The sequence below is a fragment of the Diadema setosum genome, chromosome 13 (genome assembly GCF_964275005.1).
Source record: "Diadema setosum chromosome 13, eeDiaSeto1, whole genome shotgun sequence".
Lineage (NCBI taxonomy): Eukaryota > Metazoa > Echinodermata > Echinoidea > Diadematoida > Diadematidae > Diadema > Diadema setosum.
In genome coordinates this window covers 22,912,343-23,045,313 of record NC_092697.1, presented here as the reverse complement: position 1 = coordinate 23,045,313, position 132,971 = coordinate 22,912,343, and the positions used below count along the sequence as shown (strand labels likewise).

General features: G+C 38.5%; 1 protein-coding gene across 1 annotated transcript; it reads right to left on the bottom strand.

The window, feature by feature from the left end:
• Window positions 1-18,444: 18,444 nt before the first annotated feature.
• On the bottom strand, window positions 18,445-118,697 carry LOC140236898 (cytosolic carboxypeptidase 6-like). Its single transcript, XM_072316833.1, has 13 exons — window positions 118,672-118,697; window positions 113,096-113,218; window positions 109,763-109,887; window positions 105,098-105,192; window positions 101,109-101,325; window positions 60,262-60,301; window positions 37,127-37,216; window positions 34,701-34,815; window positions 33,641-33,752; window positions 32,124-32,276; window positions 26,811-26,973; window positions 20,219-20,328; window positions 18,445-19,498 (listed from the first exon to the last, which is right to left on the bottom strand). Exons 1-13 carry the CDS (start codon window positions 118,694-118,696, stop codon window positions 19,313-19,315), a joined length of 1,554 nt encoding a protein of 517 aa, XP_072172934.1. The 5' UTR covers window position 118,697; the 3' UTR covers window positions 18,445-19,312.
• Window positions 118,698-132,971: the final 14,274 nt, after the last annotated feature.

Genomic DNA, 132,971 nt, shown 5'->3' with positions numbered 1-132,971 from the left:
TCTTGGAGTTTGACATGATCTCCTACTTTCAGGTGGGGTAGGTCACGAGCATGTTTGTCGAAATGCTCCTTTTGCTTCTGTTTCTGCCCTTCTTTCCTTTCCTTCACCGAGCGAGCATTGATGTGCTGGGGGTCAAGTAGTTTTTCGGCCATAGGCAGATTTGTTCTGATTCGCCTGTTGAAGAGCAGTTCTGCTGGCGATTTTCCACACTCTAGTGGTGAGCTCCTGTAGACCTGTAGAGCTCGAAGGACTTCTTGTCCGCTGTGCTTGGACTTCCGCATCAGATTTTTGACAATCTTGACGGCATTCTCTGCTTGTCCGTTCGACTGCGGGTGATATGGACTTGTGGTCGTATGGCGAAAGTCCCATTCTGCTGTGAATTGTTGGAACTCACGACTTGAGAACTGTGGTCCATTGTCTGTGATGAGTTCACACGGAGTTCCATGGCGGGCGAATACAGCTTTCATACTGTTGATCACTGCTCTACTCGTTGTGGTCGACAGTGAACACAGTTCTATGTACTGTGAAAAATAATCCACAATCACCAAGTACTCCTTGTTGTCCAGCGTAAGCAGATCTGCGGCCACCTTTTGCCATGGTCTATCGGGTACCATGTAAGGTTGAAGGCTCTCTTTCTGCTGTTTTGGCTGGTACATGAGGCAAGCATTGCAGTTTTGCACCATTTCTGCTACATCGTGGTTGATCCGGGGCCAGTACAGGACATCTCTTGCACGTCTCTTGCACTTTTCAATTCCCAAGTGCCCTTCGTGGATCTTTTGCAGCATCTCACGTCTCATTGTAGCTGGTACAACAATCTTACTTCCTTTGAAGATGATGCCTTGTGCCTCTGACAGTTCACTTCTGATGTTCCAGTATTCTCTGACTGAGACTGGACACTGTTGTTTTCTCTCTGGCCATCCATCTCTGATGACAGCTAAGAGTTCTTGTAGTGCTGTGTCTTTCTTTGTCTCATCTACAAACTGGCTTCGTTTGTTTGACGTGACTGGCATGTTCATCACGACAGCATCTACATAGACTTTGATGTCTTCCTCTCTCATGACATCTGGTTTTGACTCTGGGTCGACCGCTCTGGAGAGGGTATCCGCTGTGTACATGTACTTCCCTGGTGTGTATGACACTTTCAAGTCATACCTTTGAACTCTGATGAGGAGTCGCTGGATGCGAAGGGGACAGTCACACAGGGGCTTGACGAACAGGGGTATTAGCGGCTTGTGATCCGTCTCTACCTCAACCTGTCGTCCATATATGTACTGGTGAAATCTTTCACATGAGTACGTGATAGCTAGCAGTTCTTTCTCGATCTGCGCGTATCTTGTCTCTGCATCAGTCATGGCTCTAGATGCATAGGTTCCTACGCTATGGGGACCCAATCTTGGTCATGCTTCTGAAGCAACACTGCTCCGAGCCCATTCTTTGATGCATCAGCTGACAGCTTGGTTGGTTTTGCACAGTCGTAGAAATGCAGCACTGGCTCTGTTGTCAAAGCTTTTTTCAGCTCTTGCCATGCATGTTCCTGTGCATCGGTCCACACCCACTCATTCCTTTTCTCTAAAAGGCTCCTGAGGGGCTCTGATTTGGTTGACAAGTCAGCGATGAACTTTCCTTGGTAGTTGATCATGCCGAGGAATCTCTGGACATCCTGCTTGCACTGTGGTCTTTCCATGTTCTGTATGGCTGCCACTTTCTTGGGGTCAGGCTGAACTCCTTGATCACTGATGACATCTCCGATGAATGTCAGCTTGTTAACACAGAACTCACATTTTTCTCGGTTGAGTTTCAAGTTGTTCTTTCTCGCTGTCTCTAGAACTTCTTTCAGCCTGAGGTCATGCTCTTCCTTTGTAGCTCCCCATACAATGATATCGTCCATCATTGTGTTCACTCCTGGAATATGTGCGAAGAGCTGGTGCACTATCTTGTGATACACCTCTGGAGCACTGCATATTCCGAACGGAAGTCTCAGGAATCGGTACCTTCCGAAAGGCGTGATGAAGGTACACAACCTTGAGCTTTCATCATCCAGCTGAATCTGCCAGAATCCACTGGATGCATCTAGTTTACTGAAGTACTTCGCTCCGGCAAACTGCGCGGTTATTTCAGCTCTCGACGGTAGCTGAAAATGCTCTCGCTTTACAGCGCGGTTTAGATCTCGCGGATCTAAGCAAACTCGGAGTTGGCCGGTCTTTTTCGGTACGATCACGAGAGATGACACCCAGTCAGTGGGCGTATCTACGGGCTCAATGACGTTCATGCGTTCCATTTTGTCTAACTCTTCTTTGAGTTTTTCTCTCATCGGAAACGGTACTTTTCGGCATGCGTGTTGGACAGGTCTCGCATTTTCTGTCACTGTGATGTGGTGCTTACCGGGCACACATCCTAGACCTTCGAACACGTCGTCATAATCTTCGACCGACATTTTTTCATCATGTGTGTTTTGTGCGACATTCAACACACGTTTCACCAGTTTCAACTTGTCACATGCTTGCAAACCTAGTAATGGTTGACGATTTCCGGGAGTCACTAGAAACGACATATTCTCTGTCAAATTCTTGTGCTTCACCTGTACAAAGCAACGACCTTTCACTGGAATTTCAACTCCACTGTACCCTGTCAACTTGACATTCACCGATGACAACTTTGGTTTTGGTTTCAACGTCTGATACACACTCTCTGGTAGTAGATTCGTTTGCGCGCCTGTATCTAATTTGAACAGCACTTGACGTTTATTCACCATGAGATTCACTTTCCATTCGTCACATGACTCCTGTGACTTGACGACATCAACAAGAAAACTCTCATCCTTGGAATTACTCTGTAGTTCATTTACCTGAACACGACTTTTGCAACACTTTGCGAAGTGATTCATTTTTCTACATTTTTTACACACCTTTCCTTGTGCAGGGCATGAATTCATGGCATGTCGATTGCCACACCTGCCACAAGCCTGGGAATTCTGACCTTGACTTTGACTTTGACTTTTTTGCTTCCACCTTGGAGGTTCTGATCTTTTACCGGGATTGACTGCCTTTTTCTTTTTGTTCAAAGCATCAACAGGGACTGACACATCTGCTTTTGAACCAAGCTCTTGTGCCTGAGCTCTGGTAATTTCAGCAGCACGACAAATTTGCAATGCCTTTTGAAGTGTCAAATCATCCTCTCTGAGCAAACGCTCACGCAAACCACCATCTGTGATTCCACAAATTATCTGATCTCTGATCAGACCATCAGTCAACTCTCCGAATTCACACGATTGTGCACGATTTCTCAATTCTGTGACATACTGATCAATGTTCTCACTCACACCCTGAGATCTGGTAAAGAATTTATGCCTCTCATACGTGACATTCTTCTTGGGAGTGCAATATTTCTCAAACTGTTCAAGCACTTTCTCCAACTTCATCTCATCACCCTCAGCAAATGTGAATGTGTTGTATATATCAAGGGCAGCATCACCTATCACATGCAACAACATTGATGTTTGTGCTTTATCATCTTTCCTTGACATTCCAGAAGCAACATTATACAGAGTGAATCTTTGCTTGAATCTCTTCCAATTCTCAGACAAATTACCCCTCAAATCTAGTGGTGCTGGTTGGGTTAAGTTTGCCATGTTCACTCTCTGTGCATTCACTCACATGAACAGTGTTAACAATTAGCAGAAAACTGTATCTTTTCAACAAGTTAACTTATGCTCAATCATCCAACACTTTCACGAGGTTAGTATGTTGCATCATATATGTGGCTAATCTAGGCTAAGGCCACATCACTGGCTGTAGTGTTCCCAATACCTCATGCACTGTGCAGTCTGGTCAGTTGACCTCTAGAACTTTCTGTTCCTAGCTACCACAGTGCTGATGCAGGTCATTGGACACACAATACAGTCATGCACATTCAGGTATGTCATACACACACACACACACGCTGGGTTAGTGCATCTCAACACACTGCTGCTTGGCTACTGTACAGCATGCTAATGTACACATAGCTCCATGCATCCTCCACTCTTTCAAATGAAACGATCTGGCCTGTTTCTTGCGTGGATTATTCCTTGTCCTAGTCCCTTCTGTACTTCAGAATGATGTAGACAGTTGACTGACACCATGACTTGGACAGCTGAACCACTCTGATACCATGTCTTGGCATTTATATGCCTTAGTTGGAAAGGAGGATTCTTAGTAATGAGGAGACATTGTTGAGATGATGTAAACTGTGTGAGTGCCTTTATTCAACTGGTTCTTCCAGTGTGCCCTTTGCACATGGGGCATATCATGTTACATCCAGCTACAGCTGGCAGGTTAGTCTTTGCTCAGACTCATCATTGCAAAGACTTTACAAACATAATACATGTATATCAACACAGAGGATGATGATGATAATGATGATGATGAGGAGGAGGAGGAGGAGGATTGTAGAAGTGAAGAGAATGATGATGGTATAGTTGATGCCAATAAGAGTTCTTTGATGATTAGTTTGTTATGATGATAACAAGTAGACCAGGAGGAAAGTGATAATCTTGTGGATATAACTAGGAAAAAAGAAAATGGTGTCTCTGATATTCCAGTGTTGCACATTTCCCATCTGATATCAGCTTGGGGTCATGTTAGAAAGTTCAAAACTTTCCAGCACAAAGCGAGCAAAAGGTGTCTGACAATAAAGGCATTAGTGGCAGTCTAATCAACAGGAAATGATGCTTGGCCACATGCTCCAGCCGACAAAGGAATTTCTCATTACCTGGATGGAGCAAGAAGAAATAAAGGTGAGTAGTTCAAGAGTGGCTTTGGAAAGTTAAGTAAAGTTCACATGAAGTCCATTACAGCCATGGGTGATGGTGGGGTCTTTCTTCAAGAATACCAGGCACCTCACACCAAGTTTTCAGGGTAGACATTGTTTAGTGATCTAATGAGTATAACCACAATCAGACATAAAATTGCCCCTTGTTTTTTAATGTTGCTTCTGAAGAAAATATTTGATGTTAGAGTTTGTAATTTACAGATTTTCACAAATGGTATACTGGAGAGGAATATCTACTCTATGTGTTTGTTGTTAATACAAAGAGTAAACTCAGCCCTCAGACAAAGTATAATTTTATTTGTGGAAAAACGAGCAAAGAAAATGGGATTCCATCGGGATAAGAGTATAATTTTGTTAGAGTAATACCACCTCAACCTACTGTATATACCACGATAGTTTTATGCTGTACAGCTCTTCACTTATCACTGTTTGCATTCCCAAGGCTTTCATCCAAAAACCTTGGAGAAGTAGCAAGCAGTTTGAATACTGGTGTTATTGTGAAGGATTGGCGTTGCTAGTTGGCGTTGATGAGTTTGTATGTGCTCAACCGTGCGAGAATTGATTGTGACTTTGACACCATTTTACCTTGGCACCATCTTCGCTGAGGCATTCCTGCTGGTTCGAGGAAATGTCAAATTGCCCGTCTTAAAGTTCACACATTATGGTCATTAAAAGTGTCTCGATGTTCTGGCTTATTTTGATGTTCATTCCTTCTTTATGTGTTTATTGTTATTTTCGGTCTTACTGCACATTTGAAAAGATTTATTTTAATCTAACGCGAGTAAAAAGACTAGAGTTTGAGAAAAGTCTTACATAATCATGACGGCACAGAAGTTCACTGGTGTACTGTACTATTGATACAAATTAGCGCAGTCGCTCTATGTCTAACCATTGAGCATTGCAATGAAATTCTATATCTGTTTATTTACTCATGTAAGTTTTCATTGGTGTGAGGAGGTGACATCTTCAGATTATAAATACGGAATCACCTTGGAATTAGAATTGCTGATGAAGATTGTACTCCTCGGGCGTACACTGTACGGCAATTCAAGATAGATGCAACTTTATTTCTTTGTAAAAGAAAAGTACAATGACATGGCTCACATAAAGAGAGGTTTCTCTTTGTATTGAGAAGTGATGTGTCTTTGAAGACTTGCACTTACCTACACATGCATCTAGTAATTTAAATTTCTCCTTGAATTAGATTACTAAGTTTCTTGTAGATGAAAAAAAAAACAAAATCAAAGATGTAGGACGAATGCCACTAAATTTGAGTTATTTTGTTATAGAGCATACTCAATTCAGCACAAGACATACTTGCAGGGACCGCGGAAAAACTCAAGAAAAACACGCGTGCGCGCGCACATACACACACACACACACACACACACACCATGTTATACTCTCAGATGGTTCTTCCCGTGGAAGAAGGTGGGGAGGGAGAATACCATTGACCCAAGGTTGGGGGGGGGGGGTTAATACCATTGACCCAACGACGGGTACTACCCTTATGAGACCCCCCATTGATTATACACATACTCAAAAACACTCGGCAGCCCCTGACTTATTTGTAGTATCATGTCATAATTGTCAAGTATTGACCATCATATTCACGAGGATAATAATAGCAATAACTATATAATATTTATATAATAACAATAATTATTATAATGATTATTGATACTAATGCCATTATTATCACAGCTATTATTATCATCACCTTAGGGTGATGATATTATCATCATTAGGGCCTACTATCATTTCATCAGCAGCAGTAGCGGAAGTAGTAGTAGACATTAGTAGTAGAAGTGGTAATAGGAGTGTAATTGTTACACTGATTGGTGTTTTTATTTTGACTGTGCCGCTGTTTGGAAACGAATAGGGAAAAAAAAAAGTTAAAACAATCCAAAAAGGATGCAGTGAAGTCAATTGTCAGCGAAGAGTCATATCCCCCTCTTTGTTTTACCTTTCTGGTCTAACTGCTCCCCAGACGGTGATGCTACACGCTCTGACACCTCACATGCAAGGATGCTTGGGAATGCATCTCATGCAAATAAGATCGGATGTCATTATCTCCCCAAACCTTGCAGCTTGCGACATTTATGACAGCTATGGGCCTCCTTTTGCTGTAAGAAAGGCAGTATCATCTATTGCAATGTCGTTTATTTGCCGTAAAGAAATAAAACATTATTGTGAACAGATGCGATGAACCAGTATAGTCGAATCTAGCATCAGTTGGAAGGCAGCAAAATGAACATAAGAATGCGTAGTTTATGCATTGATGTCTATAGGATTTTGGTCCAAATTATTTTCAACGTGGGTTTTATAGTAACGGTTACGTTGATAAAGAAGGTGCATGAACAACATAGCCTAAAGGAAGGATGTTGACGGGAGTTAGTTGGATTTCAGTCAGACTCATAAAGCCATTATCACTATTCATTGTGTCGATTCTTCTGATTTGGGGGGAATGTCCGGTAAAGCAATGACTTTTGATTTTTTTTTTTCCCATGTCTTTTCTTTTTCGTTTTCCGGTAGCAACTATCTTGTGCTGTTATTTGGTTACAAAGAAACATAAAATAACCACACACAAAATAAGGAAATTATACAAATTGATAAACTGAAATAGAAGTGTGTATAATCTATTATGTCTACTATGCACACAATTTATACGTACTTGTTTAGTTGAAAACAACACTGTGAGCTGTTGCCAAGAGGCTAAAAATATTAACACCCATGGACACACGCGATAAATGATGATAATAATAATAATTGAAATAAAAATTGCTCTGAATTCACAGCCTGAATTCTCTGTACGGGTACCGAAACATTAATGCAGAAAGTTGAACTGCCAGTAAATTCTTTAATGTATCTTTAACCCCTCACACACTTGAAACTTCCCAGGTCCCATGGGGTGAGCGAGCAGTGACAATAGCGCTCCAGCTAGGCATAATACCTGTAATGTATGACACCTCCATGAGGGCTTCGGATAGGGTCTAGGGTCTAGGGGAGCGAGCTAAAGCTTTGATGTTTCTTATGAAGCAGACACTTAGCAGACGGTAATCAGCCATGCTCCAACACCCTCCCTCATGATAAACTCAATAGCGCAAATTACCTACTACGAACTCGAATACAGCTTTGGGTGTACATATTGTGATCAAAACAAGCTCATTATACGACATTCTTTTTTTTCTACTTAAGAAGTAAGACTATGTTCGACTGTTAATGAGAGAAAGAAAGTTCAGCAAGAGATAGCAATACCCAGAAATATAATCTTTCCGTAGCTTCAATTCACATCCACATATCACTCACTTCAAGTGGCTAAAAGAAAGGGGGGGGGGGAACGAGATCTACAGAAGAGAAATGCCAAAGCATCCAGTGCATGCCATTTTTGTTTCATATTTATTGATGGATGTGGATGATATATATTTCGATCAATACCTTTTGTCTTCCCCCTTTTTTCTCTCTTTAAAAGAACTCGAGTCTCTTTAAGTAAGAAGACTAGAATGGTATGGAGAAAATCTTAATGCTATAAAGACCCTCGTGTCAGTGATTGAAAAATTTAGGCAAAAAGGCCACATTTCTTTTGACTGCTTCAGGGACGTCTGACCGTTCCCTAATATAACAATTTAGAACATTAAAATCAACATGCTGTCATTTCATTTCTATCGAGAGTGAATGTTCTGAAAAGTTTGGCCACACAAGGCGGTGTTTAAAAATAAAACTGAGCACTTCATTAATTGGGACTTCATAGCATGAACATGGAAACAGGTGGTCGCTATCAACATGAAAAGGAACGCACAATCCTCCAACCAGCCACATGACGTGACGTAGTGTTGGTATGTCGTACTAAAGTGGCATATTAGCGAGCTGTAGCTGCGACGCGAACGTTAAAACGACGCCAATTAGGCAAAAAATGGTGTTCTGCACATGCGCCAGGTAGCTGTTTCCATTGTGTATAAATAATCCGGGAAGCTGCGTCGTCTACGTAGCGTTCGCTAAAGCTCGCAAATGCTTTAAAACTCAGCGTATATACTATGTATAACTTGGGCTACAAACAACAACAACAACCACTCAATTTCAAAGCATGCAAAGTAAACACATACTGCGGCGTAAGTCATGATTTAAACTGCGAAAGACGCAGGAAACTTCACAGAAAAAGCAGTGTATTATAGTAACAAGTGGGGAAAATAACATTCTTGATTGTATATGGCGGAAGGGGAGGTAAAGCTGCGCTGCTTTTGTTCCCATCGTTTGTACATTATTCTATACCTGAATGGAGTGCATCCGCTGTAAGTTGAAGGTCGGAGTAATTCTGTGAATAATTCACAATCAAAATAGACAATCTCACTGGCATCCCTTCACAAGGACACGTAGGTGATGGTTTTCAGCATTGCTTGTTTTTCTTCCCATCCCTCCTCCCTATTTTGCGTCATGTTTGTGAGGATACAATTTTTTTTCAGCATTCAATATGTATGAATAAAGACATTTAGTTAAATCAACACTCACTGATGTTGATGTGTTAGCTCACCAATGCCAGCGACAAACACTAATGAATAGAATTTTCATCATCCTATCAGGCAGATTTGAAGCTCGCTGAATGCGCATCTCAACAAGAAAAACACAAACACAAACAAATACTTTAATGAGACACCTGCCTAGTTACAGGCTTCCATCGGAAACCTTACTCATTTCATGATTGTTTTAGAAACCGCACAAGGTTACTTTCACAGGTTGACAGTCGACAGTCAGATTTACCTGAAAATTACATACTCAGCATCAATATTTTATGTCTCTGTTGTTGATGTTGTTGTCATTGTTCACATCGTTGCGTTAGTTATTGTGGTGATCCCAAGCGGTATCCCAAAGCAGGGGGGTTTATGGATTCCAGCTTTCCCTATAGATGTGTCTACTACATTTTTTTTCCATTACATTTTATTGATTTCAAAGACAAAACAAAACAAAGTTACAATATAGGTATAATCGAACATAGGTTACTTATATGGTAAAGGAACATGGGTAACCAAAAGTTTGTAAAAATAATTATAATTAAACTTCAAGTTGTTAAAACAGTATACCATAAATATGCATGACGTAACTAAATGATTGGTAGTCTACTACTAGTACTAACATTTCTTCATCATTGTCGACCTATCCGAAAAAAGAAATACCTCAACAAAACGCTGAGAACGATATGATTGCGCGTATACTGACCTATAGTGTGTAAATTTAATTGGTCAGCTATACAATGATAGGAGCAGGGAGTTTCCCATTCTTTTTTTCAATGATGTATTTCGTAGAAATGCATTCACTGTTCATATACCTTACTAGACGGTCTAACGAATTTCATTAATTTTTTATACTCCGCAGTATTCCATCAGAGAACACATTTTGCTTATGCTGGACCAAGTTTTTCAAATAAAAATGATGATCTAAAATGCACAAAGTCTTGCTGTATTCAAATAAACTTAAAGAAAGTGTTATTTGGTTCTTACTGTTTGAATTATGTGCCATTTTAATTAGCCTGTATTTGCACATTTTTTTTTTATTGCTGTTGTCCAATAGCAGTGGGTAGTGTTCGGCGGTTGCTTTTATAGGCCTATGTGCTGCAGAACCCTAGCTGTTTCCTACACAACACAGTCTTTTCTTCTCTCTCTCTAACTTCAACATCCCAGTGTCTCTTTCTGTTTTGTCCTGTATACATGTTTCCCGATTGATCGTTAGTTGTGACTGATGTGGATGTGTGTGCTTCCATGCGTTCTGTGTTTTGAAGTGTATGATATCTAGAGCTATTGCCATGACTCCGTCAGAATATCCATTAACCAATGTGCGTGTCACTCTTAAGATTTTTCTTTTGTATTGGTTTTATTCTATTTCTTCGTAGACTGGACCATGACAACAACAGCAACAACAACAACAACAACAACAACAACAATAACAACAACAATAATAATAATAATAATAATAATAATAATAATAATAATAATAATAATAATAATAATAATAATAATGATAAGAATAATGATAATGATAATAATGATAATAATAATAATAATGATAATGATAATGATAATAATGATAATAATAATAATAATAATAATAATAATAATAATAATAATAATAATAATAATGATAATGATAATGATAATAATGATAATAATGATAATAATAATAGTAATGATAATAATAATAATATATTAATTCTTTGGAAGAAAAAGACTTAAAATGTCACAGAACTCTCAATGCACTTTACATCCAATCTAGACTGAAGACACACCAACGGCAGATAGGGACAAAAGACAAGACGATAAAGTTTGCTGGATAAATGAACTACATTACCAAGAGTCTTACAGGTGAATAAGCATTACACTAAGAATACACAATGTGCAAGTTGTGTGGTAGATAGGTTAGAACTATTAGCAAAAATTTCCATGAATCAAAGAACCTGACAGTCCAGAAAACTGAAAAACCACTCAAAAGTAATCATGTGCACTGAGATTTGGGCAAAGGGCATTGTGAATATTTCATACTATGACAAGTACGATGTATAACCAGATACAGTGATAGGAATCTATCAGCATTGTACAATGTCTTGGAATGTTAACTTGGTCTATTGTTTATAACAGTGTTTCTCTTTGTTTCATTGTGTTTCATTAAAGCTGTTTCCCATCATCGTGTTGTCTCATTCAATCCTCTGTAAACCAGAATAGATGATACTCTATTCTTATTATTTGTGAATACCTGACTAAATCAAAACCTCGCATAAGAGCATTAGATATCAGCCTGGATAATCATTTTGCTATGCGAAATGGTTAACCATCATTTCCTCATTGATTGTGATGTTGTGATTGTTTGTCTGTTTGTTTTTCTGATTCTCTGGATTCTCTGTTTAATAATACTGTGGACAAGCTGTAGAAAGCTGGCATATCTCTTTCAAAGGGATAAATCCTTTGTTACACACACACACACACACACACACACACACACACACACACACACACACGCACACACACACTCACATAAACACATAGCTTACAGAGTTTTCCTTGCACTGTTCACTGAACTGGATTTTGTATATCAAAGTATATGTGTGCCTGTCTTATTGTAACTGCATTTTTGTTTGAAATGAAATGAAATGAAATGAAATGAAATATGATGTGAAATGAAATTAAATGAAATGAAATTGAATGAAATGAAATGTATGAAATGAAAAGGAATGAAATGATGATGTGAAATGAAATAAATTGAAATGATAAATGGAATTATATAAAATGAAATGAAATTAAATGGAATGAAAAGATCAACAATGAGACAAATGCAGCACTGTGCACAGAGGGCAGTTTGACAAAGTGTTGTATCAGTCATTGCAGTTTGCACACTGTATTTCCACCCTGATGTCATTGGGAGGACAGCAGTTCATACAGCCTGCATGGTGGGTTATCAAAGTGTTAGATACAAAGCAGGTCACAGCCAGTGATAGGTGATGGAGGCTCACTTGTTTCATGAACTTTTTGATTTTACAGTCTCAGTTGATTGCTGCAAAGATTTCAGAGATGTGCTACTCCCCCACCCCCAGCAAACAAAAGAAATTTCACTGTTAAAGTTCAACTATATTACACATTTCTTTTTTTTTTTTTACTTTATTTATTGACAGGGGAATGTATTATATTCTATGTGTTCATGAGTTTGTAAACTTATCTACAGATGCATCAAAGTGGGATTTTATGTGATGAATTGTCATCTTAATTTGGAGAGGAAGTCAAGAGTATTGGTTCTTGTATTTCAAGGATTGGTACTTAACATGAAGGACCAAGGGACAAATGAGGCCTCCTTAGTTTCTCATTTGCAGGCCTATTAAAGATTAATGGCCAGATTACGAGTGGAATCTTCCTCTGTCAAAATGCATCTGATAACAGCAAGATCAAACAAACAAAATCAACCGCCCAGATCGATCCACATCTACCATAGAGCCTATAGGTTGCCGTGGTGATTGATGACGATGGTTGGCAAAGCTGGTGGATTACTCCCAGATTAGCCTCCGAAGGTTGGATCTTCCCGCAGCTTGAACCACGCTAATACTTGCCTAAATTAGCATGGATATGTATGCCCCCCATTTTGGGTGCCCTTTTGACTCAGCTTCCCTATCAAACCCTTGTTCCTCTCAAACAATGAACTCATCCTGAAATCTTGATTCTCATCAGTGTGTTCATCTTACCAAAGAATTACTCCTTTAACATTCTTCCAAGCGGTATGCTTACCATGGAGCCATATATAGCTGCTTCACAATGAACATCCAAAGAACTGGTCATAGGTACACCGTACAGCTGATCATCACACCCTCGACGTCAGCCTGGAATGGGTCCCCCCCCCCCTTATTCTCTCTCTCTCTCTCTCTCTTTCTCTCTCTCTCTTCCCCCCCCCCCCCCAATGAGTTTAGCAAGCAATACTTGTATAACATCAATTTTCTCCTGTTTTGTGAAAAGTAACAGCTTCAAGACAGCTCACTAAGCAAGTGATTGTGCAACCCTCATTTAATGTTAACACAGTAACCTGTGGATGTGTAGGACATTAATTTTACCACCCAATTACTTCTGCAAAGAAGAAAACTGCTGGTTTTGATCAGAAAAGCAAGATATCAACAGCAAACATTAAAAGACAAAAACTAAAACTTTGTGGCACATACCAGAAAACTTCTAAGGTTACTCTAAGTCTTTCTCAATTATCTATATTTTTAAACTACTATACTTTGCAATAAGCATATGAAGAGTTTGTTCGCAAAAACCGATAAGTCAATATTTGCCAAATGGAGATATTTGCGATCAAAGGTCAAGAAAAATAAAGAGAATAATAACAAATTTTTTGCTTCTTTGGATCATAACTTCAAAAATGTACCTTTTTATGTAGTGACCAATATATCATTTAAAAGTTATTATTTTTTACTTTATGACAGAGACCGTACTTCAAAATCTTCAAAAATGGACTTATCGGTTTTTGCGAACAAACTCTTCATGTATACCTTTTAAAAATTTCATCATATATTTAATAGTTTATTGTCTCCCCTAGGCACATGCAGAATCAGAATCAAGACACTTCTGCTTTGATTTTCTAAAAACCTTTCCCACTAAAATCAATAAAAACACAACAAATGTTCATTGTGTATATTAGTGTTTGGATTTGTCTCTGTCCTGTCATATTCTCTTCAAGGAGTAACACCCACCATTTTATATAGTGATGGCATATCTTCAACAGTAGACCTTGAAGGAGACCATCAAAGAAATAGATTAAAGGCAATGAGTGAGGAGGTCCTGCCACCAACAGGCTTAGAATCCCCGCACAATTCTGATGGTTCAGCGAGGAGCAAGATCTGGGGTAGATGTATAGAGGGCAAAATACTAGGTGTTACAAAAAAAAAACAACAACAACAACAACATTTCCCACTTTTGATCAAAAAAAAAATGTATAGTTCAAAAACTATACATTAGATAATACTGGCATTAATATGCATAATAGCTGAATAAAGTACAATTTAGTTGGAAGTGATTTGAATATGAAAGCATAATTCAGTTTTATGAAACCCATGATTAATTTCAAAGTTAGGTTACAGGTTTTGGCCAAATTTTTAATCCTCTGTACAAAACTTGACCTTTACACAGGAACTAATGATGTGTATGTGAGTGTGTGCTTACAATGACCCTGAACAATGGCCATGGATACCACCTGTTCAGAGCTCTGCTCCAAGGCACATGAATGCTTTATTAATTATTCATGATGGATTGCCCTGGGCACTGCTAGTCTGAATTCATGGTAAAGGGTAAAATGCATGTACATGAAAAAAAAAAATAGCATGTTTTCATGTGCTTGCATACACTACATGTTATTTTCAGGATGAATAAAGACTATTGTAGCTGTGATAGTGGAATTTCTCATGAATATGTAATAGAGCATACCAATCCTGGCCATTGTTCAGGGCCATTGTCAGGGTATTAAGACTCCCATACACACCAATTGACTTCCGTGCAGAATTAAAATTTTGTACAGAGGGTTGAAAACAAAGCAAAATCTGAGACCTAACTTTAAAATAAATCTTGAATTTAATGAAACTGGTTTATGCTATGATCTTTAAATTACCTCCAACAAAATTGTACACTATTCAGCTATTGCTCATATCAATGCCAGTGTTATCTGATATAAACCACTTGAACTATAATTAAGGATCAAAAGTGGGAAATCCTTTTGTAACACCTAGTAGTTGTGCCTGTTTGTATGTGTGTGTGTTAATGTGTGTGTCTGTGTAAAAAGTGTGTATGTGTGTGTAGCTCAGAGCTACTAGCTATCCATGGTAGTAAATCAGCTTTCAATTTTTCTCCTAAAGCTGGCAAGTAAGCTATAGATAATCATAGCAGCGATCATGAGGATGATGACGATGGCGATAATGATGATTACGATTATAATAATAAATGACAATGATAATAATGATTAAAAAGAATTGACACTGATAATAATGATCATAATGATATCAATAATGATACTAGCAATCATTATGATGATAATGATAACAGTACAATGATAATCATTATCATCATAACCTATCTAATTCAGCATATGATTAATAATTTCTTTCTTTTCCTTCTTTCCTTAATAATCCCTTTTCTGTCTAAGCTGTGTGAGGAATTTCTCATGCAATTTGAGCACTCACTCAGTGGTAAGGAACATTGCTATTACTATATATCTATCATTATCATTTTCATTATAATCATTATCTTTGTTATTAGTACACTCCGTAGTCAGATTGCACCAAGCACCACGGAATGAAAAATGGTAAAAAACAAAATACAGTAATTTCTTCCTCATCCCTCTCTCTCCCTCTCTCTGTCTGTCTCTCTCTTCATACGGCCTATATCACTCTGACATCAACAACACAAATCAATGCATCAGAGTTTTAAGTTCCATTTGATGTTCTTTTAAGGTTTACTAAAATAAATTAGACCACAGGTATATCATTACCATTGATTGTTACTCGACAGGTACGTTTGTATTCAGCACACCTTCTTTGCAAACCCCATTACCATAGCACAGCATTCACCTCGTGTACAACTACTGTTACACATCTTACAGGTTGAGGTTGAAGATTACCATATTATCATTAACCAAGATATCACTCTGTCTTAAAAATTACTTGGTGTCTTTTCAGACCACTGAAGTCAGGATATAGAACATTGTGTGAATATTTCAAATCAATGGCATTTGATGTAAAACTGTTTAGGTCCTATTCTAAAATGCCAGATAAGCTACGTCAACCAGTTCTATGTTGGTGTGCCTCCTGTAACTACAGAATTGAACATTGCATACATTTCAGAATTGCTCTTAAATAGGCTGGGTATTTGAGTTGTCAAAAGTAACTTATGAGGGCAATGTTAGAATCTGATTTCTGCTCATCTATATCACAAAGTCTCTGGCCAAGAGTGACATTTCAAATAGAAGAGTACAGTGTATAGACCCTAGCGATAATGTGTTCAAGCATAATGCAGAAGTTTCTTTCAATTGTTCTACCAGTTTTTCCTGATAACCATAAAAGCTTGTCCAGAAACTTGCCTGGTACAGCAAGATTTCATGCTGCAAACTGATTCCATATACCAAACAAAACGGTTCTGTAATATATTTTGATTTTATGCATGCTTTGTGCACAAAGGTTGCCCTAAACAACCATGAAACTTGCACGGAGGCTCACCCTACCTAGCAACAAGTGAGTGATTCCAGCCTATGGAACTTAATTGATGGAACAGGTGAATGAAATGCTTCCTTACTGGGCAGTAGGAAAACAAACATCCATAAATTATAACACTTTCCAGAAACAGTCTATTGAGTATGACAAGAGAATAAAACAGCTCATGGCTCGGTCCACAGAGCAAAAAAATCCATCCAATTTGAATATGTTAGAAAACCCTGGCCTCGTGCAAGCTTTGTCACATGTACATAACATCATTTGTAGTTTTTGTTCTCTTTTTTTTTTTATTACCGGTATTATTAACTTGCACACAGCAACTACAAACTAAAAATAAGTTAGAAAGCACAGACAAAAGCATACCATAATGACAGGAATGCTTAAAATGCTATTGTGCAACTGACACTTTGTAACAGCACGCCAGGTGCATGATGTTCTCTAACTCATTATTAATAAGCAAGGTATTCAAAGAATGAGAAAAATCAATTTGACACAAAGAGCATTGTCTGGCCTTGTCAAATCTATCCTGATTTCAGGGCCACACTGTGCAAGGGGCGGGGCAATCCTAGTCAGTCAACCAATGAAAATCTTCCTGTGATCTGGCCAGAAATTGCAGAGTTATGATTTGTGCTTTGAAGGGTGGAGTTGTTGATTGCACTGGCAATCCAGTCATGTCTGTGCACATTGTACATTGTATCCAAATTATTCTGAGCATTGATAGGTGCAGCCATACTTTCAATATCTAATAAGATGTTGGGGGGGGGGGGTAGGGAGGAACACACTAAGTTGTGAATCTCCCTGACTAGCACACATTGTGTCAAGGCTATATGCTATGGCTATATAAGCACATACATGTATCTGCACACAGGAATGTCTCATTTGTGACAAACATTACTGTCTCGTAAAAGGCTGGTTTAGAAGAACTATATCTAAAATAAAACTGAATAAAAATTGTAATGAATGTAACATTATGACATGAATCTAAATGCACTTTTGAGGTAGGACCACAGGGCATGTGCCCTGAGTTTTCCACTGAAATTGACAAAAATGTGCATCTTATAGCAACCAATACAAATAGCAAGCAAGAGGTGGATACTGATTGGCTGCTACCAGGATGGTACCATGCTTCATTTTGTAGCAAGAATTAAACAGAAAGTTTGGCTACTTTTGGAGTCGATTTGAAAATAAATTAATAATCTACAGATCTACCCTTTTATCAAAGAATGTCAGGACTATTTGTATAATCAGCAAAACATGTAAGTCATTATACAAATCGGCAGAGAAATTCATAGAAATTTCTACAGCAATAGGTGGAATTTCCAACAAAATTGAAAATATTAAAATCTGAAAGTAATGACCCTTGAACATTATTCATTTACATGCAGATATGCAAATCAAATCTTCTGATTAACACACTCCTCGTCTGAACATACATCCCTGTAAAGCTACCACAATATCATTGAACTCCTTGAATTACCACGAAAATGGTACATAGGAATTAACACCACACTTTCACTGCACCTACGCTGATCTCTTCAAGCTAAGGGTATGCTATGCAGAGATCGATACTGTATCTGAATCATCCTACAAGAGAATTATCTGACCTAAATATAACTGCTTTGCCATTTAAAGAAAAATGAGAAACTGAAAATAAAACTGAACTCATAAAATAACTGCTACAGTTCTCAAAATTCACTCTTAATTTGTTTGATTTGCAAAAAACCACCTCACAAGAAATCCTTTTTACAAGTTAAATTCCCCTTGTCCCTAGATAACTTCAAACTCAAACTGGGTATTGTCAGAGTGTGTGTGTGTGTGTGTGTGTGTGTGTGTATGTGTGTGTGTGTGTGTGTGTGTGTGTGTGTGTGTTTTAACACCTTAAAATATCATAGGTTGGACCAACCTGAAATGCAAACTGTTGGTAAGATGTATCGCCAATGAGCATCAGCAAAGCTTCTGCAGTTTCATTCCTTTTGTAACAATGAATGTCCAGCTACAAAAGGCATTCAGGCCTCTGTGTTCAGCCATAAGAAAGCAGGGTATATTTTCATGAGGAACATGACACAAACTTCTCATTGTATCTGTGCATGTATTGCTCATCTATTTCGATGTTACCTATTGCTGGCAAAATTACTTTTCACAAGTCATACCAATTTACCTATTTTCATTCTGAATCCGTCACCTTCTGATGACATTCTCCACCTTATTAGTGTACAGCATTTATAAGAGGTGAAATTGCAGTTGCTACAGTTAGGATCAAAGATAACTTCATGTAGCAGGCAATATGGCACTCAAAGACTTTTCATTTCTTCTGCATGTGAAAAAACATTTGCACAGAAGGTAAACTCTGTGGTTGGGAATGTTTCCAAGAGATTCAGGAATAAGGGCTTCCTACAGAAAACTGCTCTGTATCAGATTTAGGGACAAACAGATTTCAGAGCTGCCCTCTACTTCTTTTACAGATAGCACTGCACTCACTCACACCTTCACACAGTGACTACTGGATTCCACATCATGAATGATCTCTAATGGCTGCTGTAACACTGCTGCAAGCACTGAAGGGGTTAACTTTAGTACACTCTTAAATGTCTCTCCTCTAACAGACCATAATGGGGAACCCTGGCCAGTGAGTGGACACCATAGTCTAGTTCTTTCAACACTTGTTCTTTTTAGTTAACTCATTTCATCTACAGCATTGTCCACACAGTTTCTAAGAATGAAATCCAAAGGCTTGTATCAAGAGGCGCGAGGTCTAGCGGTCAACAGTCACTGTGAGGGCGGTCATCATCTCTTTGCTTCGCGGTGGTGGAAGCGAAGCTGGACGGCGGATGACCCATTGACCGATGGCGCACTGTGGCTGTGAGTCTCACCATTGTTCCTCATGTACTTGCTCATCTCAGAGTAAGCTCGCCGCTGACCCTCTGTCTTTTGACCTTCGCCCTTCTGACCTTTTGCAGATTTTTCTCTCCTCTGTGAAAGGCAAGAAAGAAATGCTTTCATTCTATTTTTTTTTTGTCTTTTTACATTGGTTACTTTCAAGTACACTTTTCTGCAAGAAAACTAGCTACTGTAAAACATGATATATTCGCGGCACAAAATTTTCGCGAATTGGAGCCGACGGCCTTTTCCGTGGCGTGAAATTTTCGTGAATTTCCACTGGCGTTCAATGCAGATAGTGTAGACAACAAATTTCGTGTGCATTTTGATTTCGCGAACCCTCGCGCTCGTGAAATTCGCGAAATTTAAATGCACGCGAACATTCCTCATTTTACAGTATATCACATCATATGTCTGCTAGGAAAGACAATCTTATATCACATTGTGAATATGCATGGTTGAACCTTTATATGAAATTGGACCCTGGTCAACTGATTCTGAAAGTGCAAATTTCCTTTTCTTCCTGTGTGCATAAAGTGTGTGAGTGTGTGTACATTTATGTGTATCAGTGAGCCTAGCAATCTGGGAGGAAATTCATAGAAGACCTATATCAAATGCAACTTCAAAATGATAAGAAAACCCATAGCCAAAGCAGGTCCTCAGCTGGTACTCCCGTTGTCATAGCAATTTCCTTGTGTTTTTCTATGAATGTTTCCATTTCTGTGGCAAAGTGGCACAATTACACAATACAGTCAGCTTTGAGCTGACTCTGAAATAATTGGCTGACGGTGAGCTTGCAAGACAAGAACCTACCTTGAACTGATTTAGAGCCGAGACATTCGCAGCGGGCTTTGGAGTGATGAGTGAGGAGAGCTTGTAGTAGTCTAGAAATGTCTTCACAAGGTTCCTGCCCAGCTTCATATCTGGTTGTGGTCCAGTGGTTAAGAATGGATAAATCTCTGCTTGTTTCTACCACACTGCTCTATAGGATAAGGCCATAATGCTCTCGACACACATCCAGAACACATTATCCTTGCATGCTCTGATATATTCAAGGCTCATCCTGTTAGGGGAATAGCATTTACATTTATTTTTTTCTTCTTCTTTTTTTATCTCCATTCACATACACATATAAACACACACATACACACAGTTGCAGTTCTTTTTTTTTACATTATGCATTTTGTCAGCAATCATTGTCATCATGTACTAACTGTCATTTAAAGGTCCAGTTTACCTTTGGGAGCAGTGATTTCAAAAATGTTCAAGATATCACATTTGATGCATATGTGTAGGTCTGTTGCACCATAAAACATCCTACCATATGAAATATTTGCAATAAAACCTAAAATATAAGTAGATATCAGGGTTTTTCTCCATAAACCGTAACTGTACACGGTTTAGTCTGGAAACATTTTTATTATAACTATTGTTCACATTTTGTGTATTTAACAACACTTAACATTGGTTATACGGATTCAAATTTCGACAGTGGTTGTTTCTATCCCGAACTCACATTTTAGAACTATTTCAAAGCACTAATGCTTTCATCTGCAAATGGTAAATTATGCCTTTAATTATTCTCAGTAAAAGAGTGACAAGTAGTGTACTTGTACTCTCACAGAATTAATGGCTTTACTCATTCTTATTCAGTTTTTGACAGAAGCCTGTATTTTACATCATATTTCATTTATCATATATTATATTCCATTATGTGTTGAGTGTTTGTCTTTTTCAGATAAAGCGTCAAAAAATGAAAACATGCAAATGATCAGCATCGCCCAAAACCATGCTGTTCAACTGAGAGAATTCCCACAATGCAACACATTACTCTTGATGCAATAAAATAAATAAAATTCATACATCCCAATGCAACAGAAGCTAATGAATGAAACCAGAATAGTAGACAAATGTACATGGAATGTAAAAGCTGAGATTAATATCAAAATTGATTTTTTTTTTCTCCAAGTGTAAACTGATTTTAAAATGCAAGGTATTCAGCTATACTTAAATATAGGATTGTCTTGCATTTTCTCTAAAATCCTACATAAATAATCAATTTGTTCAGTGCACCATCTTAATGTCAACTGTTGAGGGTGCTGCCTCCTGCTATTCAATTCGGTTTTTTCATTATTATCATTTGAGTTTTTTCTTTTCTGTTTTTCTTTGGTATGCTGAAGATGAATCTTAAAGAAAAAAAAAAAAAAAAGGAAAAGAAATCTCCTGCCCACCTATGATATCAGGTACATGCGTGAAATTCAACAAATAGCAGCGGATAGCCCTTTGTGTAACAACACTCCCCATTCATTGTACTGGCACGTCTATGCTTAACATTGTGGAAGTTAATTTACTGTGCAAGTAGTAGAAAGCCAAGCCTATTCAAACAAGACGGCATCTCATCCAGCCCAAAAAGCCAGATTGTAAATTCTCATCTCTGTGTTCTCCGTGAAATTCTTTCATTTTCTTCCACGAGCGCGGGCATCTCTCTTGTGTCCACATTAATCACGACACAGTCATCCGCCGGATACCAAATGCGTAACCCTGAAACAAACACCCGATGTTGTTTACTGCCGTACCTGTTTTACCTGGCGCAGCACGACAGTTCGTCGTACTTTGATCAAACAAACAAGGAGGACATCACCTATTGCCTACCTGGGCTCACCATCTCAATTCCAGATCAAAAAAAGAACAGATAAAAAAAAAAATCCCCCACCCTCCTCCATTTCATCACCACTCTACAACAAGAGGCTCATGAAAGATTTAGCGAGGCTGTGGCAGAGAAACAATGAGAGCGTTGATTAATGGAATAGCTCATCTGAGTGCGTGTCCATTTCAGGCTAATCAAAAGCGACTGACTGCCTACCGGTAGAGATTCCACACAGACAGTCACCACCCTGCTTAATTGATTTTCAGAGACAAAAGAAATGCCGGATGTTAGGTGATCAGCTATATGGATACAGCACATGGGCTGACACACTGTAGTGATTTGTAATTGATTAATCCATGTTGTTGCATTTTTTCCCCTTACCTTGAAAAAAATATAAAACAGGGAGAGACAATAAATTGTGAGAACATTACAGTCCAGGGAATGACTTAAGATTGATTTACATCATTAATAAAATCAGTTTCGGTAGGAGATAACTTCAAGTAGCACGGAACAAGCTTTAAGCAGAGTCTGGCATTGTAATGTGCACATTGATGCCCATGCGCCTACAGCCACACAATATTAAACTCACTGTGACACACCAAGCATACTATACTGATTGGGTTGTTTTGTGGAAAATAAGGTAGCCATATTTTCTTCTTTCTGAGCATTTTATTACCATGAACCATAACTTGATGATCTGTCCAATTTACTACCAGATTCTTACATTCCATTGGACCTTACACAGGACTCATTATGTTCCTACAGGCAATAAGCTCATACAGTTGTACAAAGAAAATATACATAGGCAACATCTATTTTTTCTTTAATCATATTGTGTCAATATTGTGTGAATGTGAATGGTCCTTTGATTAATAACATTTCCTCTTGCAATGTGAGAAGGGAGGTGATTTGATCATAAGGGATATTAGCACAAGTGTTAAGGTTATAATATGTTCCTCAATGCACACGTCTGTTTGAATGGTGCCTATCAATTCAAACTTTGCACCTTTACATCGTGGTACCCTCACCCATGCCTACATAATGTAGGTCTATCTCCTGTCTAAATCTGGAACAAAGTCAAGCAAAGTCAGAGTAGATCTGTAGTGTAGGCATACTATTTCAAACAGACTAATTCAATTAAGCTAAAAACAGCCTCATAATCCCAGAATGGCCGTTTGATAGATATGAGATCGACCAAATTTGCGATTACAGCCATCTTTCCAACAGTTTCATGACAGCTACTTTGAGAGAATGCTTGCATTTGTGAAAACTTGAGTTTTTGATGGTTTAGGGCAACTGCAACTATTCAAAGCAAAAATAGGTCTCATATAAAAACCTGCAGTATTTTGTTGCATAGCAGAATGCTTAGAAGCATGATTAGGTACTATTTCACTGCATTATGTTTAAAAAATGAGGCAAGAAAGGGAGATTACAGTGGATTCTAATTTCACCTATACATTGATAATTCCAGAAACGCTCATTTTAGTAAAGGTCCTCTTGGGTGAAACTTTTCTCATAACCAACATAAATAGATTTCTGGTGACAACAATCTTCAACTTAAAAAAATAAAATCACTTTAACCCTTGAACATGAAAAATACACCAAAAAAAGGGCCATTTTGTATTTTGCTGTCACAGGGTTACTTGAGCAGTGTAATAGATCTACCTGCACTGTCCAGTCATGTACTATTCATGAAATGGACAATGTACTTTTCAGAATTCTCCTAGAAGCTGGGGAGTAATTAGGGTTCATCACACTTATCTCACCATCCTGGCTTGAATTGTCTCTGGAGAGCATTAGCTCTGCCTCGCTGGCGCCGCAATGTTTAAGGAGACGTTAATCATTCTCATTGATTCTCGCAGCTTGACACAAGACTAATGGTCAGCCCGTTCCTCCGCACTCCTGCGACAGTTTTACAGTATCCCTCACTGAAGCCCTGACAGAGCTACTAGATGCAGTGTAGTCAGTGAGGCGAGGCTGTCACTGAGCACCACAACTTTTAGCAATGCAGTATTGTGTACTTGGAAGAAGACGTAGGTAATCCAAAATGATTTTTCATCGAAACTAGACAAAGTGTGAACACCAAACCACCATTCTAATGACTACATCATAAAGCAAAATGGGTTTCTGGTTTCATGTTAATGCCTAACTCATCCCAGTTTCTGTCATGGAGGGCCAATTGTTAGAGTTCAACAAGTTCATGTCAGAATCAGAATTTGCTATTAAAGTCTCTGCTGATGATTGGTTGTAACAGTTATCTGAACTTGCAACTTTGCATCGAGAAATCTAATTCAATGAACATTTTAACACTTTTCTTCATCCTTTCCAAGATTGTCCTTGGTTGTCTTGCCTATTCAGAAATAGCTGTATAGTTGTACATGTGAACAGTTCTCTCTGATAGCCTCAGTTCAATGTTTTCACTTAATTTCTCACATTCCAGGCCACGAACCAGAGTGAAGAGCTACATAAGACATACATCTATTTACAAAAATAAATTGCAATCAGCAATAAGTTGACCAAAGATGACTGCATTTCAGATATCTAATCAGCTTTCCATGGCAGAGGGGAGATCAGCAAGATATGTAGATAAAAATCAATGGTAAAATATTTATAACAGATCTATGACAAAAAAAAAAATTAACAAAAAGTTAGTCATCAGTCAACTGTAATAACTTACAGCTTATTAACATTGTTAACATTATTAACATTTCAGCTTCAGTAACATTGATGCCAAGAGTTGTATAAAAACAAGCCAATGTCACTAGGTTGATAGAACTACTGTTTTCATGATCATGAGGCCATCAAAATATTAATACATATTTCTGACAGTCTAAAAAAGTGTTTAGATGTACACACTCTGCCAAATAGAGAAATATTGTACACTTTTGCAGCAGTGTGAATGTGTGTTTTGAACATTTCTGTCCTTTAATATGACAATGTCAAAAAATAAAGATTTAAAAAATCCCCCACAGCACTTCTAATAAAACAAAAGGGGGAAACTTAGAAACACGTAATACTTTTTTTTTTAGTAAACTCTTACATGTAAAAAGAGAAGTGTGGCATTTGTCCAGTAAATGCCTGTTTAGGCATGTTTTAAGTGGACATTGTACTATTTCAAAAGGCACTTTGCATGATGAATTGCTATGTGATGAATTAAGGCCATTAAAAGAGTCTCACTGGCATTCACAAGAAGGACATTAACACTCACATCTGGAGACATAAAAGTCCCTGCAACAATCATTGTAAGTGAGGGAAATTGGCCATCAGTAAAAGTGCCAATATTTCCCACATTCACAGATAACTAGGACTCTACAAGTGTCACAAGTTACTCTGGAAGACGATAGGATGATCTGGTTTTAATTTTCTCAAGACGCTGCTGAGGAAAAATGGTTTTCAGCATCCTGAATTCAGTGTCTTGTGGGGATCATTAAACTACATTCTCATCACAGTAAGCAGCGTGTTGCAATGGTGTTAACGGTATATTCTGAAATAATCAAAACTGTAGTATCCATTAATCTAGATAGCAAAATGCCAGACAAATGCATTTAAAGCAGGAGAACCACATGAAGCGGGGGGGTACATCGAATGAAATTTACTCTGTGCTTCCTCAGCATGTATTTTCTTTTTCTTGAAAGAAGTGGCATTGTGGGGGGAAAAAAAAACAAACAATGACAGCATTAAGCTATTGATTCACAGTCATTGTTAGACATTTAATGTACAATGGTGTTTTCCCATCTCTTTTACTGTAATATCCAAGTATGATGTCTGCATGTACAATGCATCTACGTCATAAAAAGTGATAAAAGTGATAGCCCACATCATTTCAAGAAAGCGTAAACCTCATTACACAAATGTCTTGTTACAAGTAAGATATTTGGTATTTTGGTGTCTGGTAAGTCTGCAATTGTCTAAATGAGGTATTGTTATTCTACCTAATGTAGTTTTTCTCTTTCATTTAAGAGATGGTGAAAAAAACGCGGGAGAAAAACACACTGAAAAACTATTTTTTCCTTTCTTCCTTGACTCTTTTTATTCTTGATTAAATGCTTGCGGGGGGGGGGGGGGGGCTTTGGGTGGAGGTGTGCCTGCTCAACTATGATTGAAAGGTTTTGTGAAAAGGAAATGCAGCAAAAATATTCATGTAAAGTAGCTTGTCCAAATTATTGTGATTTATGAGTTTCATGTGCCATAAACTCTACTTGACTTTCCTCATCTTACCCATTCAGGTAAAACAAACATTAGATTGGCAAAGGAGAAGATACTTTGTACAGGGTTTTTACAGAGTGTCTGGACACTGGCTGACAGACACAACTACATTGCATATCTGGCAAAGTGGTTTCCTGGCCTTATCCCTTGGAAAAAACAAACAAACAAACAAACAAACAAACAAAAAACATATGACAATAATATCGTATTAACAACAATAATACTTAATATCTTTATAGCACCTTTGCCACTGAATACAAAGCACTTTGAAATGCCATCCGTGGTCAGCATAGGAAATGGAATATATAAAAGTTATGCTGCAGTGACAGTAAAAGTCCAGTGCATATATAGGGATTATAGGGATATCAATATAAAATCAACTCACCTTCCACATACACACACTAGCACAAACAAACACACACATACCCCCACACACACATATACACACTCAGAGTGACCCCCATCACATTCATTATTCCAATTGTTATGACAACAAGCATCATCCAAATCACCGGTCACCATCACTGCCCCCGTTGCCATGGCAAAGGATACAGCTGTCCTCATCATAGGGCACTACAGTGGAGGATGATGTAGGGGTGTAACAGAAGAAGGAGACCTCCAGCGTGTAGCAGAGAGAATTCTCATCCAGGATGCCTCCAAGAAAGCGCCGCCCCGTACCAGCTTTGACGGCATCTCGGTTAAAAGACGTGTTCATCTACACAGGACAGTCAAGGGATACTAAAATTTACTTCTGCTAATACATGCTAAGAGGAGTGCTCACTAGATGATGAAAGTTGTTAATTATATGCATCATTTTACACAAGTCCAAACTACATTTGTTCTAGCATTCTCTTTGATGTTAATACTGTATACCTTTTCTTTTTTACTGTGTGGATCTCCTAAAAAAAGAAATTGGAAAAACAGCTTTGCAAGCTTTCAAATCAGTAACAGGATATGAATTTATTGTTACAAAATAAGCATACAAACGTGAAGAAGTAAAACAACATATTAACCTGTTGAGGACGGTTTGATTTTGCTACAACACGCATGTCCCATTGAGGCTTGCCCAAGTATACTCGGGACTCGTCCTCAATCGGTTAGGATATATAAATACGTCTGTTGAGAATGAGAAGGTTGTTAAGTTGTCTTGAACACTATGGGTTTTGTGGCAACTAACGCCCTTATCATTCTCAACCGACGAAGATAATGAGGAGACAAGTGAACAAAGTCCTTCTTGGGTCAATGGAGATACAGTAATGAACATGACATTTTCAGTGTAGCATTTGTCATCTACTTGACTACTGACAGACAGAAAGGGAGAACTGTTGAAATTCATTAAAAACAAAAACAAAACAAAACAAAAACAAAACAAAACAAAACAAAACAAAAAACATGGAAAGTAGGAGGTAGACATTACCTGGCATTTAAGAGGAAACCAAGTCTGCACTATAAATACACAGAAAACCGTGACTGATTGCTGGCATATAAGCTAACTTTAGACACAAGGCTGAAGATAAACCGAAGGGGGCTTGAATAACAGTGAGGCAGAAGAGAGTACAAGCTGCACAATTATACACAGAAAGCTAGAACACTATGGTGAGAGACACATGAAGATGAAGGCACTGTGCTTTTAATATGACAGTGAGAAAGAGAGAGTGAGGAGATACACACGAACAAAGAAGCAGAGACATAGGGAAAGACTGGGAAAAATTAGAAGTGGACACTTAAGACATTTCGCACCCTACCCCCTTCCACTAAATAAAGGATGGGGTGCGGCATAGACGGCACATTGAAGTATCATCACGGAGTGGAAAAGAGCGACAGATATTCCAGGGGAGACAAAACATCAGCAGTTCCGACACACACAAAATCAATGTTTGCCAGCAATCTGACACCAGGGCTGACAAAAAAATTGGGGCGATGGGGGCCCAAAGGCATCTTCAAATTGGTGTCACCTTACCACCAATTAGCCAGCTCCGCCTCCCTAAATATCACCACGGGTGATATCCTGCCCGGTAGGGCTGGGTTGCCGGGCTGAGGTTCAAGGGGCAGGCAGAATTGATGGGAGTGTATCGCTACCAAACTAGGTATCATCCCGACCTAGGATGAAATCAGGGATGCGGGCGAGTCTGATCTCATTTTGGGCTTTTAACCCTGTTAACCTGAAGGGGGGAAGTGCAGGAGCTGGGAGAAAGTTAGCAAAATATCCGAGGGTGTGGGGTTTCTCTCCTCGGGCAGAAATGGACAGTAGGGGTGGAGGGGGATACATACACCTCATGTCTTGAGACAGGGACGGAAAGGTTAGAGAGTACATTGGCTAGGTGATGGCTGAGATCAATGACCAGTCCAGTGCCACGTTGGTGGTGCTTAGTGCTTAGTAGCAGTTGGGGTGGGATGGGGGCGGGGGTGGGATGGGGGCGGTGGTGGGGATAGGGCTGGAGGGGAAATGGGAGGGGGTTGGACAGATAAGAGAAGGGGAAAAGGTGGAACCATCTTTCTCCCATATATGACATACCAGAACCTGAGCAAATAAAATTCATTCCAACACACCAATGCTCATAAATTAATGGAAAGATGCTCATTTCTTTTTTTTTTTTTTTTTTGCCACAGTCTTCAACCATTCTGCTTTCTGGCTTAGAATGGTGAATGACAGGAAACATCTACAAACTATGACAATGCAACAGCTATACTGTATATGCTGAATATTTCGCGAGGTTTTTATTTTTGCAAATTTCGCAAGTCAGGTGCTACAGTGTATTTGCGAAATTAAAGACACAAATATTGACTCTGATCCCGATGTGGATGTGACGTATGCATGTACATTTTCCATTCAGTACAGGACTCCACGATCGCGAATTTAACCACTCGCGAAATTGTTGGGAATTCCCGATTCGCGAAAATTTAGACTCGCGAAATATATGGCGTATACAGTACTTGATCATCAGTATCATTTAATGGTAGTTAGAAGTTTAAAATGGAAGAATTACAGAATGGCAAAAACACAAGAAAAGAATTCTATCAAGTCAATTCCACCTTGTATGTGATGAATATCCAATGATAGTAATCAGTAACTCTATGTCAAATAATCATATTGATTGAAGAAGCAAACTAGAGAAGGAACAAAACTGGAAATAATGACTATTACTTCATAACAATTATCTTTATTGTTATAATCATCATCAGTGTCATTATCTTTACATCAGCAAGACAACTAATGCACTTCAATTCTTTAATGCAGCCGACTGGAAGTTCAACTACAGCACACTTTGAGTGCAAGTTGAAGAGAAAGGGTTTTTGAATCAACAGGCAAACTTAGTTTGGAATGGATGATTCACTGCTTGAGGTAACAGTTGACTGCCTCAGCCAAGCATATCAACAACATCTCAAACTCATCCAAAAATACACAACTTGGTTGAAGAAGTCTGAGTCACTGATTTCTCAGAATGCAGTAATTTTCACACGGTGAGTTGAACAACATCCTCGCGTACCTGTACAAGTACAAGTACAAGAAGTGCGAAGCAGAAGGAAAAACACGCAAACACAGTGAAAAGGGGGAAAATGCTGAGAAAAAACAACAGCATCAGCAATGGGAGCTGGGCAAAAACTTTGTTCTGGAAAGAGTGAATCACCAAGAAGGAGCACATGAAATTTGACAAGCCAAGTTGAACACCTTGCTCCCCACCTGAGCCTCATGATTAATCCATATTCCACCACAAGGAGCTCTACCCTTCATACATCTGACTCCATCGTATCACGGGGGCCACTTACTTGAACTTTGATGGAAGGCAAAGGGAGCTAGAGTCCAGCTTACATCAGTGCTCACTTTGCGAAATTTACACCTCTCTGAACAAACTCTCTCTTATCTCTTCGTATGAGTCATCGCCGCACTGAAAGTTAAACTTTTCATGAATTATTCAACAGATTGGAAAAAATCTTCAGAGCGAAGGAACAAGTTCTTCGCCTCTCCCTCTCTCTCTTTCTCACTCTTTCTGCAGTTCTCTGTGTTTCTCTCTTTCTCTATTTCTGTGATTTAAAATAATGATGTAATGCTTTCATTAAAGCTTTCCCCTGTCTTGTGTTTTCCTGCAGTGGAATGGTGGGTAAGAGAGATGTGCATTAGGTATTTGACACATGCCTGACTTCACATGACCTTAAACTTTTCCCTACAATTCACAAGTAAGGAGAGGGGGAATCATTGCTCCTGGTTGTGGGGGGAAGAGAAATCCTCGCTGCGGTCATAATGGAACCAGACATACAGATCGCATCCAATGACTCAAAGTGATGTCAGCCGTGACATCAGCACACAGCTCATGCATATGCACGAGCCATCGACCGTGGGTGTGCGGGAGAGCCCGGGCCAGGGACATGCGGCGTGGAGATGTGCCTCCGGGGGGGATGCGTACTTGAGCGAGCAGCGAATGGTAATAAGCCGTTGCTAAATGCATCCCACGCCAGGCCCTGCCTAACCTTGGACTTGTCTTCTGTACTGCAAACTGATGTGATTTGGACGTCTTTCCAAACAAGCAATCTTTAAGCTTCATTCCTCTTCTCTTTTTTTCCCCATCCTCTACCTACTTCCATCCCCTCCCCTCATCTCTCCCCCTCCCCAACTACTAAAAAAATATAAAAAAAATACTCATCCTTTTTTTCCCCTTCAACTTCCCTCGTTCTTACCACTTGGCTGAGCATTTTCTATTCATCTAATCAGATTTGTTTCTCTTAATCAACTTGTGCTCCAAAGCTCAAGAGAATAAGTCAAGGTCAGAGTTGCCAGCTACAGGTGATTTTTTTTTTTTTTTTTTTTTTTTTTTTGCTCTTTTCATTTTTTGCATATTGCCCTTTCTGAAAGTGTGTGTTATATAAATTTTATGAGCAGGAGGAATATGGTGCAAATGAAGAAACATGCCTCTTTCTCACCTTTGTTTCTGGGAATTCAATACTAATAAGATAAGTAAGCGCATGTCTATTCCATTCAATGTAATTAAAAGGCAGCAAAGGGAATCTATTATGCTTCATTTTCACATCAGATAATCTTAGGATAATCCTTATTATCACTCAAACCTTCAGTCAGTTAATGTCATCAATGACTCTTATCAAAAGACGAAGCATGGACGACACACCTATTGAAATCAAATCAGATCTATCATGATCACTGTAACTCAAAGTGTTGGCTTGACCTGGGGCATAATTCACTGGCCAGCATGTTTGTACTCTTAGCAAAAAGTTTCAAGGTGCATAATAATTTCCAAAGTCAATTTTTCAAACATACAACAAAATTTCATCCATTTCTTTTTTCTTTTTTGTTTGTTTGTTAAAGAGATAAAAAAGATACTGGCTAAAAAGGAAATAAAGACAAAAGAAAGGAGGCAGAACTTAATGGAAATGCCTGCTCAATTATCAAAGCAGGTTCTGAGCTTTGCCTGCAGAGGAAATATAAAAAAATAAAAGCTACTATTGTCAAAAGGAAAGAGCTGGTATGAAGGAAAGAAGGGCTATCTTTTTTGGTAACATGTATACTCATAAAAAATAAGCAATGACATAGTTATCTGGAGCAAGAGATAACATTTTCAATGGTTAACCACATAGGCATAGAAATAGGAAAAGTGTGACATATACAAAAAAAAAAGTGAAGATGCAAAAAGCAGCAAGTTGTATATAAGATCAAAGGAGAGTGTAAGAGACATTTAAGGTCATAATCCATGAGAGAAGAAAATGAAATGACACAAAAAGGTGAGTGGATAATGTGAGTATTAATGAAGGAAAACACAGAAAGTAAGGAATTAAAGGGTTAAAAAAAAAAAAAACGAGCAATTTTTTCTGGAGAGTTTGTGGCACAGGTGTAATACCAAGGCAGGTTTGACTCACCATTGAGAAGTCATCCGCATTGGCTAACATGAGTTTGGGAAAGACAGCCTGTTTCTCGTATCGCACCGGGTCGTCGTACACGTTGCCGTACATGAATCCGTTCATCAGCGTGGAGTGGGCATGGATGTCGATGTAGAAATCGACCTCAATGTTCTGTGACATGACCAACAAACTTTCAACTCACATTGATCTCACTGATATCTGATATCATTTCTATACATACAAAAATTTGACATACATGTGTTTGTCACAGCTAACTCAAAACAATATAAAGAAGACTGTTATTTTCATAACAAATATCTGTGACCCTGCATCACAAAACCAACAAAAAGTCGCCAGATATGGATGTTTGTCAAGGGCAGGTTCTGAAAGAGCAGACTTTCAGCTTCAAAATGATGTATAAATCAATTCAAATGGACTCTTTTAACCTATCTCAATATAGACAGAAAGCACACACACTGGAAAAATGTGTACCAAGGAAAGAGGCTTTGATGAAGTTTAGGGTTTATTCTAAAGCACTTGATTTTATCCAGCCGAGCTCTATACAATGAATGGGACAAAAAGACAGGATATATATCTCCTTAACAACAACAAGGAAGGGATTATCAGATTATGCTGATATTGAGCACATTAACATATCATATTCATAACTAATGCAAACTTTCAAAGCAGTGGCATCACCCTTTCAAAATTTATTGGAGTTGAAAGTGAATAGTGTGTAAAGGTTTTTTTTAAGAAATGAAAAGGGGACCCTAAGACCCACCTAAGGACACTATTCTACATTACAAAAAAAGAGCTCTTCTAGAAACTGCCAAAAACACAATTTTGCGTTCATTCTATGATTCCAAACTTAAGGATAATATAGAAGAAGAATTGCTCTTACAGAAAATACGAAAAACATAACATTGACTAGGTTGACCTGTTTCACCTGTTTTAAGTCCTCACACACAATCAGTGCATGTGACTGTTTTTGTTGGTTTTGTGATGCAGGTCACATTTAGTATACATCAGCTACCCATCAAAATGGATAATGGAATGAGTTCCAGGATGGACGATTGAAATGCGATAGAACTACATAAAAACCTTGTATTTCGAACACATAGTCTCATATAAATATTATTCAAACACTATGTTACAATACAAGTCTCTTGTGGTAGGAATTGGTAGATGAAAACTGAAGAAAGAGTTGAGAGGTAAGAGATCACATGACTGCTCTTTTTGATCTTCATGCCATTAGTCAAATGCCTAAAGCCAAACTCTCACTTGAAAGGGTAGAGAACACACAAAATACAAAAACAACTTTTATTCATCACAGTAAGCAATCTCATTTGAAGGTAACTGACAATGAAATATGGTAAAGAAAGCCGAGAAAAGACCGGAAAATGCAAATGATTTGACCTTTTTTTTTTTCCTGTCACAAATTGCAAAAGGAAGCGAGGCTCATGACTAGCTCAACTAAGAATGAAAAGGAATACTGCAATAAACACATTTGCAATTGATATAGTGGAACTCTTTACTGGGTTTGCATTCATGTCCATTAGGAGCTGCTTGGTGGCGTGCAGCGTGGGGTGAGCCCAGGGCGACGGCTCGTGCCAGTGTCTGTTGAGATCAAAGCCCATGAGGGAGCACCTGAGGAGAGACAGGCAGCCAAAGACCCGCACTGACAACACTGTATACGCCTTTAGGGATCAGCAGGCATGATCAGAGACTTTACAGCCCGGTACACAAAACACCCTCATCATTACAAAACCCTTCTCAAGTCATCATCTGACCATTTTCATGAAGACGTGGGACCGACAGCTCACTTCTTCATTTCACAGGATTCAGAGAAACTCTGGTTTATCTCTCACCACTCAACAAACAGTAACATTATCTGTCAGGTAGAATTTTCATGAATATTGTACTTTGACCTTTAGGTTTGAGGCAACACCTTGAAATAAAATCTTACAACAATATATATAAGTGTGTTTGTATTACATATATGTGTGTGTGTGTGTGTGTCTACATAATATGTTTATATTTATTCATATATATAGAGAGAAATAGATAGAGAGAGAGAGGGAGAAAGAGAGAGAGAAAGAAAGAGAAGAAACTGCTATAAAGGTGTCATGTCCTGGAGCCAGTAATACAGGTCATGGGTATCACAGGAAATATGTGATAAAAGTGGAAGAGATGTTCAAATATAAATGCTTACAAATATTGGTAATTTAGCGCTCACATTAGAATCATATTTGACTGTATAAAGTTTCCTTTGAGCTGCGGCACCTACATATAATATAAACCAAGAACATACATTTCCAGGTATCAGAATTTACTAGCATTCTTCTGGCACTAATATAACATCTTTCTTCAATAACAAACTTTGCCATCAAACAATCAATGTCATGCATTCCCATGAACACAAACACATACACACACAACAAATGTTAAAAGGAAAATAATCAGAAACTTTAATTTCCAGGTGATCTAGGACACAGGTGAAGGCAGAAGGGATGGGATTGTCATCAGCAAAGCAAGCTCTCTCTCTCTCTCCCTCTCTCCCATCAGTGGCTCAACGTGGTGGCACTCAGAACTCACCTGTAGTTGCCAAGGTAGACACCGTCTGGGTTCAGCATGGGCACTACTTTAAAGACAACATGTTCTCGGAGAACCTTGGCCACTGGATGCTGACTGAGCAAGAAATCCAGCAAACCTGGAAAAGCACACACATACACAACACAAAACTTATCACTTTGGTGCTCTTTACAAACAGATTGGTTGATAAGAATGTTGCATGGCTATAGGTAAAACTGTAAAATAGCTGCAAAATTGTACACTCTCTGATACTGATACAAAGTCATTAGTGACATGATGATTCACGGTGCTCCAGACACTGTTTGAATTTAAACCACAAAACAGAAGTTACACACATTATAATTTTGCTTTCATGACACAAAATTAGTGTACACAACAATGCAACAGAAATTTAACTAATCTTTCTTAATTTCTGACTACTAGATTACTTCATCATGGAATCGTTTAAGAGCTATTGTATTTGGCCTGAGATTGTCACAAAAGCAAAAACTGCACAATATTTTCATGATGAATTTAAACAAGATGCCCATGAAAAAATCCTTCTATTATTCATTTACTTTGTAACAGCATACCATTTTCCCTGATCCCCAGCCACGATAAACTGCAGAAATCATAACTTTATTTAAAAAAGTATCTATGCACAATTTTGATATTTTCTTTTTTAAACAGCAAAAGTCCACCTGCTGCACAAAATGTCCTTGTCCTCAGCAAAGACGTTGTGAATCATTTTGATGCACGCAAAAATGGTGAACAGATACAAATTATAATGACTAATTCATTTCATATTTTTGTCCATCTTTTGATTGATATCAGGGACATAAACTTAGGTGATGAAGAGCAAGTCATCATATAATCTGAATCATATTCCTTTCCATGGCAAGGCTCCATTTAGCAAGATAGATAATCACATCAAGTTCATAAAAACAATCAGTGATTGGTTTGTGTATTTGGATGTGTTTTCCCCTGTGGTTTAATGTGGTATAATAAAACTAACAGCAGTAACATTAATCAAACTCCATTGTATTAGAAGATGGAATGAATGTACACACAGATGTTCTAATCAAGGCTGTGCAAATATCCCAGCATTATCTTTTCTCCCCCACTCCCTCCCTTTATCTCCTTCTCTTTCTTATCTATTCCCCTCTCCACTAAATCACTGAATTATACACCAGAGTGTAATCAAATCCATTATACCAGTCACCTGGTGAGGATGAAAATGGAGGTGACTTTGACAGGGAGCTTTTAATGACCCTCGATGTGCTCGCTAATCAAGGACAATTTTTCACCTGAGATTGGATGAGGGGGATGGTGTGATGCGGTTCAATATTATTATTTTTTTTCCACAAACCTTCCGCTCACGCCTCCAGAGGAATGCATGAGATTCAGCCCAAGGGCACTTTGATGGGCACACACACCAACTCGTGTCATATCATCCTAACTTGCTTTGCATCGCAACCCCTCCCTCCTCTCCCCACAAATACACTTTCAAAAGAAGTAGCTCAACTTACACAAACTATCTCTTTCCACCAAACCTCATATGACAGTAGCCCTTGTTATCAGCATAAATTGTAATCTATTCAATCTTACATTAAACTACCAACTGGTTTGACAGTTAGACTAACGAAAGTGCAACTCAAACTTTTAAATCATCTTTTAATGTTTATAAAAAATCTTTCAGTAATCCAAAGACAGCCAAGTTGAATAAACTTGAGGCATCGCTGTTACCATAAATGAACTGTTGCCAATAGTTCATCTCCCTCACTAATCATTTATAGTAACAGTAAGAGAGAGAGAGAGAAAGAGAGAGTAAAAAAAAAAAACCAAACAAACAAACCTCAAGACCCATGCAAATGCAATGAATGTGTAAGTGTGGCTTATGCAATGCAGGATTAGTAGTCAGCAATACCAGTATTTATTCAAACCTTTTTAGAGAGGCTCTCAATCAGATATTCAACCATATGAAAATTTGTTTTATAAGTCCCAATTTAGAAAAAAGAAAAACAACGCCCAATGCATGAATAACATATTATACATTATAGTACTGTAAAACTAGAAATTTTCATGTGCATGAAGCTTTCATGAATTTTGTGAGGAACCACGATTTGCATAAGAAAAATGCACGGAAATATTTTTGTCTACACAATGCAGCATCATGCTGCAAATTTGTCTGTTTGTACAGTACTGCAAAGCAAGAAATTTATGTGGCATTAATTTTTGCAAAATGGAGCTGATGGCCTTTTTTCGCGCCATGTTATTTTCGCGAATTGCCACTGGCATTCAATGCATATAGTGTAGAAAAGAACCTTCGCATGCATTTTAATCTGGCAAATCTTGGCTCTCGCGAAATGCGCAAAAGTGAAACGCACAATATGAAAATTACAAAATTTACAGTAACTAGAGGTGAACGTGGATGAAGAATGACCTCTGACCTTGACAAACATAAGAAGCAGGTGTCTCTCCGGGGTGCACCCTGGCTGTGATGACTACTACTCTCTGTTTGACGTCAGGCTCCAGATTCTCTGCAAAGATGAAAAAGAAAGAATCATGATAGCTTCCATGAAAGACCAAACTTTTTTTTTGTCTAATCTTTTTTTTTTCCCCTTTTTCTCCCCTCTCTTTCATACTCTCTTTTTATCTATCTTTCTCTCTTTCTTTGTATGGGAACATTCATACATAATATTGGATTTTTGTTTCATTTTTCTCTCTCTATCTCACTCAGTACACTACTCCATCTATCATAGCCTCTATTTATTCATGTTTCCATGTTTTTTGCTCTTACAGTTTACTAGAACAGATTACTGCATCTCATCAATGAAAGTGCACTTTTGCACATTTTCATCTGCACACGTAAATGCTAATCTATTCAAACTTTTCTCTTTGTCGGGATACATGTTTGTCATGAATGTGCTATCACGCTGAAACCAACACACAAACACACACACAAAAAGACATACAACACATAACACAGGGTACCACTGTGAATGCTTTGCTGTTTAGCATCATGTTACAAAGAATTCTTTTTGCCCACAGCAACTCCCTAAGCCTGCAGTTCATTGCGCAGCATAATTTATTGGGGTCTTGTTCATTGCGTACAAATATAAAGATATTGTCAAGACAAAACCAATTAGAACAATGGAAGAAAGAAAAAAAAACATGGAATAACAGAGTAAAACGTTTGTCAACATTATGGATGCATGAAAGAATTGATAAACATGTAGATGGCATTTTCTTTTCTTCATGCAGTAATGTCTGCACTGTATAGAAGCACAAAGCCTCTTATATCGTCTCCTCTTTACAATACACACAGGCCATGTGAATAGTGTGCTGTGACTGAGACCCCTTTTCATCAAATCACTCACTCAGGCAATGTAAGAAAGGCTAAGTATCTACATTGCGTCCTGTATCTCCAATTCATTCGCTTTGTGATTCTCTCTCCACATGCAGTGTAAGACAACCCAACCTCATTCTCATGCATGGCCGACCATTTCACAGTTTCCATTGCAGGCAAACATACAGAGTTGGTCGGCCAGAAACGATATCGGTGGTATTTAGCTGGATAGGTCCTTCCGACAGGCAGCCCACATAACAAGCTGCCTGCATGGATTCTTACACCTTTTCCCACAGTAGAGAATTCACCATTCAGCCCACAAGACCAACTGTTAACTTATCACTTGCAAAGCTCCTGTATTTTGCTAGTGTTAACTCAAGGTCAGAGCGAGGGGGTTCTTTTTAGATCCCCTTCAACCTCCCCCCCCCCCCATCCCAACCAGTCCCAAGAGTTTCTTACTGTCTTTTAAGTCCAACGTATGAGGAAAAGGTGACAGGATTCAGGAAGAGGCGCTAATGAGAAACAGGGGCAGGCAAGCGAGATGATTGAATAACCAGCCTGAACTTGGCACTAGCTGCAACTTATTTGGAAGAGTGGCCTAGCGGAAAATGCGAAGCAGCTTCCCAAATTGTTGGGCTCACGCATCGGTGGAGTGTACTTTCTTCTGGGCTGATCGTGCGTGAAGAATAGTTTGCTATACACCTCCAGCATCCTGCCAGCGAGGTAGGACGGGGGGAGTGTGAGACGGAGGAAGAGGGAATGTTGAGAGTGAGAAAAGAGAAGGCGGAGGACGAGGCTAGACAGACAAAAAATAATAAAAGCACACAAACAGCTTAAGCTTTAGAATGAGAGAGAGAGAGAGAGAGAGAGAGAGAGAGAGAGAGAGAGAGAGAGAGAGTGAAGGCCCAAAAAGACTTCCTAGCACTGGGAGTGGAGGCTTACAAGGATTATTAGATAGTGGGGAGTGATAACTGGATGTTTTGGATTGATAACAAATTTGGAAGAGAAATCTGCAGAGTTGGTGCATTTGAGAACAGCATAACATAAAGAAGGGGTAGTTCAAAACAGAGAAAAAATAAAAGTAATTTGCAGTTTAGAAAAAGGGAGTAGTAAAGCTCAAAAAAAGGTCTATATGTGAAAGGTAATATAATGAGATCGTTTTTAAAACTTTTTATATAGAAGGGAAAGTACTGTCATATCAAACAAAACAGGAAAGAAAATCTGTGTAACACGATGGGGGAAAATAATCTGGTAAAAGAGGAAATTAGAAAATAAATAACTAAAAGTTACAAATTTAAGAATAACAGAAAAATTTATTAAAAAAGCACAGACAATAAGGGACTGACTTCTCAAAATTACTAAGTAACCAAGAACAAAATTAAATGAATAAACATGATAAAGTGTACAAAAAAAATTACACAAAGGAGAAATAACAAAGGCAGAAAAGAGCTAAAAAGAGAGATAGAGGAATACTGTATACGTCATATATTTCGTGAGTTTAAACTTTTGCGAATTGGGACTTCCCTACAATTTCACGAGTGGTTAATTTCGCGATCGTGGAGGCCTGTATTGAACAGAGTGTACACGCGTACGTCACATCGGGATCAGAGTCAATATTTTTGCATGTCTTTAATTTCGCGAATAGCACCTGACTCGCAAAATTCACGAAAATAAAAACCTTGCAAAATATTTGGCGTATACAGTAAGAGGAGCTAAGGGTAAAACAATATCAGGCAATGCACCATCAAGGTAATGACTCTAGCTTTCCTTAGATTCCACATTCCATCAAGATTTTTCTTTTTTTAATGATAATATTTGTTTGAATTTCATTCAATATCAGGTTCTTTTTCACAATAATACTAAATCAAACAAGAATAAGCAGCTGTTCTTCTCACTTGTGCTGCTGAATCACATTCTCTTTTTATTTTATTTTCAGCAGCACAAGTGATACTGTTATGAAGCAGATATTGATTAGTTTGGTCAGGTTGATCAAGATAGCTCTTTCTTAGATTTAGGCAGAGTTTGATATTACTTTTGTATACATGGTTTGATTTGTAAAAACAAAAAAAAAAGAAAAAAATGTATTGTATGTTCTTAAAAAAAAAAAAAGTATACCCTCATACACACATACAATACACACACACATGGGATTAAAGGTGTGGGACATAAAGAAGACATCATTTCCTACGAGACACAGACCAGAGACAAGCTAGACAGTCTGCGTGAAAATCATGATACATTACCAGGGCTACTCCAGAGAAGTGAGTGGAAGAGATGAAGGAAAGAAGAAAAGAAAAAGAGAATGTAAGAGAAAGTGTCAAAGAGAGAGAGCAAAGAGATGGGGGAGTGATGAAAAGAACACAGACAAATGCATAGATCCTTACTCCAAGCCATCCCTTCATAGTGGATACTGGTCTTTTCTGGTGCTGAAAATTATGTAGAAAGAAGGGTAGGGGAGTGACTGGGGTGTAAAGGTCACGCGCTACTCCAACTATGAATTATCAACTTGTGATGGTAGTCATCCATACCAGGGCTGTGTACATTTCGCCTCTTGCCAAGCCTCTAAGGATCACAATTGTGCCTTGTACCCTGACCTACGGGGGGCCCTCGTTTGACTGAAGAGGTCTTCCCTAAACGGGTCCTGACACTTGACTCACTTTCGGTCTCCACCAACGGGTGAGATGCAGTGGGGTGGGGTGGGGCGGGGGATGATGGGATGGGGTGAGGTGGGGTGGGGTGTGGGTGATGGGGTGGGTCAGATGTGACGAAAATCCCACCATGATTCTGTCAGTCAGAGCAGCAGTGCTCCACAGGAACACCTGCCTGGCACAGACAGCACTGAAGAGGGTGACTTTAGGGGCAGACAGTGTACTGTCTAATCAGGTTAAGATGTGAACTTATTGGCAGAGCATGTTTACATTTTTGGGTCACTGCGTGTCCTGTGCAATCTCTGACACAATCACACAAGTCATGTGACTGGTTGGGCGGGGGTGTGTGAGATGCAAGATATTAAGAATCCTTGTAAATGTATAGAAGTGTATTCATTTCCAAAGACTGGAGCAGATTTCTTGGATTACAGCCAGATGGATCGAGATAAGACACGGATGTAACTCATATTTAAGGATGTCTGAAGTCCAGTGAATTTCTTTCATCAGTAACATGGATGTACCTAGAGCTGGGTCCTCAAGTGATGGATTAACCAACTCTATAGTGTCACGAGCATGATACGAGAGGTACGAAACAGACATGGGTAAATCATCATCTTATTGACTGATTCATCAATTACTCCTATGTGGAATGATTGATAGTTCAACAGTTGAGTGGGAAGAGTAGATCTATAATTGCTTACATTCAAGCCACATCATCACATTACTGATAACAACACAGTCAGGAAATGGGTAATGCACTACAAAGTGACAAATGATGTCATTTTACTGTCTTTTAGCACAACTAAGTAACCAATGAATTCTGGAGATAAAACCCCTCATTTACTAAAAATCCTCTGGGCTGAGAAATGGGCCGAATTAAAATTGTACTTTTACCGGTTAAAATGACATATTGTACGGCAAAGACTTTTCAGAATGTAATCAGTGAGCACCTACATTGTACGTGCAGGAATGTTAACTGAAAATAACAAGAGTCACCCCCCCCCCCCCCTCCTTCATCTTGAAGGAACTGGAGGAAACTTGTGCAATAAGAAAGTTAAATTTTTGAATGACATTTTGAAATAAATTTGCACTTTCACTGATATGCCTCAATGAGCTGGAGCTCACATATATTCCAGGTCATCTTGCTTGAGACATTCACTCTTCAAGAAATTTTAGGAAGATTATTGGACAGCTCTTGAAATTGAAAACTATTGCACATGTTAGTGCAGCAGTACTTTTATCAGTGCTACACTCAAGACGAAGCAAAGACCTCAATCACAAAAAAAAAAAATAAAAAAATAAAAAAATAAAGATTTCTTGCTATGACACAATGACATAGTCCAAGGAAATGCACTCTCGGCAGGAACATGACCTACATCAAACTCTGCACATGGGACAGCAGACATCAACAGGAGCCGTGTCCCCCTCCGATGTAAATGGTCTCTCCCGAGGTGCATTTTGTGTTCTTGCTTGATTAGTCTAGCAATGTAAGCCTGCCAAATCCACCCCCTAATCCCGGTATACGCTACGTAACCTTCTTCAAGTCAGTCGTGTCTGGCAGTCTGCCTACTTGATGCTGTGACCCTGCACTGCACGGTGTCTCTCTCCATGTGGAGAAAGTGCAGAGGAGCAGGAGTTCAAGCTATGATGTCATTCCTCATGCAAACTTGTCATGGGAGATAGATGGGACTTTGTGGACAGCTTAAAATACATGTTTCAAAGAATGTTATCTCAGTCTATGTAACAACAGTTTTCTACTTTTGGACCGCCTTACAAAAAAGTAGCAAGTACATTTTAAAAATGTTCTCATATCGCATCAAAAATGAAATCTACCTGCGGCAATTTGAAACCTAGGGTAGTACGCCAATGCACATCTGAGGAATATGTCTGAGTTGTATGCTAGAGGTTACGACCTGTCTCTAAATGTTCTCTCATGTATCTGAAATGAGAATTTTTGCTCAAGTATTTTATCCACCCTGCTCACACTATACCATAACGTGAATACTGGTATCTACAACAATGAAAATGAGAAATGTCGCTACAGCAACTGGTTATACCCCCGCCAAACAACATTTCATAAGCTTTGGTCAAAACAACATTTCATAAGCTTTGGTCAAAAAACTGAGGAAGTAGTTAAATCCGCAAGATCTTTCCTTGATCTTCTGCCATTAATATGCCGTTACCATGGCAACGTACTTTCGGGTACTGTCGAAAAATGCGTCTTGCACATCTACAACCAAAGGCACACATCTGTACCAAGTTTCATGGAAATTGGGCAAAAACTGAGGAAGTAGTTTGCAACACAAAATTTTCCATCATTTTGGCTCATAATATGTGAGCTGTTACCATGGCAACATACTTTTTGTCACTGTCAAGAAATGTGTCATGCTGACCTATATCCTAAGACAAACATTCAATATGAATTCCATGAGAATTGGAAGAACACTGATGAAGCAGTTTTGCCATGAAGCATTTTGCCCTATATTTTACCAATAACATGCCGTTACCATGGCAACGCACTTTTTGCCACTGCGGAAATATGTGTCTTGCACATTAACATATTCAGATGAACATCTGTACCTAATTTCATAAAAATTGATCAAAAACTGTGGGAGGAGTTCGCGACGCAAGATTTGTACCCATTTTTGCCCATAATATGCCGTTACCATGGCAACGTACTTTTGGGTACTGTCAAAAAATACGTCTTGCACATCTACAACCCAAGGCACACATCTGTGCCAAGTTTTATGGGAATCCGTTGAAAACTGAGGAAGTAGTTCGCGACGCAAGATTTGCAACGGACCGACCGCCCGACCGCCCGACCGTCCGCTGATTCCTATATACCCCCTTCAAACTTCGTTTGGCGGGGGTATAATGAGATCAATTTCTTACACTTGTACCTCCCAACGACATAGACATGCCTTTTAGAATATCCTGGTGGTTAGTAAAGATATTACCCTAGGAAAGTGTAAGAAAAGTTAATTACGACAGAATAAACTGACCAGAAAGAATATAAATTATTAGTGGAAAAGTGAGCAAAGAAAATGGGATTCCATCGGGATCTAATAATTTATATTCTTTCTGGTCAGTTTATTCTGTCTTTATTTGTTAAAAAAGTTAATTACATTACATAACTCATGTGCAATACTCAGGTGTTATGTCTTATTTTGTTTTTTCTGTTGTTGGAGAAAAAAAAAAGAGATTTCACTCATTTTCATTTTTCTAGATGCTCCTACAAGAAACACAGCTACTTGCAAAAGGAACTGATTCATGAAATTTTGACACTCCTTGTTGATCTACAAATCAAACTAACAACAAAAAGCATATAATGTAACATATAGGCAACCTACAAGAAGGCCAATTAGTTAATTACAATCAAGAGCAAACAAAATTTGAACAGTTTTTGCAGGAAAAAGAACCCAAAAATGAATTCCATACACATTACGATGGCATAACCATGATGTCACTGCTCTACATTCGTTACAGTGTATGATTCAGTACTCATTACATTGATTTTATTGCTTCATAACCACAATGTACAGTGCAAGGATATGAGTGGGGGAAAAAATCACATAGTAGGATACTGTACTGGAGATGTACTGTAAAACCAGGAACATTCGCAGCATGACACTTTCGTGTATTAGAGGCAACAGCCTTTTTCATGGCAAGAAACTTTTGCAAATTGAATTCAATGCATAAAGTAGACAAAAACATTTGTGTGCATTTTACTTTAACGAATCTTGGCTTCTGGCAAAATTGGCGAAAGTCTCATGCAGAAGAAAACTTCTGGTTTTATACCTCTAGTCTAAACCTTGTTCTCCATCTTTGCATCATTGTATACATCCTTTGAAATACGTTTGTAACCATTCCTGATGTTAAACCATTCCTGATGTTACGAGGTTGATTTCACCTGATGTACTTATTCTTGCCAGCTATGCAAAGAGTGTAGAACATTTAACTATCAATATCTAAGGAAATAATTGATTTCTCTCATCAGTAACTTTCTTCAGTGATGTGAGCCTCAAGCCTTGCATTAACCCTTTGAAGACAATGTTTGAGAGATCTCTGGCTGGTGTCTATGGAATAGATGTGTTGCAGCATTTTCAATCTGACTGCAGTGGGTTAAGGGATTAAAGGTATAAGGTGAGTACATGAGGCATGTCAGCCACATGAGGGAGACCTGCAGGTTTGCATGCATGTTGAAAGGTGTGTGGACATGATGTAAGAAGCAATCAACTAGCAGGTGGCTGCAACACAAGAGCGCTTGATTAGAATTAAGCCCTTAATGGGAAATGAATGTCCTGGTCAATCCAAGAAAAGTTTGATCACATGAGCCATCAGATTGCTCGATTCAAAAGCTCACTAAGAAACAAGAGAACTACCTGGTAGGCTATATAAAGAGGAAGGGGGGGGGGTGGGCAGAACTAATATAAATTTAGAATTAAAGAATCGTACTGCTTCATCAGAGAATTGAACATTCACCATCTAAGGTTAGATGCATGCAGGGATGACAGTGTCTGACACAATGGGTAATGCTCTTCCAATTACACTAAAAAAGAGCTGCATGAACAGTTTTAATCAATTTCAGGCTGACATCTGTAATCAAGTGTCAGACCCCAGTGCATGTACAACACAACTCTTTACACCAGTAGCTGTCTATCAATAGCACTGAATCACAAGTGACATAAGACCACATACAGCACCAAGTGGAAAGAGAGTTCGTGAAAGTTTTGTCATTTTTTTCAGCCTTCGCTGGATAGTCATACAAGAACATGATTTTTTACCATTTACTCTCATATGTGTTGCTTCCTCATTTCAATAGCTTGGAAGAAACATCAGCAAAAAGCAGACTTTAAATAAACAGCATAGGCATGAGGAAGAACGAGTTACTGTATACACGGAATATTTCGCGAGGTTTTTATTTTCGCAAATTTCGCGAGTCAGGTGATTTTGCAAAATTAAAGACATGCGAAAATATTGACTTTGATCCCCATGTGAATGTGACGTACAATTGTACACTTCTCTGTTCAGTATAGGACTCCATGACTGCCAATTTACCCACTCATGAAATCGTCGGGCATTCCCAATTCGTGAAAATTTAGACTCGCAAAATATATGGCGTATACAGTATGTGAAGTACAATTTTGATTTCTTCAGGACAGAAATATAAATAAAAGTTATCCTGTGCACTCACAGACAACACTTAAAGAATGAAACATAGGAATAACATAATATGATAACACACATTGGTTTGCTGCAGCCAACAGCATCCAACTAAGTTCAGAGTGCATGTTTTCATGTATGCATCACAACCACCAGGAAGGCACAGTAAAGCATACCCTTGATATCTGTTTTGCGTTTGGGGTGGGGGTAGTATGAATGAAGATAATATGTTCTCATTTCTTCTGATGGTGTTATGGCCTACTTTCTGGTGGGAAATCAATTTACATCAAATCAATAGAGGAGGCACGCACAGTTCATTGTATCACCTCAACTTCACAGTAATGTGGCTGACGTCATAGCACAGATAACAAGTGGCACAGACTCACACATGGAAACGTGTCTTCTTTTTCTCTTTGATTCATAGAGATTGAACATAAATTGATGAATGAACGGTAAGAAAATAACATGAGTTCAGAACTAGAAGGGCTGTAACATAGTATGAAGTGAAAGGAGATGACCCTTTTGTGTCTCCATATCTAAGGTAGATGTCATTTCACCATAAGACCTGCAAAGGTCTGATAGAAACCAATGCATTCTTCTTCTTTTTTTTGGGGGGGGGGGATGATGGGGGATCCAAAATGTACTTTCAGCAGAGAATGTATTCATGTACCCATTTGAAATCTCATCACATGATAGCATAGTGGTCCACCTTCTAGTGAAGTGGAATTTGTGAGAAATTTTTGCTCTTGAGTCTCATTTTATTTTATTTCATTTCATTTATTTCCAAATTCTCATTTAAGTGCAAAGAACAAATGTGAGAATAACATTACGTTATTGGATTGCAATACAAAAAAAAAAAATACAATACATTGAGATAGAAAGATAAAAATGAAATTTTAAGAGAGAAAATGGAGGAGCTAGCAGAGGCCCCTGGCCTATCTATGGCTGGGCTCCCACTTGAGATTATGTATACATTTTGAGATACACTTAAAAGAGGAAGAGAGAAAAAAAAAATAAATGACAATGTTCCTTTCTTAACTTTTTATGATTGCTTTTTTTACATAGTAATACATCTAACTTTTCGATTATGCTTTCTAAATGTAAATTTTCACAATTTCTATTCCAAATATCAACAGTTGAGAATCAGAAGGACATATCAAAGCTCCATAGAGCAGTTGGAACTATCCTAGCTTTTCACTGATGTTCTGATGTTCAGAAACGAAAACTAATCTCTTTAATTGATATCTTAAAGAACACGAAAATTTTGTGAAAGTTTCCATGAGCATAAACAAAAGTCACGTACACTTTGCACATACAAAGTTTTGCAGAATAGAAAAAAAAAAGCCACGATGACAGACAAACTTAACTTCAAGCTGGATTCACTCAAAAGTAAAGTTTATTGTTGTCTCACGCAGGTGCGCACAGAGCATTCATGGGCCTATTTTCAATTAATTTTTAATGAGAAGTGCTTCAATGATTAAGGACGGAGTACAGCATCTGATCAGGTAGACAGACATGACATAGCAGCAATCAAAAAATAGACCCGGGAGATAGAAGGGAAGTACAGGAAACGGTAAGAATGTGAAGGTCAAACGGGCATCTCTCCCTGCCAAATGCATTCGGTAATGTCAGATTGGAAAATTCCAAGGTTACGCGGCATTTCCATCTCTTCCGTTCTCTCTCCCTGTCTCTATATCCCTCTCCCTCTCCTCACTCTATCTCTCCTTCTCTCTCTCTTCTCAATCTATCTATATCCATCTCTCTCCTTTTCTTCAAAGAACATAATTGTCTTTGCCTCCATGAAGGAAGTATTCTCTCTTTTGCATAGACCTGGGACTTACAGTAAATATATGTCTCTCCCTCCCTCTATGTCTCTCTCACTATCTCTCCCTTTCTCTCTCTTTCTATCTCTCTCATCCTTGCTATTTCCTTCAATGTCTGACCCTCAATCTTCTCCCTGGTTGGTTCCTGAGACCAGGCCCAGTCAAAACGAATCATTTCTGGTGGAGCAGTCCCACCACAAGATGAATCATTCCCCTTCCCTCTCCCTCTCTATCTACCTGCTGATGATGTTCAACCCTAAGTCTCCTCAAGAGAGGATGCTGCAAGCAATTTTTTTTCTTCTTTTTTATGGGGGGGGGGGTGACTACCTGGTCAGCTTTTAGAAGACACTCCAATAATCCCAACACACATTTTGTTCCTCAAGACACATTACCCTGCTGTTGTTCAAGTTAAAAAAGCATAATCTTTGCTGATGCAAGGTTCTTAGTATGTAAAGGTTTCAAGAATTAACCTGCTGACCGCATACATTAAGATATCTAAGAATAAATGTTGTTGTCCTTCAAAAAAGCAGTTTTTGAAATCTCATTCTAAATACTACTCTCAACTTCAGTAAAACTTAAGTAAATGTTTTCATTTAAAAACCTAACATTATATTGGATGGTAATAACTGAAAGATAATAAACATTCACACAATATAACAGTAATAAAATTGCACATGGTTTTGTGCAAAGATAACGAAATCCACATTGAAAATGCCATTAAGATGAACACTTGGCCATTTAAGATGAATAGTGCACTTCCACCTACAGAATAGCAGTCGTACAAATTATCTGCTTCAAACTCTATTCACCCCCCCCCCCCCTTTTGTGTGCTTTTTTATTTTCATCTGGACATGTTTAAAAGGCCTGAATGTCTGTGGCTGGACAGGATAGGTGGTGGTATTTCTCACAGACAAGGCTTGTGGTCAGAAGGGTGCAGGGCTATGCTGTAATGTGATTAGTTCCAGGTGACGCACCTCTACATGCACTGTACACTTCACTGCCCAGCGCAAGTGCGCTCGTGAGAGAGCGAGGGAGGGAGGGAGACGTTTACAGCCATTTACTGCCTCTGCTCCTCTTTTTGTTTTCATTGGCTTCCAAAATTGGCGAATCTCCCATTGTTTTAGCATGAGCGAATCACTGGATCGTACAAACTTCTGGCAATTCAAGCATGGCAAGAACAGATATAGGCATTTATAATGCAAATCGGAAGAGAAAATGTCAAACTATTTCCCAATCTTTTTGATAGTCTATAATCACATTCTTCGGTCTCCTTCTTTATCACATCCTTCTGTTGTTGTTTTTTTGTGGACGTGTTCCTCATCATGAATATGTTTTTCAGGACCAAGAACCACTACAATGGAATGAGAAGTAGGTATCAATCTTGTCCCCCCCCCCCCCTCAAAGAAAGAGGGAAATTAATTGATGCCATAAGGACATGCCAATAGAATCAGTTTCAGTTTGGTTCTGTTTAAGTCTGGTTCTGTAAGATTATTCAAATCACAAAGTCAAATGCACTTTACACAAAATGCATGATTTCATTTCTCATTTCAAACAGCTACTGTAAGTCTTAAAGAATCCATCAGTTTGCTCAGAGAATAAACCTCTAGATATCATGGCAATTTGGTGGTGTTTACATGGTTTTCAGGTAGCAATCAAATACAACTTTCAAGTAGTGCATGTACCTTTGCTAGAGTAGCATTGACTGATGGACTGTGAGTGATCTGGCATGTTTGTACCTGGAAGTAGGAATGTCATCAATTAGATGCCAAAGACAGGAGGGCACTAAACCCTTCCTCCTTTACACACGTTCCTTTTCATTGCCTCAAAATTCTTTGTGATTAATGCCTAAGCATGTCGACAATTGCGCTTCAGAATTTTATCATATTTGAGAATGGGGTTAAAAAAAAAAAAAAAAAAATCAGCACCCTTCCAAGGCGCTTGATAGTTCAGCAAGATGTAATGATGGTGGTTTTACCAAGAAATGCCCCCCAGGAGAATGGCAAGCCCAGTGCATGTGGTTAAGCCATCCGGTAGCAAATGACAGACACGATCTTTGACTGTAATCTGTGCCCCTCCCCCCTTCCACTTCTCCCTTCCTCCTCCCCGGCTCTTCACCCTGCTCTCCAGGCTGCTGCTAACTGACCAAAATGGAGAAAATGCACATAGATGAAGACTAAGTGTATGAATGTGGAGAGACTACTGCAGAAATGATAGGTTGGTGATTGATGAATTACGTTATGACAGGAAGAGGGGCAGTGGTGATGTCATAAAGCATGTCATCTAACAAATGACAGAGCAGACCCTATTCTCCGGATCTTCTCCCTTTTTTTTCTTTTTTCTATCTCCTTTTCCGCTTGCTGATGGGGTGGGCGGTCTAAATTTGGGAAGCAACAAGCAGACGGAACCGGCATGGAGGGGGATCAATTGTTTGAAATGATACGCACTGACTCCCGGAATGACTGATCCTCACTTTGGTTGGCTATGATTGGAAATACTGCAGGTCATTGCATTGGAAGTGGGGCAGTGGTGCCTCTTGTTTTTTTCTCATACACATGAGTCAGTGTTTGGCCCTCTGGCTCCCCACACTAACCTATGAATAAGGTCTGAGATAGATCATCGAACCTATTATAGTCCCTTTCTTTTCCTGAGCAAGGGAAAAAATATTTATTAAGATTGATATGAATCACTTAAAAAAAAAAAAGAACACAAACAAATTTAAAGACCAGCAACAAAGAAAAACAAACAAAAATTGGCATTTTGTTACTCACACATTGACATAACATGAGTCAATACTTTACTATCGGTGGCAAACATCTATTGACGCAGATTGACAAAGTTATAATCTACAGGAAGAACTGATTCAGAATCGGGCGGTTATTGACAATTTGAGCATACATTTATTTGATGAAACACGACTGAATGACATGGATCCCAGTGCTGTCACTTCTGGTATCACGCTGCACATGAACTAATCTGCCTCTCTCCCATTCATTTGGGCAAAATTAATTGTGCATCCACGGATCACTTGCTTTCATTTCACAGAGTACATCACTGACAAGAGCCCATACCATCCCATGGCACAACTCAACAGGTAAATGGAGATACAGGGATTGGGACAGGATGATATTGTACACTGCAGCTCATGAAAATTGTTCTTGATTTCCATACTTTGTCCATCTGACACGTAAAACTCAGAAAACATGATAAAACAAAGGAGAAATGTTTTTATATCTGATTTTAATTTCAATGCATATCAAAGAGATCCTTATTTTCACATTTCAAACTATGAAAACTCACAGAGAATCTCTCATGGCTGGCATTCTCTATTTCTAAATCAAGCATACGAACTGGTATTTACAAATGGCACCTATGATCAAGGCCCCCTGAAACCCAGACTTTTCATGCTTGTCCCATAGGGCTCCAAAGAATAGGCTGACCAAAGCTACTATCAAAGAGACAAATTAGGCTTACATTGAGTGAGGTCATAGCATCAAAAAGAGCTTTTTAACTAACCCCATATGAGTGAGGACCAAAATTTTCCATGAAGAATTAACAGTCATCATTGGGTGACTCACTAAAAGGCTGTAATCAAGAGTTATGAAACATAATCTTTCACCCCAGGGCACAGGAATGACAGAGTTGACTACAAATCCATGTACTTTTCTTTACTATCTACCCAAAGATATTAATGATCTGTGGAAATGTGTTTTTGATGTATCATTCACATTTTGGCTTGCATAAATGACAGCATCTGAGAAAACATCTCTTTGAAAGAAAAAAAAAATCATATATTTCAATTGGAATGAGCTCTATCGAATACATCATAGCAGATATACATCTCTTCAACATGCCACGCCGTTCATAGGCTTTTCATGTTTTGCTCATGAGACACCCTGTACTGCTTGTAAGCGGGCTGGGATTAGATTGTTGAATGTCATGTTAATTCCCTGATAGTGAAAACAATTACTCATTCTTGTGAGGATTGATTGCGTGCCCTTGGCTGCTCACATTCAGATTAATTTCTGAAAGGCCGCAGTGAGTCGAATAAAAATATGATTAACGAGAGTGAGGAGAGGATGAAAATCCCGGCCCCTCCCCTCTCTAAACTAAAAGTGGAGAGTCCAGGAAGAAGTAAACTATAAATTGTTGGTATTGTCAAACAAAACTAGAACACCAAGCAACACAGAAACTTTGGTGTCATAGACATAAAGATCATACAAGATTGAAATATAGTATCACATCCATTTGATGCCTAATAGTGAATAAATCAAGACATTATCTTGTTTACAGGGAATATTGATATCAGTGTTAAAAACACACATAACTAAGGAGCAAGAACCACTTGGAGAAGTTCAAAAAGATATAGAGTGCCAAATGGCAATAAATATTCAAAGAGCTGTCAGTTTTTCTATATGTGAACAAAGACATCCTACAGGTGCACTTGTGCCTATGATGATCAGGGTTTGATGCCACCATCTTTCTCAGTAACATGAAGATTCATTTTTAACACTAACATAATATTGGGTACATATTTTGCTCTTTTATGAATCAAATGAAATTAAACCTTCCCCAATGATATAGAGCATAGAAAACAAGAGTCAATCCCATCCAGAAATAAGTGAAAAAAGTGTAAATCTGAACTGAATGTATTGAAAGTGTATGAAAGCATACTCTCCTGTAAAGCTAATTTTCTCACTCTTCTGATTATTTCCACAAACTGAAACTGGTAGGATCTTCAGGTATATTTCTTTATAATTTGACGTGTCAGGTTAGTGTCCAGACAATTTTCATTTTTTATGTCAGCAATATTTGCACAAATTTCCATCCATGCCTTCCCATGCCTTTACCATTCTGCACTGCTCATTTTTCTAAGCAGGGGTAGTGAAAAGCAATTACCATCATAAAGACATATTTTCAAAATATTCTCCAAAAAAATTTCCTGAGCAGAATAGCTACATTGAAGATACATTTCAATCACAGGTGCACACAATCTATGCATTATATTGTATGGTATTACAATTGGTGATAAAGACACACCTCTGATCAGAATATAAAACAATCAAGACAAATTCTCATAACAGAAAGGTCAGGTTATGGGCATATACACATGTATATAACATTTAGCACTTGAATCTTAGCTTCTCACAAATGACATAATAATCTAACTCATTTGACTTTTTTTAATGCATTCCCAGTAGCTTAGATTAGTGAATATATCATATTCTCACTCTCTTTCTCTCTCACACTCATCATTTACACAGTGTACCTTTAGCTGAACCATTTCCCCTTTTTTTGGCAGTCTGTATTTGATGGAAACCGGCACATTAATAAAATAAATGAGGGAATTACAGCCATTTCCTGCGTGATTATGGCCATAAATCACAACAATTTAGCCTAATGACCAGCATCTTTATAGTTTGTCAAACTTTGCGCTAAAATGAATAGAGTAAACAAGCGTGGCAAAAGTTTCGATAATCAAATCCCCATCCCCCCACAAAAAAGAAAGGTTAATGACAGTCGGAAAGGTTCAAAGTCTCAAAATCAAGCTGTGTGAAGAAACTATAGCCCTCACATGATTTCTGTTGCATTTATTGATGCCAATATCCATCTAAAACCTCATTTCAACAGAGCCTTGTTACCATGACGACATCCGGGTAGCATCTGGATAACTTTTTTTACTCTGCCTGTAAAACAGTCCCTGCAAAGTATTGCTCTGACGTTGTAATGGTGAATGTTGCCAAATCCTACACTAGCCAGTTAGGGTAATTACCATGGCATTACCCTGATGTCACTCGGGTAACCCTTTTGTTAGAAAAAAAATTGCAGTAACATTCCTTTGATACACTTAACATGCATGTATGATACATTAATGCATTATATAATTGGTCTGTAGTTTTATTTGAAATAATTCAGAATAATAGTGAATCAAAGATCACTTTACCCTTTGGTATTCATGCATATTCCATGCCTGACCAAAGGATTACATAACTCATCACTGCCAGTGACAGTCAGTATACAGGCACCACCACCAACAGTCAGTGTACAGGTACACCACTGACAGCCAGTGTACAGGGACATCTGCAGTGAGACAATGGGTGATGCATTTTCCATACCTTTTAGCATGGCTGCATGCTGCAGAGATTTGAGAGACATATCAAGAGATAGAGAAAGGGGTGGAAACTTTGGGAAAGAGAGAGAGAACAAAAATTGAAGCAACAGCATTTTGTTAACAGGTGGGGATAAAATAAAGAAGCAGCCACCTGTCAGTCATTATTGATTAGTTGTTTTGACAGTATATGGTACACTGTTGGAATGCTAACAATCCATCTAGGTGTCATAAACAAACACCAACTCTGGTGTCAATAACCCCCTGGATGCAAAAAATCTTGGGTCAAGCAGGTCATTGACTGACACAGATTTGCATGGCCGTCACGCAAACTTACACATCTCCACCCTTCATGAGTAGAGTTAATATCATGAAGAGTTATGGTAGCAATCAGCCACTTTATGTCATTCTGCAGTAAATGCGTAGAGCATTCTTGTAGACAACTCTATGCAGCAGCTAGCTCCTTCATTCATAATCTGCATACCATTCTGATCTTTCACTGCTCAATCTACAGCATATATGCATTGTACAGTAAGTACTAATTCTGCTACGTCAGACAAGCCACTGCCAGCCTCAGGTCTTTTTTTCTTTCTTTTTTTTTTTCTTTTTTGCACATGGTCTGTTGTGGAAATATTGACTGGATATATACATTACAAAAAGACTTATTAATTAAAGTAATTGACAAAATACATTAAAAAAAGAGGGGAAAACTGACTCCGAGATAATAACAAAAACACATACTTTACATGCTCAAGTAAAATCTAGCTGTCAAATAGCTTGTACAGTAATTTTGTATACACATGCTAAGACATGACTTAGACTATTTTTAGTTTCCTGCTTCAAAGTGTCTGAATAGTTTGGACAGTATTAAAAAGCTGTATTAAGTGAATCTGCCCACAAACCACTTCTGGTCCCATCAACTGAAAAAAAAAAAAGTCTTTCATGAATTAGTATGCAGCCAGCAATGCACTGAATTCTTGAAAGTTTTTTCTGACTGGGACAAGACATCAACATTCCATTCATGACTGTCTCCCATGAGTGCTAATGGTCATTGCATGAATTGGTATGGACAAGCTTCCTTGAAAACATAAATAATCTATGCTACAGAGCCATAGACAGGACCCCTTTGTCTATGGGTTGGATATTCTGGTTTCTATATATGTTAGATTCTATTTCTTGCAACAACAACAACAAACTATTAATGACTGTGGCTCACCCATAGATTTATGGATGATATCTTTTTTTTTTTAACCCACTTGATATCTTTTTTTAAACCATAGGATCGTCCATCATCTCAAACTTTTGTGAATCCTTTTTTTTTTCTATGAAAACAAAGGCAGTCTAAATTGATGTCGCCCTATGAAGTTACTATTGATAGTTGCTGTAACATATATTCTAAATGATACCATTTTCCTTTTTTTGTTTTTGTTTCTTTACATATGTCCTGATGGCATCAACATTTGATGTATGCTGGCATGTCATGCAAAGAACTAGCAAAGCTTTGTTTGATTATAAATGTGTTGTTCTCATTAGCAGTGGTCTTGTTTTATGGATGTTCTTTTCACAGCAATATAGGGAAAAACATCAAGTTTTGTGACAAATGTGCTCTTACTTTCCAGGGAGTTAGCAATGTGTAATGATTTCGGGCTGTCTAGACACTCACACCACTGCATACAACAAATGCACACAAAATCTCTGATGAGCTTTGAAAATTGTCAGCTTCATCTAAATCCACTTAGAGAGGCCAAATTTTGACATCACCCTTTGCCAATTGAAAGCAAGGCCAAATTTAAGAGACACATGCTTGCCTGGATGCGTGTTTAGTCAATCTCTCCATGTGAGTGAAAATACTCTTGTTTTCTTTTTCTTTACCCCCTTTTCTCTTCAGCAACATGACAATTGAATATGTTGGCTCAGCGCCTACATAATTCGTGTAACAGTAAAATACAATAAAAAGAAAAATGCAAAGGACCTAAAGGCTCCAATTAATTGTGCATTTCCTTTTATAAATCACACCTATAAATTGACATTTAATGCACCTCCACTAAAACGTCATCATCGCACGCTGCCGGGCTGCACGGTTCGTGGCGAGAAACTAATGAGCTGGGATGGGACCAAAGTCCGTAGTGCTTATTAAGCAGCCCGAACACGGAGAAATCCCCCGGAAATTTCAGCTTTTGTTTTTGTGGTGCACTGTGTTTTTTTTTTCCTCTCACTCTCTCTCACTAGTTAGTCCCATTCCCGTTTATGGTGCAGAAAGCTGGAGATATAGAGGCCCTGTTGCTATGCTGATAATTAAGAGTAATGGCAAAGAGTGGTTTTGATGGGGTGAAAGGAAATATGAGCTGTCACGTCACATTAGGTGTTTATGATCATAAAACACACTTCAGCCATGGGAGGGTATAATGTGCCCTGTAATTGAGGGGGGTGAAAATATCATGATTTCCACTGACAATCAGCCACCACTAAGTGCTGGGAGCCGGTTCTGCCTTTTGGGAAGTCAACAGAGACGAGAGGAATTGGTTACAGAGTGGCTGGATCGCTGCCTGGCATAAATTTCACAGACAAATCCTGTTTTAAACTAACCAGTCGGTACATACTTCCTGCAATCACTCACGCTTTGCACAAGGGTTACATAACACTGAATTATCCATCACTCCTTATTGCTCAATGATTACAGTAAATACAAAAAACAGCTGAAAGTCAAAGCAATGTATACACAATTTGGACTCTTTGTCTCCAAGCTGTTACTTAATGTGTCTCTAGACACACATACAAGTCTGCAGACCATCAATCAACAAACACTACAAAATGACAGTCAATTTAGGAGCTCTAGTCTTCTCTTACGGAGTCTTTAAAATATGATCCATAATTTCCATCATAAATTTCTGGTCACATTTTATATCCTGTCCCCAAGCAACTCATCTTCACACCCAAGATAGGTCTATCAGCATGCCATACCACAGTTCATTGTTCAGGAATGTCAATGTCCTACTCAACTGTCCTTCCGTATAGTTGGTCTTATTATGTTCTAACCCCCCCCCCCCCCCCACACACACACACACACACACTCACACACACTTAGTAGAAAAACAGTTGTGAAAATCCTTGTCTCAAACATTTGCAGCACAAACTTGTCAACAAACAAGATTTGTGGCGGTGCTGATAACAACAACAAAAAAGGTATGAACAATTAAAGCTTTCTCAGGTGTAGATCTATTTCTATGTCCAAGATTACTTAAAACAACAGAGCACACAATCAAACCAAGAAATGAGATGATAATGTCATGGCCTCACAAGTCTTTAATCTCTTTGCCACAATTTTCAACTACATTTCCACTTCTGTCATGCAATGGACTGGTGCTGTAATGTATTCAGATTTTATGCATGCTTAAAGTTCACAAAAGTTGCCCTTACCAACCACAAAGCTCGCCAGAGGCTTGCCCTACCTACAGCAACAACTATATGAATTCCTGACCATGGAACTTATCATGGAGGGAACAGGTGAATGAAATGCTATGTTACTAGGCTGTAGGAAAAGAAACATCCATAAAATTTAATATATTACAGAAATTGTCTATTCAAGAAGAGGAAGAGGAATGATGGATTCAGTTCAATACGTGGAATCCACCCTACATACATTAGTTGTTGCTACATGTACATGAATGTCGGGTAAGCCTCAGATAAGCTTTCTGGTTTCAGTAGCAACCTTGGTGTTAAAAAAAAAAAAAAAAAAAAATAGGCATAAGATTTGAATGTGTAGGTAAACTGTTCTTTTGTGGCTAGGAACTACAAAATAGAGCTGAAAGAAATGGCAACCTGGAAGGCCTAAAACATGCATGAATTTGGCTACATTAGAGGATCAGACTTCCAAGGATTATTTGAATGGATATCTGAGGCCTATACAGCACCTGTTTAGACAATGGGAGAAATAGCTGGTTGTTGAGTGCCTGAGGTTAGCAGCTGTACACTCTTGGATTGCTTCATGTTTTCACTCATTCGCAAAGCACAGACACAAACACATTCAGTTGCCAAACACAGGAGTACACATTCAAGCCATCTGTAAAATGCGGATGTAATACACAACTCCTACCACTTTCCACCTTCATATATTTTTAAGATGCAGGCAAAAAAGACACATGACATAGACAAAAAAAAAAATGTGATGCCAGTACAAAGATACGAAGCAAGCATAGAAGATTTTGGTCATTTATGCACGAACTGTTTGCAAAGTCCATACAACTGGACTTATCACATTCAACTGAACTTTAGCATGGCTATAGACAATTGTGCTTCACATTTCATAACCTGAATAATAAAGATCACATGAAAAAAAAAAGTGCAATGAAATCATGACATTTACAACCATAAACTATAATCTCCAACTACACATGTAATCATTAATGACCCTCAGAAGCAACTTTTTAATCCGTGTTTTTCTTTGATTATTTTGTAGTTTTTGTTTAGAAAAAGAGAAACTAATGCTCAAGCTCAGCAACTATGAGATGAACAAATATCTTCTATGTAATGCGCACTATCTCCTGCCCTTGGGATATCAACAAGTAAATGTATCTCACAACATATGTGACCGTGCATCACAAAACGAACAGAAAGTCGCACCCCTTGATTTTACGTGAGGTCTCAAAAAAGGTGAAAATGGTCAACCGAGTCCATCTTGATTTGTTCATATTTTCTGAAAGAGCCATTCTTCTTCTACATTATTCTGTAATTTGGGCATCATAACATGAATGGGAAAGTGTGTTTCCAGCAGTATTTCTACAACTCTTTTTTGGAGGATAGTAAAATGATCAGGTATGTTTTAAAGGTCCGTTTTCAGTTCTTAAAATCCTTTTCACACCCTTCACTTTCAAGTCCAATAACTTTTGAAAGGATAATGCTACTGCTTTGAAAGTTGGCATTAATCATAGACAGAATGTGTTCAAAAAACATGCTAAATTTCAGTTTAATCTGATAATATCTTCATTGCTGTTGCTCCGGTGATTTACATCCTGTGTTTTGTCCCTTTCATCGCACAGCTAGCACAGCTTGGTAAAGATTAGCCGCTTGAATAGACTCTGTACTTAGGAGCCTCTTTTCTCAGTTTACACTTTTTCAGAATGTGTGCCTTCTTTCCAGTATTTAGATGGGTTAGGGGAGTCCAATCGAATTGACTTACACACCAATGTAAAGCTTAGAGTCTGCTCTTTCAGAATCTGCCCTTAACTAAAAATCCATGTCTGGCGACTTTTTATTTGTTTTGTGGTGCAGGGTCACATATGGTACAGACAAGTCTCATGGCAGATAAACAAAATAGAGACCACTAAAGGGCATCTATAGAACCATCATTTTCAGGTATGTGAAGAACAAAATAACCGCTAAACGTTGGTTCACTATCTTTCACTTTTATTTCTTCTTCTAATATGCCAAACACTAATGTCAGTGTGACATCCTAAACCTATCGAAAGTCCTGGAACATACAGAATACAGACTATGGACATAACAGCAAAATGTATCTGCATACACGCCCTATTCTAAGGCTTAGAAGCAGTTCAAAAACACACATTATGAAAGGTTATGAACTCTCTACTTCTCTAAAAAGAAGGTTCCGTATCCTTGTGGATGGACCCCCTCCCCCATTAAAAAAAAATAAAAAATCCTTTTATGCCACAGGAAATGAAGACACCTGTCTTTTGTTTGAGTTTTTTCTTCAGATATGCAAAAGACTAAAGACATACAACAACAGATCTGTGACAGGCATGAATTTTTAAGCTGAAAATGTTTTGAAAAGGAACAATTCAGGCATAATGAATTAGGTCTGTGGCAGATGCAAATTGAGCAGGGTCTATATTATATGCAATCAAAAGCATCATCCTTTTTTTTCAGCTAACCTACTTATTTAATTGTACAGCACATACGGCTGCTGGACATTTGGTATACCTATCAACAACTGCTGTGCTTGTTTACTGGCAAATTCTGGATTATTTGCATGGTATGCCCACCTGCCAATTTCACACCTCTGTGTCAGTCAGTTTATACACATTCTTCAGTTTTGGTCTGTTTACTGCATTTTTTTTTTTTGCTGTTTTTCTTTAGGGTCCTTACGCATACATTTTTTTAAAGAGTTTGATTACTATGATAATGTAAATTTGAAGGTTTAATCACAGACAACAACAATGACCTTCTATTGTTTTTATTTTGGTATTTTTATAATTATTTCCACTTGCCTTTCAATTTTTTTTTTTTTTATTGCAAACAAATCCATCACATTAATCTACCTCGCTGGTGCATTTACTAATCCTGGCAAGAGTAGAATTTTGTTGTTGTTTTGTTGTTGCGGTTAGCTCCTTTCCCTAATCTCCACATTTTTCCCTTATCTCCACATTTTTCCCTAATCTCCACATTTTCCCCTCCCAATGACCTCCATAGATTCAGACGTAAACATGAGCACACATCAAACACTTTGAAAGAATGAGACACACAAAATGACCCCACATACCTGGAGCTGTTATTGTCAGCAGATCCAATCTCCGTTGTTGCTGTAAACAAAGAAAAAAAAAGACACATATTATTTCTTATTATGCCTAATGTTCTGTTGTTACCATGGACATGATTTGAGACATTTGCATTGCCTTGTACTACTTGATAGTTTATAACATATATTTCTGTTTGTTTGGACCATTAGATTCACTGGCTCAGTTGTAGTGTTGCATTGGATATGTTCTGGAAAGCAGGATACATTCTACTTTGGAATATTCTTCATTACATTGTCATATTGCTGGCACATAAAAATTTACATTTATGTTGTGATGGACTTTTCATCATTGAGGAAAAGAATTTACTTGTTCTTTCAGATGGCAGACAGAAACACAGGATATTTCCAAACAGAAATAGGCATTGATAATCTGTATCTTCCATGAAACATAATACATGTATCTCCAATATTCCAAGATACAATGTAAGGACACTGCACTCACAGCTTAATTGTGCATGATAAATTATCACCAGGGCAATGAAGTCTTTTAGCCAAGCCATCTCATGATACACTCCCAAAATGGACAAGCCACTGTTTGAAAGCAGATTCTTCAAGATTTTCATATTCATGTCAAACTATCTCAAGAGAAAAATTCACACAAACAACAACAACAACAACACATACATTATAGGACAATGGTTTGCATTCTGTACACTGTGTGAAGAACTGGAGGCAATATTACTTATGAAAGATTCTTTGGTAATTGGTCAATGCACTCTCTCTCACACACACACAGTCGGATAATTTCTCCAATGAGCTAAACTAGTTTCATGTCTTGATGTAGCTCACTCTGTGATAACTGACACCATTTATATCAGCAACTACACATCATTCCAGATGATGGTCAGATACGCTACTAATTATGTTGATTGTGCAAATCACCCAAGCTTTCATGCGTAGCTACCCACCTTCCTCCTAAACATCCTGCCCCCTTTGGTAAACTGATAGCCTAGTGACCAGCTACTTAACGACTCCCATACCCCCTTTCAAATTTGTTTCCCCTCCCTGCATGGTTCAGCCAGACCGGCTTGTGGGGGATGGATGGCTGCCCTGATGCACCTTGACAAGCCCCCCTCCGGTAGCGGCCCTCTCCCGTTTCACCCCCAGCCAAGCCCGAACACCATTAGGGAAATTACTGCTAGCCAGAGCGCATCTCGCCTCGCTCTGCCGCCCTTGCTGGCTGCTCCCTGCACAGCCGAGAGATGTGAAGCCCCGTGATGTGATTACACCATACTAACGACATCGTCTCCATCCAAAGGAAGGTAAATAATAATATACAAAGTGGAGGAGAAGGAGAATGAGAGCCAGGCGTGGGATTTAATAGCATCCAGGAGTGACAATACCTCATTTGAAAAATTAACCTGAAAGACTGAAAGATTCTGGCAAGGAACATACTGCTTGCATTAGATGAAAATATAAAACTCACTGGCAGTTTATAGCATGGAGAGGAACACGAGGGACGGCAAGATCACTGCTTAAATTCTCTTGATGAGTTGTAAAGATATCTAAACCAAAAGTGAGCACATTTCCATTGAGTGCTCCTTTCTCCATAAAATCAAGCTTCAAGTCTTTAAATTTGCATGGTTAGTGAAAATTCAGAAAGGCAAATTCTGGTTTTTATCCAAGTCAATGAGATTTGCAACAGATGAAGGGCATAATGTGAAGATTTTTGGAGTAAACACTGCAAATTGGCTATATTAGGGGACACCGACTACTCCCTCTCTCTCTCTCTCTCTTTCTTTCTCTCTTGCAAAAAGAAAGTGAAAAAGTCCATAGAGATCAGTGTCCCCGGTCAATTCAAGCTACACAGACATCCTCTAACACTGATGTATTATTCAAATCACTAGTATTACCTTCCTAATGGACAATTCACAGGTAGCACTGAGTCATGAAATAAATCACTGTCAGCTGCGTGGCTCAAATTACCAAGCGAGCTTGGTACACCTGCACCACTAGTACTACTTAAAAGACAAAAGCAACCGTAAAATAGTGTTGTGGAGATTCAAAAAATGATATAATCGAAAGATTATATCATTTTTTACATCATTATATGTAATTTTGGTTCAAATATAAATTACCACGCGAACTTGGTACACCTGCACCACTAGTACTACTTAAAAGACAAAAGCAACCGTAAAATAGTGTTGTGGAGATTTTAAAAATGATATAATTGAAAGAAATAAAGATAAAAATATGACAAAATGATTACTGGAGAAGATTTGGTTCAAATATGAATTCTATGGACACCAAAATCAAATAATACAGACACTGCTACTAAATGAAAGAAAACTTTCAATTTATCATGATCTAGCAATACTTAACTTCATATCTATCATTCAACATTTATTCCAAAGTGAGGGAACTTTTGTCGCCACATTAATAAGTGCAAAACTGTCAGGTCTGTAAAAGCCTGTCATAGGAATATTAGTATCACAAACTTGAAATACAGACCCTCACACTTTAATTACATTAAACACCCATCCCCACATACAGTAATGTTTCAATTCTATGCACAGTTTTCCAGCATGATCAAAAGTTGTGGCATAATGTACACAAGCCACAGATTACACTGCAGGTCAGATTCAATGAAAGTCAACCATTTAAGTGCTTAACTACCTTTAAATATTTGATAGTCACTCAGAAAATGTTTGAGGACTTATCATTTTGCAACAACAACAGTTTGTGGTAAAGTAGCTCTGTGTCTTATATGCACAAACCAGACACACATACACAAACACAAAATGCTGTATCATCGTATAAATGCCAATCTCTGTGCTACAATATACACCATTGTGAAATGCAGCACAAATGAATTACTTTCTGTTACAGCTTGCTTCAAGCTACTAAATCACTCCAATAAAAACATTCCAGGGTTTTGCTAAGCAAATTAGAAAAACTGCATGTTTTAAACTTTTGAGAACATCTTGAGACAGGGTGCAGATGTACAGTTGAAGGGAACTCTACAATGTCTCAGATACAAACTGTTGACTTGCATATAATTCCTCACAAATTAAGATAGACAGACAGATATACATTTTCATCTCCACTTCATGCTATCTAATGAAGATATGAAATTACACCAAAGAATTTACACATAATGTTGTGTGATCAATGTTTTTATGTGATACTGCACATGGGGAAATATAGAAAAGGTTTTTATATGAGATACAATCTGTGACCATCAACTTTCAGAATCATGCTTTCCTATATCACAGCAATTAAACCAATGAATTAGGTGTGCTAATCTACAACATCAAGATTCTCAAGTTTATGATATTGACAATGCACATAACAATAAACATATATAAATATTATTCATGTGTCAAATACAGGAATCACTCAATATCCAGTAGAGAGAAAAAAGAGTCAAGGAGCATGTTTTCATTGTGCAAGTCCTTTTCATTCATCTTACTCTGATGTGAAACTACCAAGGCCTTCAGCATGTGGTATGTCTGCACAGTGCACAGCCAAGTCAGAGTTCAGCCTGTCTACCATTGTGCATTCAGGAAGAGCACCCCCACTGGCAGAGTTTGTACAGTCTAATCTTGGAGACCTTGCCTTTGAAGGCATTTCTCTCCACTGCATTGTTATTCCTATCACAAACAAACCTGCCTTACATCCCAGACAAAGTTGGCCTATGACCAAGAGCTGGTTTGCAGAACTCTGTTTATCTTGTCCACTCCATCATGAGAATAGTCAGCCATGAAATTAATAGAAAATAATGTATTTATATATAGAAACATATTCATATTGCTTTGCAAAACATTTCCATACACTTCCAGGAATTACTCTCAGGAAGCAAAGTAATTCAACTGTCTTTGATATCTTTTTTTCATACCGGTACATTTGCTTTACTTCGGAGAAGGTTTGCTGGTGTCTGCCTATATGTCTGCTGTGCTGTTTTTATGACAATAATTCTATATTATTCAAGTATGTTGACAAGAACACAACAGTACAACATCACTTCAAGGAAGGATTAATTTTCAGAATTAATTTTCAGAATTTTAGGTTGTCATTCACCAAACATAACTACAGATCCTCATCATATCATGGAAGTGGCATTCACTTGGTGAACAGCCTCAGTTATGTCAAAATTTAAAGTAAGTCTGTATGTTCCACCCCCCCCCCCCCAAAAAAAAAAAAAAAAAAAATAATAATATCACTTACTACAGCTGCTTTGGTGTACTGAAACTTCACACCAATAGATTGTAAACCACAAAATGAAACATTTTTACAGGTGTCAGTTGGAATAATCAAGAAATATGCCTCTTTGGTGATTTAGGTCGGATTTTATGCTGTATATCAGAAGGTTTGAATATATACTGACTGGAATGTCTCAGATACCATACGTGAACGGCAATCACCCTGCACACAAGGCATGCAAGGTGTTATGTACAACAGATAAATAATTCATGAAGGGACTTGTTTTGTTCACGTAATCCCAGCAGGACAAATTCAATGATGAGGCTGGCATATAATTCCCCACTTCACAGGTATGGTATATGGATTAGGGGTTTAGTCCTGCATTGCTGGATGCATAATTGAGGAGCTAACTTTGCGGGGTTGGTGATCGCAGTGCTCTCCTGAAATCATGGTGTCAAATGTGGTGTAGGATGAAGGGAACCCCAAACCCATGCGCTGTGATGAGAAATAGCATGGAGAATGCCTTGTCTCAAGAAACCTAATATGATACTGCAAGTAAATCTTGCAGAATACAAGTACATGTGTTTGTCCAGGTAGATAATAACTTATACATGACAGGAAAAAATACATTAATTTTAAATGTATTCAATCAATCTTGCCCACACAAGAAACAGCATTATTTTAGGAAATTTGCTACTTTTGAAATCAAAACCACATACACTTTGTGTGATATAAAATCAGTATCATGCTTTACTAATGTTTGAATAACATATCATCGCTGGGGCGACAAGACCTCGTATATTACAAAATGTCAAATGTTCAGGAGAGCCAAAAAACATGGCAGCCAAAGCACTATAACAAATGGGATTAGCCTTTCCTTTGACAAGCCGTGGTGCCTTCATTTTTGGGGTAAGACAGCTAGGATTTGGACAGGACATCACTTCACTGATTATCTCACCATCAATCAAAAAAAGTCATTTTCACCAAAATTTCGCGCCAGCGACGTGTCATATTTAACATGTAATTTCTGTGTATCATTAGTCTAATCCTTTATCTGGGATATTTTGCCAAAAACAAAAGAAAAGGTTTCACAGTGCTTTCTGTCCAATGTGTATTTAAAAGAAAAATTCACCAAACTAAACAAATTGATATTGTATTTTAAAAGATAATATCAAGGGACCATATTTTTCCCCTTAATCATTGCGACCATCTTATTTTTGGGTAATTGATGCTTCTGTAACTATCTTTTTCTTGCATTTGATTAGTCAAAAGGAGAATTTTACTCAATCCACATTGATATTTGGCTTTGGTTTTTTGTAAATTAATGTGTGAATTTGGCACTGTTGACTGAGTTATGAATTATCACAGTATGCAGCAGACCTAAGAATTAGCCTGTCTCAAAGAAAGTTATGAAATTCAAGCAGACCAACAGGTCTCCTGCAAGTTACAGTTTTAGAAACTCTTCCTAAACAACACTGACATATTCCAGGTGCTAACTCTATGAAACCTAGGTGTGTCCAACAACAGGCAAATATCTATCTCAGCCAGGATATCCATGAACAAAGTCTGCGCATCTATCTGTAGTGGAGCGGCTGGCAGTAACCAGTCTACCCTTGACTCAAGGTCACAGTGAAAAACTTTTCATTAGGGGCACGATTAGATGAAATGCAGAGTGGCAGAGAACACAGCCACAGCTCACGATCCGCACCGGTTGCAGACTCAAGGTCGCTTGACAAAAGTTAATGATTCCATTAACTCAAAATCACACTGACACACACCCTGTACGCTTGAATTGTACATGTGACAAGAATAGCCACAATGCTGATGAAGGGGATTCAATGTACCTCTACACCAATACAGCATCAACTACAGCTCAAATCCCCATCCCATTTTTATCTTTAATTATTCTATATGAATAATGACGGCAGAGTTGGGCCTGAGAGCCAGACACAACAGATACCAATTTTGTGAGATCCTGCAGTAATTGATATTGTTCGAGCAACAAGTGGCTGGTAGCATAATCTCCCTACGTACACCATTAGAGAAATTAATTGTGTACCATGCATCCCATAGCACGACTTCCGGTTACACTACCACCCACTGTCCTTTGTCTCTGCATTACACGATTTCCCTTCATCAGCAGCATCCTAGAAATGCATTCTGTAAATGATAAGGTGTTCCCTCAATCTCTCAGACATCGATCGACTGATATTTGTGATGGTTCATTTGCTGTAAATCTAAGCAGTCAAGTACAAATACCTGTGCCAATAGGTAATGGAAAACCTTACACCTCCCCCTGTCCATTCTGGTGACCTAATGCACATTATTACCACAGTACAAGTCTTGACTACTGTGCATCTATGTAACTACCACTCTGTTTATAAATATGCAAGTACAATGCTTATGCATTAATTTGTACAAGATGAAGGGAAAGCATGGCGCCGTTCACAGTGAACAATTAATCTTAAAGATGGGGAATGCGCTTCGTTCGTGAGTATATCATTCAGTATTTGGTGTAATCTACTCCTTTCTGATCCATATCTATCAAGTTTCAATACTTCTCATCTTTGCATTTGTTATCAATGTGTGTACAAACATGCACAGAAGCTCCTTCATGCACACATAGTCTTTGTGTTATCTCCAATGCATGAAAAGATCAACTGATCAACACTGCCCTATATCAATATTGATAATCTAGTGTGAACAAAGCAAAGCTTGTGGTCATTGTACTTTCATCTGGTTCAAAAATTATACTGAAAAGCACGCACATGCAAAAAAAAAGCAACAACAACAACACACACACACGGGTATCCAGGCACATGTCATTATTGTTATCATGCTTTATTATTCATGAATTTGTGGGGGGTAAAAATTATTCATGTCTCGTCTTTGTTCCATTTTCTCTCTTTCTCTCTCAAAGACACACACATGCACACACACAAACATACAAACACACATACATAATATACAAACACACATTCTCTCTCTCTCTCTCTCTCTCTTTCTCATCCTCTCTCTCTCGTTACCCATTTCTATTTTTTTTTTTTTTTTTTTTTTGATGCACTTTATCCTGTCTCCAGCATTTCTATGGTGTTCCTACACGTCTGTTGCTTGGTTGGTAGTGACATATCATTCTCATTGCCAGACTGTACTGCTGAGATTGATGATAGCAGAGGAGTCAAATGTTGCCATTTTGTTCAGCAAATGCCTGCAAAGTCTCAATTTTATAGACAGCAAGAACAGGCCTTTCTCTTACCCAAACCAAAGTCCCACACACTCTATGAACTGTTTTAATAACCCCCCCCCCCCCCCCCCCATCCATAAAGTCAGGGATGACAAGCATTCAAGTACAACAACAGGTCATGCAACAGCTGCAGTATGCAAGTATGACATTGCATTAAAAAAAGGAAAAAAAAACACCATGAAAAGCACATCACAGAAACTTACCTGAAAAACACATACATAATTGAAACACTGAACAGGTTGCCTGGAATACAGATTGGGTCATTCTTACATAACAGCCCTTTCTTGCATGACTTCCAGCTTTTAACATTTTTTCTCATGTGGAAAATGTCTGGCATCAACATATTTTAGATTATGTCAAATACATTAGATCAAATTACCACTTTTCCTTGATATGAATGGAGAACACTTCCTGAATTTCTCTTAATTTCTACAAATTCAGTCCAAATCCACTTCTATGGAGGTGATCTCTAGGTTACATTTGACAGTGTAACAGTTAAATTCATGTTTAAATACTGTATGTACTGTATACTGCATGGGTAACTTGTACGGCAGCAGAGATGAATGATTGTCAAAAGAAACATGAAATCTTGGGTCCCTTCAAAAAATATGAATTTGATTTGATTTTCTCTTTTTGCATCTTTTGCATTTAGTTATCATTTCTTAAGAGAGCAAATAGTTTTGCTTAAAAGCAATCCGTGAAGTTTTTGTGTTTTTGTTTGGAAAGAAAATAAATGAGAAACCACATAAACCAAAGATGAAATTTTTCAGCTGCCGTCATACTGCATACAATATTTCACATTGTCAGATGTGGAAAAATTTACAGTATACAAAGATTATACCTGACTCTGTAAGAACAGAAAATTTGATATCTAAGTCATATTTCCATTGGTAGAGGGATAAAGAGTGTAAGTGTAGCACAGGACCAAATGCATCATAAAATGAACACTTTCTGCCAAATTTCATTTTGGGTTTTAAGAATGTAACACAGCCTAAACACAAACTGCAAAGACGTTTACTGTATTTTAGAATAAAAACCTAGTTTTTTACATTAAAATGCTCTTGCGAAGTATATACTGAAGTATGTTCTTTCTGACGCACAAACATGGATAACAAACACATTCAACAGCTAAAAAGCATGCACAGACACACAAAGAAAAATGTGTTCAAAGGATTATGCTATCTCTGCGTCATTGACATCTGGGGCCTGTTTTTTAAAGCCTGCTACACACTACACGACCTAAGGTCGTACAACATTCTGACTGTCAGTTTGACGTCATCAAACACCCAAGTGTCAGATCGTAGGTCTAGGTTGCATGACCTGGTCGAAGGGTTTAGCATGTTGAATCTTTTCAAGTGGTTGTGTGTTTGTAGCTAGCTAGAGCTAGCTGCTAGCTGCACATGCACTGTGTGCTAAGTGCGTGGGAGGTAGGTTGCAGGTCCTAAGGTCAGATTGCATAGTGTACATTTGCCAAGTTGCACGACCCAGTCTCATAGTTGGAAGGTCATATGACCTGACGCTATGTATCATGCGGTGGGCTTAAATGTGATAATTGATCCTGAAATCCAGTATAACTCTGACTCACTTAAAGTCAATAGTAAATTTTGATGAACTATAAGTTTCTGTTTTATAAAGAGACTTACAATTGATTTCAGCTTAAAACTGATGGATGTGACTTATAACTGTCTCTACTGAAATAACAATTGTTGGACGAGCCTAGCTTACCAGTTTTACAATTTCTGTGAAGTTACCTGTACTGTACACAGGAGCTGCACATCTTATTCGCTGATGAATGTATCATCAAATGACCCCTCAACTTACTTGCAATCGGCCTTTTATGACTGATTATGTAGAGATAACTTGCGCTATCGATTGTGTCTGGATAGATATCTTACATAAGTCTCGCATGTGACCAGCCTTGGTCTCCCACAGGGGACCATGGGGAACAGTGCTAGTAATAGCACTATAGTTCACAAATTATTGTTACTGAATAGTTGCATAAAAGATGGTACACAAAATACAGTGATTGCCTGATATTGCTGAAGTGTCATAAATCATCCAGAATAAATGGGTCTAAATTGCTCGACCTGTGTTACAGCAGGACTACAACTTCACTACAGTCCATCTTTTCCACATGAGAAATGTTCCTCCCCCCCCCCCCCCCCCCCCCGAGAAAAAGAGGTGGGTTAGTTTTCACCTTCAATATTCATCAAAGCAAATCTATTCCAAGCATTCAGGTAGATGCAAATAGCTACGCAGAATGCACCACAGCACTTCCATTTGTGGGGCCTTAATTCTGCATCCAAACACTTGATATGACACGCACAGCCACCAGTACAAACCCTCAGTGAGGACCAATCCCTACCCTGGAATGGTTAAAATGCTGGGTGCATTCTCAGACATTCTTGGTCTATTTGGGGGGCAAAAAGAAAACAGTGTTAAATATGCACATACATGATTTCTGTGAGGTGTTTTCTTTTATGTCATTCTCTTCTTTCCTTCCAGTGGCAAGCCAGAGCCAAAAAGAAAGAGGTACCAAACAGGTGCACACTTCACAACAACAGAACTCCAAATGCCCACATCCACTGTTTCTCCACACTGAGTGAGGTTAAACAGAAAGAAAAAAAAAAAGAATGATTTTAGTGTTCTTCTATCAAAGTTCTTCTACAATATCAAAGTATTGCATGTCAACATCCTTATTCCAAAGGGCAACCTAAATTTACTGTGGGATATGTGCACATTATGGAAGAAATCTTGCCAGTTCAATTTATTGGACCTTTGCTTTGCTTCCTGAAAGGGCAAGTAGAAAACATTTAAAATATGCTCGTAATAGTCAATACTATCTTTTCTTCTTGAGAATGAAATGTTTTCGTTTTGTCCAAGTGGCCAGTTGTGTCAAAACGAGAGTTTGTTAATACCTTGCCAAAAACCAGTCTGATGATCTCCCCAAAATAAGCTCAACTGATGCAAGTTATTTGCTTGTGATGTACACATTGGCTCTCGAACAATTAACTCTTACTTCACACATCATACATTCATTCATTATGTTTAAGGTTTATTCTTTTATAACACACCATAAACACTGACTCTTGATCTAGGATTAGATCAGATTTCAGTTGATTCTCATTTCCTGTTGCAGTTACCAGTATGAAAGGGACTGTCTGTACCTCTTTGGGTTCTGGTCCATGCTTGGTTCTATAACAGGTGGTGGTTTACGAAACTTTTACCCTGTAAGAAAACATTTTCTCCCAATCGAATGGAAGTAGCAGATGAGAGAAGATCTGGGCAAAAAGAAAAAAAAAGTGTAATAAGAAGAATAACATAATGAGAATGCTGAAATTGTGATCCTTTATAGTGGTTTTCACAGTTTTTGTTTTGTTTTGTTTTGTTTTTTCAAAATGACTGTCCTGAATGCCTGACCATAGTTTGCATATTACTGCCCAGTTATTTTGTACATTCGATGAACAAAAATACAGGGGAGGAATTGTTCTTTGTGTTTTTTTCTTGAATTCCAAGAAATAATTATTCCATCCATCGTGGATGAGATTCTACATCTCATCCATAAATTGTAAGCAGGGAAGACCGGTCTTCCATGAAACTGAGAACCTGGGTTTTGTGTTTGTTTGTTTTTTTTTTTCCACAGCGCAGTAGATCAGACTAAAATCCTCCAGACAACATTACTAATCTAATTACTGACAGGCTGTTGGTACTATTATTCACTTGATATCTATTACATCTATTTTTAGTGAGCTTTGACTAATTTTTTTGCTCTGAGAATTATTCTCTTTGGGGCAGAATTTTCACCTCACATCACGCAAAGACCTGACTGAAGTTGCCTCGTCAGAAGTGTGACTGTGTCTGGACTCAAAGTCCAGAGAAATATGACTGATTATAGGTCAAGGTTTACCAAGTATACCATTTTATGATACATTTGCAGTTTACCAAATATACCAGTTTATGTTACATTTGCAGGGACATAAATATCAAGAACTTATATATAACTTTGAATGTGTAAAAAACAAAGTGGTGGGAAATTTTGTCCCTATAATACCAAATGAGGTTGCACACAATCTGTGCATGGTAAATGATATCAAGCTTCACCCCTGTCACAGCAGGAAGCCCACTATCAGTGCATTGTTGTTGTATGTAATGGGCTAGCAACAAAACCCATGGTATTCACACCACTGTGTCATTATTCATTTTTTCCCACTCTGCCCGGTACTTAGAATTTCACATGATTTGAATTCAGCAGAATCATGACATGCTTTTATTTTTGCACTAGATTATGCGATATACATGAAAATTTCCACTCTTACAGGACTGTAAAAACAGAAATTTTCCTGTGCAGAAAACTTTTGCAAATTTTGCGAGGAACGAAAAGTAAAGGGCACATGAAAGTTTTTGACTCCACAATGCATTGAATGCCAGTGCAGTACTGTACACCATAATGGTTGGCAATTCGTGAAAGTTTCATGCTGCAAAAAAAAAAAAAAAAAAAAAAAAGCTGTTGGCTTCAATTCGCCAATGTTTCTGGTTTTACAGTACAGCTCAATAAGCCTGTCAAGAACCTGGACTGAGTTTTCAGACAAAGCCAAACGGTCAATCAACCATGTGACTGAATTGTTAGACTAATTGGATCTGAGACAGGTATCACGCAAAATATACCACGGCCATGAGATATCTTTTCAGGCTGTCACAGGACTGGCTGGTTGTAACTTCATTAAAGAAAACTTATTAAGAAATCAAAAAATAAAAATAAAAATAAAAATAATTAAAAAAATTAGTTATTAACTAACATTAAAGAAAACTTATTAAGAAAACACTACTATCTCAAGGAGATATGAACTTGTGTCAAAAATGACCACACGTAACGCACTTTTGAAAATCATTGTTTCTTCCCTTCCTCGCAGTCACTTCAGGATAATATGAGAGCAGCCTGTATTCAATAATCAGCCTGTTTCGTGAGATTATTTCATTAATGTGACCAAAGCCATATTAAAAGCTGTCAAATGAAATTGAACTTTGATATTAGCCTATCGCATGCTATAAAGCATCATATCGTCTCTTATTAAACCACAAGGAAACACATTGCCTGCCTAAAATTGAACTTCTGGGCAAACAACATACATCATTTTCTCCACCATTGTTGCGAAAAGCTCTGCGAAAATCACGTCCTTGAGGCACTTTTAAACCTCCCACTTAAAACAATCAGGAGTCAAATTTTCAATACCTGTGAGAGCCTATAGGAAAAGAGAACCTCTACGCCTGATAGTCTACAGACGGACATTTTTCAGACCCCTTGATGTTCACCTATACAGAAACAGCAATCAATATATTAATAGTCAAATGATATGCATGAAATCTATGGCAGTGCAAAACCTTAAAAACATACAGCTTAGTGTAGAATAGAGTATCTTGCTGCAGTCTGGGGATAGAACAGGTTGTCCAGATGGGTTTGTTTATATAGCTCTAGATGGACTGATACCTCAGCCTTTGAGACTGCCTATCTGGGAGACTACCAGCCCAGTTGGAGTATAAAATGTTGATGTTCAACGAGAGGAGACCAGAGCGTCATCCGGCAAGCATATATCATCAGCACACAATGTCCCCCATTGTTTTCAATAAATCAAGGTAATGCATCTATGGCTGGCTGCCAACAAACTTAAAGCAGAATTAATTTGGGAGATGGTACGATGCTTCCGTCGCCTTTCACAGTCAATGCGGCCATGTGGATTTCAAAAATCATGGAGTGGGAGGGGTTCTCAAACAATCAAAATGAAAATTGATCTCTCTACACAATACTTTCCTATTCATGTTACAGTTGTTTCCCAAAGGAACATTTTAGCAGCCATGTACACTCTGAGCAAAAGGGTTTACAAAAAAATAATTATATGTGATACTCATTACAGGTGAGGTCATGAAGAATCAAGTAGACAATCACACGGATGCAAAATAAAATTACAGCTTCTGATCTTGCACAGCTTATAATGAGTTTTCTGTGCATGTGAGTGACATTATTGGGATATCATCAATAGGTGCAATTTACACTTACAAAAATACACAAGTGTCATTCTTTTCAAACATGTGAGGCAGGAGATGACAAAATCAGTTCATTATACCCTAGACAGAGACACTGTACGCCCACAAGAAATTCATTCCATGACATCTAACTTTCATTAACAATGTTATCATCTCTGCAAAAAAAAAAGTATATAAATACATTCTCTCTCTCTCTCTCTCCCTCTCCATCTCTTTTTCTATAATTCAATGTTTCGTGCCCTCAGTTGATCATCTTTTCTCAGATTCATAAAATTTCTATCAAAATCAACCAGCATTGTAAAGTGAAGAAGATATTGATATTTCACAATCAAATTTACATCATTCATACCATACATATAAGTAATGACTTAATGGCCAGTGATTTTCTTTCTTTTTTTTAAACAGTCACTAATCATCTAAGTAAACCAATCTGATCATGAAATTCCTGGATATCAGAGTCCATGTGAATCTCCTTTGTATAATTGTATATCTTATTGTTTGTTTGATATTAGCCTTTAACACCAGAGCATTAATGTATTGGGCTGAAGGTAAATGTGATACTTCATTCTGTAAATTTCAATGCATGCACAAAGTTTGATTGATCTCTGTAAAGTGTGTTTTAAACACTGCATCAGTTAGGGAGAAATGGTTTCATAATTTGAATTGATATTCTCTCATTATCACACAAGTAAATTCTATGTGTTTATAGAGGCAGGCTGGAATAACATTGCTGAAATATTTCCCCTGTCTTACTCTTCAAGATTCTTTCCTAAGTGCTCTCTCTCTCTCTCTCTCTCTCTCTCTCCCTCTCTCTCTGACTCTCTAAGTATGTTGAAATACCTTATTTCTGATGTTTATAGTTTTCCTATGGCTTGTCATCAGATAGAGTGTCAATGTTTTCTACATTTTCTTGATTTCATTATTTTCATATATTTCTGCTCAAATCTGTCACAGACAGTGTTACATTCTTTCATAATCGACAAGTCTTTGTTTTATCCACAAAGATTCATATTAGCCCGTCCTCAACGGGTTAAGTGAAGATGTATTACAACAACACGCATTTCCCATAGACCCCTGCCCGAGTATACTCGGGACTCGTCCTCAACAGGTTAACATACTCATTTCCTCAACGAGAGAAGTAAAAATCGTTTGTCAAAGACCAATACTCTGAATCACTATCAGTGGAGATGACCTGTCTACATGCAATCATGTCTTCCTTGCCTTCGTATCATTAACATTATCATTGTGTTCTTTGTTTTGCTACACTGTCTACTACTTTCTCTTGGCACAGTATTTCCCTTTAAACTAATGCATGTGCTTTGTAAGGAAGCAAGCTATCAAATGCTGTTGACAATCAGCCATTGTCATGCTAGTCTTCCATGCTCATAAGCAAAGCAACAGTCCATGCCCAGCCTGAATAGGTGACAGACAAGTCACATCTGTCAAAATCAGAGCCAATCCAAACGACATTCATCATACTTCTGAGGATGACAGCTTTTTCTTCCATCCCCCAGGCCTTCTCACCCAGCATCATCCATACCCCCTGTCTGACCAGCTCTTCCCTTTCTTTCACTTTTGGTGTTTACGGTTAGCTCTGGGTTTTTTTTTTTTCCCCTTCCTTGTCTTTCAGTGTGTGATCGCAGGAGATAGACACGCGTCGGTCACGGAGCTTCGCACAAGCTTGGCAAGGCAAACACGGAGCGTGGTCACAGCTCTGTGAGCACCCACACTCAGCCCCTTACGCTCCACTGGCCCTCCCACTGTGTGCACCCACACCCCAGCACTTAATTCATTATCTCCCAACGACTCTTCTTCTCGCTCCATCTCTCCCTCTCCCTTTCTCTCTCTCTCTCTCTCTCTCTCTCTCTATCTTTCTTTCTCTGTATTTCTCTCTCCCTGGTCTGTCTCCCTTTGTTCCTCTGTGTTTGGACAATTTTCTCACATTTATTTAAAAAGGTCACCTCTTGAACTAGCTTGTGTAATAATGTGCACAACACGTAGTATAGAGATGTTATAAAAGCACTGTATTCATTGCATACATAAATGATTATTATTATTACTCAAATACAAACAAAAACAAAAAAATCTGCCGTTACCATCCTCTTTTCATTGATTCTTTTTATCCCAATCTTTGAAGTATATTACATTGCTTGTTTTGTTTCATATTTTATATTTACATGTCTGGCTCTTTCCTCTTTCACACACAAAAAAAAATTATTCTTTACAATCGTTAACTTTTTATAAACTTCCTTTTTTCCAATGAAATAGCAATGAATACACTTGTAATACAGATCTTGTAAAAACATCATTATGCAGACAAACAATGTACTACACACACACTAAAAAAAAATTCAAACTTCATTCAATATGAAAAATTGTCTTTTCTCTCCTTCTTCCAAATTTTAACCAGGGCAAAATGAAGTGTAGACTCATATATTCACTACACATATAATAAAAACATAGTCTAATAGAACAATTTAGATAATACTTACTACACAAAGGTGCTTTCAATCAACTGAAATTATCAGAAGTATGCCACATATGATCAGCCCTGGGAACCTGATCTTTGCCTTTCTCTCTCTCTCTCTCTCTCTCTCTCTCTGCTATACCAAGCCTGACTTTAGTTTTCAAACATGTCTGCTTCCCTCTTGACCTTTCTGTGAGGGTTCATATTTTTTTCCTCCCTTTGATTCACTATGATATTGATCCTCTCAATGAGACTATCATGAATGACGTTTTACTATAAATGCCCTTTACAGTAATTGCAAGTATCATAGAAATTGATTTAGTTATTATAACTAGGCTTCCCATTTTTTCTCTATTAATTTCATACTTTCTCTGTCTTTGTCTCTTTTATTTGTTTTTTTTTTTCCCCTTGCTCTACTTTTTTCACCTCATTTACCAGCAGCTGTCGAACTCGTCACATTTGGGTGGACATTCCACATTTTACCCCTCAATTCTCCCCAACGGTATCATCATTTCATTGTACTCCTGCCTGCCTGTCCCATGCTCAGTGCACTATACTACACGTCTGACAAGGCGAGGTTGTGACATCGATATGAGAAAGGGGCTAATTTCATGGATAATGAACTTCAGCATTCATTGCGAGCTCCACTACAGTAGTCAGCTGAAATTAAAAAGCCTATTGAGTCAATGGCAGTAACTCTCATATTTTCCATCAATAATTATGGGACATCCTCTGCAGCTGGCTAATAACATGGTTATCAAAGAAGATAACTGGTCAAGCAACGACAAAACAGTGTCCTATCAGTACTGCTTTCTCCAAAGTCTTGATGTTATGTTGTAATCCACCTTTGTTTTGAAGACTGAACACAGCTTTGTACAACCACATTCAGTTTTTGATCTAGACGACATCCTTTAACACATACTGGATGATGATATTGAGACACATATCGCTACAATACCTATCAATCTAAATTATTAAACATAGACATAAATGTGAAATGTATGGCATTGAAAAATCATGAGAGCAACAGATTTATAAGCAGATATGTAAAGGCTGAGGTGTGAGTTTTCTTCAGTTTGTCTCCCTCTGCAAATGAAATTTGTAAGATCGCAACTGCAGATCTATAATTTTAACAAACATGTTGGAAGAAAAGGAACCACAGGACTCAAACCTGTCATCTACTGCTTTCTAGGTAGCAACACTACCACCAGGCTATCCCTGGTAGCCAGCAGTGGCACATTGAACTTGGAACAAATAGCCAAGGTCCAAAATTTCAACATTGTTTTTTTTTTTTTTAAGTAGTCCAAGGTATTTGTTCCAAGTTCATTGTGTCACTTTCTGCAAAAGGCATTTCAAGGTTTTGTTATGTTTTGATTTTTGTTTTGTTGTTGTTGTTGTTGTTGTTTTTTTTTTTTTTTTTTGTACTGCATGTACCCAAGAGCAGTAAAATGGTAGTCAGCAGATTTTCTCGTTTTGTGCACAAGATAACTGCATATCATATGCAAGTACACTTCAAAGTCATAACACTATTGGTTCACATTATACAGCAGATGGTCTTAAATCATCAATGTCTTTACTGGAAAGTGCAAATAACTCAGGAATTGCATATATTCATGTGCAAAACCTTTGAATATCATATCCACTTCAGCTTGAAAGCAGTACATTAGACATATTGATAAATCAAAAGCAAAACGTACTTGCCAAAAGTGTTTATCTAATGATCTTTGAGTACACTGGGACACAAGCAGTACATATTGGTACCTCTAAACAATCTGGAAATTTTACAGAGAAATGATTGCTGTCAGTAAGACAGACAGGAACCACATATGACTTACGGAATTTGGCTGTGCAAAGAACAAAAAAGAAAAAAAAAGTAATCATAATTTTGTGAACAATATTCAGATGACTTTTCACAGCATCACTTGTCAGTTTCTTATCTCTTGTCCATACTAGCAGTCATTGGGGAAAGCAGAATAGTTGGCTCATCAATCTTTCTATGAGAGGAAGCATATTGTCGCTCTACAGCAATCTGCTCTTCAAATATGTTCATACCACAAGCAGATACAATATGGCTATACACTCCCCACATGCCTCCTTTTCTGTAGCTCTTCACACGTAAATTCCCTCAGAAAAGGGAAAATCAATCCTTTATAATTAATCCTTCACTCCATAAACCAAACACAGAGTTGAATAAGTTTTGTATGCTTCTCTCAAGCATCTTTATTTCTCTATCTATCTATCTATCTATCTATGCTCTCTCTCTCTATCTCTTCACTAATCTATTGCTGGACAGAGATAAAGAGAGCAGGATTTATCTTATCTCCAGATGTCACTAAGATGCTGGAAGTCACTTTATATCTCCATCATCTTGATGCCAGCTAGTCATGTGATTCCAGTAAAATAGGCCAGTACATCTACCAATGATCTCCAAAGATAAACAGAGATGGAGAGACACAGACATTCACGGTACATAGAGAGAGAAAGAGATAGAGTGAGAGACACACATATACACATTTTGTATACACACATGATATAACAAAATACCTCTGTTACTCTTCCTTTCATACTTTTTCTTCCTCTCCCCTTCCATCTCCCTCTCCTTCACAGACAGACAGACAGACACACACACACACACACACACACACACACAGACATGTGATGGAACAAGAGATGAAGTGAAAGACTGAGTGTGGAGTCAATGCACTCTTTCCTCCGTCCTCCGCAATGATCCGAGCGAGACAAAACAAAACATGGCTGGATTGGCGAATGAGTGCTATGCAACGCCGCGGCACCTGTCCTGTGTATTGTTGTTGGGGCATGCACATTTTGTGGGATAATGGCCCTCAGAATAGGACAGGATATCCGCAGAACGGCGCAGTGTGAGTCGTACAGGTGGAACCTGTCATCAGGACAGATCACCATCCTCCGTCTTTTATGTTTGGAGCCCCGTCATATCAAGACTTACTTATGGAAACAAGTCATTCACAAAACTTGTCTAGTAAAAAAAGAAAAAAGAAAAAAAGGACAAAAATATAAGGCAATGGCGTGAGTCTGTATGTGTGTGTGTGTGGGGGGGGGGGAGGAGAGGGGGAGAAAAGTCAGGTGATCAGCTCTTTGTGTCATGAATGCTCCAGTCTGTCCATGAGGTGACCTTTCCAAAACATCTGTATTCATTTGACACCTTGAAGCTTGTAACTTCTCACAAGAAGCATTTTTGTTTTGGGTTTTTTTTTTTTTAAGAAATTATCACAGAGGTTGCCTAGCAACCAAAGTTATCAAGGACTGCAGGGAATGCTGCTGAGCACCAGGATAGCATATACAGCAGGTCCCTCGGAGTGATTCATTTTTGTTATGTTAGGCCTCTGTTATGCTCTGAAGAGAAAACATGAGTAATCCTTCACAACACACTTGACATTTACAGAGCATAGGCAATGATTTAATAGAGAAAACCTCCACAGGTGCATTTTTTATCGTACTGTGTGATGCTGTCTACATCTCATGACTATGGATTAAAACACAATCAGTAAACTGAGCTTGATTTATAACATCAGAGAAAGATAATTTGTGAGTTATTACATTCAGAGGCCAATTACCAGGTAGGGCCTATAGCAAAAGAGCTGAACAAGTGAAAAGTTTTGAAAGATGGGTTGCTGACATACAATATACTACAAGAATGATCAGATTTGTTGAGGTTTATCTCCATATAAATTACACTGTGCCCATACAACTTATGTTTTCAGGTCCTACATGTAAAAGCTACAACAGGGAGTGGTTTTCAAACACAAAAGGTGGCAGTGTGCAGATGAACAGAGTCATTTATCATTATGAGAAAGAAGAAAGACAAAGAATTAAAGAAAAGAAGACATAAAATGGACTGGAACCAGTGATGCAAAAATCCTGAATATCATCTAAAACCCTTGATACCAGACAAAATAACTGGTATCAATAATGAGTCTCTACCTTTATCCATGAGAGACCATCATAATTTTGAGGAGAAAAAGAAAGAGAAATTGGTTTTTCTTTGGGTGTGTGTGCTCTGGAGGGAGTGTGTTGGATCAGGTTCATTTGTCAGTTAATTATAATCAGTAGGATCCCCGCATCAATCATGGGAAGAAAGGAGATTAGGCGGAAGTCTCTCCCGGAAGGAAGCCCTGTGTGGCTGGAGAAATCGCAGCTTGATTCACGGAGCACCGTATCTCATTCTCTTCTCATCACTCTCTCCTTTTCTCTCTCTCTCTCTCCTTTTCTATCTCTCTCTCTCCCCTCCTTCTCTCTCTCTCTCTCTCTCTCTCTTTCTCTTTCTCACTGTCTTCTCTCTTTCTGTCTCTTTTCTTCTTTATTTCAATCTCACTCTCTCTCTCTTTCTCTCCTATTTCCAATTTATTTTTCAATTCTTGCTATCAGATTCTCCAGATTCATATTGATACACAGTTAAGACATCGATGTATGCTTATTTGGGCAAAACCTTGCTAATACCACTTTAATCTCTCTGTATTTCTCTACCTTTCCCATTTCATTGATGCTACCATAACTCCTTCTTTTTTTTCAGTTTATCTTGCGGTAAACACTATCTCATTCACTTGTGCTTCTTTCTCTTAAACTTGTGTGTAATGAAAATCATAAATATAATCAAGCAATATTTCCCAGTAGTAAATTCAAAAGTATCAGACATATAAATATATAAAGCAGGTCATAAGTATTCTAAAATCAAAATTGACCAATACACTCGAATAGACATGAAATCAATATGCATTACGTCTTGCATCAACCTGTTGTACTCTACATGTATCAATATGGTGTGCAATATCTCCAAGATCTGCTTTTCTTAAATTCTTTCCTTGTATACATTGAATCTCTCTGCAAATAAGTTAAATCTTTCATCTTCCTTTGGGCTCGCGGATGTCAGGGCAGATTGTGTCATGGTACTTCACATAATTTTCCTTCTATCACTCTCTGATCTTTTAGATTCATGTCCCTTGCTAATGTTGTTGTTTTATTAAGATACCTTCTATGATTTCCTTTGCAGTATTTCTTATGAAATCCTTGGCCTGCAAATATAAAATTTTTATCAGGCATAATGTTCCTATCCTTTTGTCAGGTGAGAAAGGCTGAAAAGCTTGGGCTACGCTTTCTTCTTGCTAATCTTCACATAGTTGCTAATGTTCCCAATTGATCACTTCACATCCCATCTGGCTGAAGATTGCAATCAAAACTTGAGTACACACATTCCAAAGGCTCCCATCTACCTGGCCAGTATTTTGCCAGCATCAGTATTGTATTCTAATAGGATGTCATGAATATCAAATGTTCAGAATCACTTTGGTTATTCATATCATGGCATTTTCTAATAAGGGAAGCACATAATGATCTTTCTTTAGAAAACTGCACCACAGACATAAGCTGCGTTCAGACGAAAGGAGTTTTGGTCGGAGTAACTTCGGAGGAAGGGTCGAAGGAAGCTTGGTCAGAGGAAGGTCGGAGGAAAGGTCGGAGTAGTGCCCATCTGAACAAGGATGTGGTAACTTACCACGACCTCTTCCTCCAACCAAGATACTCCCGAGTTGTGTCAGGAGTATCTCGCTACCACGACCACCCGGTCGGAGTAAATTGCCGGTGCAGACAAGCCCTCAGAGTATCTATGACCTTACATACCTTATGACCTATGTAAAACTTCCCGGGGCAAATCGCAATGTTGACACTTTACAAGTAGGGGCTACACGTGCACATGCAGTATTAATTCTAACCTAGCCGATCGCAACGAAGAAGCTAGCACTCAGAAATTTTTATCAACAAGAATGAAGAAGACAAATGCCGCTGATAAAAAACAATCGTATGGTCATATGCGCGGCACTACTACTTCTGGAAGTTACAACGACCCTCCACGGTGATCCCCTCGAAGGCCGTGGTAAATTGGTCAGAGTTTCTTCCCGCAACCGTCGCGTGGACACAGGGTCGTGGTAAGATAAGTATTAATTTGACTTTTAATTGCTGTGCCATAAAATTTTACTCCGAATAGAAATATGTCTGAACATGGCTAATGATGTCAAGAGGAATATTCTTGTTGAAATACAAACCTTTTGATGCTATTCTGTATATTCTACATTAGACTATACATACTTGACTGTTCACAAGCTTTTGACTGTCAAATCTTGAACAATCATCCCTCCCCTGTATTCATATATTCAGGGGGAAAGAACTATGAAAATATGAAATATAAATTGTATCTATGTGTTATCAATACTAACAGCGATATCAATACTAATAGAATATTGTTAATGGTCTCTTTATTGAGCAGAAATTGTGATTAAACATGCCAAACAGGTATTTTGGTCCCACATAATATTTGCATGTAAGTGATTGTTCCCAGATGACTTTGAATAGACAATGATAAGAATTACTTCAGGTAATTATTAATTTGCTCCTATCATGGACCATTTCTTACTAATCACAGGAGTGCCCTGGGTCTGTACTTTCTACATGCAGACAAATTATCACAGTTGGACAGTCTACTCAATGTGCCTATGAGATATCGCTGCTTCATTAACACCAGCCATGTTGTGCAGATACCCACAGGAGAACAACGGTGAAAAAAAAAAAAGAAAACTAAACACAACAAAGAAGGCTGGCAACACAAAAAGAATAATCATTAAATGATTTGCAGCATTTAATTGTTCACCTCATATCCCCCTCAAGTGGCATTGCGCAACTACCTAACCTTTATCGACGGCGGCTGAACGAAAGGTGGTGCTTTTATTCTTCCTTCTCCCATTGTGCTGGGGAAATTAACTCCAATATTCGTTAACGGATGTCAGTTCATTAGTTTGCGAATTTATATCTCACACAATTCCATGATACATTATTCACAAGAGCCCTTAGTGTGCGCAGGGTTGAGGCCATAAATGAGATTTTTTTATGACAATGTAGAGTTAAGTAGATTCACTGACTGAGGCAGGATTAGATGAAGAGAGGAAATTAATTGTTTTTTGTGCAGCTTGGTAACACGATAGCTCTGCTTGCCATTGTTGGGTTGATGTTGTCTACAGGTACATACAACTGTACAGCATGCATTTCAAATGGAATGAAATGATATGCACATGTTTAATGTGCTGCTTACAATAGCCAGGATGACAAAACTGGCGAAGTGATCTTGCTTTATATCACACCTACCACCTCATAGAAAAAGAAGACCATCCTCATTTACTGATAGAGAGATTTACACAATTTGCTGTAGGCCTTTACACTTAGTTTAACAAAAACAACAACAAAACATATGTATACTGTGTGTGTGTATGTATGTATATTATAACATAGATAGATAGATAGATAGGTTTATAAATAGACAGATAGATAGATAGATAGATAGATAGATAGATAGATTTGTCATCATCTTACATACTATGGTTACAATCACAATAGTCACACTATGATGACTGCATGTACTTTGTATGATGTAAATGTCTGCCTTTTCAGGTCTCATACACACTTGGGAGGGAGGGGAAAGGTATTAACTCAGTTAAGACATGTACATGTATTTGTGTATTGAGTTGACCTGGTTTTTTTTTACAACTAGCATCAACAGTCTATAATTTATATTATAGACCAATGCTCAACCACTAAATCCTTTACAACTAAACTCTCAAAAACATTGATTTCCACAAGTCAGAGCTCAGTGGCTTTTTCACAAGGAATAATTTCTCTTGCCTGAACTTAAAGGACCTTCTACTAGAGTAGTTGGTATTGTTATACAAATTTCCATGTCGCCATATCAGAATTGATTATAAAATAATTAAAAAATTGCTTTGGTCTTATTTGTGATGCACTTGATTTGAATAAAGTCTGTCATGTACATCAGTATGATTTGCTTTGTTTTTGCTTTTGCAGCATTCATATACAGCAAAGATTGAATGTCTTGTATGCATCCTAATTCAATAATATACACTAACCAGTTGATTGTATATGTGCTGCAGATATTGCAGTTGTTCACATTTCCTAACTCCCAACTGAGGTTGTTTTTGATGAATTTCATCCTATCATCACAGTAAGCTCTGATTTATATCATAGAAGGGCAAACTATGGGGGCATTTGTTTATAGACTGCCAAAGGGAATCCCCAATTCCAGCATGCCGACTACAAGAGGGAAAGTATGGTGCGTGGGGGGTGGGAGGGGGGCGCCGATTCCTTGCAAAAAATGCCCGGCACATATGATATGATCAATGGCTCATCCAAAGCTTTCTCGCAATGACTTTACAATGATGCATCCAGCTCTTCGTCGACCATTAAAATTTCAACATCAGCAGAGGAGTCTCATATCCTATTCTACAAGGCTCCTCAGGTCAAAGAGGGTACACAAAACAACAAGTTAAAATTTTCATGCCGTCCCCATGACAACCGGACTGCTAACTCCTCCTCCCTCATCAGGTCCAATTCACTTCCTATGCCTCTCAAAAACCCGGTCACAACCCCACTCCCCTCCTCCCGACTCCATCCACCATAAATCAAACCAAGAAACATCTAACACCTCTGCACGATCTTCCACCTTGCATCGTTAAAATGTGATGAGCCAAGAGACAAAGGGGTACATTAAAAGACAGCCCAGACCGCCAGACATGGGGTCTCCTCTCCCAATATTCTAGATGGGCTTAAAAGATAAATCTGCTTATTATGCTGTTATCTTCTTCTTCCTCATCATCTTTCTTTCTTTAAGTGGAGAATTAAATCACATCAGTTTTACACTGGTATCTTGCATAATCAATGAATTCCCCAAAGACCAACATCCATTTTAAACTCTATAAGCACCTTACAATGGCACTGCCTTCAATTTGCCTGTTGGCATTTACTCTCTCCATCCGTCCATTTCTCCGCTCTCTTCTCCTCTACCTCTCTCTCTCCTCTCCCTATCTCTTCCCCTCCTTTCTATCTATTTCTCTATCTCTCTCTTACTCTCTCCCTTTCTCTCTCCTTCAATCTTATTTCATAGCAATATCAACTGTAACATCTACCTGTATCTAATTCATACAATGAAGGATATACTGCAAACAGGTGGTGTAATATATTACGTCTGTCTTTTACCAAAAATTCCCCCCTTCTTTCATCAAGCCAATCTGAAGATAGCATGGCGTACAAAGCCTGCTGTGGAATTATACTGTTTAACTGACAGTTGCATAAAAGTGCTTCCCTTAAAAAATATCAGTGACATACATGCTGTACATGATATGCATACGGTATGTATGCACCAAATAAATACTGGGTTATACAAGTTGTAAATGTTGCTGTCTGGGGGTGTCCTACTTCTAGAATGACATTTGAATATTGAGAACTACATATGCCGAATATTTCACACAGTTTTTATTTTCACAAATTTCACGAATCAGGTGCTATTCGCAAATTCAAAGATGTGCAAAAATGTTGACTCTGATCCAGACATGAATGTGAGGTGCACATATACATTTCTCCATTCCATACTGTACTCCATGATCGTGAATTTAACCACTTGCAAAATCATCGGGAAGCCTTGATTCAGTATCCCTTTAATTGATTGTGAAGTACCTTGGATTTGCTTTTGTTACTTGTATACAATTTCACACACAGCAAAATTAAAGGGCTAGATTGCAGAAGTGTGTGGGTTGGTATTTAACTGTCAATGGAGCAATGAGTAGAATATGTCAGTGCTCACAATTACTATCACTGGGAAAATATCTGTCTGTGTCCTGTGAGCAACTTTCAACAGTCAAAACTGGCAGAAACTCTCTCCTTCTCTCTCTCTCTCTCTCTCTCTCTCTGTCTCTTTTTCTCTTCTTCCCTCCCTCTACCAGACTACCAGGTTATTACATTTCTGTGGCATGGTCCTCTATAGGGAATTGACATTATTCTAACCAAAGTGCACAGTATGTTTATCACTACATTATGTCAATGAAAGGAGGGAGGGTAAATCATTCTCAATGCACAACATGTATCCTGATCATTACTCCGTCGGTCTTAACTGCAAACCATCAGCCTTATTGCTGTATTTACTATACTGCAGGGAAAGAAAAGCAAAGTGAGCTCATTGGGGTAAAGGCAAATCACTCACAACAGATCACAAAGGGATGAAAATGTGTGCTATGCCCTAGCATGGCAGTAGAAAAAAAAAAAATCCCTTAACCCATTCCTTCCGGGAACCTGGTATACACCAGGTCCCCGTAGAATTAAATCATATTCAGAAACCGGGAATATGGGGGGGGGGGGGAATTATGAAGCATTTTGTCAGACAAGTTTGCTCTCAGCCAATCACATGCAAGGATTTCTGTAAGTTTGTCTGAAAAAAAAAATAGAAATAATTTATTAGTGGAAAAATGAGCAAAGAAATTGGGATTCCATCGGGATTCAAACCTGAGACCTCTGGACTGCTATAGACCGATTCAAGTGACTGTTCATTGAAGTGCGCCCTCTTAAGGCGACGCCATTACTGGGGGCCAACCAGGCCGGGTCGGCAAGCGCCGTGCGTGCGTGGCAAGGGTGCCAGCGGCAGCCAGTGCTTTTACCACCCGGCGCCAGCCGGCCAGCTAGCTATCTCTGGCGCTGGCAGCGATCGACGCATCTGGATTTGTGACAACTCTAACGTCTACTTTTTTTTTTTTTCGTTAGCTAATTAATAAAATTAAACAACTTATACCGGCTATGAGCGAATGGGTAGATGGCATATACGGCTGTAGCCAAAACAAGGTAAATATCGGTACGATCCGTGAGTGGAATTGTAACACGTTAGACTCTACTTTCTTTTGCGATGACCTGGGTATAGGTACTCGCGTGTAAGCCCCTTAACATTGTCATTAGATCTATATTCACATTTGTGTAAGAGGATAAAAAACACCTGAGGAGAACTATGGCTAGGCGCAGACAGACGTCTAGATAGTAAGCCTAGACTGTTGAGCAGTTAACTGATATAATTAGATACAAATAATGAATCAGTTTTGAGCTAGATAGTAGATATGGCGCTATCAAAGCAACTAATAAGATCAGTTAACTTAAACCTTTTTAGGCTTTTGCCTTTTCTCGGACCAGTGGGGTAAAGTCTGTCTAACGTTTTTTAGATCTTGTCTAGAATTCTAGGCAACAGTCCAGACTAGATCTAGACCCGTCTAGACCTATTGACTTCTACCTAGAACCCTCTAACGTTTATAGCTACATCCTATATCATTTTCGGTTGTCACTAACTTCCGGCAAGTCTAACTAAGTAAACCAAACTGAAGGCAAATCTAGGCGTTTCTAAGCCGTACAAACTTAAGAAGTTAATTTACGTCGCCTGATGTCAACAACCAAACATTCTACTGTTTAAGGTCTAAGTAACCTTGCATTTAACATTGCGCTAATGCCTAAAATTATAATCTACAAAAGTGATTTTCAAATCAAACTTTCTTAATATGAATTATGCTTATGAAACCGATGTTTGCCACCATTCATGGCAGTTTAATATCTATAAGTATCACTTTATCAAAAATTAATTCAAATTCAGAGTTCCAGGCCCAATGGTCAATTTAATGCTGAACGCTTAGTGAAGAAGTAAAAATTTACAATATAAGATTTTTTTTTTTTTTTACACATCTTTGGCTGTAGTGTAGGCTTTAAAATGTTTGTCATATACAATGTAGTATACTAGTAGCCAGGAAGTGTATTCTAACTTTTGTAAGTATTGCACCAAGCATTTGATATATATAATTTATATATATATATATATATATATATATATATATATATATATATATATATACTCCTAGATGGGTCATTTGGAAGACATTTCCATTTGTTTTATATGCAAATTTATTATTACATGTTCAATGGCAGTTTACGCAATGGAGACACGAAAATTGTCTCCTTAATGACCAGTTGTCTCCCTAATGAAGACACTTCCCCCCAATATGTCTCCCTAAGGTGCCAACTAGGGATATATATATATATTTAATTAATTCTCAAAATCTTTGATCTGAACCATCTGTCTTCTAAAATGAACAACTGTATTTCACGAATATGAATATGCAGTGATTTAGCCTAATCAAGAGAATCTATTAGGCATAGGCCAAAGTTTGTTTCAAAAATCTGTGCATTTTTTATACCGCTGTGTTTCACTTAAGTGTATATTATATTCACCATGCGTCAGTAGTGTCTAAATTTCACACACTGACGTGCAGCTTCCGTTTCCGTTTTTTCGCCTGTTATTTTATTTTGTGCACCCAACAACTGCACAATATGTGTTTTTTTTTTCTGATCCTTTGAAGCTTTCATTAATTTTAGATCGATATGTCTGAATTACTCAATTTGTCCAAAAGAAAGGCATTAAATGCCGCTGAATGACTTTTCCACAGTGAGTAAAACAATCACAATTTTAGCGCGGCGGTCGCTGACCCAGCGGCCGCCGGCGGCGCATGCGGCCACGCCCGGCTAACTATGCGCGATGGGTACGCTGGGCTGCTAGCTGCAAGTGCAACTCGCTGGGTAGCTAGCTCGCTGGGAGCCCCCGTGGGCCCCCAGTTATGGCGGCCGTTATAGCGCCGCTAGCGGCGGTAGGTGAATAGGCCATCGAAATTGAAACGGTCTATAGCCCGGTGCTCTACCGACTGAGCTATAGAAAGCCTTAATAGTTCAGTGTTCTTCCCAGAAACCCTTAATTCCCCATGCTCGAATGGTCAGAAGCTATAGCAGTGTGTTTGTGTGTGACATACACGCACACACTTGAACCTGGCATAAACACAAAAGATAATTCAACTAGGGGATAAATGCAAGGGATCACCGAAGTGATGCAGCCTTTTATGTATGTAACAAACACAAACAGAAGAAAACTGACCAGAAAAAAAAAAAAATATATATATATATATATATATATCTGACAAAATGCTTCATGAAATGCCCCTGGGACTCACCAAGAAATGTACACAAGTGTGTTTACATTCATGGCCTAAATTCATGTTTATTTATATTACATTGAGCAGAAAAATAGGTTTTAGTGAAGGATTAGAGTTTCTGCTATCAATGTCTGTTCTTTTTCTGTCTCAGAGTTGCATGTATTTTTGCATAATAAATTTGCTAACACAGAAGTGTGGTTGTTTTGCTCCAATATTCATATAAAGACCTACATACAACACCACAATCAAAGTGTAGCAATCAAAGCTGAGCTCACTAGATTTTGACTTTCACTGACCCCATCAGGTGCTCTTATAGTGTATAACAAAAGAAGTTGCCAGCCCAGCACATGCTCTGTTCATATCTCACATCCGATCGAATTAATTTCGCATTGTTCAATGGCACATGCAGACCGTGGAAAGGGAATACATGTAATGCTCGATTGCTTCTTAAAGCACAGGAGGACTACCAACCTGTCCGTTCCTTGTCGACAGGCAAAAAGAATCTTGTTGGGGGGCATTGAAGGTTCTCGGAGAATGGCAGAAAGAATGGGTTAACATGTCTCTTGTGGCTGTGCGGACAGCACTTCATGATCTTTCTGACATCCCCTGCCTTCCAAGTCACCCTCCTGGAGTAGGACTGAGGTTTGTAACTCTATGGAGAACTACAGACAGATAATGAGACCATAGGAGACAGACAACCACAGAAACTGACAGACAACCTTCAACTGTCACATTAAACTCTATGGGCCGACCAGGAGGCCAAACTTCACAAAGAGCCTTCATGTAAGGATTCAAAAAGGAAAAACAAAAAACAAACAAAACCATTAAGGACATTTGTGCACACACGCACATATAATGCAAAATTGCTGAGTGACAAGGGCATAGCAGTTAGATTAGTTCTAGTTATAGCAAGAGGAACATGTGTAAGATATAATAAAGCCTTTTCACAACAGAATTCCAACTGCGACATAGTGGGTATACTTAATGGGGGGTCTTTAAGTGGGGTAAGGAAAAATCTCCAAGGACTTTCGGTAACTTTGTGTTAGATATAAAGTAAAGCAACTTTCAGCACAATCCCACAATGCATTGCTAAAAAAGGACTAGAAAACTCTGTCATCATTTCACTTGGTTATTGAAGCAATTAGGTATGTTGTCTTCTGGACTCAGTATGCTACAGACAAACTGAAGACAACCAAGGTTATTTCCCCGGCTCACTTAAGTGGTAAAATGGACTTTTACCATGTCCAATGCACAAAACTTTCTTTTTCTATTTCAGAGAAAAATCATTTCCATACCACATACAGATATACACATTGTACAGCATAAGTTTAATCAAAATGTTACTCTCTCTCTCTCTCTCACATACACACACACACACACACACTCATGCACAAGTTTTTAAGAATCTTCTTGAAAACTTTATACAAAGCTATTGATGTGAGAGAGGATTACAAATACGGATGCTTGGAACAGGTCAATATGAAGGATCTCACACATCATACTTAATGCATTCTACTCTAAAAACATTTCTCCCCCATTCCCCTCCCCCCCCCCAAAAAAAAAACAACAACAAACAAACAAACAAACAAACAAACAAACAAATATGAACACTTTAAAAATACCATTGTCTAATTTTGATCATTACTATATGATTTGCTTCATTATCTACAGTTTGAAAAATGAATGAGATACTCCCTGTTGGCAGGAACCTGATGTGTGATTTCACATCTAAGGAAGATGAATTATTTGCTTGAATAATCTTTTGGCTGATTTAAGGAGCAAAGCCTTTAAGTAAACAGAATGGCAACTTTGAGTGGTACTCTAAATCACCTCTAGACATTTTCCTGCAGAGTCTTGTGTCTTAACATCTACCCATCATAAACTACATGCAGACATTCAATTTGCTTGCATAGATCCATAGATAGGTTATCAAGAAATAAAGACATACACATTTGTACTGATGTATAATCTATGTGTATGCCATGAAATGATCAGAATTATGCATTGTTTTATCTGCTTGCATACAGTGTTTCCTCAGTCAGAGTTGGATTTGGAGCAGAAGTTACTAAACAAAAACAAAAAAGGGACAGAATTTTCAAGTTCCTAAAAGAGCAAAACCTTTTAAATACAGACTGTACATCATGCCTGCTCCATATCATCAGCCGAATCTGTATGTGGCACTCTGGGGGGTACTGTTGACAAGTCTATGTTAAAATTGCACTGAGTGCAGAAAGTTCTTTCTTGACAGGCTATTAATAGTCTGAAAAGTGAGTCACAGGACAAGCTATTTTCTGACAACTACTAAGACCATTTGACACAGACTACACATATATCCCCATTACACACACACACACACACACACACACACACACACACAACTTAAGAGGTCACAATAAAAGAGAACAAAAGAATAAAAGAAATGTACAGTCTGGACAGCAAATCAATAACAGAGTGGGACTGTTCATGTGGAGAATAAAATGTGATGGCGAGGTTAATTCGTGGCTCGAGAATCTGGCGACACATTGATGAGGGTCAATTCAATCACAGATGGTTAATTTATTGGGCGAAAGCAGAGCAGAAAAGAGACAAGGGATAGTGGACACTTGGCCAAGTTCTGTTCTGTTTCATATCAATGATTAGCTCTTGAAAACCCTTGCTTTTGACTCCATCTATGTGGAGACGTGTTATCGGGCAATGGCCTTTCTCTCGTTTCGAGTCCAAAATTGTATCGCAAGCGCCGAGAATGGTTACATTGGATTACACCACCAAGTCTCACTTTTAAGATAATCACACATGAAGCCTGTGGCTAATAGAAAAAGCTGCTACGGTAACCAAATACACAGGTACAAAAGTCTCGAGGCTTTCTACAGACAAGTTATCATTGCTTCCACTCAGCAAAAATATCTGACCTGCACAGGTAACATATAAACACCCTTCACTTTGAACAGCAGTACTACTGTTAATGAAGATATTAGATATCTGAACTTTTCTATATCAGCATAAATATCATATATTTTAAAAGTTTGAAAAATATATAGGCCCTATATAATCCATTCTAAACAATTACAGAGTTTGTAAATAGTTGTTTCCTTCTCTGTGTGTGTGTGTGTGTGTGTGTGTGTGTGTTTCCCTTCTGATATGTCATATCTTACAAATAATGTATAATTCTGGATGAAAATGAACCATATCATGCATAACAGTATGTCACTGTTGAGTGGTTGGAGCAACAAAAAAATGGTATCAAATGAGTATCATCCATGCACACTGGATTAATCATCTAATTCACAGAATATGGCAGTACAAGATTGGACAAATGCAGCAGTCAATGCTGTCATTACAGACCATGGGAAAAAATGAAAAATAGCTGCTAAAAATAAGAAGTACCCTCTAGCCACCATATCTCAAGAATAAAGTGCTTCTGGGTTTCTTTTTTTTTTTTTCTGGTTTGTGCCCAAAACAGACAAGAGAATCACAGTTCTCTTTCTCATAGAAAATGGGAAATGAACAAATCCAACAGTTTAAATGTGGATCAATCATACTGCCCCCAAAACATTGATGGCATTTCCTACAACGAATAAATGAAAATGTCTGGCAGAGGGCAATCAGCAAATGTTGCAAAGAAAGACCCGTAAGGAAGACAACCTCAAAAATGCAAAGTCATTTCTAGTTCATCAAGAAATCCATGCCTCTAGCAACAAGATTTTTTCCCCTTCTTTTTCTCAATTTCTAACTCACTCTCTGTGCTTCCCATGCCTTCTACAGAGTGTGGCTTTGGAAGGGTTTACGGGAGTAACACACTTCATGACTGGGAATGTTTAAAAACTGATGGCATTCGATTTTTATTTGTTGGCAAATCCATTTGAGGGGGCACCCTGACGAATATCTGGGGGGATGGGGGTGGGAGCACAAGAAATACGGAGAGACGGGGCATCGCGGTAACGCACGTGTGCCCCCTGGCAGGTAACACTCTATGATGTGCTTTGCCAGGAACTCAAGTGCCGCCCAAGCTCAATGCAAATGCATGAGGGATGAATTATGGATGCCGGTTATTTCATACCAGAAATCAAGTGCTTATAGGTAGATGCCGTGCTCTGGAGGATCTTAACTTTGGCGCGGAAGAAGCGACAAAAATAGGCCATTTCAAGAAAAGAAAGGAAAGGAAGGGAAAGAAAGGGAAAGTGAAGGAGCGAGAGAGAATGGGAGTGCTCCTCTAGGGCAGTGCTGCAAAGACGTGTATAGTGGCGAAGATAACATTGGAATAAGCGCTCTGCCAGGGCGAGAGGCTAGAGGAGTGTGTGATCATTCCTCATAGCTATGAGGGGTACTTGTCTTGGCAGGGGTGTGCGTGGCAACCCGTTGGGTCAGCCTCCATCATGCATCTTTAAGGTGCTCCTAAGGTCCCTTATCACCACCTGCCCTCCAGCCCAGTTCCACCCAGAATCCCAAAGTTTGGGGGTAAAGTGTGAAAAGGGGGGTGAGGGGGCTCTGTACCAACAGTAATAGGGGCGGGCTATCCCACACCTTATCAGTGACAGCTCTATGGCTTGGGTCTCTGCGGCATGCAGCGACATGTAGAGGGTGACAGGAAATGCATTAAGTTGAAGGTATCTTTGAAAGGATCTTTGTTTTCTTTTGTGTCTCCAGTCCCATCCTTTGGGGACCACAGGGCTTGAGATATCTTCATACCTGTAGTTCCACTCAGGAGTGACTCTGAATATTCAGAGCTGACTGGAGAGTTTTGTTTTGAAGTCTCAGGGGAGTTCACACAGGGCACCAGGTAAGCACTTGAAAGACACCTTGGTAAACCGGTAGGGATGACATTTTCAAATAACACCTGCCTTTCACCGCTGACTTTCTAATGAGCTCTGACATTCAGCATCCCTAGTAGAGGGCCTCCTTTGTTTTTTTCTTCAATTCTCTCACCTTTCGTTTCCTCTATCTCTTTCTCTCTCATTCCACTAACTTCCTACCTTTATTGCTCTTGTTGCTATTATGCATGCATGGTAGCTCTTTGCTGCCATGAATTGTGGTGCAAAGTTATCACACATCAGGGTGTATTTCAAAAGTCTTTGCTCGCATATACACAAAACCAAATGGGTCATCCCTGTAATTTCTTCTTTTCTGAGGGGGAGGGGGACAAAATTCTGATGAACAGACATACAGACAAACCAAAAAAAAAAAAAAAAAAAATGTCTCTGGTACCAGCAATGCAGTTAATCTAAATTTATTACAAGCACAAGTAAAGGAGGGAATAACATGGGGATGATCATTACTTCAATTCTAATGATAAAAAACTGTTAGTGATAATAGAATTTCAATATGCATACCGGTAATGTATACCATGACAGGAGTTAATGCAACTGGGAAGCTTTTGTTTCTGTTTTGTGTTTTGGGGGGAGGGGAGGAATGATAAAAGCACATTGTCTTTTTCAAGGTCATATGAGCAGGATTCACACATACACAAATTAATGGGATACAAATCTCAAGATTTGCATCGGGAACAAAATCTCCAGATTTTTGCCTGTGTGTAATTCAAGCAATTATTGCAATCAGCATCGCAATACAAATCCAAAGAAATCTTGCACTTATTCCTGAATCATCTAACTTGCCCCATGGTGACCGTGGGGCAAGTCAAGACTTTTGAAATACACCCTGATGTGTGAAATTACAGGGATGACCCACGGTGACAGTGTGAATGCTGAACCATATAATCTCGAAGCAAAACAGTGAAGCACACTGTGTGCCCCAATCTGAGTGGGATATTTCTGTCCGCGTGAACGCTTGCAAAAAAAAAAAAAAAAATCCAAGATTTGGATTGTGAACATCATCCCACCACTTTTGTTCATGTGAAAGCTTGCAAAAAAAAAACCAAACAAACAAACAAACAAACAAACAAACAAAGATCTCCTGATATGGATCGCGATGCGATTGTTATCCTGCTACTTTGTACTGTGAATGCGGCTATGGACACCAGTGAAAGAAAACATGTCAATATATGTTGGATCTCTTCACAGCATTTTTCAGGGATTTTTGAGAAGTGCAAAAACAAATGATTGAAATGGACACACAGCAGAATGCCCGAGTGTGCACTGTGATGGCAGCATGTTGCAAGGGGGGGGGGGGGGGGGTGGACACAAAAGGAAGTGGCAGACAGTACTGACGTGGAACAATTTACCTTGAATAATCAGTAAATGTTTTCCAATGAAGGGTCAATCTTATGCAGAGTCCAGTTTTGAGGACTAACCAGAAATCAATGTAAGGTTTAGATTTCATTATGGAAAAATAATCATTGCAGACATAGAACAGAATGTCACATAAAACAAAACAAAACAAAAAAACTCCTCTCTGACAAAGAGTCTTTTGACAATAAAAATAATAATTTGAGTGATGAATCATTCATAATATATGGCTAGTTTAAAAGTAAATTTGTCCTCAATACTGGGATTCAAGAACACTGAGTTAACAGCATTCCACAGAAATAACCATTCAAAAGTCTGAATGGCAAAGTACAAACTTATGTTCATCATCTGTATCAATGTTATTAAAAGTAGGAATACACAATAAAGCTACTTTACAGAAAACTGTAACAATGCACTTCAATTAGACTGACTAGTCACAAAATGTTAATTTCAAACAATATTTGTAATGCTGGAATCGGTACCAGCAGTCATAGTCTGAATGAGATAGACATCAGCGCTATCAAAAGATATCACACCGACACTGCTCTTAATCAAATCAACCTTGTGGGGGCTGTCAATATTTTATTTGGAAGAAAAATATGATTCACCCATCCACTGTCATTTTCAATTAATCTTTCAGATGAGATGGAAATTGCTTGTTTCACATCATGTCTGGGGTATTCGAAGCGTTTCTTGCCCACAGTATGGCTGAGTTAGGTTCCTCATTAAACTAATATGTTGTAAGGTGTGAACATAATTGCCTGCCAAAGGTGGAGGCTACAAAACAGACATCTAATTCATACCCTATCAATCGCTTTTGTGCAAAGTCCCCCCAGGCTGATCTCGAAACACCAAGGCTTTGCAGGCATGGCTACAAAGTGGTGCCTGATGTTTTGACACCTGTGACGATTCATACAATAGTAAGAAAAACTGAGCGGAGTGAGCAAGACATTTTAGTTCAGTTTCTCACAGAAACAAAAGCCGACAAACATCATGTGCCATGAATGATTTGCCACATGCTTTCAGGGTAAATGGATAACTTATCATGCCCACCATTAACTCATGTGCAAAGAACCACTTCACTTAAAATGATTTCAACATTGTATGCAAGAATGGTTGATAAAAATTCATGTTTGTAACGAAATATGTGCCATAAAAGAGCTTGTTTACACGATTTGCTCATCATTCATATAGTCCCTGAACAATCACAAAAAAGTCACTTGCATTACAAGTGGTAAAACTCCACAATGTTCATTAGGTTCTGTATCTCTTATGCAGAAAAATTCGAGAAAATTGCATAGATTTCTTTGTATCACTTGTATAATGTGGAATACCACTGTTTATTCTAAACACATGTTATAGACCGTACATCATAGAAATTACAGAGCTAAGAGACTTTATTTTTAAGACATACAATATTCATACAGTGTAGATCCCATAGTGAGCAACAGAGGGATGAAATCTGGTTTTGTTTGTTTGTTTTGTTTGTTTGTTTGCTTGTTTTCTGACACAGATTTCCATATCACATCTGTTATTCCAATCAAGTGGCTATCATATAAACTGTAATTGCAGGCCAAGTGGCAATGGCGTTTTTGTTGGATTGTTTCCTTTTGCTTAGCTGCTAAAAGTGACTACAAACAATGCAGATAGATAAGCATTGATCTCTCATGGGTCGGCCAACCTTACACCTTGACTGGAATGTCTGTGTTCTAATCTCTGTTTTCATTCAGTGGTGAATCCACAGAGAGACACACTGTATATTACTTGGCACCATTTTCCCATTCATCCTTTGTACGTGGCTCAATTTCCAACGTCAATCAAGAATATAGCTTGTAATTCTCCGCATCACCGCCTCTTGAAAGTAATTCATGATTCCTGGTTTTCATTCCTTGTTTCACAGAAGTGTAAACTTCAATTTATTTATCACAGGCACTACAGTAAACAACTCCAGCATCATCTAATGGCTATTGAGGCTGTCTTGTGATTGCACATCAAATGTTGGTGGTTTAGCACTTGTAGATGATAAAGACAAATGAAATGCACATATGGAGAGTGGATGGATAGTTGCATAAATATTCAATACATTCATATCTCACCTAGATCTACTGTTCTACTAGCGAGTAAACTATATATCAAATGAAAATTACAAGGCAGCCTACTTTATTTACACTGTATCCCTAGGTTCATTTTGCACTTTCTTTTCACACTTGTACAGAATTACTAAGAATTATTCTTTCTCACACACAACTGCATGCAAATTACATTTTATACACTTAATCAATCACAATGCACACACAAATACACCATACAATATACATACCTCTAGTCTAGGCATATGGACCAACTCCTGATGTGCTATAAATATATAATTGACTACGGTATATTAAACTTACAATATACAGCAATACTTGATGTGTGGGTTTGGGCGTGGCTATGGATGGTCAGTGTGCCTTCCAAAATGGTCCATGTTTGAGGGCACAAACAAGTGCACACACAAACACACACACACACACACACACACAAATACTATAACAGATTCACTTAAGTACTGACCCCAATCAAGGGACTTACAAGGACTAACGCTGGGAGCAACTTTCACCATTAACCCCATCGCCAACGTGTCAGATGGCACTCAGATATGCTGAGAACTCTCAAATTGAAAATTGCTCACTCCCCACTGGGGTGAAAATATGGCAAGATGTGAGTAGCCTACTCTCTCTCTCTCTCTTTCTCTCTCTCTTTCTTACTTTTTAAATTGTTTCTGAAGTGTTTTTGACCTTTGCATATGGATGGCCGGAAACACAGAGGACACAATGTAATATCTGGTTTCAAGTGAAAAACCTCTGTGGCAGAGAGCGTTATATGGAAATGACTGGGAGAGTAATATTTTGCAAAACAAGGAACAGGGAACAGTTAAAAAGAGGTTAATAGCAGTATGGGTCTGGAATTAATTGTATCCTCTGGTGCAATCGTGGCAAGAAATTTGTGCAGTTGAGCTTGGATTTATCTCAAGTGGTCAGTTAGGAGCAACAAGATATGCACAAGCAAAAAGCTGTGTGACCAACAGCTGTACAGATTCTTAAAGTCCCAATAAAAGACCGCACAATGGTGGTAAACAGCACTACTGCTGGTGCTGCCATCACACCTGAACCAGAGACCCACTGACTGAGAGTGTCGTCTAATCCATGAAGCCACAGGAGCTCAGCCAGTGGTAAAGAATGCAAGGGGGTTCAGGGAAAAGACCAACAGCTAAACATGGGATATAATAATCCCAATCAGAGAAACAAAACAAAGTTTATGCACACAAAACAAAGCCAAAATAAAAAAAAAAACAAAAAACAAAATCTGAGGATCAAAAACACAAAATCTGAGAATCAAAAACAAAAGAAAAAAAAACAGAAGAAAAATAAAAGTAAGAGGTATCCTCAAGGGTAAGCACTATCTTCAAAAGAACAAAAGCAAGGTAAGTAGAAAGTAACCATAATATCTCTTGTTGTTTCTGTTTGTTTGCTTGTTGTTTTTGTTTTTGTCATTAAGACAATATCTACAGATACGTAATACCACATGGGACTGTGTACATACAGATTCCTTGTCTTGTATTATAACTATTGTACAAAGATACTAAAACATTGAATATTGAAGTCTTTTCTCTGTCAAATGACAGAGAAAAGACTTCAATTCATTTGTTCCCTCCTGGGAAGTTTCTAAAACAAGGATTCACTCCACATTCATTAGCTGTTGCTACACTAGGTAAGGAAAGCTTCCGGCAAGCTCTGTGGTTGTTACAGGCAATCTTCAGTGAATAAAGCATGCATGAAATTTGTATACATTACAGAAACAGTCTATTGAACACATAGTGATTAAATCAGGTCAATGTATTCTTTTTCTTCTGGGAGTATTTTCCTCTTCATTTAAACACTTCCTGGAAACTATACTGATGAATGTTAGATAATAGACGGCATGACTTTACTCCACACATTAAACTAAGTGACAGATTTGCAAATATAATATGGCTAGCAGTAGGCCTGACTACACATGTATGTCCCGGAACATTGACATGATTGTTTGTTTTTTTGCCAAATAATGCATGAAAACAGTTTGTTTGTCTGTTTGTTTGTCTGTTTGTTATTTTTCTCCACGAAATGCACATACTGTGTAATGCAGCAAATATGAAATAGAGGTTGGTTACAGGCATCTCTAAAACTGCATCACAGAAATTGATCAAGTCTGGAATTCACAAGTTTTTCTTATTTTATTGGCTGTATCACTGGCATGCTTTTACATTCTTAATTAATATTATGTAAATATACATGTCCTTATGCAAATGGACAACAGAAATTAGATATTATTTGTTTACATCCCTATCCACTGACGCACACAATAAATTGTACTTAATATACAGACACAGGCTAAAGTGTTACCAAACATACTGACAAGCTCTTGATCAGGTACTCATCAGCCCACAGAAGAAATGATCACCAAGTCAGATTGGAAATAAATGAATAACATGCCACCGTGCTGGACAAATACAGCACCAGATGTCTTGCATTCCATTTGTAAAAGTAGTCTAACTCTTCAATTCGTATTACAGTGTATGACTTGCTAAACACTACTAGAAGTAATACGATGTGTATCAGGTTTAATTTTTACTACCCTTGTGATTTTCAACTGGTTATTTATTCACCAAGTAGCTGATTGAATACACATTGGGCAAAGTTTTTGAAAGGTTAGGTGATTTCCCTCTCAGTTGCCGACAACTCATCAATGGCATGACTACGGCAAATCACACATTGCCGCCACAAAAACATGCATAATTCAATGCTTTATGCACTGACTCTCTGGCTTACATTATCAATGGCACTTAACCAAATCATCAAAACTTCATTAGCATCAGTTTGAATCACTTCATCTTACATACACCAGCTGTCTATAGATGCACTGTTTTCAATATACTGCTTTCTCTTGCACTTGACATGCTTTTTTTTTTTCATTCTATTTGCTGTTACCAGTCTACCCATCCCATCCTTTCAAAAAGTCTGTTCTATGATTTATGCATGCTTTATCTAAAACTCATTTGCATGCATGTACATGTTACTAGATTATCTATTCTCTCTTTTTACTTGCTAGTTTAATCATGCACTTTGAATCCTCTTCAATTCAAATTATGTACCAACACAGTACACACACAAAGAAAGCAACGATACAGTTTTATTCATTTGTCATTATCCAATTTATTCCATCAAACTAGTACACTCTTTTTACTGAACTCACCTTGCTGTCATAATTTCCAAAGCTGCTATGAAAGGATGAATTCCTCCTTTTTCATAGTAGTCTCTCATATTTAACAGGACTAATTCAATGATTTCCACATTTTTTTCAAGATTATCTAGCTGCTGTCAGACATTTGATCTCCAGGGGTCTGTTCTACACAGAGGTTCACAGCTATCTCAAGCTATACAATAATTGCAGCAGCTGGGAAGTAGCCAAGTATCTGTGACTACTGAAGTATGTGCTGCTTTGAAAAACTAAAATCATTGTAAATTACAATGATATAAAACATAAGTTACAACTTACATGTACATCTACAAAGTAAGAGCTAGCAGTGCAGTTCTTTAGAACCAAGCCTTGCTTGCAACACTTGCATTGTACACACTGCACTTAAAGCATTATACCTTAACCTGTTGAGGACGGGCTGATTTTGCTGTAACACACATTTCTCATAGACACCTGCCCGAGTATAATGAGGACTAGTCTTCAATGGGTTAAAGCTTTACAGCACAAGGAGTTTTTACCATCACTTCAACCGCATACACACAGAAACACAGACACACAAGCACACACAAACAATGCCATCACATACTCACCACACTGAGACAGAGCAGCTCCCGCTTGACAAACGGCAGGCGGCGCTTCTCCACAGCAGCCAGGTAGGTCTGTAGACGGGTGTAGGAGTAGGGGTAGCAGTAGGCAAACTGGTACGTGTCCTCCTCCTTGTCAAAGCAGAAGGCAAAGGACATGACATAGTTCTTCCTGTGGTCCGGGCAGCGGTAGTAGTACACATTCTTGGACGGTATCCGCTGCCTGCATGAGTGGAAACCAACAAGGGCTCATATCAAATAAGAATCTTAAACTTCTAGGAGGTGTGATTTGGTGAAATCAGTTTCTAATCTCCATACAAAGTAAGGAATGAGAATCATAATGGAAGGATAATTCCATGGATAGAGGGTCCCTTTCAGTGACATGGTGAAACAAAGATAGATAGCATATGGAAGGTATGAGACACCTTGCACACTGAGATGATATTCCTGGTGGTACAAGAGGCACACGTAAAAATGGAGTCAGAATCACTCAAGCTTGGTATGAAATGTGCCATCAGGTCTCATGAATTCATGACTCATATCAAGCTGTTAAAGGTGCTAGGTTACTTCTTTTATGGATCAGTAGTCTACAGCAGGATCACATGTACTGTCAAAAATGTTCCACATTTTTTTTTCTTCATCCCAGGTTGAACAACCTTTTTTGCAACACCTTTTAAAGGATAGTATCTAGCAAAGCATTCACAAATTCATTCTAAAGAATAATGATTTTTCAATTTTCTAATCCAGATCTTGGGAGGAATTCATGAATGCAAGCTATCCCCATATAATATTTTGATAGACTGATAGTCCATAAAGCCAATAATATTGCAAGTAAAGGTGATTAGGCTGAAAAGTTAGAAATCAGGCATCTGATCAAATATGAAAGACTTGAATTTCTAAGTCTCGAAATGCTTAGAAATTGTACACATTTGATACTTTATGAAACTAGTCTATGATATTTGGAATTCTCCCATTATATTTTGTACCCACACTCTTGATTTGCCTTTCAAATTCAAAGCCAGCTTTCTCAAAACTGCGTGATGGCCTGACTTATAACATTGTGAGATATCGTTTGAACTACCAGTAACCAAGACAAAACTGAGACAAATTACACGACAATGGAAAGCTTTTTTTAGACATGCATGAAAGTTTGAAACTTCTACAATTCGGAAATCAGTCTTTGGCAACTTTATCAGGCTGTCAGAATAAGGACAGGCCACAAATACAATCACTATAAACCCATTAATTTGTGATATGCACATTACTAGACAGAGACCAGAACAATGTCACTTGTTACAAGCAATCTGGGCATGAAGTACAATCATCTCTTACAAGCTTCACAGAGCTCGATTTCAGCTGCTACTTTATTGGGCAGCTCTCAGTAGACGTAAAGATTGATTAGGTCTAAATTTAAGATTTTGCCTTTCTTTCTTACTTGGACAGGTTAAAGGGACTGTACAGTACTGGTTGAGGTGGGATTCATGTTTTGAACATTCCTAAGTGAGATAATGAGAAACCTCTCATGAAATATGAAAGAGCATGTAATTTTAAGAAGGATTCAACGTTTATTTGATGAAAATTTTTTTTTCAAATGGCTGAGATATCCAAAAAAGTGATACTAATAAAAGGCGACAGGCCACACCTTTTATTAGGATCTCTTTGTTTCAACTTGGTTTTTGGATATCTCAGCCATTTCAAAACTTTTGATACCCCTTAGAATTGCATGTTCTTTGACATCTCATAGAGTGGTTTCTGAATACCTCGCAAAACGTTAAAAGCTAAATCCTCACCCTCAACCTTTATGTCACTAAGATATCAACAATCTTTACGCAACAACAGCACGTAGCTACGCACTTAAAGCAGGCTCGCTGTCATTGTTCTCACATCATATTTTTCACTCAATGGCCCAATATAAAACTTTACAATACTTGGGGAATTTACTAGAATCAAAGCTTAGTGTGATATACTCCTCTCGTTCAATGACAACCCACAAGTAAATTGTGCTCCCATACTCATCACTTCTGATCTGCAAATGATCACAGCCTATGAGCTTATTGAAAGCCACCTACTGTCCACTCCGCAAATTTGTGGCTTTTTAACAAAAAGCCAACCCAAGCAAAACAAAAACAATACAAACAAAACAATGACCGGCAAAGTGAATCCTGCTCTGCGTGTGTGCAATTCAGGAGTGGTATCCAGGACTGGCTAAAGCTTTTGTTGTTTTTGCCACAGCGCCACGCTTGCATTCCCATTGATTGATAATGGCTTTGGCACAAAATATCGCCCCAAGGCCCCGTTGGCTTGGACCACTTAGATCCATAGTTCAAGTCAGGGGCAAGAATAAGCAAACTGGGAAAGGGGAGAGGAGGCAGAAGGAAAAAGGATGCCAGCAGAGAAGCATTGTAGTTTTAGATGTGTGGTGAAATTAACAAAACGAGGAAAATCACGAGGGAGAAAGAAGAGTATTTTTCTAATAACCTTATACGAGTGGCAGACATATTTGCAGTTTGTTTTGATAAAATTTAGTCTCCTTTGTGGTAAGGGAAATGCAGTTTCTATTTCCAAGCGAGTTCTCCATTATGCAGTGGTCATATGCACTGACTGCAGGGGAAAAAAAAATGTTAATTTGGACTGTCAATCAATGCAAACAGACCCTTGTATCAAGATGTACCATTTTTCAGGCTCTATTTGTCAATTTCTCACATTCACCTTCTATGGCTGGCTTTCTACTTATGGTATTCCGTATCAATACAATTTGCAAGGAAGACAAAAAAAAAAGAAGAAGAAGAAGAAAAAAAAATTGATTCAAATATTAGGGAAAAAACCATCAGAGGAGTGTAGTAATGTGGTTAGAATGGCTAATTTTCCAATGCATGACGAAGTAGTATGAGGATGAGTAATACCACAAACAAGTAAAAACTTCTCTCCATGGTGCGCACTCAAAACCACAGTCTTCATCTAATTCCTCAGCATGATATGTACAAGGGTTTGGGCAGACAAGACATGTCGGCAGAGGTCAAGATCCATAGCAATGTTCACCCCGTCTGATGACACCACTCGAGAAGAGAATCAACATCTCTCTACCCAGCACGGGTCGTGACTGCATGATTACAGTCTGAGTGAGCCATCTATTGTGGGACGGAAGCCCTCACTGACAAGTCTGATGGGCCCTCGTAGTCAACCCGTCTGGGTCTACAATTGTCACCGGCTCCCAAAATCTCTTCCCAGACTTTTCTGAGCCCACTTTCTGATCGCTTCATTTCCTTGCAGTCATGTCCAGACAGAGAACATGACATTTAATTAATAGTGTAATTGGAACTTTTTTTTCCTCGTTCTATTTCCTCTCTTCGTTTTTTGTTGTTGTTTTTTTAATCTAAGTGAAGAGAAGTCGATTACTCTTAGATTCTTGTGCATATTACTTCATGACACAGTTGGATAAGTTATCAGATGCCGACCGAATGCAATCTTCACATCAAAGTAGTGTAAATCAGCATGGAGGTTTGCATCCCAAGGAGCACAAAGTCAGATTGCTCAAATGTGGATATGCCTCCCTGTTAACCTATGGCAGTTGTGTTTTTGTTTTGTGTGTGTGGGTGTTTTTTTTTTTTTTTCTGGGGGTCATTTACTTGGTAATGGTAACTTGACAGTGATGGCAACAAATGGATGACTAAGTTAAATCACTTCAAAATACCATGGGGACAAATTTGTCTATTGTTTGTTGATTGCCTTGTGGGTGAGTGACACAAAGACACAAACACATGAACATGAAAAATGCAAACAGATCTTTATAGAAATGAATCCAGCTGATTCATGATCTGCAATAAAGAACGATACTTTATCGTGCTCCAATTAATTATAAAATCACACTATGTAATACATAATTATCTGCAATGCAAAGTGTTCATAGCAGAAGCCACATGCATGGAAGAGAGAAAAAAAAAGAAAAAGAAATGGTAGATGGTCAAAGACGGACACAGATGGACAGTACTACTCACCATCGTGTCCTGCTGGAAGATTTCACCATTGGTGCCATACCCTCTCTGTACAGGCTTTTGGTCTTGCTGAAATTGACGATATTGAAGATCACCCTCTGGAAGAGACCACACGAACATATGATACATGGAATCAATAAAGGGTACACCATTCACTGGCTTTCTGCAATGGGGCCACTGTAGACATCCTCTTAAAACAATTCCAACAATGGCCTTTTGTGCAAAGAGCTGACAAATTAATCAGGAGGCACACCCCATTTAGTGTCATTAGCTTTAGTTCTCATTTCTATTCTCCATTTAACAGACAGTCACGAGTAGATATAATTTGTAAATTGCTGATGTTTGTGCAGACAGTACATGAAATTACTCAAAATTGCATGAAAAGTCCTAGATGGATTATGATTGTTCTATTACACAATTAAAATATTGAGGTCAATGACTTTTCTGCTCATAGGGTTTTGTCATTAAATGTACATTGTACAATGTATAATGGTACATTAAAAAGAATCAATTTTTTCATTTGATAATGGGACATTCTTTCGAAAAATCCCTCTTTAAAAGTAGACACTTAATGCGTCCCACTCTTGGATAGAAGTTCAATGTTGTCGTCGTTTTGTATCGGTAATACTCTTGTCTTTCTGATCATGAACATACTATAAATGTGTATATATAGCCTATTCATGTGAAATAGAAGTAGAAGAAAACAAGGAAAAGTAGAAATTACGCAGTGCATAATATATGTCCCCGCCGGAAGTTTAAATCTTTGGACTGGCATCAATGAGTTTGTTGCAGCTAAAGATAGCATTTTGTAGCAAAATGTACAATAAGGTCAAAAATCAAGGTCAAAGGTCAAAGAAGTCAAAGGTCAAAATTCTGTGTAGAAGTTTTGAAGCCCTCACCTAGTGCCATCACATAAAGCAAACAGAATCAAAATCGGGTTAGAAATGGCGAAGGAGTAGCATTTTGTAGTAAAATGTACAATATAGGTAAAAAATCAAGGTCAAAGGTCAAAGAAGTCAAAGGTCAAAATTCTGTGTAGAAGTTTTGAAGCCCTCACCTAGTGCCATCACATAAAGCAAACGGAATCGAAATCGGGTTAGAAATGGCGAAGGAGTAGCATTTTGTAGCCAATGTACAATATAGGTCAAAAATCAAGGTCAAAGGTCAAAGAAGTCAAAGGTCAAAATTCTGTGAAGAAGTTTTGAAGCCCTCACCTAGTGCCATCACATAAAGCAAACGGAATCTAAATCGGGTCAGAAATGGCGATGGAGTAGCATTTTGTAGCAAAATGTACAATACAGGTCAAAAATCAAGGTCAAAGGTCAAAGAAGTCAAAAATAAAAATTCTGTGTAAAAGTTTTGAAGTCCTCACCTAGTGCCATCACATAAAGCAAACGGAATCGAAATCGGGTTAGAAATGGCGAAGGAGTAGTATTTTGTAGCAAAATGTACAATATAGGTCAATGGTCAAGGTCAAAGGTCACAACTGAAATTCTGTGTGGAAGTTTCAAAGCTCCCATGTAGCGCTATCATATAAAGCAAACAGAATCAAAATTGGCTCATAAATGACAGAGAAGTAGCAAATTGAACATTTTGATCACACACGGACGCACACACGGACACACACACGTACGGAGCCCGTTTCATAGTCCCCTGCTCGAACTCTTTCGGCGGGGACAATAAAATAGCTACAGGAAGATTTGAAAAAGAAAAAGAAAAGTCCAGTTTGGCTGCTAAGAAGATCATACAAACTTGACTGATGGACAAGAGGAAAACAGAGGTAAATTACACTGTTGACTTTGCAATTCAGCAGACGATATATGTAACTGCAGAAAAATAGATAGACATATTTCCTTCTGCCTAGACATGACTGAACATAAAATTAAACTGAGTGTGTCTGTCTTTAACACCTGCTGATGAGTAGTTAATGGAATATAGTCCATCGTATATGAAAATTTCTTCTGCATAAATGCATACTCTAGTGGTAAATTGCATGATACACCATCAGACATCCAATAACAACTGTGCATTGAAATGCACATTTGAAAGGTATAATGCCTATTTCACGCTTATTTTAGTCCATGGACTAAATTCAAAGCATTGTTTTGATATTAACCCCCTTCATGAATACGGGCCATTGTGTCGGTTTCAGTTGTGGTCATCAATAGGAATTTACTCAGGTATCTATTAAAAACCATTTCAACTTGGTTGTGGTAGAGTCGGGTGCATGTCACGAGTTTGACACCCACAAATGATACAGTCCAGGAGTCATACAGCCTATGAGTTTGACACTAAGCAAATAAGACCCATGAGTCTGACACTAAGCAAACAAGACTCACAAGATCGACACTACGCAAACAAGACCCTCGAGTTCAACACTAGGCAAACAAGGCCCACGGGACCGACATATTAAGCCCTATGATGTAATGTCAAATTTGTGGGTCATTTTCACCTGGTTTCGAACTCGTGGGCCTTGTTTGTTTAGTGTCAAACTCGTGGTCCCTGTTTGTGCTGTGTCAGACTCACGGGTTTATTTGCACAGTGTCAAACTCGTGGGCTGTATGACTTGTGGGCTGTATGACTTGTGGGCTGCATGACTCATAGACCTTTTTTCAATGTCAAATTTGTGGGCCGTAGTGACTTGTGAGTGTCGGTCTTTTGGGATGACCCTGTAAAGTTCCTGAACTGGGGTCAAACTACATTGTATGAAGGCATTTAATGTGTAGATAAGTTTCAACATTGGAGCTAGTTTGAACTTAAATCATCATTGACATCTAATTGCTTCAATTGATTATGTCCCACTTTAAGCTGTCAAGTCCAGGTAAAATTTTCTTGCAGGTATTTTCATCTTGTAATCATTATATTCATAAGGTGAAATTTATTTCATACATGTCTCATATTGGAGAAAGATCAGATGAAAAGTTCTTTTATCTGCACAAAATAAGAACTACATTCACACACACATAAAAACAACAATTACTACTACTAATTGACAGACAAACAGGAATTTTTATCTTCTAAAATACATTGATGATTTAGGAAGGTTATGAATTTGGCAATAGATAGGGCCTTGACAATTTTGTGGCTATTAACAAAATTGTACATTCATGAACAACATAAGGCTCAAATGAAAGGGAATTCTTATTTCCCCTCATGAAATGGCAACAGTAAATAGTGCTATAAAATAACTAGAAATGTCGCTATGGCGACTGATGCCTCCGCCATAATGCATGATTCTCCAAATAGGTGTATAGTACAATGTCTTCACAATGTGTGATGACAGTTTCACATAACTGGCAAAATATTGAAATGACAGGTTTGTCAGAAATATCTTGAATGTTCACTTTCCTTGAACTGGGTTTGCTATGATTGTCTAAGAGTGCAGGTACACATATTTAGGGAATTGAGAGTTTTTACTTCTGACGGACCCTTTTATAAGTTTATGCATTGAGTAATTTCCAAGGTATGAAGAAAGAGTGTAATTACAGTACAAAATAGATTATTTGGGGGGCATTGAAACCTGGCCTTTGACCCTTAACCTTTGACCTTTTGGCTGGAAATTTCCCAGAGAATCTCCATTAAGTAATGCATGTACATATATTAAGTTTTTAAACTAATAATGCACGCATTGCATATACTAGTATATGAGGGAAATAGTAAAATTTTGAGGAGTTGACCTTGACCTTTGACCCCTGACTATTGACCCATGACCCCTAAATTCCCTAGATAATCCCTGCCAGTCAGTACATGCGTATGTACCAAGTTCCATGAAGATACATTGAACCATTTGCGAGAAAAGTGATATTGCAACATTTTCACCTAACCTTTGACCTTTTGACCTTTGACCTTATGACATGAAACTCTCTCTGGAGAATCTTTATGCAGTAGATGTCTACGCTAAGTTTCAAGAAAATACCTTTGGGCATTGCATAGATATGGGGGAAATAGCAACATTTTTAGCATTTGACCTTGACCTTGCCAATGTCCCTAAAATCTACTCAACTAATTGTCCCATCATACATCATCCTAGGACCAAGTTTGGTGAAAGCTGCTTCATCCAGTTTTGAGTTATCACATAAAGAGATAAATTTTAGGATTTGACCTTGATCTTTGACCTTTGACCTCTGTCCGATTTCACTAAAAAACTAATCAAGTAATTGCCCCATTATACATCATTCTCCGACAAAGTTTGGTGAAATCTGTTTGATCCAGTCTTGAGTTATCGCGTAAACGGATACAATTTCATGATTTGACCTTGACCTTTGACCTTTGGCCTTTGGCCAATTTCACCCAAAATCTAATCAAATAATTGCCCCATCATACTTTATACTTGGACCAAGTTTGGTAAAATTCCAGTCAATATTACTCAAGTTATCGCGTAAACGAAAGCGGACGGACGTACAGACGTACGGACGTACGTACGAACGGACGGACGGACAACCGGAAAACATAATGCCTCTGGCACCACTTCGTGGCGGAGGCATAAAAATAAAACGCATATCTGCAGAAATGCGCTTTATGACAGTTCTAATGGTTAACTAGCTATGACACTCTATAGATGGTGTAGTTAGCCTTTCTCTGTTCAAGATCCCTATTTGACTTTGAAAAAGAGAGTTTGATAATAAATTCCATGCTTCTCAGATAACAAACTTGATATACTCTATCTACCTGGTCAGCCTTGACGTTCTCCACAGTGAAGTTGAACCAGACCCTGAAGCGTGGGTTGCAGGTGTCCGGCCGTACAAACAGGTCATACTCGTGCTCAGTGATGTAATCCACACGCCCAAGATTGCCTGGGTTGAATCATAAAATAGATATCATCACAGCAGTTCTTCTACATTGATCTAAAATTTGGGATCATAAAACAATGGGCAATTGTGTTCTTAGCAGGTTTCTAGTTTGAACACTTTTTCATGGAATAGTATGATTAGGTATGTCATGGAGGGCCCCTCTTTTCATATTTCTTAAAACCCTGAGTGTATACTCTCTTCACTTTCAAATCTAGAAACTTTTGAAAGGATGATGGTACTGCTCTTCAAGTTGGTAATAGTCATGAAAAGAATGTGTTAGTGGAGCAAGCTCAATTTCAGCTTAATCTGATAATCCCTTCATTGTTGTTGCTAGGGAGTTTTACATCCTGTTCTTTGTCCCATTCATTGCACAGAGTACAGCTTGGTAAGGTTAAACGCTTGAATAGGCACCTGTAGTACTTCAGAGCCTCTTTTCTTAGTATACACTTTCAAAGCTAGTGTATGCTTTTATTTCCTTCCAATTTTTAGATAGGTAAGGAATATCCGCTTGAATTGAGTAAATACATCATTTTTAAAGCTTAAAGTCTGCTCTTTCAACAAAAAACCAATCATTGGTGACTTTTTGTTGGTTTTGTGATGTAGGGTCACGATATAAAACACTGATTGAATATCCCCTCATATATCAGGACCACAATCTGAATATTCCATTTGCTGTAGCACACGGTTGACTTGCCTTTGAGTCTGATGGGTTTGTTATAAAAATAGTACATTGCATTAAAAAAACATGTACATGTATGATGCTTTGTTTGTGATGACTAAGGGCCACATATCATTACAAGGTTTGAAACTACTAGTATTGTAGATGGCTTCATTGCTGTAACTATGGTAGCAGACATGAAAAGACCAGTCAGCCTTCAGCTTTTCAGTTACTGCTTTAGTGTGCCTGGAATCTCTGCAATTTACAACAATTGCTATTCTTTACGAAATGGGCCTAAATTCGAGTACAAACAAATATCAGTAGATTGAACCTATTAAAAAACAGAAAAATCATGTCAATTAAATGCACACTTTATACAAACTAAGTACTTTGCACCCTTGCAAGTTGCAGTGTATACATCTCAAAGTACAATTGTAGGGTGTTGCTGTGCATCAGTACACTTGAGATAGAATAATAAATAAATCAAATCAAATCAAATCAAATCATATATGACTTGCTTTGTCTCAAATGAGTTACACTTAATATGTGACGAATACAATTGTATGTCACTTTGAAAAGAAAGAGGGATAACGGAAGCAATCAGCTAGTTAAAAGTCAAAGATCAGATATTGGTGTTAAAGTTTCACAACCACTTTCTTGTTAGAAGTCAGCTAAGTTGGTATCTTATTGGCATAAACAGAAGGACGGCTGCTGCAGTCACAAATCCAACACTGATTGCTGAGTAATCTGCACTTCTCTGGTACAAGAAATATCAACATTTTATGCATGTACCTAGATATTGACTGCTGCTTCATTTGCCCCCTACATCCCATATCATAGCACACAGGTGCAAGGCTATTGATTGTATGCAGCCACCATTGTAGTTCTTGATCTCTATACAAGGGTTTGGGGCTCTTTTGTTTCCATGTGCAGTGTAGACTGTGCTGGTACAAGGCGCCATTGTTTTGGGGGTATTATGTACAGGTGCTAACTTAAAAGGGTGGCAAGGACACAATGTCTGTATCAAAGTAAAGCATTAAATTAGTGCTATGGGTAAGGAGAGGAAGTGAAACTGACAATAGACAATGAAATAAACAATGAATCATCTCTCTTTACATACCCACCCCATAGGCTTGTAAACCCCATTGAGGACGGGTTGATTTTGCTACAACACGCATTTCCCATAGACACCTGCCCTTCATCCCCATCTCACCTTCTTTTTCCTCCCCCTCCACCTTCTCCTTTCCCATTAATCTCTTGTATTGTTCTTCCTCTTTTTCTTTTCACTTTTTCTTTTCTTCTTCTTCTCCTTCTCTTCCTTCTTGCCCATGCCCTGTCTTCTTCTGCTTCCTCTTTTCCCCTCTTCTTCTTCTTCTTCTTCTTCTTCTTCTTGTCCCTCTAAAGTCAAATTTTCTTGAGGAAATTGATTATTGATAAATCAAAATGGCAGACCACAACAGTCACAGATCTACAAATACCTCCTCCTTGCATATGGTCAAACCTGTCTCCAATGTCCACTCAAGGGAAACATAAAATGTGGTCACTGTACAATGTACACAGGTTTGATGCGACAGAGCTATCAACGTCCCCCATGACTACACAACCACAATACTACTAATTACTACTTGGTACAGTTCTACACAAAATGCACCCTTATACACTTGCATTTATGCAGTATATCACATGTATTATGTTCTACCTGATCTCTTTTATCAAAGATATGTTGATCGCAGTCAACCAGTATCTAATGACCCCAAGCGTATCAACCAGGGTATCAACTATCTCGTTTTCAAGTGACGAGTTTCATATCTCATTATAGATTGATTTTTTTTTTTTTTTTTTTTTGGGGGGGGGGGGGGGAGGGGGGAGGGGGAGGGGGGCGAGTGATTGGTGGGCTCCTTTATTTGTTTCTTTGTTTTTTTCTGATGTTTTTAAACACCTGCCAGTGATGATTTCAGAAGCCATTAGAGCTGTATCAGGCTGAGAAAATGCATTGCATGCTGGAAGCAGCTCAAGCTCTTTGTCAGCCTAGAATTTGATTTTTTTTTTTTCAGGTCACACTTTACGATATTTCTGTAATGATGTACTGAAACCCTAATCATAGACTGTACAGACATACACGTATGCCACAAGGTGAATTTCATATAAACTGGAATTTTAAATGCTGTACACTATTGACTAAGGAGCAATTGGTTATGGTTGGAGGATAAATGTTCATGGCAGAACCTTGAATGGATATACTCAGACATGTCTGTACTTAGTCTTAACAAACTAAAGACTGATTGTTTAAAATAAGCTCAAAGTAGCTCAGATTTAATTTTTAGCGTTAAAGGGTGCACACGACCTTTAAAGACATCCAACAATGGAGCATTACTCTGTATGTAAAAAACAAAACAAAACAAAGAATCTATTTTCTGTAGGATTTTTATATGATTGTAACTACAATCATTGCCAGCAATCACTTTATAGATTATTACAAACATTAAGAACTTCCACTGCAAATGATGTGCATTTCCTTGATGTCCATTGCACATTTACATACTATGTACTTACCACATTCAAAGCAGGCATCAAACATGAGATGGCCTGGCTTTGGTCGACCGCTGTAGCCAATAGGAAGCACCACAAACTTGCTGAGATTCCCTACCACAGCCTCATCACTGTCACTCTCAGAGCCTGATCAGGATGTGGCAAAAATAAGCAACAGATTCATCACTTAAAATGTCATATGGTTACTTGCAGTTCTACTACTTTCCTTCTGCATCCTTCATGGCATTTATCTGATATCTCTAGCAGAAGTATACATACTTCCTCAAGAGTGACAAATGGTACTATTAAATGATCACACATAAACGGACAAAAAAGTTTGACCTTGTGAAAAGCATCCATAGATTGCCCTGATAAATATTGATCACTGATGTACATCTACCCAGTTCTGCAAAGGAGATACGGGTATGTGTTATTACTTTGGTTTACAAAGCTTTCTGTAAAATACACTTTTGTGTGGGAGTACCATGCTGTAGCATATACAGCTCTGGATATTTTCTTATCATAAGGTCTTGTGTTTGAATATTCCCTGATGCATTCATCATTAGACTAAATATTTTACCCACAATGCCGCTCTTAACCAATTTTTGATGTCATTCTTGACCTGGAATAATGACAGTGCTCTTTTGAAGAGCACTGCTAATCACTAAAGAGGCTATGTGAATAAATATGACTGTATTCTTCTTCTTCTCCTCCAAATAATGATAATAAGGGTCATCATTAATGTTATCATCACTTTCATAATCCTTTTTGATTAATGAAACATAAAATGCATTTACATCACAACTGCCATAACACTGAATAGAATCATTTGCCCGCACGCTACAAAGCCACCAAAATTTTAAAACAAGGTTGCACGCCACTCCGGATTAATCAATTTTTATTGTTGTTGTTGTTGTTGCCAATACACACTGTAGCTACAATGTGTAAAAGCAATGTGTGAGCACTGTGACAATTTCTATTCCACTCTACCTATTTCAACCTTCACCAAATGTATTGTTCAATTGTCACAAATGTACTGTAATAATTCAACCCAAAACAGGTCACTATATACCCAACATCAAGAATTTTCAAACTTACACTTAGGTAACATCAAAATCTATGTAGGAATATCACAATTCACACATAAAGTCGGAGTGGATGTCCTTGCCTAAACCCCACACCGATCATAAAAATTCTGAAAGTGCATTTTGGAAAAAAGGCCGCATAGCCAGAGTTCAACAATAGAAAAAACAGCAACAACAAATAGATAGAGAGTATCACAACAAATTTTCCACAGTAATTTGAAAATAACACAAGACTCCTAAATTTGGCATCACACCCAAACTTACTCTTCCACCACAGGACATCAAAATCATCTGAAACAAAATATCACAGGAATAATATGCTATAGTCATGGACGTTTTCTTGGTGTTGGGTGAATATGATGTCACTTGATTAATGCATGCAACACACTTGATCTGTATACTGACAGACAAGCATTTCAGGAAAATGTTTAAAGCAGATTTCTTTCATTGAGTTTCAAAAATCATGGTTCTCTGTGTTTCTGTCATCTGAAATCAATTTACAGTTCATTCTTTCTTTGCCAACAGCATGACAGCAGAAATATTTGTGGACTAAACAGTTTTGCAGGGTTGGGGATAAGCAGGGCATCTGTCAAACAATTATTACTACATCCTCCTGATCATGTATTGGACTTTCGCAAGTTACATGTCTTGATAGGAAGCAATATCTTACCAGCAGTTTTCAGCAAGTAAACTCTCACTTAGATTTGGCCTACATGGAAACCTTCTTCTTTTACTTCTTCTTCCTAGATATCAACACACATGTGACAGTACATCATAAAACCAACAAAAAGTTGCATGACCTAATTTTGTGTGAGGACTCAAAACAGATGAAATGGGCCAACTTAGTCATATTTTTAGTTTTCTTTGTTTTCTGAAAAAGCAATTCTTATTCTTATTCTAAAGTTTGGGATCGTAAATGAATGGGAAATTATATTCTTCTTCTTCTTCTTCTTCTTCTTCTCCTTTTAAAGTTTTTCTGAAAACCTTTTTTCATCTTATCTAGGTATTCTCAGATTTATGGATTCGGAGCAAGAGAAACTCCTACACATTCTTCACTTTCACCCAAAGCATTAGACATTTACAAGGATGAAGATTTTGCCTTGAAAGTTCATATTAGTCATGAATAGAATGTACTTAATGGGTGTTTAAAAATTTAAGCTTAATCTGATAATCCCTTCATAGCAGTAGCTATGGAGCTTCACATCCTTTTCTCTGTCCTATTCATTGCACAAAGTGCAATCTGGTATTCAAAGATTACACTTGAATAGAACATAAACTTTGAAGCCTCCTTTCTCAGTAAACATTTCTTTCTGTTATTTGGATGGGTTAGGGAAGTCCACTTGTATCGAGTTATACAGTGTAGGTCATTTTAAACCTTAGAATCTGCTCTTTCAGAATCTGCTGTTAACTACCGATCCATGTCTGGCAACTTTTTGGTGGTTTTTGGTGGTTTTGTGATACGGGGTCACATACTAGAGTGGTGTGGTCTACTGGGTGCACACTGCATTTCAGGTCCATACTTAAAGCCCTGCAACAGTACTTGCATTCTTATTAGAGATGCTTTCAATGTACTTCAAATCAACTGTTCTGTACCAGCGACAGATACTCTGAAGACTGTAGAAAGTAAACCATCTATCAATGTGGTCAGATGAAGTTTGTACAATTGTATGCAGTATATGATACTACTGTCTGGAATACTCCCAAGAATATTGGGTGAGTGCACTATAGAAGGGAATATATGTTGTAGAGTGCTTTAAAGCAGAAAAAGGCACTATGGTGAATACATTTAAATATGTACACAAAAACTATGATTATATCAACACTGCACATTGGCACTGGTCCGACGGTCCCTGACTAGTACAAATCACTGTCGGACCAGCAACCTTTTCAGGAATGGACCAGTTAAAAATGGAAAAATTGGATACCTACTAGTCCAACATACAGGTTGGACCAGTAGAAAAAATGGGTAAGTGTGCAGCCCTGATTATATGATATCACATTCAATGAGAATATTGAGTTTTCAATATCAAGGAACATACTGCACGTAGCCAATTCCAAGGCAAAATTGTTCGCAGATCATACCAACATCTCCTTTCTGGCTTAAATACAAATTTATGCGCATTTTATTCCATTTGTTGCCCAGTACCAAAGCAAACATAGAAATAGAAGACAGCGACCATCAATGACTTGCACTTATAAGGACATCAGTACAGCATCAGGTACAAGTATATGATGAAGAAATAATAAGATATATAAAAAAAATAATGATTTGGTAGCCTGATAAAGTTTCATGAATCCTCATAATGCAGAAATAATGAAAAAAAAATCTACAAAAATCTTATCCTGATCAGGCATGAATAGTGTTACCATCTACACAGTTACCGATTTACAGGCAGCCACTACATGCACACACATAATACTACACACACAGGCCTCGCCTGTGCAAGCGGTTTGCACAGGGTGAATCGTGATGCGATGGCTGCAAGGCATACAAATATTAATGTAATTGTTGTGGCTAGCTAGGATCTAGGATGTTCAATAATAGAAGCTACTGAATTGCAGACTTCCTCACACTTTGTGCCATAATCATGGCAACTTTCTGCCATGCAACATTGTTGTAAATAAATGTAAAGCTCGATAATCCTGCAATGGAGAGCAAAGGCACAAGACATCGCACAGTGTTCGATGTGCCAGAAGGCTTAGAAGCACAGTCGGAGGTGGGCTTCCTAGTGACTTTATCACTTGTCAAATGGCATTCCATACATCTGTACTTGAAGCTCACCAGCTGCTCAACAGTGCATGGTCGATCATGGGATATCACAGTCACCTTTGCATGTTACAGGGAATGAGGTATGGTTGGACCTACTACTCATCGACCGTCTAATTTCTAGTTGCTTGATAAGAATAACTAACACTGAAATTCACGTAAAAACTTGACCTACGTGATTGAGAACATCCAGCACAATCAAATGCTGTTGTTCCCTTTTCAATTTGAAGTTTCAGTGCAAAATATCGCCGTCGAACTTATGTGACCTCTTTCCAGCTCCCCGCGGTGCCGCTCCTTTTTTTAGATTGACTACTGTTTGTGGCACCAGAAATATAAACTGCCCCCCCCCCCCCTCCAAGTGGCGCCGGCCATGCAGTCTGCGTGTCTATGGAGAAGGACAAGGCAACCGGGATAAAGCCTTCTCTTGGCGCCTTGCCTGTGAGCCAAAGACATTCCGCTGCGTCGAAGTTAGAGTTTTGTCCTGAGCTGCAATGGGTGCTTTAGATCCGCGACGCGAACGCTAAGACGACGCAACCTCCCGGGTTGAACAACGGAAACAACTGTCTCGCCCAACTCTTACACTTACCATGTCCAGAACACCCAATTAGCGTCGTCTTTATGTGAATTCGGGTCGCAGATCTAAAGCTCGCTATGGCTCTTATACTATATTTATATAGTATTCTGCATATTTTCGTACCAGCACACAGTTGTACGAGATGAAAAAAAAAAAGAAGGCTGACAAAGTCAGAGATTCACTTTTCTAGCATAATGAAATTCACGTAAAAACTTGACCTACGTGATTGAGAACATCCAGCACAATCAAATGCTGTTGTTCCCTTTTCAATTCGAAGTTTCAGTGCAAAATATCGCCGTCGAACTTATGTGACCTCTTTCCAGCTCCCCGCGGTGCCGCTCCTTTTTTTAGATTGACTACTGTTTTTGCATTGACAATGCACACACGCCGAGTTGTATTGAACACCGTGTTGTACGAAGCTCTTTAGAAGATGCATAATTGACATTACATTACGATTCAGTTAAAATATTCATTCTGCGTGTAGTTACGGTCGGTTTCAAAAAGGGTGGTCGATGTGTAGTAGAGCTACCATACTGATAGGGCCCTAAAGTGCATGATTGCCTGTGCGCTTTAGGGTTCTATATTATCGACATGAACCAGTAATAGTATTAGAGGGTCTAATCAGTAGAGAATAGAGGTTACAGTATTTTAATCATGGTAATTTGAGTAAATACCAGCAAAACAGTGTCAACCCAGTGCAGACCGACGACACAGAGCATGACCTACTGTAAAATTTTACTGAGTATCTTGCCACCTTGCTTTGACAGCACACATCCATCAGGACGTATAGTTCACCTGACATGCCCAAAAAGATATTAGGCCTACAGTCGGAAAATACAATGGTTTATTTTTCACTGGTGCGACCATTCATGATTCATTGTGGCAATGGCGCACACTGGTGCACCGCACTACAGACTACAGTTGCGCTGCACTGGTCACTGAATTATACGCACAGCATAGTAAGCACAACACAAAATTGAGCATATCGGACTGTGCAAAATCGACGCCAGTGCAACGATATCACAGCTTTGCGGTTCAACTTTGACACACACTTCTCTACTTTTACAATAAAGCAGAGTATAATCTGAGGTATGTCGACCTATTCTCATCTATATAGCGTCAAATCATGTCGTCAACACAGTACAATACAGGTTTCCATAAATTCTACACTCACCCGAGTCTGTACGCTTATCTGCCATTTTTGACGGTACACTTATGCGCATGCGTGATCGCGGTTGCTTGGCAAAAGACGCCTTTTTACAACACCTGACTTTTCGTTTGCCTGTGCTGTGTCGTACCAGACGCAAGAAGAAGCCAGCCAGAACGCAGCCCGAGTGACTTTGACCGCAATCATACAATCAAATATAAGTTTAAGAACATATTGTACATAGTCTTCGTGCCGACTGTCATTCTTAGGTTGAATTTAGATTGATATTACGATGATAATTCAGCCATTAGCTTGTCATCAATTTCGAGCGCAAGCTAATTCAGAGAGAATTAAAATCAATTAAGTAATTAGCCTTAATAGTTATGCAATTCCTGATCAAGTTCGTAAACAATTTAACAGTGGCTATGATCAATTCAATAATATTAAGAGTCAAGTCTGCCATTCATTTCCTTTGCTAGTATGGGCTCAGATCCAAGTGCAATACAAGGGATATATCCATATTACACAGTGTTTATGTGTTTGATCCAGGTCTATAATTCTCATTTGTCCTGCATGTTCATTGATTACAGGCCCACGTCTTGTCCTTTGCAATGTGATATTGTGATAATAGTGTAATTTTATTGTGTTGTTATGTCTTTCTATATTTCCCGGGCCTTTCTCGTATGGTAGGCTTATATTTCGATATTTTGAAATGATGGTGTAGGACCCCAGATTGAGCTCTACCAGTCCCGGGCCGGAACCGGGGGGCGGGGGGGGGGGGGGGGGGGGGGGACTGCCCCCCCCCCCCCTCCCACACACACACACTTTTTTTTTGCATAAAATAATAATTATAGAAATACATAGGGTGTAAACACTACCCCTCCCCCCCCCCACACACACACGCACACACACGGGGAGTTGTACACACTTTTTCTTCTTCTTTGTTTTTTTACCACGGAAGTGGTAGTAAAAAGTTGCACTGAAGACCCCCCCCCTCTTTTTTTTTTTTTTTCTTCTTTTTGTTAGCTGGTGAAACCCGGAAGTGGCACCAGAAATATAAACTGCCCCCCCCCCCCCCCCCCTCCAAGTGGCGCCGGCCATGCAGTCTGCGTGTCTATGGAGAAGGACAAGGCAACCGGGATAAAGCCTTCTCTTGGCGCCTTGCCTGTGAGCCAAAGACATTCCGCTGCGTCGAAGTTAGAGTTTTGTCCTGAGCTGCAATGGGTGCTTTAGATCCGCGACGCGAACGCTAAGACGACGCAACCTCCCGGGTTGAACAACGGAAACAACTGTCTCGCCCAACTCTTACACTTACCATGTCCAGAACACCCAATTAGCGTCGTCTTTATGTGAATTCGGGTCGCAGATCTAAAGCTCGCTATGGCTCTTATACTATATTTATATAGTATTCTGCATATTTTCGTACCAGCACACAGTTGTACGAGATGAAAAAAAAAAAGAAGGCTGACAAAGTCAGAGATTCACTTTTCTAGCATAATGAAAGAGCACTTGACTAACCGCTTTCAGAAAGCAGGGGTAATAATTGCTACCCTTAACATCAAGTTGATGGAATGTGTAATTTTCATGATTTCTTTATTGGTGGAATTCCCTTTATAGTTCTTGATTGTTGTCCACACATACGTAATAATCTCTAGTAGTCTCCTCATCCAGCGGTTCCAACACCAACACTTTAAAAATTCATAACTTTTGCATCGATTGTCCGATTTTCCTCAAACTTTTACTGATGCGTTCTACTAATGTTGCTGCTTTCACTCAATCCACATTTCTCTTTGGGTTTGGGTTTATACAATGTTCCGTGATCGCTACTACCCACCGCTGCGTTCACCCGTCATTCGGTCATATTATACAAATAATGACTGCTATGAGGGACACAGTTAAAATTATGGGCCCAAGGTGATGTGAAAACCATAAATATGCCCGAAGCGAAGCTGAGGGCATAGTTATGGTTTTCACATCACCGAGGGCCTACATAATTTTAACTGTGCCCTGAATATCAAGATGTCATTATTTGTTTTATATACCGAAAATATAGATTCCGAAATAAAGATACCGAAAATATAGATTCTAGTCTCTTTTACAGCACTCGTAATCATATCAACGCTGATCGACAGCGCGGCGGTCGTATCATTGGTGCGTACATGTATGAGTGATCTCCAAACCTATTTACAGGGCACAGTTGATTCTATGCCCCGGGCACAGTAAATCATGACGTCATTTTGATAAAAAATGGGGCACAGCCATTTTCATGTCTCCACTTTTAACCAATCAGATGAGAGGAATCTGTATATTATGAGGTATATAATACGTAGTAAAAATGCAATAGTGAAAAACTTGCGTGTAACTACGAGTACTCGATCTACAGGGGCGGATCCAGGAATTCCGGAAAGGGGGGGGGGCAAAATAAAAAAAATAAAAATAAAGGGAGGCGCACGCGCCACCCCCCCCCCCCCCCCCGCAATCCGCCACTGATCTACATAATACATATACCGGCATTATTATTGTTGAGCGCATGAAACACACGTGATAGAATGCAGAGCTACCAAGTCTCACGCATTCTGAGTGAGACTCAAGCATTTAGGGGTCGTCTCACGATCTCACGCATGGCACCCGTTTTTCTCACGCATCGGGCAAAGTCTGCAATTTGGGCCCATAATAAGAGGCATAGCTCAAAGGATTAAAGTGATAGTTACATTTGAAGGTATATTTTCCTCTTGTCTTTCAAAATAAGTAAAAAATAGTCACTTAAGTATGCACCTAATCGCACCATTAAGAGCTAAAAATTGAAAAAGCTCCTGGCCTACCGTGGGAGGCCACGGGGGGAGGGGGGGGGGACCCCTCCCACACCCTCGCTTGCGCGCAGATTCGCTCGCCGAGATGCCGAGTTATGAAAATCTCACTCATAAGAACTTTTTGAACTTGACATCCCTGACAATGTCATCATGTACATGTACGTATACAAGTATAATAACAACGATAGTACATGTACATGTAGACAATGCACACAGAATTATACGGAGTACAACTGTATCAGGTAACCTGTCTACTATAGGGACCACCTACTACAATTGTAGTATCCATAACATTCACCCTACATGGCCCAAGTTCGACTACTGTAAAAGTGGAAATTTTCGCGGTGTTGAAATTTTCGCGCATTTCGCGCAACCAGAAACTAGCGCGAAAATAAAAACACGCGAATATTTTTGCTTGCCATACGTTCCTGTGCATGATGTCTTGATTCCGCGGAATTAAAAACACGCGAAACTCTTCTGACCCGGCCTAGCGCGAAAATTAGTCGCGCGAAAATATCCACTTTTACAGTACGCTGTAAAAGTGGATATTTTCGCGCGACTAATTTTTCGCGCTTGGCCGGTTAAGAAGAGTTTCGCGTGTTTTTAATTCCGCGGAGTCAAGACGTTAACTACTGGAACATATGGCACGCAAAAATATTCGCATGCTTTTATTTTCGCGCTAGCTTCTGGTTGCGCGAAATGCGCGAAAATTTCAACACCGCGAAAATGTCCACTTTTACAGTATACTAGTACAGTAACTGAACTTCATGATAATGTACTACCATAGTGCAGTATGTGCATGTTGCACCGTGTGGAAAATAAAAAGCGCGCGCTTCCAGAAGAAAAATGATACATCGACTTCCACATCTCCAGCGGGTCGCGCACGTATAAAGTACTGTACCATACCAGTGCTTGTTTATACTGAAGTTAATTATACATTGTACTTGTATTTGTGTGGTTCAATAACCGGAAGTAGGATTGATTGTGGCAGGCCTACTAGTATATTGCTGCCCACCGCAGTATGTAGTTTTATTTGGGATTAGGCTGGGCTCCACAGGTAGGCCCAGTATTTCTTATTTCCCGTTGTAAACATAAAAGTGATTTCCATCCTGAACATACTAGTTAAAGTCCAAAAGTGCAGGTAGAAGTTAACTCCGATGTGTATGTACAACCCCTGAATGAGTAGCGCGTACGTGTACTTTTGCTGCACATAGTGGGCGTGCAGCGACGTCTGGCACCCTGCCGTAAACTGCGCCTAACCACCCGGGCACTTTCGGCAGCGCCAGCGATGTGGAAGGGGCATGGTCAAATACGCGGAGAGTTGACAAGCCAGTAGTAATTGTTAAGTAGTGCCAATTGCATTTCGGTTTTGGTGCTTTTTATGTCAACGTCTGTTTTAACCATAAATGAGGGGGCTTAGAGCAATGTGACATGCAATGATATAGCAATGCACGTGACTCATTTTACATTTACTGAACAACACATCAAATTAATAATCTTTTCTTCTGCTAGTAGAGCACACCAATTTATATTCGACGTGTTTTGAAACTTGGTAGGTCTATATATTTTTTCCACATAGGCCTATATACTTGCTACTAACCTGTTGTGTTAAAGATGCGAGGTCAACTTGACATTTGGGTTGAGGAATGGAGGCTAAAAGTGCACATTTTGTTGCGCGCGCTTCGTTCTACATGCGAGGCAAATGGCCAACGTTTTCTTGGGCATTCATCGACGACGTATTGTGTGAAAACTACAAAAACGTATATGAGGCTAAAGAAGTGATCTTGATTCTGCATTTTAGACACATTTTAACGAAGTAAAATATACTAGTATAGCCTAAAAGCTGTCGACTGAGCCAGGTTACGCCACGGGTCGGCTATTATGCGTCTTTTTAATCAGACTTTGTGGAATGTCCAAACTGTTTATGTTAAGAAACTAGTCTGCAAACAGCTAAGGGTAACTAAATAAAAACTTGAAACTTGTTTTGGTTTGAATATTCACTCAAGATGTTTGATGAGCCATGGTATGATGACCGCACGGCCCACTTCCGAGGCAATGAGCCGTAAACTTGTCAAAATGAACGAGCTTCTTTCGGGCAAGTAGGATTCTTGCTACGTGCTGCAAATGACATGACATTAGGTCGGTGTGAGCTGAGAACTATCTCCCATGTCAAGTCTCGGAGTACGCCGTCCATTCCTTTTGGAGAAAAACTGCTATTTGTATAGTCCTTGATATGTTACAGTGTAGAGTCCCCGTTTTCTTTTTCATAATTGAACTAAAGGCCTAAGCCTAATCTTCAGGTATTATTTTGTTGTTTCCCCATATGTAGATCTAATTCGTGTTCAACGTGAGCGTTCGTATTTTCCAATCCTTGGTAGTTTGAATGATTTGCACTTATCAATGACCGTTTAGTATTGGTAATATGGATAGCTGTGTAGGGGCCCGATACGGACATCAATGTTTATAATATTGGTATAAATAACACTAAGTTACAGATTTCATCTCCCACACACTATTAGTATGATAGTTTAGTTCTCAAGTCTGCTGTTACGACTAGATGTCTTCTAGGCCACACTAGGGCCTAAAATACTACTACTACTAGAATCTAATAATAATAATACAACCAGTGGCGGATCCAGGCGAGGTGCATCGTGCGCCCCGCCCCCCCCCCCCCCATATTAAAAAAAGAAAGAAAAGAAATCCCCCCCCCCCCCCCCGGCCTTTCCCCCCTTTACGGAATTCCTGGATCCGCCCCGGACTAAACTACTACTTTGAGTATTCTATTAGAAACTATGCTACTGGTTTACTATTCAGGCTACCTAGACTCTACGACATGAGATTGAGGACAAGAGCAAAAATTAGACCTGGTTGGGTTTCCCGGTTATAAAACTTATCTCTGGTAGAAGTCCAATAGTACAAAAAACATTTAGAAGCATACTAGAATCTACTAGAAAGGGGTCTACTAGATTCTAGTAATCAAATAAGCGTCGCTGTGACCATAATACACGGCCATATCTTCGGGAGGAATATTAACGATGAACTTCTAACTTATTACAAACTGCTTTAACGAGTCCACACTGAGTTGAATAATATTAAGTCCACCAAGAACTGTTTGCACCTAAAAGTGACAGTTTTCGCAGTTTATGACTATGACCATGATAGTCGCCCTCAATCCCCAGATCCCTAGCCCTATTCACACACTATGTAAAACTAGTCTTAGTCCGCTGACTAAAATTGCAAGAGCTGCATGCCTAGATACAATTTGTAGTAGTAGTGCAATGACAAAGTCGGTGGCTAAAAGGCTGTTGATGGGTACGGGTCTGGCGGATCATTGGTGTCGAGCGCGCGGGATATGAATGATGAAGAAGATGCGGGCTATAAGTAGCTGCGTGTAGGTGCTGGCAGTGGGCGCAGCTAGCGAACTGTAGCAAGTTCAAGCCCATCTATACATCATTGCATGAGAGAGCCTATAAATAGCTGCTTAGAAACAAAACAGGGACATTAATGCTCAAGGCAGACATTGGTCAGACAGCGACAGATTTCTTGCCCGGTAACCTGTAGATAGCTACAGGTGTGCCAGCCACAGGTGCTTTGTGGGCATACCAGTAGAAAGTAGTTCCGGTATTGTAGGCGGGGCCATCATGAAAAGTTTTTCAAGTGGGCCATGGGTCTGGGGTAGCTCCACCAATAATTCTGTGCGTGTCTCCTCCTAATCCTCCACCTGTAATGATTTTCTTTTATAACTCTTGTCTAGGTCTTATGTACAGGTATGCTGGATTGCATGCAGAGCCATAAATGAGAATCATGTTAAACAAAACAAACAATAACAAACTGTTGACAAGGGTCCAAATTTCATGTCTGTACCTGTTGAAACATTTCGATTCACCATGACCTTGTGCTTATTCCTCTACAAGATCTTAAAGATATAATGGATTTGACGTGAACGTTTAGTGTTTATTCCTCATGAATTTGACCTAAACGTTTAAACCTGACAATTTTAATCTGACTGAAGGTGAATATTCGGGCTGCTTGAAAGAATCAAGAAAAGCAGAAAAATAGAGAGTTTGTTTTTTTTTTTTCGAGACGTGCCGTTATCATGGCTATAACCAGGGAGGAGTTGTCAGAAGGAGTGGAATCTCTTCACAATTCATGCAAAGTTCAACGCAGTCAGACAGTAGCATGATCCCATGAGTCCTTCGCATTTCACTGGCTTTGATGCTCCATGCTCTAAGCCGCTCTTCCATAAAGTTTGGATATGGAGACGAAAGGAGGATCTTGATTTGAAGAAAAAAAATAGTACTGACAATAATGATAACAAAATAAGCTATATTTGAGGTAAAATGTTTAAATCATGCAGGGAAACCAGGGAAATTGATGAAAATATTTTATTACGGGACAAAATTTCCAGTTTTTCTTCATTTTGTATTAATTTATTTGTGTTTACATAGATCTAATACATACTCACTAGGCCTATACACTTATGTTGGCAAATGAATATATAAATACATGTCATACATTTTGTCTTTTTTCCACTATATTTCCTAGATTACTTGTATACGCCCACAAAAAGCCTACCAAGCCAAAATTCTGACAATTACATCACCTGTCAATCATTGCTAAACTGTTAGGTCCGATAACAAAATGCACTGATCCGAAATGCATATCTTTCTCTATTTAAGCATAACCTACTTGTTTCGTTGCAGGGGAACATGCAACTATGCTCACTCTGGGGGGAAGGAGCATTACAGTGTCTTTTTTCATAATCATGATATCAATACTTGAAGGAAAGTTGCTTTAAAGAAAAATAGCTGAAAATATAAAATATATGACACATTAGATATTCCTTTGGCCGCATACTAAGTGATGATCAGTGTAGGGCCTATAATGAATCAATACAAGTCAACATTTCCATTGCACGTGAGCCCCTTTACACAGAAGCGCGTGTCTTTTGTCAAATCAATCTATCAACACCTGTGATAGACCGCATAACTTCTCTGCGGCACGAAGCATTGGGTACAAAGGAGAGATTCTTGTTCCTTGTTCTTCTTTAAAGGGAAATTCGAGGCCTTTACTTACAAGTTATTCTGAGAAGAAAGAGAAGCACAACCGATGATAACAGTCAACATTATTTTGATCAAAATAGAGTTCGTTTATTCGAACATTTTGTGGCGCTGTTCCAAAGGTTCGTTATTCCGAAGGTTTGTTTATCCGAAAATTAAATAGGATTTGTTATTCCGAAGGTTCATTAATCCAAAAATGGAGAAAATGTACAGAAGACGAACCTCCAAAATTGCGAACCTTATTTCGCTTTCGGGTCAACGAACAGAAATAACGAACTTTATTTCATTTTCGGATCCGGAATAACGAACTGTATAAACGTTTCATTATAATACAATAGTATCAGATCAAACAAACTAACAATTAACTAGGTCTATATAAGGAAATATTTTGACATGTGCGTTACTGAAAACATGTGTGCCAACTATAGAAGACTTCGCCTTCATTTCGGCAATAATGTCATCGGTATTGAGTGTCCTCTCGTCAGCTGTCCTTCTACTTCTTCTTGTTCTTGTTCTTCATTTGTCTTCTTTTGTCATCTCCTTGTCATACTAGTAGTCGGATGTTGTTTTCTCTCTATTCCCTGTCATGCGGCGTTGGTATTCTATTATGATAATCTCCAAAGCTGCATGGTGCAAGTTTGAGTCTCTCACGAGCAAGTTGCCGATGGTAATGAAAATACTGAATAATAATAAAAATAAATTGGTGATCCAAAGATGATCACTATTGATAGTATTAGCCAACACGTATATACTACACAATCATCAATCCCCGGAACACCAAAAGTGAATTTCGCAAATAACGACTAAGTATAATCAAGTTATAGAAGATCCCGTTTTGTTTGTGATCATTATGTTCCATCTGCCTTATTTGAAATTTAAAATTCGTTTTTGAAGAGAGCTCGAAGGAAACCAGCGACACACATTGTATAGGTCTCTACGCTTCTTCTTATTTTGCTGTACGTTATTATACTTAAGTTTCTCTACTATAGCTTTTACTTTACTCCATCTTTCTTATTGCTTTTTGTTTCTCTGAGATAGCCGTGTTGGGTGGTCGCCTTCCTTCAACTTTGAGCATTTTTTAATCACCCTATACTATTAAATCACACCAAGAAAAAACATGTAAAAGTAGGCCTATATAAGAATTACAATTGGTATCGTGAAACCTGAACTCGTGGGATGTTCTTTATCATCGGTCCTTCTTGATTTAGGTATTGATGCAGCTAATATCAATTAATTTGTGTGTCAATTCTCCATATCGCATACAGCTCTCCGAATCTGAACGCATGCGGCGCTCTATATTCTTTCTTTTCCTTTTCTTTGTTAAATAAATTCTTGTGATATAAACTTCCGGTTTGGATGAACGCGCGATGTGTAGGCCTACACTTTTATGCACATTGAACGCCGAAGTACTAGCTGTAATAATTAGGCCTATTCGTAGTTCGTATCAAATTCTGTCTTATAATCTCGCGAATGATAGAGTTAGTTTCTAATCTGTAACTTTACATTAATCGATAAATGGGATTCTTCCACAAAGCTGCCCAATGCTGGGCCGATGATGCCAAACGACGAAATTATTGAAAATATCCATAGCCAAGTGAAGGACATGACGTGGGTTGAGCTCCCAACGGACAAAGTTCAGTATACCATAGAGCGTGGAAAAATCTGCTTCGCAGGAAAGAAAACTTCGACCTGATGTCAAACTCGCGTATTTTGTTCGAGACATTTCCAGAAAGGAATGTACGATCAAAAATCCGCAAAACCGGAAGTATATACGTCCCAAGAGCGATCGATCAGATATCGGTATCATGAGGTGATATCGCTTGATATCGGCTATATAAAGTTGAACCGTGCGATGATGCCTTGCTCCCCTCCAAAATGCTGTTTGGCAATACCATTGTCTGAGAGTTAATTCCCAAAAAAAAAAAAAAAAAAAAAAAAAACTTAACACGCAAAACTAACAACACACCCGAACACAAATATAAATCGACAAGACATTGATCATCCTTGTTCTCCCCCTCCGTCCCCTTTTCTCTCTCTTCTTCTCTCTCCCTCTCTCTCCCTCTCTCTCTCTATAACATAGGCCTATTATCTACCTCAATGACAGCGCACAAGACAGATCTTTTTTTTTTTTTACAATGTAATATGATATTAGTAGATGAAACCAACTAATCAAGCATGAACTCACAAACCCTTGATTTTGGATTGGGATTAAAGAGAGGGGTTATTATGCCATTCGTGTTAGATATAATGTATTTTGCATTTAATGCAAAGAATCCTATAGAGACAGCGAATTATACTGACGTCACACTTCTTGTCTTTCTCTTTGAGGCTTAGTACAGGGTACCGTTTCATGAAAGTTATCAGCACTGACAAGTTGTTAGTCTTTGACGAGTATATAGTAATTATGCTGTATACCAAAGTAATAATCAGTGACCAGCTTCTCAGTCAATGAAAACCAAGAATTTTACTGAAATTGTCAGAGACTGACAACTTTGAGAAACGGTGTCCAGCAGCCTATATCTCGTTCGTCAGCTGTATATAACGAACACAAGAATTATGAAATATCTTAAACGCAACAGAAAGCAACAAGTGTTGTACTTCCGTGTGTAGCAAGTTTGGAATGAAAACAATCATCTGACAAACTAAACAAACAAAACTCAACTTTACACTGTGAAGAGGAAGAAGCATTTTCTCCTCCCTCTTTCTTCTTCCTCTTCTTCTGTTATAACACACACTGCATGACTTTATATACTTCTAATTCTTCTCGTTCTTCTTGCTCTTGTTTTTTTTTCAGTAAAACAACGTGATATCACATCAGTTTAAATTAATAATTAGCCTGCTTTAAAACATCACAAGTGAAAAGGAAGAACGTGGGATTTGAACGGAGACCGTGAGGGATTGTCACATCGACACAAATAGTGTTACTCATCGGTTGTTTCCAAACCTTTGTCTATGTGTAGTCTCCAAACCTTTGTCTATGTTTAGTCTCGATCCAGTCAGGTCATAAGGAAAGTGAAGATAAATGGATAAACGGCTTATTTCTCATAGGTCTAATAAGGATTATCATGACAGAGGAATTATCCATATAATCGAATTGATCATTGTGACGTATCAACATTGTATTGTAAGATAGAATGGATACTGACATTATACGCAATGGGACAGCTAAAAGACGTGTAATCATTCAAAAATGGTAATAAATATGGTTTTACTGCGAGTAACCATGTCAGATAAGAAATGAAAATATACCTGATATAATGATCTGCAAAAAAATAAACAAACAAATAAAACAAAAACAAACATACAAACAAAGTAAATGACAGACAGAAACACAAAGAATGACAAAAGGAAATATTCTGCAATATCAAAAGGTGAAACCGATTCGAAAAGACTCGGATCACGGAAAACAATATACACTTTTAGTATTTTTCCATTTCTGTTCACCAAACATGATAAGCACTAATGGTAGTATTTCACACTAAAGTGTGATTTTGCAATCAATAAAACAATTTTATAAGACAGGTATGCTGATGGATGCACAACTTGCAGCGACCATCTTGATATGCCCGCAGGAGATATCAATATTGCCTGAAAGAAAAAAAAAAAAAACCCACATAATATAGGCCTATCATCAAAATGCTCTTAACTTGCTACTTGGCTGCGTTAGTTTTAATTCTAATTGAACTGTTGCTTTGCAATCTGTATATACGCCATATTTCGCGGTTTTGTTTGTTTGTTTGTTTGTTGGGCCTTTTTTTTTTTGCCAATTTCGTTAGTCGGGTGATATTCACGAATTTAAAAACACGCGAAAATATTAACTCTGCTCTGCTCTGCTTGCGATATGCAAAAATACATCTCTTCGTTCATAACTGGGCTCCACGATCGCGAATTTACCCACTCCCAAAATTGTAGAGAATTCCCATTCGCGAAAAAAAAAAGAAGAAAAAAGAAATGAAGAGTTTGTTTGCAAAAACCGATAAGTCCAATTTTGACGATTTTGAAGTAAGATCTCTGTCATAAAGTACTAAATAATACCTTTTAAATGATATATTGGTCACTACATATAAAGATACATTTTTGAAGTTATGGTCTAAAGAAGCAAAACATTTCTTATTATTCTCTTTATTTTTCTTGACCTTTAATCGCAAATATCTCCATTTGGCAAATATGGACTTATCGGTTTTTGCAAACAAACTCTTCAAATATACTCGCTAATACGCCGTATTGCAGTACAGTATAGCTCTGAGGGCAACACACCTATTCTCTCTCTTTTAAATAATATAATTTATTACCTAAAGCGACTTTCCAGAAAATCTAATTTGTGATAATCTAAGAGCAGTGTATTACGATCAGTTTGAGTTTATCATTTGCTGTGTTTAACTCGAGAATATTGATGCATATTCTCAAAACAAAACTCGAGTTTGGAATTCTTGTGTTGTTCCTTATCGCTGAGGGCGTAATCGCGTGTTGTACCTCTGCACTCCAAACACAAAACGCGTGCAGTGCGTATACCGTATAAATATTGTATGATAAATTTTATATCTGAAGAGTTTGTTCGCAAAAACCGACAAGGCCATTTTGTTCAATTCTATTCAATCAAGATTTTCGTTAAAAGTGTTGGCATACAACGCGAATGATGTTAGAGATCAGGTATGAATATATAACAATATGTTCCTAACGTGATAGAAGGTTTAATTTCCAGAAATCTACACCAAGAGGAAAAAACGAAATTTTGTTCTGTTCAATGTGTTTTGCGGCAAAAAAAAAAGAAGAAAAAAATCGATATGTCCACATTTTGTTTTGATGCAAAAGCCGATGAGTCCGCCGCTCGTGGTATAAAATTGGTGCGTTGCAAATCTTGCGAATCAAATAACGAATCTTCATTATTGCAATGCTCATGAAATTTAGCACCACGATTTTGGAATGAAGATGTGAAAGACATTTTTTTTTTCCCGAATATATTGGAAGCTGCGTTGCCATGGCGACAGCATAGGCCTAGTGTGGCCATAAATCAGGACATAGTTTTTGGTAATCGAGCTATTTCTGCATTTTTCGAGCAATAATCACAAAATTAATTGGCGCGCACATTGGCCTTGGGTGAAGATGAGCAAGTCACATTCTTATGGTGATATGACAAAAACTGAGTTGCCATGGTAACGGCATATTGTGGCGATTGATTAGGAATATCAGTTCAGTTCAGTTCATTTATCAAAAGGGATTGAAAAAGTTCCTCATTTTCAAGCGAAATGCACACGAATCTTGACACACACTGCATGGTGTCAGGGTGAAGGCATATTCTTCGAATGTGGGGGAAATTGCGGTGCCATGGCATGTTAAAGGGACTGTACATTACTGGTTGAGGAGAGGATTCATGTTTTGAACATTCCTAAGTGAGATAACGAGAAACCTCTTATGAAATATGAAAGAGCATGTAATTTTAAGAAGGATTCGACGTTTATTTGATGAAATTTTTTTTTTCAAATGGCTGAGATATCCAAAAAAAGGGATAGTAATAAAGGCGACAGGCCACGCCTTTTATTAGGATCTCTTTGTTTCACCTTGTTTTGGGATATCTCAGCCATTTCAAAAACCGATTTTTATCAAATAAACTTTTGATACCCCTTAGAATCGCATGCTCTTTGACATCTCATAGAGTGGTTTCTGAATATCTCGCAAAATGTTAAAAGCTAAATCCTCACCTCAACCAGAACTGTACACACCCTTTAAGATTATTATAGTAATAACTAAACGACATGGCAATAAATCGAGAAAATACTGAAAAATATCGAATAATAAACTTCATTTTTCAAGCAATATGCTCACCTGGAGAAACTTGGTACACACATGTTGATGTCGGGGTGAAGACATGTTTCGATTTGTGTTGCAAACTGCGTTGCCATGGTAACCACATATGGGTAGTGTTCATTCTCAAAATATCGAGCTATCGGAAATATAATACAGCGTGAGTTAAGTTTAACAACCAAAACAGTGTATAATTCAAAGCCATCTGTCTCTATACCGACAGCATCTTCTCGTGATTTTTATAATAATAAGTGAATGATTATTTTGTATGCCCTCTCCATCTTTGTTATTGCTCTAACGAGTTACAGTCAGATTTCTTGCAATGTTCACATGTGGCTTTACCTTAAAATGAATTTAAACAACAGAGTGATGGTAGTTTCGTTGAAATCGGACTTCTTCATATAGCTTCTTTCATTTTTTTTTCTTTCTTTGCACAGGAAGCATGGAGTATTATGCACTCCAGAGTTGTCTTTGGACGCAGCCTCCCGGGTTGGACAATGGAAACAGCTGTCTCGCGCATGTGCAGAACACCAATTTTGGGTGCACGTCACGAGACCGACACCCACGAGTCATACAGCCCACGAGTCATACAGCTCACAAGTCATACAGCCCATTATGAGTTATGTACAGCTCACGAGTCATACAGCCCATTATT

Coding starts and splice junctions, on each gene's coding strand:
- LOC140236898 (XM_072316833.1), bottom strand. CDS start 118,696: ATGGCAGATAAGCGTACAGACTCGG. Junction 32,277..33,640: donor TGGACATGAATGCAAACCCA/GTAAAGAGTTCC, acceptor GTCATGTCACAG/AACATTGAGGTCGATTTCTA. Junction 26,974..32,123: donor ATGCGGATGACTTCTCAATG/GTGAGTCAAACC, acceptor TGTCCTGTGTAG/ATGAACACGTCTTTTAACCG.